We start from the raw sequence: 144,179 nt of genomic DNA, 5'->3' as shown, positions 1-144,179 counted from the left end.
CCGTTTTTACCTTGAAGTGTCTTCCCATTAGGTAGGGTCGCCATTTCTTAAGTGCATGGAGTATTGCCAACATTTCCTTCTCATAAATAGCTTTTCTTAAAAACTTTCCCTTGATTGGACGACTTTCAAAAGCAATGGGTCTTTCATCTTGCATTAGAACAGCACCAATTCCATTTCCTGAAGCATCACATTCCACAATAAAGGTTTTTGTGAAGTCCGGTGTAGCTAAGACCGGTGCTTGGCACATTGCCTCTTTAAGATGTTCAAAGGCCTTTGTTGCTTCCGGAGTCCATGAAAATGAATCTTTCTTCAATAATGTTGTTAGAGGTGCTGCTATTCTCCCATAATTCTTAACAAACTTGCGATAATACCCTGTCAACCCAAGAAATCCTCGCAGATGCTTTATGGATGTGGGGATTTTCCATTCCTTAATGGCTTTAATTTTGCTAGGGTCTACCTTAACTCCTTCATGAGATACAATATGACCCAAATATTCCACCTCCTGGACTCCAAAGAAACATTTGGATCTTTTTGCATATAATTGTTTCTCCTCCAATAGTTGTAGCACCCTGTCAACATGTTCAACATGATCCTTCCAAGACTTGCTGTAGATTAGTATATCATCAAAAAAAACTAACACAAAATTTCTAAGGAATGGTTTGAAAATTGAATTCATCAAACCTTGAAATGTTGAAGGTGCATTGGTAAGGCCAAAAGGCATGACCAAAAATTCATAATGACCCTCATGAGTTCTAAATGCCGTTTTCGGAATGTCTTCAATCTTCATTCTGATTTGATGATATCCCGAACGAAGATCCAACTTGGTGAAGTAAATTGATCCATGCAATTCATCCAGTAATTCATCAATAACAGGAATGGGGAACTTATCTTTAATAGTGAGCTTGTTGAGCTCCCTATAATCCGGACACATGCGCCATGATCCATCCTTCTTGTGCACCAATACTACTGGAGCTGAGAAAGAACTTTGACTCGGTTGAATTATACCAGCCTCTAGCATTTCTGCAACCATACGTTCAATTTCACTTTTTTGGACATAGGGATATCTGTACGGCCTGATGTTTGGAGGAACACTTCCTGGAATCAGATGAATAGCATGATCATGATCACGCATAGGTGGGAGACCCTTGGGAGTCTCAAATACCTTGGAATGATTGTCCAGGACTTTTTGGAGATCTGGAGAAATAGATGATTCCAATGTGGAAACATCTAGCGAGGATAATTGTGCAATTACACCTCTTTGCTCCTTTTTTAGAAGCTTTGTCATACCATGAGAGCTGATTATCTTTCCTGGTTTCCCTGCAATACCCCTTAATTCAACTTCCTTTCCTTCCGTAGAAAATTTGATGAAAAGTTCTTGAAAATTAAAAGCTATTGTACCCAAGGATTGTAGCCATTGGACTCCTAGTACAACATCGCACCTCCAATTGGAATGGAAAGCATTGGGCTAGTCAATACATATTCTCCCATGGATAGCTTGATATTATGGCACTTTCCAGAGCAATTTATTGTTCCTCCATTTGCAATCATCACTTGACACTCTGGTGCTGGATATAGGAAGCAATTCAATTCTTTTGCTACCCTACAATGAATAAAATTGTGGGTGCTTCCTGAATCAATCAACACTATTACCCTTTTCTTCTTGATTTGTCCTTCTATCTTGATGGTTTGAGGAGTGGTAATTCCCGCCCATGCATTACAAGATATGGTCGGATTTATTTGTTCTTCATCTAGGCTTTGTTCCTGAAGTATATCTTCTTCTTTTGACCTTTCTTGCTCCTTTTCTTCTTCCTCTTCACAATCTATGTAGAATAATTTCTTCTCAGCACACTTATGACCTTTAGTGTATTTGCTATCACAACTATAACAAAGCCCTTTTGCTCTTTTTTCTTCCAATTGTTGTGGTGTCAACCTTATAGGTTGTGGAAGACTAGGGGAAACAACACTTCCGTCTTTATAGTTGTGAGTGGTATGCTTCCTGGTTGCCATAATTTTGATTTCCATTTTTCTTGCTAACCTGAATGCCTTCTCTAATGAATCAAGTTCCCAAAGGCAAACATCATGTTGGATATTATCCTTTAAATACCCTATGAACACATCAATCCTATGCTCCTCTGGAATATCTTTTACCCTTATGTTCAATTTTTGGAATTCCTCAATGTGCTCCATTAGTGAACCCTTTTGTTTGAGACTTATCAATTGGCTAAAAAAGGTGTTGCTTTTTGTATCTTCATAATGTGCTATCAATTCTTCCGTAAAAATTGCCCAAGTGATAAATTGTTTACGAGAGCAAAGCCATTGATACCATACAAACTGATTTGGTTCCAAATATACAGTTGCCATACGTACCTTTTGTGCGTTTTGCACATTATTGAGATCGAAGAATTGCTCCATCTGTAATATCCATGTGGCGGGATCCTTGCCATCAAACTTCCTCATATCGATTTTTGGAATATGGTGATTCTTCGATCCAACATTAGCGTCTATGGAATCATGATTAACATTTCTTTTGTTCTCATCATGAGTTTCCTTTACTACCTTTTCACCATTAGTGACCCTTTCTTGTAGCAACTTCTTCAATTCTTCCATGTCTGTCTTCATATCTATCTTCAAATCTGCCATGTCTCTCTTCAAATCTGTCTTCGAATCATCCATCTTAGCTTCGATGCCCTTTATCTTAGATTCCACGCCATTTATCTTAGATTCCACGCCATTTATCTTAGATTCCACGCCACTTATCTTAGCTTCTGTTAGCTTTTGTGAGTGTGACATTTGTTGCACTTGTTCTTGTAATTTTGATATATCATGTAGCATTTCTTCCTCTTCTTCATGGGTCATGCTAGAGCTTTCAGGTTCCTTACTAGTTGTTTGCATTTTCTTTCCTCGGGCATCAGTTACTAATAATAATGCTTTACTATGCCCTTTGAATTCCGTTAGACCAAGCTTACACAAAAATTAAAAAAAAAACTACACACATTTTTTCACTTTATAGAAGCCTGATATTGAATCTGATGTATCTCTGTAATTTCGGATCATCCAATTCTGAAATTACTACCTTTATTAGTCTTCTGCGTCCTCTTTCCAATGCCACAAGTCTGAGCCAAATTAGATTCTCCAAGGAAGAGTTATGTGAAATCTCCCACAGTGACTTGTTTTTAGACTAGTTCAGTAGAGCGAACTTGTACGACGTGCCACGAGTCACTGTTTCAACCTTTGAATCTGAAACACACACACAAGAAACTACAGTCCGTCCTCTTTCTGTACCTTCTCACGAAATTTCAATCCGATCCCCAGAGAGAAAGTTATGACTCTTTTCCGTAGGTCACCTGTTTTGAATGTAATTCAGGAGTCTGCAAAAAGACCAACTTCCTCAGATCATATCTCCGCAAATATCGCGCGAAAAGATCTGTTTGGAGCAGCGAAACCCTAGAATCCAAAGCTCTGATATCAAATGTTATGAAACCAGCTCAAGAAAAGATAGAAAAGATAGATCAACGCCTTAGAATTCAGCCTCTTCGAGGGGGCAACCTCCTTTACATTACATAAATGAACAATTCTTGGATGATACAAATGACAAAACCTCCTTTCTATATATAGGAGTCTAGGGAGTCACAATATAATCCAGCCGACCTAACAATAATAATATAAAGCCACAAAAATAACAATTGAGGGATTCTATGGGGCACAGAAATAACAATATGGGGGTAATAGGGGCACAACAATATAAATAAGGGGTATAACTACAATAGTAATGGGGTAATCACTAGTATTATAGGGACCCAACAGTCTACCACAGGTCCAAGCGAAACCCCTCAGCAACAAAGGCATCCCCGTGAAGCCAAAATAGCTCTGATACCAAATGTAGGTTTTAACTCCATACAGAAATTACTTGCATATGAATTCTAAAACACATAAAATAAACAATGCGAGAGCATAACACATAAAATACATATACACAGAGATTTTCCCCTGGATCCAAAAACTGGGACTACCAGCTTGATTTTTCATTATGTTCCTTTCAATGTTACAATACATATTTATACATGCTGAAGAATCCAATACCATGGACCGAAAACCATTGTGTCAAAAACCATGTACGAAAACCATGCACAAAACCATAGGTAGGTCCGCCCAACCTAATATAGGGTCCAAAAAAAATTTCCCCAAGGCGCTACCCCGGACCCCGTAGAGGGGGGCTACCCGCCCCCCTCTAAACCCCCATAAACTACGTGGACTAGTCGTGGAAAGAATATAACACAACCCAACATTTCTTTAAGCATAAAGGAGGAGGAGACACAAAGCCATGATTTCAGTGAACTTTGGCATAGAAGACTTGGCCATTTGCATCATGGTGCTCAGAAGATCATGCAACAAATAACCACAGGACTCTCCAAAGGAGCACTTGAGCAATAGGATGTATGCAAAGAATGTACCTTGGGTAAGTACAAAAATCCACATTCCATGATCGGGACAAAAAAGCACATAAAGTCTTTGAAAGGATCCACTCTAATGTTTGTGGGCCTTTCTCAACAGCCTCCACTGTCAAGCATAAATATTTTGTCATTTTTATTGATGACTTCTCATGGAACTATTGGATGTTCTTCATCCGGAAGAAGGTTGAGACATTCCCCAAGTTCGTATAATTCAAGGCATTGGTTGAGAAAGAAACAAGAAAGAAGGTGAAGGCTCTCGGGAGTGATAATGGAGGTGAGTACGTGTAGAATGAATTCAAAAAAAAAATTGCAAAAGAAGGCATTCGACAAGATTTGACAACACCCCACAACCCACAGCAAAATGGGGTGGCTGAGAGAAAGAATCATAACATTGTGGGAGCAGTGAGGGAAATGTTGCATGATCAAGGCCTACCTCTCAATTTATGGGATAAGGCATGCAACACAACAGTCTATTTGTAGAACCAGAGTCTTTATCAAATTTTGGGCATGATTACACTAGACGAGGCTTTCTTAGGGAGAAATTTCGATGTGTCGCACTTTAGGATTTTTGGAGCATCTATTTACTGCCATGTCTCTAAAGAATCAAGGAAGAAGCTATAGCTAATAACAAAATTGGGGGTATTTGTAGGTTACACAGAAACTCCACAAAAATACTGTGTGTAGGCTTGTCATCCTTCAGAATGACAGTTGTCCAAAGGGATGTAAAATTTGACGAAGATAAAGCCATTTGGTGCTCTCTTGAGAGGGAGATTCAGATCCCACCAGAAGAGGAGATTTTAGCTCTTAAGGAGAAACTTGAAGAAGTTGTGGAGCAACCAAAAGTTGTGGAGCATACAGTGGAAACAGCCACTCAAGCAAAACCATCCAAAGAAGGCATAAAAATGACCAGGGAAGCTGAGAGACTTGTGTAGGATGTGAGGGAGAATGTGGGTGCTCCTTCAAATCAACGCAGGCAGGGAAGGTCACCAGATCGGTACACTAGCTACATGGCTCTAATGACTGAGCTTGTAGAGACTGATTCATCCTCTTTCGAGGAACCAGTAGAAAAACTTATATGGGTTGATGCAATGGTGGAGGAATATGAATCCATTGTAAAGAATAGTGTTTGGGAAGTAGTCCCAAGACTAGTAGACAAATCAGTTATGGGTTCAAGATGGATCTTCAAGGTAAACCATGTAGCGATGAAAGCATAGAAAAATACAAGGCCAGATTTGTGGCCAACGGGTACTCTCAAGTTGAGGGGATTGACCATGAGGAGACCTTTTGTCCTGTAGCAATGTACTCATCCATTAGATCAATTCTTGATCTGGCTACACAGATGGGGTGGAAGATCATCTAGATGGATGTAAAAACAACATTCCTAAATGGAGTTATTGAGGAGGAGGTGTATATCAAGCAACCAGAAATCTTTGAGACTTTTGATCGGGAGTCTCATGTGTTTAGACTCAAGTGAGCATTGTATGGTCTCAAGCAAGCACCCTGTGCTTAGTATGCCAAGATCGATAACTATCTCACTAGTTTGGACTTCACCAAAAGTGAAGCGGATGCAAACCTCTATCATATCTTGGTAGAAGGTAAATTGTTGCTTATTGTCTTATATGTTGATGATTTGATTTTAACTGGTGATGAATAGCATATCAGATATTGCAAGGAGGACCTTGCAAGAGAGTTTTAAATGAAGGACATGGGTCTCATGCACTACTTCATCGGATTGGAAGTATGGCAAGACGATGGGAACTGTTTGTCTCTAAGGGAAAGTATGCCAACAAGATACTTCAAAGGTTCCGCATGGACAGTTGCAAACCCATGGATACACCTCTAGCAACCAACTTGAGGAAAGAGGATGCCACTTCAAGTGAAGAAGTGGAAGCTACTATTTAGTGGCAGTTGGTGGCTTCATGTTGTATCAGCTGCAACACCCTCCATAATTTTGGCATGTACTCAAATTTCGGAGCCTAATGATCCGAATAGAAAATGGCATCAACCCATGGTGTTCATCCACCCATGTTATTCATCCACCCATGGTATTGTAAGTGGCATCCACCCATGGTATTGTAATTGGAATCCACCCATGGTATTCATTCACCCATGGTATTGTGACATCCACCCACGATATTCATTCACCCATGGAATTTACCCATAGTATTGTAACCGAAAAAGGCTACAAGTAACAAGTCGCATTTTGTAAAAGGAGAGATTGTCCACCACAATGTAGCTTTTACAGTTATTCTCCGAAAGTTTCTTTGTGGTTTTATTTACTGTGTTCTCTCATTTTCTTTCTAGCATTGCAATTTTTCAAATATGGCATCAATAATTGTATAAACATGAAAACCAAGAATTCTTGGCAGCCTATATTTTCTTTTAATTTCCTTATTCTTGTCTCATCTCTTTTATTCCTCTTTTGCAGAAATAAGATAGCTACAGAATTGTCAATAATCTATAGCTCTCATGAAATTCCACAGCTGACTTGATAGATTACAGCCAAAGAAAATGAAGATCATGGCCTAAGCAACATGAATGGAGATCATGGCCTAAGAGACCTGAATGGAGATCACAACCAAAGCAACCTGAGCAACCTACAAAAAGAGAAAATTAGTAAGGCAGAATAAAAGGTATGTAAATATTAGTTAAATAATAAAGGAAAAACATTGAGTTATGATATAAATAGATGATTATTTGTAAATGACCATTGTTGTTGCCATTTCACATAATCATTATCCTTGTCATGACATGACATTGGTTCTTATGATCCAATTTACAATTTCTAATAATCATATCTTGTTATAATATTTGTATGAGTCATTACACCTTTCCATCATTTGAATTTACTCCATTTCCTCCATATATCATCCCATTTCTCACGTACACTATCCCATTTCTTTTTCATTATATCCCACTTCATTTGGCTCTATTTCATTTTTCTTTGGTGAAAACATCTCAACTGCTACCAAAAGTTTGTTCCCGTCCTTGCTACACTCCATAATCCTATCAAAAAAAGAAATTAAGGGCTAAAGCTTCTTCAGTATGGGAGTTATTGTGTTTTTTGAGCCGAATGAGACCAAGTTTCTTCAAGCCAATCCATAGGTGAAGCAACAATTGCAGCAGGCACGATGTTTACAGTTCTTTGAGAAGTTTGACAAGCATGAGAAGGAGGTCACAAAGTCATTTGCTCATGCCTATGATGGGATAGAAGTAGAAATTGGATATATTAGGTTGGTATTGACAAAGTCGTTCGTGGAAGAAGCTACAAGATTGCCAAGAAACGGGGAAAGTTGGTTTAAAAACCGGAAAATCAAAGAGAAAGATTGGGAAATCTTCCTTAAAAACCCAGGTATGGACATCTCCATTTTTAAGAAAGGAATTCCAGTAACAACTTTAAAAAGTAAATGGAGAAATTTATTGTTAATCATTCAGAAGTTTATAACCTGTGAGGGTAGGTTTGGGAATATGTTCTTCTATCATGCTCAGTTGATGATGCATTTTATTGATGGCAACAAAATCAATTTGCCATATTTCCTGCTCTATAGTTTAAGAAAAATGGTCGCTAATATCCAAAGGAAAATATAGTCTATTAACAGTGCTTTGTATCATCACAGGTTAGTAAAAAAATTAATTGAAGCTCATTTTAGGAGTAAAGGGGATAATTGGGAGGATTTTCTAGTTCGAAACCGTTTTAAAGAAGTTGGACAAGATGGATCTAGTTCCAAAATAAGAAGAAGTCATTGGAAAATTCCCTCAAACCCTAAGCTTCAAAACGAAGTACATGCACAAGAAATACCACAAGATGAGCACACACAGAAAGATTTTGATGATGAAACCCCTCTTGCAAATGTTTTAGAGAGTCTTAGAAAGAAGAAATCTGTTAGTACACATGAAGGTCCATCAAAAGAAAGAATAGAGCAAGACAAAATTAGCAAGAGAAAGTGTGCTCTCACTGCTGAAAAACCATCAAGAAGAAGTGCACGACTTATGAAATCGGCCATTAAACAGTCTCCAAGTTTTGTTGATTTAGAAGAAGAAGAAGCAGAGAGAATACCATCACCAATTGCAAGTCCAACAAGACCCTAGAAATCGACCATGTTCAACAGGAAATCTATGATTATATAGAATCTCTTGAACAGAAAGCCCAAGGAAAAGCTATTAATTTATCCTCAATTCAAGAAGAAATTTTGAGTGAAGAAGTTCATTTCAGCCCTCCAGAAGAATCCAAAAATTAAAATTCTCTTAAACAGGAAATTTATGAACTAGAAGTGTTAAGCAAATTTCTGAAGCAAGAACATGAATCAATGAAGGTACAAAATGACATTCAAAGGACTCAAAATGATAATATTCTCTTACATTTTGCCACTAGTACAAGAAAAACGATAATTTAAAGGCTAAAAATAAACTTCTCAAAAGTAAATCAAGGGTTTGCAATGTAGTATTTTAATGAAGAAACCAAAGATGGCAACCAGAACCAGAACAATAAAAACAAAGAATACTAATTTACATGTTCTTGCTCACACCTTGGAGGTAGCTCAGTGACAGAGTGGGTCTTGAAATTTTGTGCATGAGGACATGCAATATCTTCTGTGTGGGGTAATGTTGAAGACCAAAATTGTTCCTTTTTTACACCTTCCTTAAACTCCATTCACTCCATTTCCTTCCTTTTTGACAATAATAATCTCAATAAAGTGTTAGCTTGCAAGGTTATTGGAAAAAACATATACTTAATTATCTTGTATTCATAGTTTCATTGTTTCCTTATTATTTGATTTAATATTTGCATAAGCTACCGAATTGCATCAATTCTGCAACTAATGATCGATTCAACAGCTTACTTGAAGAATTTGTAGGTTCCAAAACACCAGTTGAGGAACGAAATGTATGGACAAGTAGTTGAGAATGGAAACAACAATATCCACCTATCTCCATGATCCAGCAAGATGATAAGGATGATGTATGAGCAGGTCAACGTGGAAGTCAACCGAGCGGAAGAGGAGCCAAAGACAAATCAGGGGAGCGAGGAGATGTATGATAAGGATGAAGCTGATATTTTGCCTCATGATTTGTTTCTCCGATAGAAAATCATGAAGAATCGATATTTCATGTTATCTTATGTTATTTTTAGAGTTATGTCAAGTAGGATAGGCTTAGCAATCTCCAAACAATTTAATGAAGGAGATTATAAAACCTTCCCCTCGACACAATGATGATATACACATAATGGTTATTATTTTGAATACTCTTTGTAATTATTAAAGCAAGCTTGTTGTTCCTTTGTGTTGTGTGCGTGATTAATCTATGTTGATCGTTGCATACCTAGAACTCATAGGAAGGCCCCTTGGGAGCTGTAAGGTTTCATTTCATTTCTAGTTAATATTTCAGTTTTGAAGCATTAGATTATCATAGTTAATCTTTCAGTTTTGATTTTCAGTAAATGCTTGTGACGGTGAGGATAGAATTTATAACAGAGTTTATTGAAGATTTCTTTCATAGATCTAATCATTTCATTGTGTGAAGGATGAAGAAAATAAATCAAAAGGGATATATTATGCACAGATAAATTTTGATCAATTAGAAGTATAATTTTCAAGACTTTATCAGTGTGATTTAGATTTACTAGTGTGATATTTTATTTCGGCACTTAAGATTTAGTTTCATTTCTGTCAATGAGAAGTAGATCTATATTTTTTGGTGTGATATTTATTTCTGCAATTTTAGATTAGCTTTCTTTTCTGCAAGTGTAAAGAGAATTTAGATTTGATTTTGTTATTTACTTCTGCACTTCAAGTTAAGCTTTATTTATGTCAGTGTGATATTTTCCTTTCTTGCAAGAGTGACAATTTCTTAGATAAAACATGTGCATGAAAACATCTTAATCCAATTTGAAAATTTACTCACCTAATAAAAAATTCTAGCACAACTAGTGCACATACACATGATCAGTTACAAGCCCTCGTTGATCATTTATGCAATAATTTAAATTCAATTAAATTACCAAACATGGGTCATGCTAATCTTCTTTGTATCATTCCAATCTTATCATATATCTCTGAAGAGACATACCAATACATTAGCAAAAATAAAATATTCTTATCTTTTTATTGCTAGTAAGATATTGTTTTAATGATAACTATTGATCGGAATGGTTGTTTAATGTGTTATAATCAAAATTTCTTAATTTATAGAAATTTGAAAAATGGATTAAGTTGTACATAGAAATATTAGATAATTTGTTTGCTTGATTTGGACCATTCCAATAATCTTTTCAGTTGTGGTTTACCTTGTCATTAGACCTCTTAAAAATTAGTTATTTGAACGATGGTTCATTATGTTCTTAAAACTTCTCCTTTTTCATAAAAGTTAAAAAACTATATTAGGTTGTATGTAGCACCAACAATAGAAGTAAATCTTAAATCTTGCACTAAAATAAGCACCAAAACCAACTAAGAGATATACTCTAGAAATAATATATAATTAATTAGTTTGTTTGAAATTTAAAAAGTGTATTCGGTTTTAAGTGGAAATTAATATATAATTAGTTTGTTTACTTGAATTGGACCATTGCAATTATATTTGTCAATTGTGACTAAACAAATAGTTCTAACTCTTAAAATCAACCATTTAAATTGTGGGTAAATCTATTCATGTAATGCTTATTCCATTGAAATTAAATAAATGCACTAGGTTAGATGTATAAACTAGGCATATCATTAATTCATTCACTTGAATGGGACCATTGTAACAATGTTTTTTATTGCTATTTAACTCCTTGTAAAATTTACTTTGTTACAAATGAAAAAAAATCATAATATATACTAACATTGTTTTTTTAATGTTTTGAAGTGTTATGCTTTGATGTTCTTGAGTAATGAAGTGTTTAAGGGAAGATATGTTAATGTCGTGTATGTGGTTGCAATGAAAAATAAAATGAGCATTAATGTAAGTTGAAAGATGTTGTTGATCTTTGAAATAGAGAGAGTGTTCTTCCAAACATACACTGGAGATGGACCAAGTTGTCATATTCAAAGAGAACCAAATTGGCAGTTTGGTAATAGGTCCTATTTTTTGGGGCATTCTCAATCGGAAGTATTAAAATATTGTTTAAAAAGTTATGACGTTGCAATATGGACACTAGATGTCACTAACAAGTACTTGAAAAATCAAATATTGATATAAGGGGATTTTAAATTCATATGGGACAGGTCTCATTGTCATTTGCAAACAAAAGTGAAAGCAAGGAGAACAATACAATTTAGTGAGATAAGATTGACTGATATATGATCCCAATATACCCTGGATGCGGGTGTTAGATAGGATGGGACAGGCGTGGACGGAAGGCCACATGCCTGCCACAGGTCATCACGTGGCAGATGTCAGAGGCGCCAGTAATGCAAGCGGCTGGTATAAGGTAACGCTGCAGAGCACAGTAAATGCCCTGCACGGAAATTCAGCTCAAGCGGAGGTTGTAGTTATGACGGGTGAGCTCCAAGGTAAGGCAGTTGAGGTTATAAACAATGTTGCAGCGTATGGTCAGGGAATGTTGGTGGCTCCTCCTTCAAGCAGGTCTTTGCAATTCTGGTTGCCCTGCCTCTCCGTTTCCGCCAGGATATCCTCTCTGTTTGTCTGGCTCATTCCGCAGTCTGTTCTGGCAGCTGGTTGTTTGGATTATTTCGTGGTCTGTTGGAATTCCCCCCCTTGACCCCTGTGAGAATGGTGAGACCTCGACAGCGTCTGCTTAGCCGTCGAGGCACTTCCAGAGGAGGAACCTCTCGCAGTCACGAGGCGGATAATGTTGTCCATTGCTGTCATTGCAATAACTTACGCTCCACTGGAGCTAATCCCCTTCACTCCAGTCAATTCATGGACGCGGGTGCATCGAGCTCGGCTGCCTTGCCTGCCTTCGGCTCTGCTATCTTCAATTTTAGCAGTTCCATGAATAACCCACAGATTAGTGCGCATGTTTCGGTCCTGTTCATTGAAAATTCCCAGGAAGACAATGACTCCCTGGATGAACATGGGCAGAGGAAGACTGACAGCAAGATGCAAGAAGCAAAGGTTCCTGAAACTAATCCGGAGAAGGAGGTTAAAGATCCTGCCTCAGACCTGGAAAATGTATCGAAAAGCAGGCTCGATCAGAGGGAGGGGACCAGCGAAGCAGAAGACACTTTTCCCACTGCTGCTGAAAGGGAAGCTTACGGTTGGTGCCGGGTAGAGGAGGTTCAAATGGACGAAGAATGACGCCAGAGCTCAAGGTTCTCATGGCCCTTCTGTCTGGTCTTCTGGTCTCTTTTGCTGTCTGTTTTGGCTTAGTTCTGGTATCAATGCTCTGTGTTTATGTTTCTGAAACTTCGTTAATGGGTTGGTTACTGTTAGTCTCCCCTGCATGGGATAATCCGGATTTCTGGTTGGTGCCCCTGCGTGGGCTAGCTCCTTTGGATGGTTTCGCTTCTATGTTTGGCACCCCTGCATGGGCTAGTTTTTTTATTAGCCTCAACTGCTCCTGGATGATATTCGCAGAGCCTGGTTCTCTCTGTTTTATCAGGATGTAATTTTTGTCTACTGTACATAATATATTAGCATAGTTTTTACCGAGAAAAAAATATATATATATGATCCCAATATGGAGGTAAATATGAAGAATCAAATGTATTTCTAGTAAATACATCAAAGCATCATTCTCAATTTGTTTGATATCATACCACATCTTAATAAAAACCTATACAGGACGAGGGTAAGATACTTGGCTTATGCACATTTTATTTCCATTTCTTAAGACACTTCATCGTATCAAAGAGAAACATGAGTACATTTGAATGTTCAATAAAACATGTACTTCATTGTAATGTATGAAGACAATTTTTTAATAAATTTGCTCACAAGAGCATTCCAATTTTTCAATGAAACTTGGGCATACTTTTTTGTGAATCAATTTGTATATTTTTATTTCTTTCAAAATCATATGGGAATTGAAAATTATATTAATATATATTTCTATTATTATTTATAATCATTTTTCCATTGAAACTCTTTTACCAAATTTTTATTTTTCTAGTGTGTGTGTGTGTTTTGATTTTCATTTTTGAATGAATTATTGATAATTAAAATCATCTTATATGATCATTGAGGCAAAAAAGATATGTATTTCTATTTACATATATTCATTAATACTCATATATAAATGTGTAAATTTTGAATAACATTTATGTAAATAAAGATACAATTATATGTAATTAGTTGATAAATGTTGCATGCACTATTCAGGATAATAGGAAATGGGGCATAGGTTAATGATTTGAACTTTTTGAAGTAGAAGGTATCTGATTTCCCAACCCATAATTTGTGGTAAATTTTTATATACTTAATTAATATTTTTAATTGCAATCATATCATATTGGAAATCAAAAAAGCACAAAGCCACTTGTTGACTTCTAATTGCTTGTAAAATGCATTAATATGAGTGTATAAATGTGATATATAATTTTTAAAATAAAACTCCATTGTAAATAAATTTTCATTTCCTAAAAGAGACATGTAATTAATTGACAATGATTGTTAAGTGGAATATTAAAGTTTCATTGTACATGTATCATAGATGATTGATGTCATTAAAAATTTTGAATTGTAAGAAAATTCATTTCATTATCCAATGATTATTTTTTATAAATTTTTGTTTTTAAATAAAATGAAATTATATCATATGCGCCAATAAGGCACAAAGTTATGTTATTAACTTTCACTTATTTATATGGATTAATATGAGTGCATCAATGTGATATATAATAGCCATAACCTATGAATCATTTTTCCAAAAACAAATATTAGAATTTCTTAATAATAAGTGTTAAGTAGACTATTTAAACTAGTGGCCAATGGGACAAATCAATGACTTCAAACTCTTTAAATCTTAAGGCATTGGATTTTCAAATCCGTAATTCTTTTAACTTAGATGTGCTTTTAAATCATCAGGAAACCATTTATTGACTTTCATTTTCCTATCACATAATTTAATAAGAGTGTATAAATGTGACATTTTTTTTTAAATCAAATGCCACATAAAACAAAATGTTTTTCATAATAAAACATGGAATGGTTAATTGATAGTGAATGTTAAGTGGATTATTCATGGTTATTCAAGAGATGGGTCATTAATGGATGTTTTTAAACAATTTGTATCACATGACATTTGATTTTCCCATCAACATTAACAATTTTTAAAGTTCAATCCTTAAAAAATTATTTCTAATAGAAATAATGTAATAGAAGCAAACAACACATTAACCTATTTATTGAATTCTATTTAGTTATATGCATTGATGCAAGCTTATAAATGTATTGCACTTTTAAAATTATTTAAGATCTTAATGCAAGTAACGATATAATTTTTACAAAAGTCCATAATATTTTATAATTATGTATTACTAAATCAATTACTTTAATATACAATCATCTCATAGAAGTCAAGAAGTCAAGAAGTCGAGAAGTGATTTATTCACTTTTATATGCCTATCATGTGGTTTGATATCAGTGCATAAATGTGACATTGTTGTTTTTGAAAAAAAATCCATGTAAAAGAAAATTATTTTCTTAATAAAATGTGGAATAATTAATTGATAATGTGTTAAGTGGACTATTAAGGGTCATTCAAGAGATGAGTCATAAATGAATGTCATTAAACTTTTTGCACCATAATATGACATTTGATTTTCCCATTCATATTAACATTTTGTATATTTCAAACTTTAAATATATTATTTGTAGTTTATATAATCTCGTAGAAGCCAATAAAACATGAAGTTGAAATTTTTTTTTTGGACGTTAAGGGTGTGATGGCATCTAGTGTTATCTTGCAATTTGGTTTTCCTTCTGCTATCGTTGTTGATTTCAATGGCTTTGCTTCCTACTTTGAGTATACACCATGGAGTGGCTTATTTCGTCCTAGCTTTCACTTGACTATGGATTGGCTTACTTTGTCACTTATAACTTTCGTAAATAGAATAAGTGTATGTCAGATTGTTCATTTATCCTCAAAGGGGGAAAACAAAAAAGGTTGTGTTTCGAACAATGGGTATGTCCTGCTGCGATGAAAATGGAATGCACAATTGATGTAGGGGTTTACACATTCCGATGTTGGTATTTAACCAACGCCTCTCAATTTGGCCTGGTTTTTTCCTCCTTATATGGTTTGAGCAGAGGGGTATCAATTTGTTTTGGCAAAAGGGAGAAACGTATCAAGCAGGAGAAGGTTTCAATCATTGTTTGTTGTGTTAGTACTAATTTGGGGTTCAAGAACTCTACGAGATAAGACTATCCTATTCCACAACCCTTGCTTTTGGCACGCACAAAAAGGTATTGTCATGAACCCTTTACCACATCCATCATGAATACAAAAATTATACTCTGAATATTGAGCGGAGGGTATTCATACCTTCCCATAGCATCTCTAGCAATGCCCCTAGAGTTTTTGTTGCCTAAACAAAGGGTTATTCTAGAGCAGAAAATTTTCCAAATTTTCATAAATAATTTGAAAGGAATGACATACACAATATGGACCAAAAGTTGGGATTCTGTTTTATCTTTAAAAAATACATAGAGAAGAAATTGGGCATTCTTGTTCATCGCCAAGCTCTACAATATGAGGGGAAGGTTCTCAATGAACATTTTCAACTCCAAGATTACAATATCAATAAAAACACAATAGTAATCCTAAACACCAGATTAAGAGGAGGGTCCTTTGGAACTGGAATTTCAAGGTCCAAAAAAAAAAGGAACATCTCCCTCTTTCAAAGAGGATGTGAACTAGAAGTCTCCTTTCCCAACATATCAGTGACAAAATATACCAGGTCCCTATATTTTGGACCAAATTGAGAAATCCCCCACCCCAGAAGTAAATATTCCAAAAGTGAAATATTTATTCTCAATACTTCATTCAAAGGTGGTTATTTTCATATTTAATGGCTTTTGGCCCAAGTCAGAAGACCTGCATCACTGGGTTTACTCCTGGACACCTAATTGTGACTTATTTTTATGCTCCAAGGAATTTTTCATTATTCAATTTATCACGCAAGAGGATTTGGATTTTGCATTAAATGAAGGGCCATGGTTTGGAAGTAGAGAGGGGTTCTTTATTACTCCATGGTTTCCATAATTTGATGCAACAAATATGGTTGTAATAACTCTATTGGTTTGGGTGAGACCCTCAAACCTCCCTCTTCCTTTTTAGCACCCTAAGATTCTAGAGGGCATTGGGAATACTTTGGGCAAGTTCAAAAAGAGTGACATGGAAAGAATAGAGAAAGGTATTTTTACTTGTTAGAATATGTGTAGAGATCACCCTAAGCAAAGGCTTGCCAGATCACATAACCTTGAAACATCAAAAATTTCAATGGTCTCAATATTTAGACTATGAGAGTATGATATTTAGATGTTAGTTTTGTTTTCAAACAAGACATCTTCATAACCCTTTTCTGCGAGCTAAAAATAACATGAAAAAGAAAAAGGTGCACAAGCCAAACGGATGGCAATTCTCAGATCCTATCTTCTGATGAAGAAGACGTGGACAATGTGAAGAATTCTGTAAAAGAAAGGGGTACACAGGAGAAGAATGATAATATTATTCTTCAACAGAGTGGGACAGTTTTAGAAGAAAATCAAAAGGAACATCTCCCTCTTTCAAAGAGGCTATAAACGGGAAGTCTCCTTCCCCAAAAAATTAGTCACAAAGTATACCAGGTCCTTATATTGTGGACCAAATGGAGAAATCCCCTGCCTTGGAAGTAAATATTTCAAAAGTAACTTCTTTATTCTGTGCATCATTCAAAGGTGGTTATTTGTAAATTTAATGGCTTTTGGCCTGATCTGAATTTGAAACTATTTGAAATTTGTTTTCAAGGTATTCAATTCAGAATTAAACATGTTTAAAAGATTTCCATGTATTGCAGAAAGAAAACACATGAAATTTTCAGTTGTTCATGACCCATTTAAGCATAGCGGAGTTATTTCCTTTTACTGTTTAACACATTAAAACGAATTTGATCTGCAAAATAAATCAACCACAAATACAAAAGAAGTTGATAATGCAGTTCACCCCCTCCAGGGCTACGTCTGTTGGGTCCAAAGCTCCCAACCGGGCTTGTCCTTGTTTTTATTAAATGCTCAAATTGAAAATACAGCTGAATAGAAGCATCTACAGGAGAAATAGATGGTAAAAATAGATTCAGAACACTTGAATCCTTCAGGATTGACTATTGGGTCACCTCCAATGGATACCTGCAACCCTATACAGTCTTCACAAAACTGGGCCCTTGTGGCTCCTAGAACTTTCACGACTCCAAAACCTCTGCAAATGACCTCAGATGGCTGTAAGACCTGCACCAATGGCTTCAGAAGGTCTAAAATACCCAAAAATAAAAATAAAAATTCGTCCAAAACCGACTTTCCTAGCCAAAGTTATGGCCATTTAAAGTTTCTCCAGTTTGCCCCTAGAAAAACTCCAGCTAACTTTAGTTAACTCCAGATAGCTCCGCCAATTATGGCGGGTCCGCCAAATTTGGCGCTCCTGCCAAAATTCCGCCAACTTAACTGCAGTTACATTTAATGTTTGGTGGTTGCCTCGGATTTTGTGCCTGGCGGAATATTCCTTAAATTTCTAATGTTATGGACAAATTCTTCTTTTTGCCATAACTTCCTCATACGGCGACCGTTTTTCGAACCGTTTGTAGCGCCGGAATCGGGAAGACGAGCACTTTCCAGTCATTCAAATTTGAACCAGTTATAAGCACTTTAAATTTTGAGCATTTTACGACACTTAGGACATGAGCACCTGATCACGCCTCCCCATTGGGAAGCTTTTGGACCCCAAAAGCCTTCAACTACCTGTTAAAGAGGTGAGGGTACAGCTCCCTCACTCTGTCCACCTCCATCCACTTTGCCTTGTTCGGTTTGCTGCCTTTGAAACCAACCCGAACATAATCTACACTGCCCCTTTTTGAAGTGTGTGTCCTTCTGTCAAGGATTGTATCTTCTTTCAGCTCATCTAAGAATTCTGGCGAGAAATCTTCTATAGATGGCAGCTGAATAGCACTTTCATGATCAGCAATCAAAGGAGGTTCATACAAAAGTTCTCCACATTGACAACATAATACATTTGCATGTAGGAAGGCAAATCTAATTGAAAAGCATTATTTCCAACCTTCTTGAGGATTTTGAATGGACCATAACGAATAGGCTTCAGCTTTTTACCTTCTCCTTGCATCCTTTCCTTACTAATGTACAGCCATACCCCATCTCCTTCTTGAAACTTGTGATCGACTCTATGCTTGTCGTGTCTTTCCTTGTACTTGCCTTGACTCTTCTCAAGCTGTTCTTGAATTTGCTGATGTATTTGCTGAATTCTTTCAATGAATGAACGAGCTTTGTCAATGTCACTATATCCCTCAATGGCAACATCTTTCTCAAGAATGAAATCAAGAGGTGATTTTGGCAAGTAACCAAAACAAGCTTCAAACGGTGAGGTGTTTGTGGAAGAGTGCTTGGCACGATTGTAAGCATGCTGTATGTAGTGCAAATGTTCATCCCAAAGCTTGGGATGCTTGCTGCAATAACCTCTCAAGAGGTGCACAATGGTTCTGTTCACAACTTCGGTTTGTCCATCTGTTTGCGGATGGAAAGCAGTGCTTTTCTTCAACTTTGTGTCCATCATCTCCCATAGGTTGGACCAAAAATTCCCCACAAATCTGGAATCCCTGTCACTAATAATGGAAGTAGGCAAACCAAAGTGAATCCATACATGATGAAAAAATAATTCAGCAGTTTGTTCAGCAGTTATAGTTTTCTTACAAGGCATAAGTATACACATTTTGCTGAAACGATCAACTACTACATATAAATAATCATGCTGCTTCCTGTTGCTAGGCTTGCTTGTAGCACATAATGAACAACCTCTTATGAACCTTGAAACAGAATCTACCATGCGAGGCCAATAGCAATACCTCTGTAGATGTGCAACTGTTTTGCTCACACCAAAATGACCAGCAATAAGAGAAGAATGAGCTTCTCTTATGACATTTATCCTCTCCCCCTGTGGTATACACAACTTGCCCAAATGAAACAGCAAATTTTTATGCATGTGATAGTCATTTTCCTCTACATGATTTCCTTTACTCAAGTTAGCATACACATCTTTAAAGTCGTCATCAGATGCATATTGTTCTATGTAACTATCATGTACAATGGAATCATTCTTAAGTAAAGTAACAGCACCAATAATAGGCCTTGAAAGCATATCAGCAACCTTATTCAAAGTACCTTTCTTATACCTTATTACCAAATGGAACTGTTGCAAGAAGCCCATCCATTTGAAGTGTCGTGACTGTTGTAACTTGCTTTGTGATTGCAAGTACTGTAAGGGCTGATGGTCGGTATGTATAACAATTTCTTTGCCCATCAAGTAGTGTTTCCACTTTTTGACGCTTTGTACCAACGCATACAACTCCTTATCATATGTAGGATAATTTACAACAGCACCATTAAAAGTTTCAGAATGAAAAGAAATAGGCTTACCATGTTGTAGAAGAACTGCACCCATAGCATAATCACTAGCATCAGTTTGTATCTCAAATGGCTGTCTCAAATCCGGTAATGCAAGGACTGGAGCTGAACTAATCTTCTCTTTCAAAGATTCGAAAGCTTTTTGCTGCTTGCCTCCCCATTGGAAAGCATGCTTCACACTTGTCACTGCATGCATAGGAGCTGCTATAGAAGAGAAGTTAGAGATAAACTTCCTCCAATATTGAGCTGCACCCAAAAAACTTCTTACCTCTGTTATGGATTTGGGAGTAGGCCACTTCACAATAGCCTCAATCTTAGCAGGATCAATTCTCAAAGCACCTCCTCCTACTATGTGTCCCAAATAAACCAAAGAAGTCTTTCCAAATTCACACTTTGACATTTTAAGAAATAACTGATTCTTCTTCAAAACATCAAGTACTTTTCTAACATGCATGACATGATCTTCTCTAGACTTGCTGAAAATTAAGATGTCGTCTAAGTAGACAATAACGAAATCATCAAGAAAAGGACGCAAGACATCATCCATTACCCGCATGAAAGTTGCAGGTGCATTGCACAAACCAAACGGCATCACAAGCCACTCAAAGAGTCGTTGTTTGGTTTTAAAGGTTGTCTTCCAAATGTCACTTTCTTCAATTCTTACTTGATGATATCCACTGCGCAAGTCTAGCTTAGTGAAATATCGAGCATCTTTCAGCTGGTCTAGCAAATCATCTATCCTTGGGAGTGGGTAACGATTCTTTACAGTTATCTTGTTCAAGGCCCTGAAATCAACACACATACGCCAACCGCCATCTTTCTTTGGAATCAATACAATCGGTGACCCACATGGCGAAGTACTTGGCCTTATGAAACCCTTGTCCAACAAGTCCTTGATTTGCTTCTTTATTTCAGCATTCTCCATAATAGACATGCAGTACATGCCTATGTTTGGAAGAGGACAATCTGGATACAAATGGATTTCATGTTGAATCTCCCTCTTAGGAGGCAAACCTGTTGGCTCCTGAAACATCTCATGATATGCATCAACTACATCATACAGATCTGATTTAAGTTTTTTGGATCACAATTGTCAAATGACTCATGATTCACATCAACCTTGGGCTTAATCATAAGAAGAACAAAATTCTTACTTGAATTGACCAGCCTTTTTACCTATCCTGCATTCACCATCGCTATATTTGTCTTCTTGCGATGAGCTCTAACAATGAACTCCTTGCCATCTTTGAACAGATGATATTTGTTTTCATGGCGATGAAAGATAGCTTTCCTGTCAAACAAGTAAGGACTTCCCAAAACGATTCCTGATATATCAAAAGGTACCACATCAAGTTCAACTGTGTCAATAAAATGTGCAGTAATTGCAAAGCGCAATGTGCACTTTCTTGAAACTTGTAAATTTGCATCCTTGCAAATCCATCCAAGTGGATATGGCTTCGGATGTGGAACGGTCTCAAGTTTAAGATGCTTAACCAAGTCCTCTGATATAAGGTTTGCTTGTGACCCACTATCAAAAAGCGTGTCAATTTTAGTATGTTTTGAAATCACCCTCACATGAAACAGTTCAATTCTTTCTTCCTTGTTAGGAGCTTGTACATGGCAATTTGAGGTACTAGTGCTGGCTTGAGTTTCAATTTCTTTTTCCTTCAAGTTTTTCAAACCCATGGCTGTAATTTTGGTTTCATCACCTGAATCTTCCCCTAAATCTTGTGGTGTAGATGTAGTAGCAGCAGTTTTCTGTTTCCCTTTAGATTTGTTAAATTGAGGTATTTGTTTAGGATATAATTTCCAACAGTTTTTCTCCTCATGGCCTGGTTTAGAACAGTGTTTACAGATCACTTTCTCACTCTCCTGTTTGACAGATGCATTCTTTTTTCTCTTTCCCTTGGAGGTTTTCTCTTTGTTTTTCCCCTTGGGGGGCTTGTTTCTACCCTCTTCAAATGTGTTTTTTCCCCTTGCCTCTAAATGGGTAGCTTGGACACAAACCTCGTCCAGGCTAGTAGGGTTAAACATCAAAATGGTGTGTCTAAGGTAGCTATGCAAGCCACCAATGTATTTCAGCAAGGTTTCCTGGGTCTGCAAATCTACCCCTAACAAGAGAGCTCTTCTCCTGAATTCTTGGGTGTAGTCTTGGACACTCTGACCCTTAAGTTGTCTGAAATTTTGCCAATTCATAATGGCTTTCTGCATGTGAGCAAGAGGATAAAACTGTTTTTTAATGGCTAACAGAAATTCAGGCCATGTTAAGGTAACCTTACCAAATTTCTTGATCTCCTCTTTAGTCTTGGCCTCCCACCAGACCAATGCTGCTCCATCCATTCTCAAAGAAGCCAACTGAATCTTTGTGGCATCATCATGCATATTTTGGATCCTCAAGTAAACTTCCAACTACCTAATCTAGTTGTCAAGCTTTTCTGCATTCACTTCACCATTAAACATAGGTAATTCGAATTTTACATCAAGCTTCAAAAAAGGACTTTTTCCAGAGGATCTATGCTTATGAACAAAAGAAGACTAGGATGAAGAGGAAGAAGGTGAAGATGGGGGTGGTGGATCACCATTTCCTCCATGTCCTTTCTTGGAATGATCATCATCCTTCTTACCTCCTGAAGAGCCCTCTCCTTCATGTGGATGTTTGGACCCTTCTCCAGCCAATTTCTCATTTCTTTCTTGGTACAATATCCTCACCATTTCAGTGAGGTCTAAGAAAGCCTTTCTGAAGACTCTTTCTTCTTCTCTTGGATCTGTCTTTGTAGGAATTTCTCCTTCATGTTTAGACATCCTTGAAGCTTCTGCTGAGACTCTTGAGGGTGAAATTGAAGGTGGAGGTGATGGCTCTCTGGCCTTCCTTGACTGAGGATTCTCTCGTTCTCTAGTCAACTGTCCTTCCCCTCTTTTAAGTTTCAACCTGGTAAGCATCAATACTTTGCAAGACAGTTAGAAGATCTTTGCACAAAACCCTGGGCTCTGATACCAACTTGATCTGAATTTGAAACTACTTGAAATTTGTTTTCAAGGTATTCAATTCAAAATTAAACATGTTTAAAAGATTTCCATGTCTTGCAGAAAGAAAACACATGAAATTTTCAGTTGTTCATGACCCATTTAAGCATAGAAAAGTTATTTCCTTTTACTGTTTAACACATTAAAATGAATTTGATCTGCAAAATAAATCAACCACAAATGCAAAAGAAGTTGATAAAGCAGTTCACCCCCTCCAGGGCTACGTCTGTTGGGTCCAAAGCTCCCAACCGGGCTTGTCCTTGTTTTTATTAAATGCTCAAATTGAAAATACAGCTGAATAGAAGCATCTACAGGAGAAATAGATGGTAAAAATGGATTCATAACACTTGAATCCTTCAGGATTGACTATTGGATCACCTCCAATGGATACCTGCAACCCTATACAGTCTTCACAAAACTGGGCCCTGGTGGCTCCTAGAACTTTCACGGCTCCAAAACCTCTGCAAATGACCTCAAATGGTTGTAAGACCTGCACCAATGGCTTCAGAAGGTTGAAAATACACAAAAATCAAAAAAAAAATCGTCCAAAACCGACTTTCCTAGCCAAAGTTATGGCCATTTAAAGTTTCTCCAGTTTGCCCCTAGAAAAACTCCAGCTAACTTTAGTTAACTCCAGATAGCTCCGCCAATTATGGTGGGTCCGCCAAATTTGGCGCTCCTGCCAAAATTCCGCCAACTTAACTGCAGTTACATTTAATGTTTGGTGGTTGCCTCGGATTTTGTGCCCAGCAGAATATTCCTTTTTTAATTTTTTTTTGAAAAATTAAAATTTCTAATGTTATGGACAAATTCTTCTTTTTGCCATAACTTCCTCATACGGCGACCGTTTTTCGAACCGTTTGCGGCACCGGAATCGGGAAGACGAGCACTTTCCAGTCATTCAACTTTGAACCAGTTCTAATCACTTTAAATTTTGAGCATTTTACGACACTTAGGACATGAGCACCTGATCATGGCCCAAGTCATAAGACCTGCACTAGTGGGTTTACTCCTCCTGGACACCCAATTGTGACTTCTTGTAATTCTCCAAGGGATTTTTCTATGTTCAATTTATCAGAAAGGAGGATCTATATTTTGCATTAAATCAAGGTCCATGGTTTTGGGGTAGAGTGAGGCTCCTTATTACTCCATAGTTTCCAGAATTTGATGCAACAAATATGTTTGTAACAACTCTACCAGTTTGGGTGAGACTCCCAAACCTTCATTTTCCTTTTTGGCACCATAAGTTTTTAGAGTGCATTGGGAATACTTTAGGCAAGTTCAAAAAGAGCGACCTGGAAAGAGCAGAGAAAGGTATTTTTACCTATGCTATAATATGTGTAGAGATCGACCTCACCAAAGGCTTACCAGATCACATAATCTTGAAACATCAAAATTTCAATGGTATCAATCTTTAGACTATAAGAATACGACATTTAGATGTTGGTTTTCTTTTCAAACAGGACATCTTCATAACTCTTGTCCGCAGGCTAATAAGAACATGAAAAATAAAAAAGTGCACAAACCAAAGGGATGGTAGTTCTCATATCCACTTTTATCTAACGAAGAAGACGAGGACAATGTGAAGAATTCTATAAAAGAAAGGGTACACGGGAGAATAATTATAATATTATTCTTCAATAGAGTGGGACAACTTTTGCAAAAAAATCAAGAGACATATCAATAGATAAATTTGGTACACAAAGACTATGGCACAGTGGGAACAAAGTGTGTTCACACCTCATATAACTCTAATTCGAACAAAGAGCTTCCCCCAAAGACATATGTTAATGATATGCCTCTAGTTCCAGTGGAACCCAGAGTTGGAAATTGGCAATCGCTTCATAAAAAGAAAGGAAAGGGGAAGATAACTGACTACATGGCTTGATCTTGCCCCATGTATTATAGTTACATTTTCTTTTTTAGTGTTATTTCTATTTTTTGAGTCCCTATTGGACAAACTTTTTGTGATATTTTTTTAGCATATGTATATGCTTTATTACTTAGCCAATCATGGATCTGGGCAAATCTAGGTGAATGCACACCTTCATGTGTATATGCAAAATGTATTATCTTTCAATATGAATAGAAGTACAAGTCTCTTTTGTCAAGAAAAAATAAATAGAACATGAAGTTGTTTATTAAATTCTATTTAGTTATATGTTTCCATGATACATGTTTATAAATGTATGTATTGTTGAAATAAAACCCTTAATGTAAGTAAATATACAAATTTTAGAAATATATAATTTAGAATTAATTGATAATACATTTTAAATGGTCCATTTTGGTTTTAATCCATAACTTTTTCTAACTATGTGTTCTTAAATCTATAAGCTATATTCTCAATCATCTCATATAAGTCAATAAGTCATAAGCCATTTATTGAATTATATTTTCCTATCATGTGGTTTAATATTTTTTCCTACAAAAAGAAAATCATCCTTCCATTTATATTTGAAAGAAAATACATTTTTACATATACACACTAATTGTGTGCATTCACCAGGATCTACACAGATCCATGCATGGTGAACATAGAAAAAACAAAATTATATTTACATAGGCTTATAAGCATTCAAAAGGAGCAGTCGAAATGGCCTTGAACATGAGCTAAAAAAAAAGAATAGAAATACAATACAAAGAAGAAGATCAAGTGATGTAGAAGTTGCTTATCTTCCCCTTCTTTCATTTTCTTTTCTAAACATGTTGACATTCCCTAGCTTTTGGATCCACTGGAGCCAGAGCCATATCACTCACAAATGTCTCTAGAGGATGCTCTTTTTTTGAATCAGATATTTCTAATACATGAACACACTTTGTGCCCACCGTGCCATCCTCTCTATGTGCTAAATTTCTGTTGATCTAACTCCTGGATGGTTTCTTAATTTGACCCTCCAATAGTGAGTAGCATTTTCATTATTTTCCTAGGTGCCCCAATCTTCTTTTGATGTATTCTTCAATGTGTCTTCTTCTTCTTCGTTAGAGAGATGTGGGTATCTAAACTACCATCCATTTGACTTATGTGCTTTCTTCATTTTTGTGTTCTTTTTAACATGTGGTCATGCATTCTACAGATGTCCTACATGAAAGCAATATTGACATCGGAATGTTTTATTCTCATAGCCTATAACTTGAGTCCACTAAAAAAATTTTATGTTTCAATATGATGTGATCCAGTAAATCTTTGTTGAGGTCTCTCTCCAAACAAATTCTTGTAAAAGTAAAAATGTCTTTCTTTGATCTCTCCATGTCCCTCTTTTTGAATTTTCCCAATATATTTCCAATACCTTCTAAGACCTGATGATGCCAAAAGGGAAGAGGGAGATTTGGGAGTCTCACCCAAACCAGTAGTGTTGTGACTATCATATTTGTTGCATCAAAATCTGGAAACCATGAAGTGATGAAGAGCCCCGCTTCACCCCAAAAACATGGCCCTTCCTTTAGTGCAAAATCAAAATCCTTCTATGTATCAAATTGTACAATAAAAAAGCTTTTGGAACATAAATAGATATCATAGTTGGGTGTCCAAGAGGAAAAAATCCATTCGTGTAAGGCTTTTGATTTGAGCCAGAAGCCATTGAATCAGGGAATAACTACCTTGGAATGAAGAGTTGTAAAAAGAGTATTTACCTTTGCAAGGTTAACTTCCATGGTCCGAGATTGCTCCATTTGATCAATAATGTAGGTACCTAGAACACTTTGTATATGCTTTGCTAGGGAAGGAGACTTTCCTTTCACAACATCGTTGAAAGAGGTAGATTTTCCGACTAGAATCCTAGATCCTAAAGCTCCAACTCCTTAAGCACCTCCTCTTAGCCTAGTGCTGAGGATTAAACTTGAGTTCATTTTGATATTATATTCTTGGAGCTGGGAAGAATCATTGAGCACCTTCCCTTCAAATTCCAAACTATGACAATATGTAGGAAACCCTCATTTTTTCTCAATGGTTTGCTTTAAATAGGAAACAGAAGTAGAGTTGTTGGGCTCTATAGAGCAAGACTTACCACTTATGTCTTTATAAATATCTGAAATTTATTCTACTCCATTTCATCCATAGACACACGTTGATCAAACCCCAAAGGGCAGAACGAATCTCTTTGTGAGTCAAAACATCCATTTGGGCACAATGTATGGACCCACTGCCGACTCCATCGCCCATTGGACAAAGCTTATTTGGCATACTGTGTTTATACTCTTGGACAACTTAACCATTGCAAGTTTTCGAAAATGCCCAATATAGTATTCAACAAACAATAAAGAAAGAGAGAAATAGGAGTGAAAACCTATGAACTATCGGCCCCTTCTACCACAACCGCATCAAATATGGAAAGTCAGCTTCCAAAACCCAATAGGTACACATATTTTCACTTTGGTACCAGGCCACAGACAAAGACAAGGTCCAAAAAGTGACAAAATCCATTGGTTCCATGTCACAATTGTCTTTTATGGCCTTTGGCACGAAGCAAAGAAGAACCAGTCGATAATCCACCGAAGAGACAATGAAAAAGGTCATGACAGGGGCCATACGTGCAAAGGAGCACAAGATCCTCACTCCAAGACGCATCATGTGCAACAGATGTTCAAAGCCAAGCTGCGTCACAATTTTCTTCACAGATGATCGTTTGAGCCCTAACACTCTCCATCATTTAAATCTCAAAAATCATGTGGCTTAATATGAGTGTATAAACATGACATCGTTGTTTTGAAATAAAACTCCAAGTAAAACAAAATGATTTTCCCAATAAAACATGGAATAATTAAGTGATAATGACTGTTAAGTGGACTTTCCATGGACTTTCCATGCTCATTCAAGAGAAGGGTCACAAATGGATGTCTTTAGACTTTTTGCACCATTATTATGACATTTTTTTACAAATTACAATTAATTGATAATGAATCCTAAATGGTATTTAAACAAATTATAATTATTTGATAATTATTTCTAAGTGGTCTAAGTGGTCTAAACCTACTCTTGGTGCTTTCCAAAGGCGCCAAGGGTACCTGGAAAATTTAGCATAAAAACATATTTTACTTAGTAACTTTTTAGTAGACTAGTTTCAATGCAAAATTTGCAAGGGAGGCACTCCTGCCAAATCTTACATTATTGATCAACAACTCCGCTTCTGGGTTGTGGGAAACTTGGGGGTGAGAGTCGTTAGGCAAAAAAATTAAACATCAAGGAATATGGTCTATTATCCATAACTATAATATCTTGCTTTGATGTTAGACATACTAATATGATTTAGTTGATTCCTACTAAGAGTTTCTTTCATGCCCGTATTGTTTATTGATATTGTTCTAACAGTTCCATGTTTGACTTATTCATGGTCACTAATTGGTTTGAAATTACTAAAAATATGTTTATATTATCTTATCTTAAGTTAATATGGTGATTGTGTCCATAGGCGTTATACAACCCAATCTAGCAAGACCCCACATAAACATTTACACCTATAAATGTCATTTTTTACTAGGATAGGGAGAGTTCCCTATTAAAGTTTCAGGTCATAGACTAGTTAAGATAAGTCTGAGTTAGTCATTTGATGCGTTTACAGATGGTGGTTTACAATCCCATGGTATTGCATACCCCATGGTATTTGTTATGATGAATCTTATTTAAAGGCTTGAAAAAATTCATTAATATGGAATGTAAGAGTACTAGCTTAGATGCATCTTAACTACAAAATTGATCCCTCTTGGTGCTTGGTAGATTTGGATATAAGATGGATCTATGCAAGTTTACAAAATAGTTAATGTTGATGTAATCTTTGTGTTGGTGTTGGTTGTTACAAGAATAAATTTAAACATAATATGAGGTTATGTAATATTTTCTCTTGTCGATTATCAAAATGTTATCAACCTCCTAAATTATATAATAAAATATGATACTTAATGCAAAGAAAATTACTAATAGTACCTAAAATTAAAATTGTTATGATAATTCCCCAATGGGGGTGCCCTCAATGTTAAGTGAAGGACAGGGAGGGGCATTTAACCCCAACCCACGCAACATTTGATCCAATGAAGTGTGTTCAATACGCCTCAATGGCGAGAAAAAACAATGGTTCTCGAAGGGAGTTGTGGTATAATTGGTATGTAGGTTCTCTTAGACAGTCGTCGAATCTGCATGGTTATGGGTGAAAGGAAACCGGTTGGCAATGTATAAGTAGGAGTGCAGGGTGACTTATAGTCCTTGCCATCCCTGGCTCCCTAGATTGTGATAGTAAGAAAGTGCATCGCTTCAGGCATTGGAGGCTAATCAACTATCACAACAACAACTCAAGATAGAATAATTTGGGACCCGGGCTCATGGAGGTTTGCACAAACACTGGGTGAGCACTTAGAGTTTGTGTGAATTAAACAACAGTTGAGGCTAGTGTTTATGGTGACTTTGTGTGTTTTAATCCAACCAGTTAAATTCTCTTCCCCAACTACCAAGGTTGCACACATTTTTTCATCTGTCTGAACTGTTAATTTTCATGGTGAAACTATTGTTTGGCATGAGGTAGTCGTGGCTGAGTTGATAGTTGTTGGGGATCGATTTTTCTAGTCTCTAACTTTTTCATTTGTCGTAGTTCATTATTCACGATCAATTGGGGAGCTAGTGGTGTTGTTCATGGGGTTTCCACTTTCTTTTTTGGGGTTGTGAGTCAATCATCGTTATGGGTGTGTTTAGCGTCTGGAGCGACCATGAGTTGACTCATCTCTAGTGTGCAATTTTTTAAATCTTCTTGGGGTCTTCGCCGTAGGGATGTTTGTGACAATTTACCCTGGGACTTTCAAGGAAGTTGCTTCTCTAAGCATAGGGCATGGGATTAGTGGCCTTCATTTGTCATTCTACGACCCATGCAATGCCAGCAAGGTCATGCTCGCAAAGGCATGGGGCTTTGCGACCAAGGAGCAGACCAAAGAGTGGAAATTCGAGACTTTAGGGAAGAAGTAGACCAACAACCACCCCCTTCTCTTGGTAGAGTTGATCTGCCACCTCCATTCAATTCAGTGGAAAATCAAATTCAATAGGTCACCACGATTCTGGAATAACTTGCACATGACTGTCATGAGGACTGGAATGAAATTATTGCTTTCATGAACGATCTTCAACACAACCAATCGCACATGATGGGTCGATTGGTATTCCTGTGTCAAGGTCAAAAAAAGATCCAGGAGAGGCTGGACCGACTTGATGGCAAGTTGGAACATATGAAAGCATGCATCCATGAAGGTATTTTCCCTCCCTCGTCTCCAAGAAATGGATCATACATTCTAGACGTCTGGTAATCTTGTTGATTAGGAATGATGTTGGCATTATGGCTGAAGTGTTGTCCTTGATGGCAACCCATACAGATGATAGATCACAGTACCTCAAGTCAGCAGCAGAGATTGATGATCAGCTATCAAATATTGAAGAAAACAAGGGGTACGCAGGTACACCTTATAGAAGGTGCATACACACAGTCCCATGTTACATAAAGTGCGTACATACCCGCAGTTATCCCGTTCAGGAGGTGCGTACCCCCAGTGCACTCACTTCAAGGCAGAGAAAAGCACACGTGGGGTTTCTTATGTTTAACCGTTGGTATTTAGCCGACGGTATTGTGTTATTATGGTTTTGGCCCGTGGTATTGATCCATGATTTGAGGAAGAGCCTGCCTATATAAAGCAAAGGAGATCATTTGGCTTGAGTAGGCTTTTGGGGTTGAATATCTTATGAGAGCTAGATCTGAAATACTATGATCTCTTGGTAGTAATGTCTAGATCTAAATAAGGCGAATCTACTGATGGGTTGAGATCACTTCGGCGCATGATCAGATCTATAGATCTGACAGTCTGGGTTATTCTTGAAGTCTTGAAACTATCTATACCTGAAGGTACGCAGGTACAGTGAAAGAAAAGTGTGGAGATACGCAGGCATAGAAGCGTTGCAGGTGCGGAGGTGCGCAGGCAGTTCATTAGACACAGAGCGCAGGTACGCAGGAAGTCTTTGAGGCACAGTGCGTGGGTACGCAGGTGCGCAGTTGGGAACAGTGCGTACTGTACGCAAGCATTGCATGGGTGAAGCTGCGTACTTCTCTTGAAATCTATTTAGCTGTCCATGTTTATCATTGTTGTGTTCTGGGTTTTGAAGTGATGTCTAGTTTCTGATATTATGGTCTGATAACAGTATTCTGAGAAGTGATAGAGTATGTTTCAGTTTTGATAGATGAATGGATCGGGTTCATAATGACTTATCTTCATGTGATCTGATGGACTAGATCTGGTTGATGACTCACTTGTATATGTATGGATCTACTGCTTGGGTGATTCAGAAGCTTGTTTATGTTGTTGTTGAAAATTGAATGAAATGTGGCCCTTCAGATTATGTGTTGTGCTTCAGTGTATCCAGTATGAAAATTGATGAAAAGTGGTACCTGGAGGAAAGAATATTGTAGGCCGGCACCTACATACTAGTATCTAAGCTAGTACAAAAGCTAAGGGAGATCTTTGGAGCATTGTAGCAGGTAGGAGCCTGTGTACTAGTAAATGGATCGGCTAGTACAAGAACAAAGGGGGTTGTAGCTCCCGTACTGGTATAAGACTGCACCAGTACAAATATTGTAAAAGGATTTTCTTATTAAGAAGAAGATTGAGATGACTTGCAGCAGGTGGTTTTCTCCCACATTGGGTTTCCACCTTATATCATGATGTTCATGTGTGTGCCTTATGTGTGATGATCTATTCTATGTTACTGCATCTGTTAACTGATAATATGGTTGATAATGTTCTAATGCACTCATTGAAGATCAATTAACTTAATCATAAGAAGTTGTGGAAGAAGAATATATGAATCTGAATATGGAAATGAAAAAGTTTTATTGATGTGATAATACTGATTCACCCCCCCTCTCAGTATTATTTCCAACAATTGGTATCAGAGCAGGTCCTTCGATAGAGGCTTGATCGCTTGAAGGGGATCCGTGGAACAATGGGAAAGAAGCTTAAGAAGAAAGCATCTAAGAAAAGGAAGTCATCTCAGAAGAACTATGACAGTGGGAGAATCGATTGAGGATTAGGCATAAGAAGCTCTTCAGATTCAGAATCAGATTCAGAATCATTATCAGGTATGAATGTGTTATCCTCTGATGTTCCAGCTATATTTCCTTGTGAAAGAGATGGAAGTGATAGTGAAACTACTGAACTTGCTCTTATGGGTGAACAAGAAAGATGTCAAATAGAAGCAGAATTTAAAAGGCTGACAGACAAAATTAGAGATCAACAAGATCTATTGAACAAAAGGGAATGTGACTTCAAAGAAGAAGCTACCAAACTAAAGGCCCAACTTGAAGAAGTAAACAAGGTAAGAAAACTACTCAAGGACAAGGAAGACCAATGTCAAAAATTGCAGCATGAAGTGACATCATTAAGAAAAGAAGTCAACGAAAGAAGCACAACCATCAAGAAACTGAAAGATAGATCCAGCTACTATGAAAATCTTGAAGCTACAATCCTCTCACTAAAAGGAGATCTTGAAGAATCAAAGAACCAAAATGAAGATCTACATCAAGAAATTGAAAAACAAGACAACGAAGTCATCAGCTTAAAATCCCAGCTGGAATGTGCCTTCCAAGTTCGTCAAATACAGCAGGATCTGAATGAAGAACAAGAAAAGGAGATTCTCAAACTAAGGGAACAAATGGAAGAAGGAAGAAAAGCTGAAGAAGATTTGAGAAAGCAATCTCTTGAAAAGGAAGAACAGCTTCAGATTGAGGTAAATATCTTGAAAGGTAAAATAGAAGAAAAGGATAAGATTTTACGATTTCAAGATAGCTCTAAAGTCTTGGATGATATTCTTAGTAGTCAAAGGTCTCCTGCTATAAAGACTGGTCTTGGTTTCCATGAATCTGTTGAAGGTGAATCTAGTTCACAAGGTGAGGCAAGGAATTCTAAAGAGAAATCTAAAGTGATCAATGAAGAAATGAAAGATCAATCTCATCATCAACCAAGGAAAGAGATTCCTCAAAGAAAATCCTTTACTCATCCTATGAATAATGTTGAATGTTATGTATGTCATAATCTTGGACATGTTGCAGCTAGATGTAGAAGAAGAAGAGTTCAAGACCATTATGTAGACAAGTCATCTCAATCAAGGTACTTTTATGGATATTGCTTTGCTTGCAATATGTTTGGACACAAAGCTGTTGATTGTTACAGGAGGAATATGAAAAATGTAAGATGTTATGCATGTAACAAGCTTGGACATATAGCTAAGGAATGCAGGAACAAAGTGTGGGCACCATATCAAAAGGAGAAAATGTCATCATCACGCTTGAAGATATGGAGGAAAAAGGAAGTACAGTCAGAAAAAGGTGGTACAGCACAATGTACAGACATACCAGAATCAGAGGGAGCTGAAAGTACAAAACTTCAGTGTCCTGAATCTCATATGCAAACTCCATAAAGGGAAGTCGCATATATACGCGAGTTGGATACTGCACAATCGCGTATATGATTGAAGAAAGGCAGTAAGAAAAGTGAAATTGATCTATGAAGTATGATCTCTCGAGCACAAGATCAGATCTGGAAATCTGAATTGGGTCCTAATCTAAGGTACGCAGATCACTCACTGTGAAAGTGCGGGCGTACGCAGCAGAGCATAAGACCGGGTGCGGATGTACGCAAGTTAAGGCACAGTCCCTGTGCGGAGGTACGCGGCTTATCAGAAGAGCACATGCGGAAGGACGCGGCGAGACAGAAGAAGAGGTGCGTACTAAGATCGGAGGTACGCGGCGCGATAGAAGAAGAGGTGCGTGGAGCACGCGGCGCAACTGATGGAACAGATGCGTGGGTACGCGGTGTAGTTGAAGACTGTCTGCGTATGTACGCAGTACAGCAGAAGGATCTCTGCGGGTGTACGCAGGGGAGCAGAAGGTGAAGTGCGTGGCTACGCAGGGCAGATAAAGAAAAACTGCGTACCTGTCTTAAGGCATTTATTGGCTGACTCTTCTTATTGATATGCATGATCAGATCTGACAGATGGCACCAGTTTAGGGGGAGCATATGTTCTTAATGCATTGTTGGCATTATGGTCCTTGGTGACGATGCTTATGATTCATCTTGCTATGATTATGAGTTGTTCACATGGTTCTTGGATCAGATTTGTGGTTGATTCTCTAATGATGCTTGCATGGAGTCCTTATTGTTCTTGGCACATATATGGATGAGGATTGTTGGCTGGATACATGGTTGATTTTTGCATTGTTGGAGACATGATGATGATGAGCTCTTAACTATATGATGATAGGTTGTTTCGTACACATGGTTGATTGATGCAGATATTCCCAATTGATGATACTTGGTTCATGATGGCTATGGTGTTTCTCTCATATGCTAAAATGTGAATGTTTCATACCTTGGAGATTCGTGCACTAATTCAAGCTGCTGGTCCAGTTGCTTTTGACAGATACTATGGAGCAGATCATACAGTGTTGTTGCTGATGTTTATCTTAGATGATTGGTCTCTACTCATGATGTAATAGTGTGTCTCTATTGTAGTCATCTCTTCAGGTCATGTAACGACCTATGTTGGTTTCCCCACTATGCCTGGGATGAATGATGTTATCATATGTAAACTTTTGATGTATCACCATTGTGATGGGTGATGGATGTATGTATTGAGTCTTTTGGTGATAGGAAGGTCATTAATATAGAGTCATGTTCTTCTTGTAGAACATCCTTTTGCAGACCGTGCTTACAGTCAGGGGGAGCTTGAGCATGAACAACACTATATAGCAGAGCAGATATTTCAGCTTGTTCTCAGAAAGAGCATTATCAGATTGGAGCATCATGGCATATTCAAAGGGGGAGCTCATTCAGAGACTTCATCAGATCTGGTTTATAGTCAAGGGGAGCATGTTCTTAGGGGGAGCATAACCCTTTGCCCTTGATGTCAAAGGGGGAGAGTGATTTGGTGTTGTTTCCATCAAGTCCAAAGGGGGAGATTGTTGGCATTATGATGCATGTGTTGTACTTGATGGCAACCCACTCATAGAAGAACATCTCACTTATATACATTCAGATGAATCTATATAAGAGATATCAGAAGTGACATAATACATAGATGCAGGACAGTTCAAAGGAATCAAATGGCACGTTCTTAGTAAGCTTTGCCATCAAGTCCAAAGGGGGAGATTGTTGGCATTATGGCTGAAGTGTTGTCCTTGATGGCAACCCATACAGATGATAGATCACAGTACCTCAAGTCAGCAGCAGAGATTGATGATCAGCTATCAAATATTGAAGAAAATAAGGGGTACGCAGGTACACCTTACAGAAGGTGCGTACACGCAGGCCGATGTTACATAAAGTGCGTACATACCCGCAGTTATCCCGTTCAGGAGGTGCGTACCCCCAGTGCACTCACTTCAAGGCAGAGAAAAGCACACGTGGGGTTTCTTATGTTTAACCCTTGGTATTTAGCCGACGGTATTGTGTTATTATGGTTTTGGCCCGTGGTATTGATCCATGATTTGAGGAAGAGCCTACCTATATAAAGCAAAGGAGATCATTTGGCTTGAGTAGGCTTTTGGGGTTGAATATCTTATGAGAGCTAGATCTGAAATACTATGATCTCTTGGGAGTAATGTCTAGATCTAAATAAGGCGAATCTACTGATGGGTTGAGATCACTTCGGCGCATGATCAGATCTATAGATCTGACAGTCTGGGTTATTCTTGAAGTCTTGAAATTATCTATACCCGAAGGTACGCAGGTACAGTGAAAGAAAAGTGCGGAGATACGCAGGCACAGAAGCGTTGCAGGTGCGGAGGTGCGCAGGCAGTTCATTAGACACAGAGCGCAGGTACGCAGGAAGTCTTTGAGGCACAGTGCGTGGGTACGCAGGTGCGCAGTTGGGAACAGTGCGTACTGTACGCAGGCATTACATGGGTGAAGCTGCGTACTTCTCTTGAAATCTATTTAGCTGTCCATGTTTATCATTGCTGTGTTCTGGGTTTTGAAGTGATGTCTGGTTTCTGATATTATGGTCTGATAACAGTATTCTGAGAAGTGATAGAGTATGTTTCAGTTTTGATAGATGAATGGATCGGGTTCATAATGACTTATCTTCATGTGATCTGATGGACTAGATCTGGTTGATGACTCACTTGTATATGTATGGATCTAGTGCTTGGGTGATTCAGAAGCTTGTTTATGTTGTTGTTGAAAATTGGATGAAATGTGGCCTTTCAGATTATGTGTTGTGCTTCAGTGTATCCAGTATGAAAATTGATGAAACGTGGTACCTGGAGGAAAGAAGATTGTAGGTCGGCGCCTACGTACTAGTATCTAAGCTAGTACAAAAGCTAAGGGAGATCTTTGGAGCATTGTAGCAGGTAGGAGCCTGTGTACTAGTAAATGGATCGGCTAGTACAAGAACAAAGGGGGTTGTAGCTCCCGTACTGGTATAAGACTGCACCAGTACAAATATTGTAAAAAGATTTTCTTATTAAGAAGAAGATTGAGATGACTTGCAGCAGGTGGTTTTCTCCCACATTGGGTTTCCACCTTATATCATGGTGTTCATGTGTGTGCCTTATGTGTGATGATCTATTCTATGTTACTGCATCTGTTAACTGATAATATGGTTGATAATGTTCTAATGCACTCATTGAAGATCAATTAACTTAATCATAAGAAGTTGTGGAAGAAGAATATGTGAATCTAAATATGGAAATGAAAAAGTTTTATTGATGTGATAATATTGATTCACCCCCCCTCTCAGTATTATTTCCAACAAATGAATGTCAGATGCATTTTGGTTCTTGGGATCTTTTGGATTTTTTGGGCGATCTACATATGGTCTTTGTGTTTACTGTTGTTGTTGTCAATGTGTTTTTGTCATTACCTTCAAGCCAACATGTCTAGTAGGAATGAGATCGGAAGTATGTTATCACCAAGCTTATCACGATGTACCTATTACCCACCAAAAGTGGGCGACCCCATAGGATAATTTTTCTCCTAGATTTGTCTTCAGCCGGCAACTAGCAACCCCTAACAGCCACCAATGTAGCCGATATATTGTCTCGTTTGGTCTCCACTCCTTGAGCCAATTGCATGTTCCCTCGCTCATCTTCGAGAGGATATGTTTGAAGGTGGTTCGTTTAATCCTAAAGGTATGTTTTTCATTGTGCAATCGGGTGCTTGTGCTTATTTTTCATTGGGCACTTTGGGCATGGATTATTGGGTTCCTTGGAAGAAGGAAGGGTTTTGACTATAATTTTGTTCCCTCACCTTAAATGGGGGGTTAATCTTCAATCCTAGTCTCGTGGGATCTCCCCTATTGGCCTATAGCTTTAGGAAGGGCACTACTTGAGAAACCTCGATTTTGGTAACGTGGTCTCATTTTTCCCATTTCACATTTTTCAACCCTCCGCACATTGCAAACCCTATTTCTCATCTTCCCTCTCTAGGTCCACATGACCACTGGGTCCACAAGGCTCTGGTACACACGCTCCCCTTGTCCACATGTTTGGGTCGAGCCTGGAAATGTTGTCCAAAAGGATGATGTAGCTAAAAAAAATTTAAAAGCATATCATGGCCACAATCAAGAAACAAAAGAAAAGAATATTATAGAATGCAAAAGATGGTCGGGGCATTATATTAGCATGTGGGCAAAAGCCAAAACATGAACTCTACCCCTTCATTATGGCCATCACCCTAGTTCCTAGGGCCCCATGAGTGGCCCCACACCATTAAGGAACCCATGCATTTCCCAACCTCTGTTGGGTGACAGACTACCCCATCCTAATGGGGTAATAACTACTTATATCATACACGACATGCTCTCATCTCCTAGCACCCCAAGTAGTAATACAAAGAAAAAAACAAGAAAAGGCAAAAGGCAAATGAAGAAGGGTGGAAAACAAAATACGTGGCAACTCATGTACCATGATTGCTCCCTCCTACATCTATACACCTAAATATGTGGACATCCCTCATCATTACCACCCTTGAACCCATGGCATTTGGCCTTGAGACCCATGTGTCCTTGTCCACCTCATCATTATCCACATGATCGTTATCACTTAAAGGATGTAACTAAGACCTGTCTTTCCATTTAGGGGTTGGTAACACCTAATAGGGTTATTTATTAGCCACTCCTACCAAGGGAGGTAACACTAATACATGCTCAAAGCCCCAAATTTGGAAGGGAAGCCCGTTATGAAGTCTCATTTGTGTTTATGATTAACAAGATTGGTTCACTTAAATGCACTAATGAATTATTGTATCTGAAGATGAGGAAGTGCATTGGATCTTATATGTAGTTGGCAAGTGGTTTCATCATGGGTTGGGCAACTTAACTAGGGCCCAAGTCCACCAAAGGATCATATTGACATTTGTAAGGGATGCTTTCAGAGCCACGAGACTCCATCATGCATATTAGCATCATTTCATGCCATGGGCACTGTCGGCACCTTTAGAAGTTTGTTCATTACCCCACATTATTCACGAGATGATGCACTTGGACCAACGTGACCTAGCTAGCTTAGCATGATCAGGGCAATTGATTCAAGGCCCAGAGGAGGTTCGTCTCACCCTTGAGACATGGGAGGGCATGAACCATCATCAGAGTCCTCATTTGGAGCGGTCTACAGGCTTATATTTCATCAAGAGACCCATGAGACAATAGATGTGCCCCAAACCCATTTGGGGACCGACACGATGACTTACTTGAAAAATTAGGGTCCATCCCCTAATTCATCTTTATTGGAGCCCTCTCTCTCATCATGGCACTTAGAAGACTCAACGCGGCCCTCCAACGGCGCTTATTCATCATGAAGTCATCCTTTTGGCTCACTTATGGATGGCTCTCTTATGACTTGTGATAGCTATTTGGTGGGCTTGTAACCAAGACTCGTTATTAGCACATTATTTTATGATTTTGGGGGCTCATTAGGCTAAATCGAATTAGGAGAGACTCATATAAATAGAGATGAGTCTCATTTGTGAGAATTGATCATCATCACTTCAATCTTTCTCTTGTAAACTAATTCGCACTTTTGTTTCGATACGTTATCGAATATTCTTTGATGCATTTCGATATTTGGGGCTAGAATTTAGATCTTCTTTGGAGCTACTTCATGGTTTATGGTTGGATATATCTTATTGTCATCTTGTAAGTGCATTTTGATGAGAATTTCTTTTGAATTGATGTCTAATGTATGGAATTGTTGCAACTAGTTAATGCTCCCATGCCCTATTTTATTGAAAATCATTGTAAAAGGCTATTTGGTTGGTAATTGCATATGTTACTCATTGCATGATGATAGATGAATGTTCCTAGTGGATGAGATTTTGTTTTTCTTCCATGAAAATCCTTAAATCTTGAGTGGGTAAATATTGAAGGTTGGTAGTTAGGGCATCAATCTTTAGCCTCCTTAAGGATGGTTTTGGCCAATTTTGAATCATCGTAGACTCCATAGCCCAATGGACTAGGCACTAGTTTGAGAAATTGGGTGATCAACCTCTCTTTCTCTTTCTTTTCTCTCCTACCAATTTCGGCCCCCCTTCCCTAGGATGGTTAGCTAGGGCATCAAGTGAATTCTCTTGGAAGAGGGATTTTGGGATTTCAGTCGGATAGAACTCTTCCTTAGTGTTTTCCCTTGATAGTGTCAAATTTTGGTGGAATTCTCACAGTTAATTCCCCATAAATTATTTGTGCCCTAGGTGTGCCCTAGAAGGGAACCTAGCCTGTTTTCATTGGATAGGTGGTTTTCTTGAGGGTTGTATGAGCCTTGTATTCCATAGACTAAACCATAAGAGACCCTTTCCTCTCTCTTACGTTGACCTAGAAAACGTTGGAGGAATTTCTTCCCATGGTTATCCCTAAAAACCCTAGGTCTAGCATAAGTCCTTAATAAGTCTCCTAAGAAGAGCGAAGAGGCTATTTGAAGTGTCAAATCATTTTATAAAGCTTCTTGAGAGGTCCTACCTCACCATTGGAGTCTTGAACTTAGGCATACATGTTATCATTACAAACCTCAAGCCCTAAGTCTTGATCTCCGTCCTATGCCTTTCTTGGAGAACCTTTAGCTTCTTTCAAGCATTGAACTATTATTGTGTCTCTCCTTGAATGGGTTTAGTTGAATCACTTCACACATAAATCATTGATCTTCCCTTTTCAAGTGATTCCTTTCCTACCAAGACTCCTCCCATTGGTTAAAGTTCGTAAAGAGCAGGTAACAATGACTAAGGTGACAGTGGATCTTTGTCCCATTGTTATCACTTGGTCTAGTAGTTGTCCCATAGGTTCCCCTTTTTGATCTAGATTGAACCATTATATTATTTTTCATCCATCTCAATGCATTCAGAGTGGAAAAAGTGGAGGAATCATCTCACATTACCGTTTTTACCGACAAGACCTAGTTTGGCAAAACAAAGTTTGAAATCTTCTGAGAGTGTTTTGAGGCATCAAATGATGTTTTTTGGGGGTAAAACTTTTTCGTTTAGGAACCACAATTTTTCATGTTGTTCTACATGCAACGATATTTAACAATGTAAACTTTGAAACATGAACTATAAACTCAAAAAGGGAACTCTAGCCAAAAAAACCCAAAAAAAACATGAAAACAGTGCTAAAAACGAAAAGTGTTATCCTAGAATAACACTTTTTTTTTCTAGGGTAAATTTTCAACATGTTTCAAAAATGACAGAAATTTCAAAAGAATAATGAAAACATAAAATTAAAAATTAAAACAATAAAAGAAAACAAAAAACAAAAAAGTTAAAAACTATATATATATATATATTAAAAACAAAACATAAAATTTAAAAAACAAAAAAAAACTAATAATAATAATAATAATAATTAACAACAAAAAATCAATCATAAAAAATATTAAAAACAAAATTAACCTATAAGAAAATAATTAAAAAAAAAAAATTAAAATATAACGAAATAAATAATAAGAAAAACATGTTTTCAAAAAAAACTTAAAAAACAAAACAAAACAAAAAAAACAAAATTTAAAAAAATATATAAAATTAAGTAAAAATAGAAAAATTTAAAAAAACATAATAAAAAATAATAATAATAATAATAATAGAAAATTAACAGAAACACGAAAAAAATAAATAAATAAATAATAATAAAAATAAATTAAAAACTACTAAAACTAAGATTAAAAACATTTAAAAATAACCCTATTAAACAAAAATATACTCAAAAAAATATATTTAAATTTAAAAAAATATATATATATATATATATATATATATATATATATATAACATTTAAAATTTTTATAAAACCATATATTTTTTATTTTAAAATAAAAACATTTAAATTTTTTTTAAATATATATTTTTATTTTTTTAAATAAATATTTAAAAAAAATTATATATTTTTAATGAAAAAAATGTGAGATTTTTTATTTTAAAAAAATAAATAAATAAAGTTTTATTTTATATATATATATATATATAAATAATGTTTAATTTTTTTTTAAATAGAAAATGAGCACAATTTTTTTAAATAAAAAATATATTTAAAAATAAATAAATAAACTTTTATTTTTTTAAATCAAAAATAAATTTATTTTTTATTTTTAAATGTTTTTTAAATCAAAAACATATAGCTTTATAAAAAAATTAAATATTTTCTTTAAATCATATATATATATATATATATATATGATGATGATAGTGATGATGGTTAACATCCGTTGAGACCAAACATTGGTCTATCGGACCTAAAAAAACAAATTATTTATTTTGATTTAAGATTTTATTCCTATGCTCAAAAAGCTTGGAGAGAATCCTCCCGAGGTCACTATAATTTTGACATTGTAAAAGGCTAGGAAGGTCAGCATTGTAACAAAGATTTTGAAACTGAGATCTAATGTGGTCGTACGCGGGGCACTCTAAGAGGAAGTGGTTTTCATCCTCGGTGTTCCTATTCTCACATATATGGCAGATCCTTTCCATCCATGGCGTTTTAGGAACTACCCAACGACCTGTTTCACTATGGAGCTCATGAGAATTTGTTTTAATATTTGCTATATTAATTTTTTTCTTTGAGCCAGTTAAAATAGAGAGATACTTTTGATCTTCTAGGGTGGGGTTGATGACCTTCTTATAATAACTTAATTTTCTTCTAGCCGCTAAATCTTTTTCACGCCACATTTTTTCTTTGAACTTAGAAGTAACAATATCTTTAATGTTATTTATGTTTTGCAATGCATCATTCTCGTTGATCTCCCAATAGTTTAACCAGGCCCTTGTGTCTTTATGCCACCCCCGATTGAGCCTTAGGTGGTTTTGGCTGGAATTTAAAGCTAGCTTAGAAAGTCTATGATCGTCTATGTTATTGAGTTTGCGCTTGTACAACAGAAACATAATCATAGCTAGGCTCTCAATAGGGGAAAGACCTGCTTCTATAAGGAGAATAGGATAGGGTGTATTACTTTTAATTTTCAAGTTATAAGTTATAAAACGCTTCCGGATTTGCTCATTATTTCTCCATGATTCTCTGGAGATGTTGCAACCCCAAACCTCACAACCATATAAGATAACAAGAGTGACTAAAGTTTCAAAGAAGAACTTCTTTTTATCCCACATTACGAGGTTTGTTGTTTTACAATTATTTTCAAGACCAAAATAAGCTTTCCACCCCCATTAATCCTTTTCTCAATGCTATGGTTCCAGTTGAGCTTGTGATGAATATCAATTCCTAGGTACTTGTAAAGAATACACTTCCTCCAAGTTATTATTGTCATACATAAAATTAGCGTAAGTGTCCTTCTTGGATTTGATAATCGTAACTTTTGTTTTGTCAGTGTTAACAGTCATACCCATGGTAGAGCAGAAATCCTTAAGAAGCTTGAGTTTCTTATCAAGATCAGATGGGCACCTTGCCAAAGGAACAATATCGTCAGTATAGAGAAGAAGGATGATGACTATCCCAGCTAAGATCGTGCCACACATCTTGCTTCCTTTAAATAGACTTCAAGCTTATCGATGTAAATTCCAAATAGGGTAGAGGAGAGGGGGAAACCTTGTTTAACTCCAATGTTACACGTAATATCTTTCTACCACCCCTCATTGCTCTTTAGCTTGGCAATTACATTCTCGTATAAACTTATAGCGGCAACTCTCAACTCGAGAGGAACCTTTAGCTCTTCTAATCTATTCCAAAGGTTGTATCTAGGAACCGTATCGAAAGCCTTTCTAAAGTCCACAAAGCAACAAAATAAATTGGATTTGTCATTACGACATTCCTCCGCAATGATCCTAAGCGTAACGAGGTGGTCTGTTGTTAAGTGATGCCTTCTGAAACCTGCTTGGCCTTTAGCCCGCTTACCTTCACTTTCAAGCCATATGCTTAACTTCTTTTCCAAAATACTACCATATAACTTGGCTAAGAGAGGGCTGATCATAATTGTCCGATAATTAGAGGGGTTATTTGTATCCCCACTTTTAAAAATAGGGATAATGAGGCTCTCAGTCCAAGGTTTAGGGAACCCTGGCTTCACTGCTTGATTGAAAAGCTTGTGAATGTGGGGGATGAGGACAGGACCTCCAATTTCTAAGATTTCCGCCTGGTAACCTTCAATGTCCTTAGCTTTCCCATTAGCAAGGCAATTAACCCCAAACTTAATGTCTTCTAAAGAGAAAACTTCTTTCGTTGTGAGCAGGGTTTCCAAATTATCCATGACATTTGGAGATTCATAAAGCTTTTTAAGATAGGAATTTCAATCGTGAAGAGCAATTTTATTATTATCTTTAGTCTTCCTAGTCAGAATCTGCCTCCAAATTTTCTTAGGAGCTACCTTAGAGAGGTGTAAGAGATTCTCTTGTCTTTGACGAATGTACAACGTCTTTTTCCTTTTAGTTAGGACTTTGTATATTTTTATCTTGTCCATTTAAGAGATTCATCAACAGCTTCCTTAATTGCTCTCCTCGCACTTTTACAATCTTTGTCATACCATGGATTGGTTTTGCTATTTCTTTTATTATTTGAAACTTCAATTGAGAACTTGTTAATAGAATATGAGAGGGTTGTAGTAAAATTGTGATAGAGGTCTTCTATGTTGTCTATACTAGATAAAGGAAGCAAAATAGTTTTTAATTCATTTAGAAAGAAATCATTTTTATTTCTATCAAATATTAAGTTCTTTTGGGTGTAAGTATTATTTTCTGTGGGAACTCTATGCATGAAAAAATTGAGAGTTATAAGTAAAGGCCTATGATCAGAGTCAGGTTCGTGGTCGTTTAAGATGTCAAAATTTATTATTTCGTTGTATAATGGGAGATCAGAAATAACGTAGTCTACCACGCTGCTACCAAGTCCATGGATGTAGGTCATCTTGCTGGAATTGGGCCACTTCTTTAGACCGTTACAAATTATGAGATCCTGAGCACTACAGAGCTTGACTAGCTCCAACCCAAACAAATTTTCCCCGAGGTCTTCAGAGCTCCTTTTGTACCTACTAGCCAGAGTAGGGTCTTCATCTAACCAAATAGGATTAGGGTTGGAATGATTGCTTAGAATAATAGCTTGGTTGTTTGAAGTTCGAGCATTAAAGTCACCTATTAAAAGGATATTACCGTCATTCCTTAGGCTAGAAATATCATTCTCTAAACCATTGTAAGGGTTAGTTTTATCTAAATTCTTCTTCTTATAGAAATTAGAATTGATGGGGGGGAATAACATATTGCTATGTAGGACTTTTTATTATTAATGTCTTTGATCTCTATCCAACTATATTGGTTGTGAGAGTCGTTTTTATAAATCCTAGTATGGGGGGAGATGTTCTTCTTAATGTAACAAGCTATTCCCCCAATGCCTCTACGGGAGGATCGCTTGTTCCAAGTAGACCATAGCGTAAAGCCATCTATGTTAGGGACCTAAGATTCCTCATGCTCCCAAGTTTCAACAAACAAAATAATATCAACATCATTTGAAATCCAACTTAGCTTGGGGCCTTTGTTCTATGGGAAGCCCCGAAAGTTCCAAGAAAGGATCCGGAGCATGTTTAATTGCTATTAATTACTATCTTTTTGGTTTCTATCTCGAATAAAGGCTTTTCTATTTCTTATTATTGCCCATTTTCCTTTCTTTCTAGCTTATTTCACCTTTTGAACCTCTTTTCTTAATTTTGCTTGATCTTCTGGAATGAGATTTTCATTTATGAATATTCTCGTTCCTTTTAGACTTGAGGTTTTACTAAGTATGTCGTACTTATGATCAGTGGAGCTCACCTTTATGCGGATTAGTCTTCCTTTATTCTCGATTAATTTCCCCAACCTTGTTGCTTCTGTGAGACACACTGTTTCAATTTGTAATCTATTATGTAATTCTGTTTGGACTAAGGCTAAAGTATCCTCATCTACTTCCTCTTTTAAACCAAAGATTATAAGGTTCAAGGCCCTTTTGTTACGTTCGTGGTCTAATTCTATTAATTTTTTTATTTCATCTTTAATTGGTTTGATATCTAACTTATCTACCACATTATTTAGGGTGAGGCGGCTATTAGCTTTTTCTTCTAGTTCTTTAATCATGCCTTTCATTTTAAGACTCTCTAAAGTATCATCATCTCCTTGCTGGGATGGTTGGTTAGTATCTTGGTTTTGTTTTTCTATAACCTGCAATCTAGTCTCCATTGCCTCCAGTAGTTCTATTTTATTTTCTATTTGTTTTTGGATCGTGTCTTCAAGAGATGAAAATTTATTTTCCAGCATGGCTTCTAACTCTTTTTGTAGCTTGACTTCTCTTTCTTCTCTACGTTTCTCTAAAGACTCTATATACTCATAAAGGCCTTATAGAGTAAATGTGCTAGGTCTGCCCTTGGTAATCTTTGGTAACTGTGGTGAAATATTCATACTTGAAATTATATGAGCAAATATGTATTAGAAAAAGAAAAAGATAAGGAATGTGTGCACCTGATATCAACAAACCCAACTGCAGATGGTCTGTGCCCACCGCAACCCACAGACCGAATAATATATGCAAAGAATATATAGAGTACGTTTTTAACTCTTTCACCGAGCCTCAGAACTCTTTCACCGAAGAATATATGTGAAGAATATATAAAGTACGTGTTTAACTCTTTCACCGAGCCTCAGAACTCTTTCACTGAAGTATATATAGAGTACATGTTTAACTCTTTCATCGAGCCTCAGAACTCTTTCACCGAAGAAAATATGCGAAGAATATATAGAGTATGTTTTTAACTCTTTCACCAAGCCTCAGAACTCTTTCACTGAAGAATATATGCAAAGAATATATAAAGTACGTGTTTAACTCTTTCACCGAGCCTCAGAGCTATTTCACCGAAGAATATATGCAAAAAATATATAAAGTACGTGTTTAACTCTTTCACTGAGCCTCAGAACTCTTTCACCGAAGAATATATGCGAAGAATATATAGAGTATGTTTTTAACTCTTTCACCGAGCCTCAGAACTCTTTCACCGAAGAATATATGTGAAGAATATATAGAGTATGTTTTTAACTCTTTCACCGAGCCTCAAAACTCTTTCACCGAAGAATATATGCGAAGAATATATAAAGTACGTGTTTAACTCTTTCACCGAGCCTAGAACTCTTTCACCGAAGAATATATGCGAAAAATATATAGAGTATGTTTTTAACTCTTCCACCAAGCCTCAAAACTCTTTCACCGAAAAATATATGCGAAAAATATATCAAGTACATGTTTAATTTTTTTAATTTTAAATGTTTATTGGTTTTTTATTTAATTTGAAAAAATATGTGTTTTTAAATTTTAATTGTTTTTTAGTTTTTTTTATTTGAGTATATTTTTGTTTTTTAGATTTGTTTTTAATGTTTTTAATCTTAATTTCAGTGGTTTAAAAAAAAAAAATTCTTAATTTTCTATTTTTTAATCTAGTTTGTTTTTAATTTTATTTTTGTTTTTTTCTTTTTTCTTAATACTTTTTTTAATTTTTCTATTTTTATTCACTTAATTTTATTGTTAGTTGTTTTTTTTCAAATTCTTTATTCTTTTATGGTTTACAAGATTTAAAAAAAAAATAAAAATTTTACATTTTTTATGTTTTTTTTGCCTTTTTTATATATATTTTTATATTTGTTTTTCAAGTAATCAGCATTTAAAAAAAAAAATAAGACAACTAGAAAATTTGTTAAGTAATTATGATTTCAAAAAAAATGGACATAAAAAATTTTAAAGTGTCAAAAAATATAACATTTAAAAAAAATATTCACACTTAATACATTAAAAAATTTAAAGTGTCAAAAATAAGCCCTCTAAAAAAAAGGTTAGGTTGAAGTTGCATTAACACGATCCAAAATCAGCATGAAAATCACTAACATTTAAAAACAAATATTTATATTTGATACATAAGAAAATTTAAAGTGTCAAAAATATGTTCCGATCAATATATATATATATATATATATATATATATTAAAAAAAAAATGTATTTTGCATCACCATTTTTCAAAATCGATTGATTTTTTTGCTACCTCAACAAAACAAGTAATCGTATCAGTTCTTGTTTCAAAATTTACATTGTTATTTCCAACGGTGCAAGAAGTGTGTCAATCGGAATACGTATGCAAAAGTTACACCACTCAGAAGTTGACCTTCTTATTTTCACACCCATAATTCAGGAGGATGTCGCGTCAAGCCCCGTTATTTAGGGAAAACGGACTAGCCATGTTAGTATGATGTAAATGACTCTAGAAGAGTCTATATTGTAACTTTAATTAAGAATTGAGGTAGTCAAACCTAACCACTAGTAGGGTATCAGGTTGTGTTATAACCAGACCACTAGGAAGAAAATGCATTCCATTATTTCGAGTGCATTTGTTCTATAGCTGAGCAAAAATAGCCAAGAGGGGTAGGAGGTAGAGCACACAAAAAAGTTATGTGCACTGTAGCAGCCCATGGGCCACAGGCCATATTTCTTTGTACTCGCAGTCATATTTCCAGACATAGAAAGAGAGTGGAGCAACCTCACCTTCCAGTTGGGTTTTCTGTTGAAAGGGTTTCCAAAAGCATATCTTGTGTCTTATGTGTGTGTGAGCTTTTATTTTTTCGTTCTCTATTTTGTGCATAATTTTCATTCGCGTGCATGCACTATTAATAGTAAATCTAGAGATCCAAAAATTTAATAAAATTGTACCAGTATAGAATTTCAGATTTTAAATATAATATTATTAGATCTATTGTGACGAACTATCCAGTGGAATATCCATAGCAGTTTATGGATCACTCCTAGGGCCCTGCTAGATTGTGTGCTAACAATACCTTTGATATGAATTAATTGAAATGCTCGATTCACAAAACAAAAACAAAAAAATTGCCGTGGTAACAGACATACTAGTATAATTCTATCATTAAATAAATGTTATGGACATCTTCAAATTGTGTCAACCTTTTACTAGAATAGTAACTCAACACAGCGAGCGTGGTACTACATCAAATTTTAATTAAATTGGTTAATAATACTAAAATACAAAATATTCTTGTGATCAAATAATATTAATAAACTTTTTCATATGAACCATAAATAATACAAAAAACAAATAATGTAAGGAGTCCAAGATTAAGACGTTCAAGATTTGCTTATGCAAGTTCATATAAATTTGTTTTATATAGTTAATCATGATAATTTTATCGTAAAAATTTGTGAATAGATACATTCAAAGTAATGAACTAACCGATTTTTAAATTTAAAAAAAGTTAAAAGTTTTAAATTCCAAATCCACTGAGTAATTCCAAATTTAACGAAATGTGTTTGTTGTTGAAGTCCTTGTAATAAGTTTTTTTCCAATTTTAATAAAATATGTGTTTGTAGTTTACTTTTACTCACTTTGGTATGCAGATATCACTAATTACTTTGTTGCAAGGAAAATTCCACACCACCTTTCTCCTAGGGAGGAACAAAAAAATGTTCAACAAAGTGCCCAATATTTTTGGTTGGATGGTTATCTCTTTCATACCAGCCCTAATCATCAAATCAAGAGGTGTGTAAGAGAAGATGAAATAAGTGGCATTTTAAAGGCTTGTCATGGCAAGCCTTGTGGAAGACATTTTGTTGATAGGAGAATATGAAATAAGGTGTTTCAAATAGGTTATTTTTGGCCCATCATATTCCAAAATGCAAGAAAGTATTCCAACCAAATGAAATTTTGTTACAACCTCAATTGGTTATAAAACCTTTTGAGAAATGGGCTTTAGATTTTGTAGGACCAATCAACCCCCCATCTCAGTAGTTGTCTTATATTTTAGTATGAACAGATTATATCACCAAGTGGGTTGAAGTTAAGGACCTTATTAAAACAATTGAACAAGTTGTTTCAAATTTCCTTTTTGAATATATTTATGTTCACTATGGAGTGTCAAGAAAAAAGTTATAGATGGAGGGACACAATTCACTTTCCAGCTAATAGAGAACCTTGTCAAGAAATATAAGATCCATCACTAATTCACTTCATCTTACCATCCATAAGATAATGGACAAGTGGAGAGTACTAATAAAGTGCTCAAAGTGATTCTCACAAAGATTGTGGCAAGTCATCATCAAGATTGGGCTAAAAGAATTTAATAAGTGCTCTAGGCTTACAGGACTACTTGGCAAAACACCATAGGTTTTTCTCCTTGTGATCTCATGTATGGTAAGAATATTTCTTTCCCATTGAATTTGAAATAAAAACACTCAAAACTGCTTTGGAGTGAACTTGGACTTAACTACAACACAAAAACATTGTCTAGATCAATTCAATGAATTGGGAGAGGTGTCTAGCTAATGTGCAATGTGTTGATATTATTCAATAGCATTGTGCCAAGTGGCATGATAGGTTCATCAAAAAAAAAATCAGAAAGGTGACTAGGCTCTATTATATTATTCCAAAATAAAAAAATAAAAAATTAAGGGAATGCTTTTTACCAAGTGGCTAGGTCCTTATGAAGTGGATAGAGTCTTTGACAATAAGATTGTGAAGTTAACAGCCATTGACGGGTCGCCAGCATCTTTTCTTGCTAATGGACATCATCTTCGGTTGTCTCACAATCCAACTTCTAAGAATTCATTTGTTAACATTGTCTCAAATTCAGATCTCATTAGGGAAAAGGAAAATTTTCCAACGCCACTAGCCATTTAATTTCTTTCTTTTATTGTATAAATAAAAAAACTAAATAAGTAAAATAAAAATAAATAAATAACAGTAAAAATAAAAGGTCTAATGGTGAAAACCCCTTTTTGGGTGCCATTAGACAACGTGGTGACTAAAAACTAGTTTGTCAGCAGTCAACACATTCCTTTTCTATAGTAACAGTCTTATAATCTTTTTGTTGTTTTATCTATCACTAGTTTGTTGCTATTGAAGGTTCAACATTGTTGTTGCGCTAAAACCCCATATATATGTTACTGCTAAGAAACTTAATAATGGAGGCTTAAGTGTTGTTGATGACACACAACCTAATGTACTCGTTGACCATTAGATGTTACTATTGATACACAACCATATGTCCCTGTTGACCACTAAATGATGCTGTTGATACAGATTGACTGTACCTGCTAATTATCAAATGTTGCCATTAGTAAAGTCTTTGTTCTTATTAATACTCTTGTTACAACAAACTTTATTGATGATTGTACCACCGTTGATGTTGCTGTGACCACATGAAAGGGACCCACAACAACATTTGCCACGAATTTTCCATCAAGTGTTTCCAGCTGAGTCAGGACTATCCTATTAGCCACTACATCAACATGATTGGTACGCTCGTATAGGTAAACTTCTGTCATTTACTTGCATTATTTCAAATTATGTGTGGCATTGACCATCCTATTACCGTGGCCAAGGACGACCTTCATTTCAAAGTTGGGGGGAATGGATTCATATCGTACTCTCGTATGATACACCATGAATAATCCTATTTAGCAAGATGGTTGATCAAACTTTGCATGCATAAAGTCATTTTCCAAATATACCAGCTTGACTGTTATTTCTTTGGTGTGACCATCTCAAAATCCACCTGTATCATCCACCACCTTCTAATTATGGCATAAAAAAAGAACTAATTAATACCTTGTAACTAGAACTTACCAATTTTTGTGAGCCTAAAATCTTCCTTCCAACAACAATTGCATGCACGATTGTTGCACCTGTAACAACGTCTTTGCAGCAGGAATTAGAGTCATGGGAGGAGCAATGCAACATGAACCAGATTCTATCGATGCATTAAGTGATTATCCAGGAGCTTATGGGATATTCTAGATCGAAGGTTGGTTGACATATTTCAACAGGTCGCAAGGGTTCAATGAGCATATTGCTTTAGAATTCACACAAAAATTGAATGCAGAAGGTTTCATAGATAGAGGAGTACAAATAGTTGTTACAAAGGGGGTCATTGCCATGGTAACAACTTTACCTCAAATAAGGATGCAGTGGTTTAGCAAAAAGATTGCAATTCCTACAGCCAAGGTTGCATTTTTACAAGGAGAGGAGATAAGGAACAAGGGGAGAGGTGTAGGCAGAACCTCACTTCCACACCCCTAGGAAGATCTAGCTTATTTTATTCAGAAATTCATCACCTGTGAAGGACAATTTGGCATAATTTTTCATTATCACCTCCATGTGTTGGCACACCTGGGTAGTAGGCAGTCAGTCAACATGCCCTACTTTATAATGAAATCGTTGCAGCATATGGCAGATGCTATTTGACAGTCCAAGTACTCTGAAACATGTGTAACAAATCATGTGTTGATTAAGCTCATCATTATTGATTCACCGGAACAGTAGGGGAGTACATGGGTGCGGTTTTTGGTCACTGCAAGAGTACCATCTTGAGAAGAAATTGAAGTGAAACAAAGGAGCAAGGTGGAAATGCTAAAACAGAAGAAGCAAGCTCGAGCAGGAGAAGTAACTCCCCTTCCAATGCACCTTGTTGGGAAAAACACTGAGGGGGGGGTTGAATCTGTATTTTTAAACTCACTTTAAACTTTTCATTTCATATTCTGATTTCCATACACTACTGTCATTCATTCAACCAATGTATGTACGTGACTTTAGTAAAGGCAAACATCGTATATCTAGTCAACTAACTTTTCATATATTTCATTATCAATTCATCTTTAACCAGTGCACCACTACTTCATTATTCATTAATTAAGCAGTAACCATGAGCAGGGAGAAGCAGATAGATCATCAACACACATGAACACCAAAATTTTAGGTGGAAACCCAATGAGGGAGAAAACCATCGTTGTCGTCATCTTTGTCGTCTTTCTTATTATATATATATAACAAAAAAAAAAAAATCTTACAATCTTGTACTGGCGCAGACTCATACCAGTACGCAGACACCCGCCTGTAGAAGGCTTCAACCTTCTCTCATTCTCCAACACCTTCCGGAAGGGATCTCCAACCCCCTAATCTTGTTTATCGGCTCCTACTAGAAGGGAGCTCCTACCCCCTACACAAATTCTCCAGCTACTATTGGAAGGAAGCTTCGACTCCCTCACCAAAGGCTCCAACCCACAATACCTGTGTGGACCACGTTTCGTAATATTTCATACTGAATCCACCTGACTCAAAACATCAAACTTGTAGGCCACCTTTCATCGTATTTTCAAAATGGACCCACTTCCATCATTAAGCTTAAATCAAGTTACAGCTCTGAAACCAATCACTGAATAATTCATCCAATCATTGAACCAACTGAAACACTATAACATCAACAAACCAAGCACTGAATTTTAATCAACCAAAGCAACTAGATCAAACCAATCCATAACAAATCATATTAATGCATAACCACTCATTAGTATATCAATCCATACTTTGTTCATTATAGAAACCAATTGTTGTCCCTAATCAAACACATGTCAGAATGTATACGCTACTTCTATGAAGAACACTCGCATATGTATGTGTTTCCTCTGTACTAAACCTACGTACAAATCACAAAACATTGAACATTGAATCATCAATCACTGAACCATATTTAGATCACTCCATTAGTCACAGATCAACACAGATTACTAAACCAAGCATAGATCATCATACTATGGCATCATTATCAATCAATATACAATTTAACCCATTCAATATTGTCAGATACAGATCATCACATCAAAGACATCATTGACAGACAACAGCAATCAAAACAGAATTGGTCAAATTTCATGAACTAGTCATACTGCAAAACCCTAGTATGTATACACGACTTTCACAAAGCATATCAGCGTACGTACGCGCTTTCCATTCACAATACCGACATATAGATCTACAAATACTGAAAACACTTCGCAATATATATGTGACTAACCAGAGGATTATTCACGTATGTACACAGCCTTTTAGAGGCAAACCAACATACAATCTGAAATCACTGAACCATATCTTCACTGTCACCACAACACATACTTCGCAAACTTTATTATCACGCATTCATATCAGAGTATCATTATTACCACAGATCTATCATTGTTAGTTGTAATCACAAACAGATCAAGCATGCATCTTCATTATTATTCTTTCAGATCTATCATATCTGAGCCTCTTCCATGCTCTTGGTGCACACATGTTTCAGATCAGATTACACATTAATAACCCATAACTTGCACAAATAACACGTTGATCTCCATCTCCTTATATAGCTTTTTCCTTAGCCATTACCTTAGGTCAATCCCTTAGTAATGTCGTTGGTATTCTTTGACGAGATCAAATAATCGTTGACGCACTTATTACTGTGGGCCAATACCATGGTAAATACTCCTAGTATTCAAATTACCATGGTGCGGATTATGTATGGAACTTCGCTTTTTAATACTTGCATATGTACGCGGTCTTGCTTTACAAGAGTCGCATATACTTTCTCAAACGCGGTCTTGCTTTACAAGATTCGCATATACTTTCTCAAACTTTGTCTTTGCCATCCATTTGTCACTGAACTGATATTCCTTTGTTCATATTACATGTAGCATTTGGATAACCATCATGTTGACATCTTTATCAAGTAGGTTTCCATCAAGGACAACACATTAGCCATAATGCCAACAATCTCCCCCTTTGGACTTGATGGCAACCACTTTGGTGTTTGTTCACCACCTGTAAATACCTACAAACACATCTGTAAACACACCAAGCTTCTCTCCCAAGACTTTTCACCAAGCATTATGTTCCAAACACCAAGCTTCTCTCCCCCTTTGACATCAAGGGCAAAGGGTTGACCAATGTTGAATGAAGACTTCTCTCCCCCCTGTGTAGAGAGGATCACTATAGATCGAATCTGAATATGAAAACTATATACTGACCATGCTCCCCTTGAGCATATGTTGATGATCTTAAATGAAGTACTTGACTCTATGACTCAACCAAATATAACCTTTCCTATCACCAAGGACTCGTGCTTACATCAATCACCCAACACAGTGGGTGTTGGTACCATCCCATGACCTCCTTTTTCCTCCTAAAACATATCATTTGCCTATTCCTTTTTATCATATATCCCTTAGAATCCTTGAAAATTGATTATTTAATAGTTCTATAGTTATTAAAATGCATTGAAATTGATTTAGGAATTTTATGTTAAAGAATTAGAAGTTTTTGGTAAAATGGTTACAGGAAGTTCCAACATCCTGTAATTGGCTCATTGTTTGACATGTGGCACAACAGCTGGGCTAGAGCGAAAGGTATGGATGAAAAGTAGAATGTCCAAGCATGGACGAATACCTATCCTACATCAGAATCGACCCTCCTACATGCGTGGTCAACACAGGTCAAAGCATGGCACACTAGCGACAAAGGCAGCAACAGCAGAGCATTCTAATTTGATTTAGTTTTTGTTCTTTTTGAAATCAGTTTAGGATGGAAACATTTTAAAAATCTCGATGTAGTAAAAGTGGCAACAGCCATATCATGTATGTACATTCGTTTTTGAAATGTGTTGTAAAAAGACATATGTAAATACAGTTCGATGTAATGAACGATGGTTAATCGTTGTATCATTTGGAAACAGAGTTTTTGAACTTAATATTAAGAATCCAGTTACAGTCACGACCCTTGTCTTGTGCATTGATTTGATAACCGGTTGAATACAGTCCAGTATACCTCTGGAACGCGGACAGGCCCTGCGTTAAACTGGTATACTGTCCTTTTCGTTTTATTCGCACTTAGGGTATTACATGGTTTGCACAGTAGTTAAGATTGGTTTCCGATTTCAATAGTTAGGATTGGTTATTGACTTTCATCGAATACATATGGTTGTGTTTGTGATAATGCTTGAATAGCCCATCGCTGAGATCGTGAATCGTGTCCTGTAAGGGATTCGATCCCTGTGTTGTCTTTTAAAGCAATGTCATGAACTTTGTTTTTATTTCAAAACCTGTTTATGATCTCTGTATATTTTTATCTTGCATAAATATTAGTGAATGTTGGGTGTTTGCTGAACAAGGGTTTTATGTATAATGTCTCTGTAAGGAGATTGAAATCTTGGTTTGCAGTGATACACAGTGTTTAATTTCAGTGTTTAATTTGGCGAATGAATTTAATGACCGTATTGTAATCAGGTATATTAGCAGAGTGACCTGAGTGTTTGGATGATAGGTAACATACCCCAATCTTCCGTAAAGAAGTTCTGTGACCTACATCATAACCACTTAGCTAATAATCCTTTATGTCTATATACTTTAGACGCATGCCTCTAAGCTTACGCATCCTGGTCGATAATAAATATGGTCTAGTCTAGTTCCCTAGATAGAACACTACAGTGGGTTTACATATTTGACCCAACATTACATCAATGTCCCAATATAATGGGATTAAATACATGAATGACTTGACCCCAATAGTTCATACATGACTGAATTTTAAATGATTTGACAACATGGGGCTTTACATGACCTTTACATCAAGAAACAGATATGACATTTATAACCAAAACTAAAGACCTGATTAGTGAGATAGCGATACCATGATAGTCATCAACAACCATCATACACCATATAGGAACCTGCAACATCAACATCTGATTGCAGCAACATGGACCTCCTCATCATCATTATGTAGGACAGTGTAGTCATCAATATGTGACCAAATGTGTAGTGTTTCCAAGCATCACCAAGCAGTTGTAGCAACAACATATCAATAAACATCCTCTTGACTTCATGTAACATGCATTTTCCACATATAGGAAGAGTTATAATCAGTAATATCAATGCCATCATATTATCTTCATGCATCCATCAAAGACAAGGAGAACCTTCAACATCAATAATGACCATAATGTATACTTCTTAAGTGTATCAAGTAGAATTATCACACCATAAAAAACTTCATCAAAATGCAACTTAAGTAATCATTTGTAAGATCCCTATCTACAATCCATCCATTATTGATAACCCATGACAGTGATGTCTATTTGTATATATCTTCTCATCAATGAGAGATGCCAACAATAGTGATTAAACCATGAACTCTTCATCAACCAATCATAGCATAATATTGTGCAATCAAGCTATGATTGTAATCTCATCTCATCAAGATCAACATGCTCTCTTCATACATAAGAAGAGTCACAATCCTCAAGCAACATATACATCATTATATGTATCAACAACATGTGTGCAAACAAAGAACAACATCATAACAAATTTTCACATGTAGCTCAAGCAACATATAGGCATCATCCATAACTTTTGTTGGAGCACTATTTCCAAGAATCACCTTACCGTCTTTGTTTTTCTTGATGAACTCGGATTTTTCTTTATCTCCAGTCATGTGATGAAAGCATCCACTATTTATGTACCATTCTTCTTCATTTCCAAATGAGCAAAGAGCAAGGCCACGCTTTGTTTGTTCTTCTTCTTTCTGCTTATTAAGAAAAGTGTTGGTGGATCCATCTTTCTGAGATCTTTTAATATTCTTATCTGATTGTTTTCCATGTTGTCTGTGGAGGTTCATTGACTTGTTCCTGCATTCTTTTTATACATGCCCAAACTTGTTACAAGCATAACATCTTATATGACCAGAAAATGGAGTTGATCAATCATTGTACATCCATTTCATATCCCTTCTATTGCAATCAATAGCTTTATGGCCAAATATGTTGCAAGCAAAACAATATCCCTTAAAAAAAATTGAGTATCTGGGAGCTAATGATCTTCCTATGAACTGGTTGCTTTGAGATCAAAATAATATGCTTTTGCAATTCGCTGCAACATGTCCATAATTATGACATATAAAGCACTCAACATCATTGATCAGAGGAAAGAATCAATTAATGTTTCTATTATTGGGAAAAAATTATTTCTTTTGAAAATTCATCTTCCTTGGATGTTGATCTGGTTCACTTCTTATCTCTTTAACAGAAATTTCAGATTTCGTACGGTTATCTTTCAAGATTCTTGTACAATTCTGTGAACTAGATTCTCATTTTACAGCGTCTTGAAAATCAAGGCTAGATTTAATAGAAGGAGACCTTTGATTACTAAGAATGTTATCCAAGATCTTAATACTATCTTGAAATCTCAAGTGTTTATCTTTTTCTTCTACTTTACCTTTTATAATGTTTACCTCAACCTCCGTTCTTTGGTATTGTTCTTTTACCTGATACTGCTTCCTCATTCCTTCTTCAACCTTTCTACCTTCTTCCAATTGCTCCTTCAATTCGATAATCTCTTTCTTCAGCCCATTTTCTTGGTCTTCAAATACTTGAAGTAGCTCTTCTTTTTGCTTGTTTGACTTTTCCAAATCTGCTCTTAGAGAGACGATCTCAACTTCAAGTCCTTCACAATATTGTTTAGATCTACTGCAACATTTACTAATTTAACATGATTGTTGTTATCATGTGTCTACAGCTTATCCTTATGATTAATAATCTTTTTCAAAGCAAGATTGAGGTTTCTTCTAAGATCAAGAATTTCCTCTAACCTGTCTTCTTTTGAATCAGCAACTCCATCCTTACATAAGATACTTATCTTTTGATAAATCATTATTTACTTTAGAAATAAGATTACCAGTTGATTCTCCTGATGAACAAGCTTCCCCTGTTTTTCATTCATGGACTTCCTAAAGATTATCCCATACTTCCTTTCCGGTTTCATAGTGCATAATCTTTCCAAATGTTGAAGTATGTTACCAAAGATTTCATTTAATGTTACAATATTCTTTTGTAATTGTTCACCTGATGGAGGGGTCTTAATGCAACCATTACATACTAATGTCCAAACATTAGATCCTAGGTTCATTAACTTAGACTTCATCTCTTCTTTCTATTCCTGATAGTTATCATTACTTAGCATAAGCATACCTTTATTGTCCATTGTTTCTAACTTGCCTTGTTCTTCTACTACAAATTGTTATTGACCCATAAATGCAGTGATTGTCACGGCATCAGATGCTTCACTGTCATATTCACTATCATCAATATTACATGAACATGAAAATGGATCACAAGTAGAACAAAAACCAGTACCTGATAATTCTTTGTTACTTTCTTCTTCATTCTTGATTAGTAGAAAGCGGTGTGTTCCTGTAGCTAAATATTTGTTGACATCAATAACTATCACTTCATCTAATGTATTGCTTTCACAATTTTCTTGGAATGACTTGTTCCTTTGGGCTTCCTTTTCCTTCTTTCCCATCGTCCCTGATCCACTTCAAGTGGTTAAGCTTCAACTAAAGTGACCTGCTCTGATACCTATTGTTGGGAGAAATACTGGGGGGGTAAATCAGTAATTTTAAACTCATTTTAAACTTTTCATTTCACATTTTGATTTCCATACACTACTGTCATTAATTCAACCAGCGTATGTACGTGACTTCAGTAAAGGCAAACATCATATATCTAGTCAACTAAATTTTCATATATTTCATCATCATTTCATCTTTAACCAGTGCATCATTACTTCATTATTTATTAATTAAGTAGTAACCATGAGCAATAAGAAGCAGATAGATCATCAACACACATAAACACCAGGATTTTAGGTGGAAACCCAATGTGGGAGAAAACCACTGTTGTCGTCGTCGTCTTTGTCTTCTTTCCTATTAAATAAAGAAAATCTTACAATCTTGTACTGGCGCAGACTCATACCAGTACGCAGACACCCACCTACAGAAGGCTACAACCTTCTCTCGTTCTCCAACACCTACTGGAAGGGAGATCCAACCCCCTGATCTCATTTACCGGCTCCTACTGGAAGGGAGCTCCAAACCCCTGTAGAAATTCTCGAGCTGCTACTAGAAGGAAGCTTTGACTCCCTCACTGAAGGCTCCAACCTGCAGTACCTATGTGGACCACGTTTCATAATATTTCACACTAGGTCCACCTGACTCAAAAAAGCAAACTTGTAGGTCACCTTTCATTGTATTTTCAAACTGGACCCACTTCCATCATTAAGCTTAAATCAAGTAACAGCTTTGAAACCAATCACTGAATAACTCATCCAATCATTGAACAAACTGAAACACTATACTATCAGCAAACCAATCACTGAACCTTAATCAACCAAAGCAATTAGATCAAACCAATCCATAACAGATCATTTCAATGCATATCCACTCATTAGTATATCAATCCATACTTTGTTCATTACAAAAACCAATTGGTGTTACTGATCAAATACATGTTAGAATGTATACGCTACTTCTATGAAGAACACACGCGTATGTCCTCTGTACTAAACCTGCGTACAGACCACAGAACATTGAACATTGAACCATCAATCACTTAACCATACTTAAATCACTCCATCAATCACAAATCAACACAAATTAATGAACCAAACATAGATCATCATATTGTAGCATCATTATCAATCAATATACCATTTAACCCATTTAATATTGTCATATACATATCATCACATTAGAGACATCATTCACAGACAACAACAATCAGAACAGAACTGATCAAATGTCATCAACAAGGCATACTGCAAAACCCTAGTATGTATACGTGACTTTCACAAAGCGTATCAATGTACGTATGTGCTTTCCATTCACAATACCCGCATACAGATCTGCAAATACTGAAAACACTTTGCAAAATATATACGTGACTATCTAGAGGATTATCCGTGTATGTATGCGACCTTTCAGAGGCAACCCAGCGTACAAACCTGAAATCATTCTTCGCAAACTTTATTGTCACAAATTCATATCAGAGTATCATTATCACCACAGATCTATCATTGTTAGATGTAATCACAAACAAATCAAGCATGCATCTTCATTACTATTCTTTCAGATCTATCGGATCTGAGCCTCTTCCATGCTCCTTGGTGCACACTTGTTTCAGATCAGATTACACATTAATATCCCATAACTTGCACGCATAACACTTTGATCTCCATCTCCTTATATAGCTTTTGCCTTAGCCAATACCTTAGACCAATCCCTTAGTAATGTCGTTGGTATTCTTTGATGAGATCAAATAACCGTTGACGCACCTATTACTATGGGCCAATACCATGGTAAAGACCTCTGGTATTCAAATTACCATGGTGCGGATTATGTACACGACTTTGTTTCTTAATAACTGTGTATGTACGCGATCTTGCTTTACAAGACCCACGTATATTTTCTCAGACTTTGTCTTTGCCATCCATCTGTCGCTGAACTGATATTCCTTTGTTCATATCACCTATAGCATTAGCATAACCATCATGTTGACATCTTTATCAAGTATGTTGCCATCAAGGACAACACTAGCCATAATGCCAACACACCTACTCAAAACCCTTAGGTGGACATCCCTGAAGAGACCTTTTCCTACTGATACACCAGCAAAGGACTCTCGTATTGAGAAAGGAATGCATGTTGAAACACCAGTGGATGTTACCAGCAAACAATCTGAGAGTTCTGAATATGGGGAATATCCTATTATGCAGGAACAACCCCCTAACAGAAAAAAGTGAAGAAGAGACCATTGAAGAAGTTTGAGGGAGGCAAATTCCCAAAGAAAAGGATTAAAACTGATGTTGCACCGTCACCTGATCCGTCATCCAAAACCCCCCATTGTTGCTACAGAAGAACTGAAAGAATCAGAGGAGCAGACTAGCAAGGATATGAAGGAGGAATCTGAACAAAAAAAGGTGATAATCCACCCTAGTGTTATAGTGTTATCCCTTATACAAGGCCCCAATTATAAGAATAACCACAAGGAGACTGGCAATAGTTTCAAAACGGTAAGAGATTTATTGACAGAATTGAATCTCCCACAACGAAGTTTGAGAGATTTGTAGACAGAATTGTATCTTCCCACTTCAGGAAAAAATATATACATGCAGATGAGGTAACACAACTATAAATGCCATATATATAAGAGAATGAGAAAGAGCCATACCCAGTTCAAATATATAGATGGAAGAACTGAGCAAATTTCTAATAATCTAAACATTAAATTGACCCTGACATTATTGGAATTCTTTCGGTCGAGGAAGATTTTGGAATGAAATTTGACTGGCTATGTCTTGATCTTTAGGCCAACAATACTACTTTCAACTCAAGAACGTTGAAGTTGAATGACAACAGGATTTACCAGCCTTTACCAATTAGCCATAGCCAATCACCAGCAGCTCCTACAAATAGTCCTGATATCAAAAATATTACTAATAGATTTCCCAGTGCGTTCTGTTCAGGTCCCTGCAAAATGTCCATACTTTCATTAGTGGACAAGCTGAAGTAATATATTAATTTTATCATCCTATTATTTGCCTGAGCCTAAAGACAGTTAAACAGCAAAATTAAATGAAATTATAAAAATGTCCAGGAGCAACCAAAACAGGTCAAAATAATCAGACTTGGTAATCTCTGTATCTTTCACTATTTAATGGCACATACACACCGACACAACACATTCCACAGATGAGGGGCAGGCCAAGCAAGCACACATATTCATCCATGTAACCAATTAACTATTATGGTAGTAAAAGGGCTGCTATCTCTGTGGACACCACCATTGGCATACGACCACGGAATGTTGGGATTTATATGCTGCTGCAAACCAGATCTACCACCAATTTGAGACAGAACATAAGAGGAGAGGAGTTTTCAAAGCCATAGTAAGTGATTTCCAAGATACCAAACACACTGTATCCAACAGTTTATTAGCTTATTTTACCATTCAATGTTTGTTATATGCACCTGTGCAACGTGTCCCATAGAGGAGGAGAACCCAAGCAAGCACACATATTCATCCCACAACCAAGAACAACTTTTAACAACCATAATAAGGTTCTTTAGGATCTTAGATATAACACTAACGTTAATAATAAATTAAACTTTCCAGAAGATATCAGAGGGAAGAAGCAGCGAGAAACCAACCTTATATCCTTTCGGGGCAACAGTGAATATACAAACTGTAAGGTATCCATTGGACACACCGAGCACAATACACAGGAGCAACATCCAACCTTCGGTACCATATTTTGCAGTAAAATAGAAACAAGGAATCAATCCTAATCGAGAAAGAGTTGCAGCTGTTAACCAGGGTCTGCTTTCCAACTTTATAGTTTCCATTAAGGGAAGGTATCTCCCAATAAGATCTCCAACATTATACATTGCTATCAAAACAAGGGCATACCTGCGATAATACAGAGTCATTACAAAAATCTTAAAACCAGACACACAAACCTGCATTTCAAAATTCTTTCATCCATTACAATTTTTTGTATCTGACCCACATAGAATATTCAATATTGTCATTAACATGTGATTGTTCAGTTTATATGGGTAATGCAAAATCCAGGCACCAAATGATAGGCAGAACCTTCTGTTAGTTTTATTTGCCCTGTTAGCATACAATAGAAGGGAATGAAACCCAAATAGAGAAAGTGCTACTGTAGCATTTGAGAACCACTCTGAGGCCTAGAAGTAAGGCTAATGAACTATTATGCATAAATACATTTCAAAGAATTAAAATGAAAATTTTAAGGAAACGCTCGCTTATTAATAATTTAAAAGCAAAATAGTAATTACCTGGCATATGCCAAGTTCTTCGCTAGTGTTGGAATTTCTAAGTCTAACTGTTAGAAATCCTTCATGTACTTTCTGATTTATTTCTGCCTACTTGTTCCATTTAATTAACAAGTTATTTACCATGTAAATACTGAAAATAAATACAAGTACATGCTCAACACATTACAAATCATCAACTGAAAAAAAAAACACACACACAAGTGACACCGTTGTTTTTGGACTAATGTCTCCGAAAAAACCCAATGCGGGAAAACCGGTGCAACTATCTTAAGGTTTTATTATTAAGCAGTTTCAGAAGACAATCTGGGTGCCAAACTGGTTCACCCATTAGAGAATGATCTCGGCAGTAGTACCTCTCAGTGGAGACAGATATTCCGGCTAAAAACCCCAGATGAACTATCCCACAGTTCTCAGCTCCAATCTACCCCACAAAATCTCCGACGTCTGCTTCTAGGGACTACGTCACCCTCTCTGGCCCAGCGCCACCCCAACTCGCCCTGCGTCAACCTCTAGAGCCTCTGCGTCACCCACGCTAGCTCTTTCTGGCACTGCGCAGCTTCTAGCTGCTTCTGCGTGGACCCTGACTGGCTCTGCGTGGCCTCTAGCTGGCTCTGCGTCCCTCTCTCCTGGCTTTTGCGCTGATGCTCCTGGTACCCTCTCTGCTTCTGTATTCACTGCCCCTCAACTGTAACTCTGATCACTCCTTCGATTTCCTCAGCAAGCCCTGCCCCAGAAAATCGAATTTTTGATCAACTCGGTGTGTTCTCCAAGTGACCCTCAAGCCTTCTCTTATAATTTTCTCGTTGACAATTCAACGGCCGAGATTAAGTCCCTAATCAACGGCTAAGATTAACTCTAGCTTGATCCATGACCTTTGGACCCTTCTAACACAGTTTTATATTAATTCACATTAATATTTTATTTTCCTTAAGTTTAGATTTAGGGACTCCATTAAAAATATTAATTATTTTTATATCTCCCAAACTGTTTAGAATCTGCCCAGACCATTTCTGGGTATTGGAGATCTCATGTGCTTTAGCCTCTCCACCAATTTTCGTGGCTAAAGCACATCCGATGCTATCCCAAATCAACAGCTAGTAGATTTTTAAGGGGCTGAAAAAGAAACACAGAATTGCCAAGACTGGCCTATGAAACATCCAGTGTGAAACCAATGAGCAAATTAAGCATATTTTTTGTGTGGATTTTCCAGCACATTTGGAAACAGATTTGGTTAGATCTTCCATGCTTTTTCTTAGAAGCCCGTCCATTAGAAAGATTATATCTTTGGCAACCCAAGTTTCTGTAAGAAAAGGGCTTAGCGATTTTGGTTGGATTCGTCTTACCATTTTCTCCTTTGTTTGGTCTTTAAGATGTAAGATAACTTCCAAAGGCTTTAAAAATAATTCTATAAAATGGATTGGCATGATTTTGTAAATGATATATCAAGTTAAATCAATGCCAATTCCTTTCTTCTTGGAAAGTATATCATAGCAACACATATCAGAGCATAATCAAAAATGAATGGGAAAGTGAAGTCATGTAAAGCTCCTGTTATATTCTTTCCTTTGTCATATAAGACTGTTCTGTAAACCCCATAAAAAGGTACAGTAGTACATTTTTACAATATTGCCCCACATAAGAAAGGGGTTGACTTGTCACTTCATTAACGATAATTACTCTATCTATTCAAATTTCATAGTACAGCTTCATTCTTGTTTTTTTTTATTTTTTTTAATATGGACCTAAAAAGATTTCAGAAATTAAAAACAAAGACTAACTGTGCATACCTTTTCCCAAAGTACAAAACAATTCTTACTCTGATAGCACTCACCCGTAATTTCTTCGTTGATGAACAAATCTCCAAAATTAAACATTGCCTAACCGAGATCTGCTGTTTCCCAAAGAAAACACAGTTCTTGCTAATGACAGTTTCTCAAGATCTACCCTATCTATTGGACCAAGATCCTCTCAGTTTTTCAACAGAAGACATGGGAAATTTCTATGGATGCTTGGTGGGTTTATTGCTACTGCTAACATTCATTTGCCAATAATATTTCTGCTACAGCTCACAACATGCAGCGTACAGAGGAGAGCCAAAGAGATGTACGAAACTCCACTACAGGTTATAAATACTGAGCTTAATTCGATAAATGAAAAAGAAAACAAACAGAAGATCCAACAGAGGTATCCGCATCAAGCTACACAGTGATTTTAAACTGTATAAAACCATAAAACCCCTTCCAGCAAAAAGATAAAATCAATGGACAAAAAGTAAACTGTATAGAGTTACCCTTAGAGACAATCATCTTACTGAGTCTGGTCATTTCTGTCTTTCCAACTGTATGCTCATTGGTTTTGATTGCCAGCTTAACGCCCATGCTTCCTTCAAACTAAATATTTCCCTTCTCGAGTCTGCTGAATGTTGCAACACTGTTGCAAGGGTATGTATTTGGTGCCCTCTATAGGGGATAATGGGTGGCGTAGTCTAAACAGGCCACATTTTCGCTCGGAAAACAATAGAAATTGTGGTAAGATTTTGAGAAAATTTGGTGGAAATTTTTGAAAATCCGAGTTACAGCTGTCAAGATTCAGGATTTTAAGTGCCCCTTGGGTTTTTGATGGTTCTGAATCATTTCCACCCTAATAAAATGATTTAAGCACTCCCACAATCGGATCTCTTGAAGAATTTCTCAAAAAAATCCAGGAAATTGTGGCCTTAGACAACGCCAATAATGGGTAGGCTCTTTGGTGGGAGGCAGTCATTCTGGTCACTAAAAGTTCCTTCGGGGATGGGGTTAAGATGGTTGCTAGTAGTGTGAGAGGTAAGATGGGACCAACTTTCCAACAGGCTTCTGGATGCTTGACAAACGGTGGAGATCCTTTTAATAACCAAGTTGAATAGAATATCAGTGGATTGGAATCACAGCTCTATCTCTTTGAGGATTACAAGGCAAGAGAGGCTAAGATTAGAGGCCGTGTGCAAATGATGGGATTTAGGAATGCACCTTCTAAGTTTTTCTTTGGCACTTAAAGCACAAGCATAAATAAAATGGATTCTTGCCATCCAACATCGTAGTGTTTAGAGAAGATGAGTTAGTGTTTTCACATATATCCCATGAGTAATTTCACTGGGGAATTTGACCCTTTGCAGAATACTTCTATAAAGCTTGTTAAATAAGTGGTTCTCATTTTATGAAATGATTTAGCTTGTTAAAGAAGTGGTTCTCACTTGACCTTTTGCAGAATAAAGCTTGTTAAACAAGTGGTTCCACTTTTATGAAATGGTGTGTTTTCTATGGTGCTTGAGTTGGATGGCCATGTGGGTGCTCACTAATGACAAGTTTCTAGGTCTTAATGGTCTTTTGCTGGAATTCTACAAATAAATGTCTTAGATGGTAGCCTTGACATGTTTGAAAATTTTGTTAAAAAGCAATTCGAAATGGTGGTATGGGAGACGGTTAATGTTAATCTTGTCAAAACTTATCCCTAAAAGGATTAAAAGGGATTTGATAGGTAGGTGGCATTCAATTATTCTTCCTAAATTTCTTACAAAATTCAAGCCAAAACTTTGGTTGGGAGAATAAAGGTTTTTCGTCGCTTAGATCACATACAAGCAACAAATTAAATCTATTAAGGGAAAAATTGTTCTTGATAATCTCATTAACTTCTTGGGAGAGTCTAGAGTGGATGCAGATGTGGAAAAAAGTGGGCAAAAGTTTTTTTTTTAATTGATGTCAATAATGAATTGAATGGAACTTCAACCCTAACATGTTGGGCTAATTGAGTTTTCGCTCTTTTTATCAATGCTCAATGGCAACCCTCGGTTCCCAGGCATCTGCTACAGTTATTGTGAATGGCATGACATATGACTCTATTTAGTTGCAATGCTCTATAATTGATGGCTCTTTTTATCAATGCTCAATGGCAACCCTCGTTTCCCAGGCATCTGCTACAGTTAAAGTGAATGGCATGACATATGACTCTATTTAGTTGCGATGCTCTGTTCTACAAGGACGCCAAAGGAAAACACTTCAAAGCAACACAAAGCTATAACACCATAGGCCAACAACTAAAATTTTGATGTATATATATATATATATATATATATATATAATCATGATCAAAAAGCAGCTTAACTACTGAAGGAAGGAAATTCACATTTGGAGAGGAAAATCATAAATGCTTATACATTGTAGAAATCCACCCCAACTGGGAGGCAGTTATAGTACATACTAAATTCTAATACAATCCTTCAAATCCTCCTTGTTATAAGTTAGCTTGGTGGTGCAAATTTGGAGTTGTTACTTACTCAAATGTTGATTGGCCTGTCTCAAACTTCTAACCGCAAGTCAGCCCCTTTTAGCATTATCTATGCGAATGTGTCAATTTTCTGAAGGTTAGGCTGTCCTTTGTTACCTGGCAAAAACAAAATGCCATTTGATTGTTTAATTGGGGCTTTTCACTAGCACGGTAACAGAATGAGTAGTAGAATCAGAAGAGTGTTTTTTGGTTTTGTTTTTTCCAAAGAGTCGTGTCTTTTTGATATGTACAGATCTCCAAAAAGTTTAGAACCACTTGGGTAAAGTTTTGAATGTATGCCACTTCTAAATCAGGTTAAAGATTTCTTTACTTATGGATAATATTTCATGAGTATGCTCGGAGACAAATGTCCTCGGTTGTATTGAATATATCTTATTCAATTGGAAGGTTTTTCTATGAATCACTTGTAAAACCCAAATCTGTATAATCTTCGATGGGAAAGATGACTGCAATGTCGTATTTGCCAACTTTCATTTGAAATATATGGTTACCATCTACAAAATTCAAAAAAAAGAAAACCATTAATCTCATCCTATAAGAAGGCATCTCAAACAATCTAAAAACTAGAAAACCTTTAAACTCATCTTATAAGAGACTATCCCAAACAATCTAAAAGCTTTTATGGCCATTGGCAAACTTTTAGCATAGAAATAGAAAGATAGATAATTTTGCTGCCAAATCATAGTGTTTGGTTGTTACTAATATCCTCTAGTCATGATATGATGTTGCATACTTTTGTGGGACAGCCCAATCCTCTCTGTCAAGAAACCTTTTAGATAACAAAATTCTTCTAACTGAGTTTCCCATATCAGTGAAATGCCAACTTTCCTTTCAACATAATTAAAAATATAAACTATTGCATAGGAATGAGAGCATATGACAGATAAGTCTGGTCATGAACAAAAATTCACAGTGCATTCTAAAAACATTCATGTATTCAGCATTCAGCATACATGTAATGTAACAGATCAAACCAAGATAGGAAACCCACCATGAACCCAACTGATGTTTTCCTGTATCTTCTGATAGGAAACCTGGGAAGATAGATAATGTAAGCACATAAATAATGAACATATCGAACCCATAGTCCAAGTTCTGCCTCAGCAACTCCCTATTGTTTAGACGTTTTGGATCTCCTCTGTCATTCTCCTTCAAGACATAAAAAATCATGTTATTCTCCTTCAACACATAAAAATCCATGTTAGTAACTGCATTTGTTTTTGTTAGTTCACAGTCAACAAAGAAAGTGAATAAGCATGATGAAGTTATTTCTTTGTATTCTAACTCTAATGTCTATCTGTTATGAATTCAGTGTTATAATTTGGTGTTCATTAGAGATAATGTAAATTGCACTAAAAGAGAAAAATAGTCTTTACATTTAGTGATAGTGTGATGCCTCCTGCTGCCAAGTCTGCGGTAACAGTCTTTGATCCCTCAGCTGCTGCCTTAGAACGGTAAAATTTGACAATTTGTAGGCGTGGGAAGACAAGTGCGTAGAGAAGAACACATAGGAGCACATAGACGGTACATATTGCAAAGAATAACACTACGAAGCAGTGCAATGTGAGTCCAAGCTTTAACCATAAAACACGTGATAAATAACAAAAATATTTTTGGAAAAACAAAATATAATTTTGAACAGAGAAACACTCTATTTTTTTTAAGTAGAAGAAAGTGACTGAAAAAGTAATAAATCTTGTCTATGAACCAGCGTCTATCAAACTACTAAGAACAACACTTCAAGAATTCTCAGATAAATAAATAATAATAAAATTGCTCGTATGTTATTGAATAAATACTTATATTAATTTAACAAAAAACAAAATTCTTTATACACAACTTAGATTTCTTTCACTATTTGTTGATGATAACAGCAATATTATTTCTTTGAGGGGTTGTAGGTGCATAGGACTTGTTTACAACTGCGATGGACAAAATGACATGGAGTTTGCTGGGGTTTAGGAAATGCTACAAATAATGAAACTAAAATGCTTGTCAGAATAGATAACATCTGATAAAACTGACTAAAATTAAAGAAAATTGAAGGCTTTTTGCCAGATGAAAATACTAAGAGGAATCCTAAAATGATTTCATCCACCTGCTGATCATTTTGGTATCCTAAAAGATAACAAACCATGGAAACAACTTGTCTGGACATTTCTGGAAAGATAGCAGAAAAGTATGGTGGATTTGTTTGAGGTAATTCAGAATTTTCAGGAAGAAAGGACTTGAAAATATGGCTCATTGTTGAAAGGTAAGTTTTTGATAAATTTCCATCAAAGAGTCAACTGAAAAAGGATGAAGAGAACTCTGAGGGTTTATCTACAAAGCTTGACAAATTGACTTTGGGGTTACAGAAATAAAATTTCATTGTTTCGGGCAACTATGGCCCTTTGACTTGGTAAATATTGGCTTTCGCACCAGGTGATGAATTCAGGGAAGTGATGGGTTTGAGGGAAACAAAATTGGGGCAACATGGACTCCCAGAAGTAGAATTCATCATTGGCATCTTCAAATTTCTGAAATGCCCAATTATGGAGTTCATAAAGGTCAAATTCACATTGGGTTTTTGCAATCTTAAACTGGGTATCAACAAGGGGAAATTCATCTAAATTGGGTATAGGGGGTAAAGTTGGAATTTCGACAATTACTTTGGATTTGCCTTTCCGACCCACCATTTTAGAAAATGAAAGAATAGAGAATAAATAAAGAAAATACCCAGTGAATTTACCGTTGGTAGCATTTGTTAATTGCTGCAATTGTTCGATTTGGTGTCATAGAATGTTCTAGCTAAGAATGGCAGACCGAAGATCAATAGCTTGGTAGCAGCGATTTAAATTTATCATTGGGTTTTCAACAATGTTATTCCAATAACCATTATTGGCACGACTATAATTAATAGCTAGAATGTTGGCAAGAGATTTAATAATTCAACTGTCGGAATATTAAATTATCAGGGAAATGTAGCGATGGTTAGTTTGGCGAAATATTTGGCAGTGGGCTAAAGTAGCGGGAGCGTTGGCAGATGGAGGAGGCGGTTTGCAAGGGAGGGGTGGCAATAATGGTAAGTGGTAAATGCAAAGGCAAAGTCCCACAATCACTGGAAAGCAGACACGTAACCACGGGTGCTAAAGTGAATATCGTTTTAAGGACCCACCCCCAACCGTCGGGAGTGGGGGTGTCACGCCCCTACACCTGCAGTAGTCTTTCAACCGCTTATAGCAAGGTGCGGCACTACCAACCGTTTTCTTTTCACCAATACTTACGATTGTAGACTACGCCTAACATTCCATACTTAGTCTTATTTTCGTTACCAAGTATTATTAATGTGTTCCTTTATACAAGTGAAAGCCCATAACATTCACATAACAGCATTATACAAGCGAAATGCACAATAGTATAAAGGAAGGGGCAACTCCCTGCAATATGAGTCTGCCCGAATCAATATATTTAATCTTTTTTTACAAGTACAAGTTAAATCTTGGGAAACCCCAAATTTACACTTAGCCAATTTTCAAACTTCGGCAAACTCAGTTGCCCAGCTCGTCGGCACCTCCAGACGGTCGCCGCACGACTCACCAACCCTTCGTTCACCTCGTCGAACGATCGTGTTGTTTGCCCAACTCGGGTGCGCCTCCAAGTCACCACACACGGGAGCCTCTACCCGAGACACACCTCCGTTCACAATCTCAACACTTCAAAAGTTACACCGTGCACACTTGCACGACGGGCGGGCACTCACCTGAGCCACCCAAGAACCCACGCCAAGTCGTCGCACAAACCGAGCGCCCACCAACGTTTCACCGGCGGGCGCTCCTTCGCACAATCCGGGCGCCACACACTCGTGTACGCCCTTCTCCAACTGACAGGCGGCCCTGCCCGCGCCCTTCACCCAAGACCAAGACGTGCGTTCACTTCCGTGCGGCTTCGCCCAAGAACGAGCGCATCACCAAATCATGCGCCCTCCTATCTTGCTGCGCCACCTTCTAGTTTTGTGCATTTTTCTTTGTTGAGCGAAGTTCCAATGTGTTCAAATGAGCTCTCATGCGTGCTAACTTATATGAGTGGCAGGGCGAAGTCTTGGCTGCCCAGCCGACTTGCCCACGCCCTCAATTCCATCGCAACAACCTTTGAAAATGTGTCGGCCTTGCTACCATTGTAGGTCGGCCCCGCATGTCACGCCCCCAATTCTTTTTTCGTTAAATTGGCGGGGTGCGACACCGCTTAAGTAACCAACATCTTTCATTGTTAGCTTACTTTACGAACTACGCCTTAACATTCATCATAAAACATGAATAACATATTAATGTGCGGAAACCATTAATATAAAGACATCATGAATAGCAGCATAAACACAATCATATGCAAGAGAGAATTCTTTTATTATATATGAAGAGTTTTTTTACAATGACCGGGAGCTTGGCTTGACCGGAGTTTCAACCGAGTTGGGCGCCCACCCGTGCAAGAGCGCAAGGTGGTCTTGCCTCAACCCCAAACCAAAATACAACACAATATAACACAACCGAGTTCCTTTGTCGAATGGGCAGGCGCGCCCATGCACGACCCACACCCAACACAATCCAACCCCGTTTACACACTTTGGCAGGCGGGCGCCCTTGCACGCCCACCACCCGCACCTCCAACCGCCGTGCCAAGTCTAGAACCCGTGCCCGGCAACCGGGCGCATCTCTTGCGCCTTGTTGCGGCTATCTCCCACTCGCACTTTTCCTTGTTGAAGACCGAAGCGATGATCGATGGTCAAAATGACAAGTCCTTCGCTATGTTTATACACTTCTTTGCATGGAGTTCGCGCCCTTGGCCGACCCCTCCACATTTCTCCAACCAACGCGCCCTCAAACGATACGCTATGCTAACATATGGTCGACTACCCTTTGTTTGCCACGCTCCATGGTCGGCTTCATGACGAGCTCCCCTCGACTCGCCCATATAAACGTGAACGCCAACTCGCCTATACATCATGTATTTCGCCCTTAGTTGTTCACACGAAGTTTTCATGCCTTAGTCGCATTTGTGGAGCGGGTGGAGCGCACGCCCAGTTTGTTGGAAATAATACTGAGAGGGGGGGGTGAATCAGTATTATCAAATTCTTTTCAATATATCTTCCAGATTTATACTTTAATTTATTCTTCAGATATTGATCATTAATTTGTATGTCAGTACCATATAATAATGAGCAAGAACAAGAAAAACAAATAGTCACACCAAAGAACACCAGATATAAGGTGGAAACCCAATGTGGGTGAAAACCACCTGCTGCAATATGTCTCTATCTTCTTTCAATTAGAAACTTCTTTTACAATGATTTTGTATTGGTGCAGTCCTTTACCAGTACGCAGGCTACAACCTGCTAAGAGCTACAACCCTCTCTCATTTTCCAGTCTCTCCTGGAAGGGAGCTACAACCCCCTTAGCTCTTGTACTAGCTGAACTACTAGTACGTAGGTGCTGACCTACTTCTTTTCTTCCAAGGACCACTTTTCATAAATTTTCAAACTAGATCCATGAACATCAAATAATCATCAAGTACATGTGAATCAACCAATCTCCTTTTACAATCACCCAATGAATCAACCAATAACTTCTCAGAATGCAGTAACCAGAAAAGCAATACCAGTAATCTAAACCCAGAACTCTGCAGCAATAGATAAAAGGCAGCCAACAAATATTTTAAGAAAAGTCTGCAACTTCACCAATAGAAACCTGCGAATATCCGCAGTTCTTCTGTGTCTGGACTGCATAGCTCCGCACCTGCACTGTCTACCCGACAGCGTACCTCCGCACCTGCACCTTCTGCTACTCTGCGTACCTCCGCACCTGCGCCTTCTGCTGCGCTGCGGACCCCCGCACCTGCGCCTTCTGCTGCGCTGCGGACCCCCGCACCTGCGCCTTCTGCTGCGCTGCGGACCCCCGCACCTGCGCCTTCTGCTGCTCTGCGGACCCCCGCACCTGCGCTGTGGACCCCCGCACCTGCGCCTTCTGCTGCTCTGCGGACCCCCGCACCTGCGCTGTGGATCGCCTGCGGACCTCCGAATAGAGCCAAATTAACAGTCCTCCAATGTGCCACAGACAGTCAGATCCACAGATCTGATCATGCACCAAAGAGATCACGACCTATCAATAGATTCGCCTTACAATTTATAGATTTCACCTTGATTTAGATCTAGCTTTTCAAACCGATCACCCAAAATTTCAGATCTTAAGATATTCAAATTTCACAAGTGACTAGCCAAGTGATCTCCTTTCCTTTTTATAGACAAGTCCTTACTCAAACCATGGAACAAAACCATTGAAAACCAATACAAGAGATCCAAAACCGGGGTTCAATAATTTAGATGCTATACCACAGACCAAAACCATAGGATCATGAACGTCGGACTAAATACCATGGGCCACCAGAGGATTTCCCACGTGCGTGCGCTTTTCTCTGCATGAAAGTGTGTACTGGGGTCCGCACCTTCTGTTCGGATAACCTGCGGACATGACCGCACTTTGTGAATGGCGTGCCTATGGGTCCGCACCTTTTGAACAGAGTACCTGCGAACCCCTTATTTTCTATCATTTTGTATCATTTTGAGAGCCTGAACAGAGATTTGCCACTTGAGTGAGTTGCCATCAAGTACAACACCTGTGCCATAGCACCAAACATGAATCATAATGCCAACAATCTCTCCCTTTGGACTTGATGGCAACCCCAAGATCCTCAAATTCATTCTCCCCCTTTGTCATCAAGGGCAAAGGGTGATGCTCCCCCTGAGAACATGTTGAAAACTCTACTCTGCTGTGCTGATCATGCTCCCCCTGACTGTAGGCCAGATCTGTAAAAGAAAATTTCTTCAAGAAGAACCATAATCCACCATACACCATAAATAACCTTGACAAAAGAGATATAAGACATAGAGATAAAACATTAGCAGCAATATTCAAATCAGCATCTTCTGAACTTTCTCCTCCAAGATCTTCTATAATAATGCCAACAATGTATTATTAGAAGAATAAATGCTCCCCGTGAACTTGTGCCAGATGGTCTTTGACCAATCCATAAACCAGCGAATGTACGCGTATACCCCATATGAAACTCGTGTACAACCAACAATTTCTGAAACAGATAAGATTCAACAACAAGATGATACATCAACTACCCCTAGCTTTTGCCTGAGGTATTCAAAGGTCTCCCTGGGCAGTGGTTTGGTGAGTATATCAGCAACTTGTTCCTTAGAAGGAACATACTCCAACTTGACTTTTTGTTCAAGCACTTATTCCTGAAGAAAATGATATTTGATAGGTATATGCTTGGTCTTTGAATGCATGACTGGGTTCTTTGAAATGCTGATAGCACTTGTATTATCACATAGGATGGAGATAGGTGGAGTACAAGTGATTTGAAAGTCCTGCAAGGTTTGCATCATCCAAAGAAGTTGTGTGCAACAAGATGCAGTAGCCACATACTCTGCTTCAGCTGTAGATAAAGCAATTGAACTCTGTTTCTTGCTGAACCAAGATACTAATCTGGAACCCATGAAGAATGCACCCCCACTAGTGCTTTTCTTGTAATCCACGCTTCTGACCCAATCTGCATCTGTATAAGCATGAAGTGTGAGATCTGTATCTCTAGGATACCATAAGCCATAGTTTTGAGTTCCTTGAAGGTACTTGAAGATTCTCTTAACTGCTTGAAGATGAGTTTCTTTTAGATTTGCCTGAAATCTTCCAACTATTCCCACTGCGTGCATGATATCTGGTCGGGTACCTGTCAAATAAAGCAGACTTCCAATCATGGATCTATAGGTTGGTTGATGCACTGTTGCAGATTCATCATTTGCACTGAGGCTGCATCCTGTAACCATAGGTGTACATACTGGTTTTGAATCTTCCATGCCATACTTCTTCAAAATCTGCTTGAGGTACTTGGTTTGAGACAAAAAGATACCGCCTTCATTTTGTTGGATTTGCAATCCAAGAAAATATGTCAGTTCTCCATGCAAAGACATTTCGAATTCTATCTGCATCACCAAGGCAAAGCTTTGACTCATAGCTTCTTCATTGCTGCCAAAGATAATATCATCTACATACACAACAAGTATTAGCAATTTGTCATTTTCAATTTTTATATAAAGATTGCTATCTGCTGATCCTTTTGAAAAACCTTGTTGATGAAGATATTTGTCCAAACGATAGTACCAAGCCCTTGGAGTCTGTTTAAGACCATAGAGAGCTTTTTTTAGTCTGCATACAAGATTTGGATCATTCCCAAGAATGAAACCATCTGGTTGCTCAATGTACACTTCTTCTTCTAAGTCTCCATTCAGAAAAGCTGATTTCACATCCATTTGAAATACTTTGAACTTCTGAAAGCTTGAGAGAGCAAGGAACATTCGGATGGCCTCAAGTCTAGCAATGGGAGCAAAAGTTTCTTCAAAGTCTATTCCTTCTTGTTGAGCATACCCTTTACAAACAAGTCTGGCCTTGTTTCTAATCACTTCCCCATTTTCATTCAACTTGTTTTTAAAGATCCATTTTGTCCCTATAACATTCTTATCTTTTGGTCTAGGAACCAACTCCCAAGTGTTATTCTTTTCGATCTGCTCAAGTTCTTCATCCATTGCCTTGACCCAGCATTCATCTTTGCATGCCTCTTTTACATTTTGTGGTTCAGTGGAGGAGAGCAATGCCAAATAGCTTGAGGCTTCTGCAATTGTTCTTCTTGTTTGTATACCTGCCTCTTTCTGCCCCAAAATTTGAGATTCTGGATGATTCTTCTGAACGTACCTGGATGGAGTCTTCTCTTCTATCCTTATCTGTTCCTCTGGTGCCTCTTGAGGTTCTTTTTCATCATCAGTCTGATTTGAAGGATGGACTTCATCCTCTTCGATATTTTCATAATTTACTTGCCTAGGAATGTTTCCTTCTTCATCAACCACTACATCAATGTTGTCAACAATTCTTCCAAGTCTTTTATTGTAACACTTGTATGCTTTGTTGTGGGGAGAATAACCAAGGAGAATGCCTTCATCTGCTCTAGGTTCAAATTTGCCAAGATGTTCATCATTATTCTTAATATAGCATTTGCTTCCAAAAAATTTGAAATGTTTTACCGAAGGAGTCTCACCATACCAGAGCTCATGAGGAGTTTGAGTGTTGTTCACCCGGACATTTGTTTTGTTGAGATTAACAACCGCAGCAAATGCAGCTTCACCCCAGAAAGTTGCGGGAGTTCCAGACTCATCAAGCATAGCACGAGCCATTTGTTGAACCGTTATGTTCATCCTTTCCACTACTCCATTTTGCTGAGGAGTCCTAGCTGTAGAGAATTCCCTTCTTATTCTATGTTCTTCACATAAGTCGAAAAATTCATTCGAGGTAAACTCCCCACCCTGAGGCATTTGATTTTGTGATCTGATTCGTTCTCCACCAAGGCTTTGAATGATTTGAACTTTTCAAAGGCTTCATCTTTGTGCTTCATAAGTCCTATCCAACAATCCTGGAAAAGTCATCAATGAATAATACGAAATATTCTTCTCCTCGAGGTGACCTTTTCCTAGATGGGCCACATACATCAGTATGAACAAGTTCAAGTGGCATGCTAGCTGATCCTTCCTTCTCAGGGAAGTTAGTTCTGGTTTGCTTACCAAACTGACATGATTTGCATATTGTGTTGTCTGGAATTCTGATGTCTGGAAGACCACGAACTGCCTGGTACTTGCATGCTTTCCTTATCTGTGAAAAGCTTAGATGCCCCAACCTCCGATGCCATAACCAGTGTTCATCATTTTTTCTCAAATAGCATTGTTGTTGTCCTTCTTCAAATATGTATAAATTATTTGGAGTTCTTATGCCTTTGATCACTGTTTTTCCTGTATCAAGATCACGAACACTACATCCATTTGATCGAAATATTACCTCAGTTCCTTGATCGCACATCTGACTGACACTCAGTAGATTATGCTTCAAGCCATCAACATACAAAACATTTCCAGCTTTGACTTTTTCTTTCAACTGAACAGTGCCTTTTCCTTTTATGATTGCAGGGGTATCATTTCCAAAAGAAACTTTCTTTCCCTTTTCTAAAGCACTATATTATTGAAGTTTTTCTTTATCACCTGTCATATGCTTCGAACATCCACTGTCAATGTACCATTGATTTTCTTGTCCTTCTACATATAAAGCTATCCCACATTTTTCTGGTTATGGTTCCTTCATTCTCCATGTTCTGGCATTTGAGGTTTGTTCCTTTTGAGTTGTCTTCCGAAACCTGCTCCTGCATTCAGAATCTTCATGACCGAAGTTATTACAAATAGAACATTCAATTTCACTTTCAAGGGCGGAAAAGTTGTTATAGGTCCTTTTCGTGATTCCAGTCATACTTCTTTGTTTTTGAGCTTCTCTAGTCATGATTGTCTTATAGGCAACACATTGAGCTGCTTTGTGACCAAAGTTATGGCAAGAGAAACATTGGCCATTGAAGAAACTCCTGCGATTTTCAAATCTATCAACCAACCGATTGTAGTTTCTACTGACATCCATTCTTGAGGCAAATTGGGAAGCTTTTACCTGTGGCTGGTTGTGGCTTCTGTTTGTCCTTAAGGTAGATTGCCCCCGATTTTCTTGATAGTCTTTGTTCATTCTTGAGGTAAACTGTCCCTGATGATTTCTATTAGGCCTTTGCTCGCTCCTTCTTGCTGCATCAAGATAGCTTTTGGAGGTGGATGCTTGAGATGCTTCTCCATTATATCCCAGACCTGTCTTGATTAGTGGAGAACGTTGCACATTGATAATCTCATCCAGAGTTTCAGATCCTTTAACAAATTTAAGATTAAGATCTTTTGTTTTCTCAATCTCTTTTCTAAGACCAACAATTTCACATTCCAATTTTTCATGATGTTTTTCCCTTTCAGCCAGTTGACATTGCAGAGAATCAATAATCACATTTTTCTCTTCTAAACAAATTTTGAGTTTAGAAATCTCTTCATAAAGACCTTCTTCATCTATAGCATCCATGTAATCATCATCTTCAAAAGCCATTAAAAGTTTATAATTACCTCGTTCATCTTCGTCACTATTTGAAAGTCCATCACTATCTTCATGAGTGTAATAGCTTTTCTTATTTGCATTATGTTTCTTGTTCCATCTAACAGGTTCCTTCCCCTTGTCAATCTTATCCTTATGAGGACATTTGTCAGCATAGTGACCGACTCTTCCACAAGCAAATCATTTGAAAGATAACTTACCTCGGAATCGTCCAGCACCCCGTTGAAGGTTTTTGACAAAATTTGATTCTTCTTCTTCTTCTGACACGTATCCTGACTCATAGTAATATCCTTTTCCTGAAGCCTTGAAGGCAGCTTCTCTCCTGTCTGATGGTCCTCCTTTCCTCATTTCATAAGCAGTTAGAATTCCGTGCAGCTGTGACATGGTAAGGTTTCGTAGATTCTCTTTCTCTTCTAATGTAGAAACTTTAGATTCAAACCTAGGGGACAAAGATCTTAGAACCTTTTCAACCACAACAGCCTCTTTTATTTCTTCACCCAAATTTTTCATACAATTAACAATCTCATCTACACGAAGGAAATAGTTAGCCACACTTTCATCATTGTGATTTCTAAGATTTTCATACTGAATTATGAGGGTTTGAAGTTTTGCTTGTTTTACCTGTTCATCTCCTTCATAGCTTAGAACAATCTTGTCCGATATTTCTTTTGCGGATTTATACTGCATAACCTTCACGAATTCTGATTGAGATAGACATCCTAATAAAGTATTGACAGCCTTTGCATTTGTCTCATATTTCTTCTTCTCGGCCGGATTTGTAGGAGTTGCTGATGGAAAAGTGTACCCTGTATCTATGATGTCCCAGACTTCTGTACCAAGAGATTGAAGATAGGCAGTAACTCTTACCTTCCAATATACGAAGTTTGTCCCGTCAAAAATTGGTGGCCTGATAGATGCTTCTCTCTCGTAGTTGCTCATGATGATGGATCTTCCTTCAAGCGATCAAGCTTCTTCAGAAGGACCTGCTCTGATACCAATTGTTGGAAATAATACTGAGAGGGGGGGGTGAATCAGTATTATCAAATTCTTTTCAATATATCTTCCAGATTTATACTTTAATTTATTCTTCAGATATTGATCATTAATTTGTATGTCAGTACCATATAATAATGAGCAAGAACAAGAAAAACAGATAGTCACACCAAAGAACACCAAATATAAGGTGGAAACCCAATGTGGGTGAAAACCACCTGCTGCAATATGTCTCTATCTTCTTTCAATTAGAAACTTCTTTTACAATGATTTTGTACTGGTGCAGTCCTTTACCAGTACGCAGGCTACAACCTGCTGAGAGCTACAACCCTCTCTCATTTTCCAGTCTCTCCTGGAAGGGAGCTACAACCCCCTTAGCTCTTGTACTAGTTGAACTACTAGTATGTAGGTGCTAACCTACTTCTTTTCTTCCAAGGACCACTTTTCATAAATTTTCAAACTAGATCCATGAACATCAAATAATCATCAAGTACATGCGAATCAACCAATCTCCTTTTACAATCAACCAATAACTTCTCAGAATGCAGTAACCAGAAAAGCAATACCAGTAATCTAAACCCAGAACTCTGCAGCAATAGATAAAAGGCAGCCAAATATTTTAAGAAAAGTCTGCAACTTCACTAATAGAAACCTGCAAATATCCGCGGTTCTTCTGTGTCTAGACTGCGTAGCTCCGCACCTGCACTGTCTACCCGACAGCGTACCTCTGCACCTGCGCCTTCTGCTGCGCTGCGGACCCCCGCACCTGCGCCTTCTGCTGCGCTGCGGACCCCCGCACCTGCGCCTTCTGCTGCTCTGCGGACCCCCGCACCTGCGCTGTGGATCGCCTGCGGACCTCCGAATAGAGCCAAATTAACAGTCCTCCAATGTGCCACAGACAGTCAGATCCACAGATCTGATCATGCGCCAGAGAGATCACGACCTATCAATAGATTCACCTTACAATTTATAGATTTCACCTTGATTTAGATCTAGCTTTTCAAACCGATCACCCAAAATTTCAGATCTTAAGATATTCAAATTTCACAAGTGACTAGCCAAGTGATCTCCTTTCCTTTTTATAGGCAAGTCCTTACTCAAACCATGGAACAAAACCATCAAAAACCAATACAAGGGATCCAAAACCGGGGTTCAATAATTTAGATGCTATACCACGGACCAAAACCATAGGATCATGAACGTCGGACTAAATACCATGGACCACCATAGGATTTCCCACGTGCGTGCGCTTTTCTCTGCATGAAAGTGCGTGTACTTGGGTCCGCACCTTCTGTTCGGATAACCTGCGGACATGACCGCACTTTGTGAATGGTGTGCTTGTGGGTCCGCACCTTTTGAACGGAGTACCTGCGAACCCCTTATTTTCTATCATTTTGTATCATTTTGAGAGCCTGAACAGAGATTTGCCTCTTTAGTGAGTTGCCATTAAGTACAACACCTGTGCCATAGCACCAAACCTGAATCATAATGCCAACACGGTTGGTATCAACCGCAGGGCGTTACATCCTCCCCCACTCGAAATCATTGTCGCCCTCGACAATCCCGACTGCCTCAGAAGCTTCCTATCATACTTCTCAATCTTCTTCTTCCATCTCCAAAGTGAGTCCTCTGATTCCCAATTTTCCTCCTCCGGTGCATTCTTCCATCTGACAAGAAATTCCCGCTTCATGTGGCAACCAATCCCTGTAGTTTTGAAGCTCAAAATCTTATCCAACTCCAGTCCTGGCTTGTCCACAATCCCTGCTGGTCCTCTCGACGCTTCAGCTCTCTCCGGATGATCAGAATCAAGTCTGCATTTCTTCAACTGACTCATGTGAAAAACTGGATGCTTCATGTGCATATGGTGCGGAAGCTCCAGCTCGTAAGCAACTCCCCCCACTCTCTTCTTCACTCGGAATGGTCCCTCATACTTCCGTGTCAGTTTGCTCGGAGTCCCCTTGGCTGGCTGAAACTGCTCCCCGGTAATCCTGAGAAACACCATATCTCCCACACTGAAGTGCGCATACTGTCTTCCTCGATCAGCATATTTCTTCATTCTCCTTGCACCTTCGTGCAAGCGCAACCGTGCCAACTCCAAGGTCTCATCCCAAGCCTTCATGAACTTCTTCGCATGAGGACTCCTTAAGAAACCTCCCGTCACTACGGTATGTGGTGCAACCGGCATCTGTCCATTCACCAACTCAAATGGACTATACCCCGTCGCAGAACTCTTTTGAATATTGTAGCTAAACTGAGCAATATCCAAGAGTTCAGGCCAATTCTTCTGATCAGCCGTCACATAATGTCTCAAGTAGTCCTCCAGCAATGCGTTGATCCTCTCGGTCTGCCCATCTGTCTGCGGATGGTAACTCAAACTCATCAACAACTCTGTCCCGACTAACTTGAACAATGTGGTCCAAAATCTACCTGTAAAACACGGATCTCTATACAACACGATGCTTAATGGCATCCCCCAATACTTCACTATGTTCTTAAAGAACAACTCCACAGTCCGCTCGGCTCCACACGGTATCTTTGTGGGAACAAAGACAGCATACTTGGAAAAACGATCAACCATGACCATGATCCCATTATACCCCTGAACCTGTGGCAACTGAGTGATGAAGTCCATCGAGACACTCATCCATGGTCTCTCAGGAATCGGTAAAGGCTGCAACAATCCTTCTTGTCTCTGAGTATCCAATTTGTCTTGCTGACAAATGATGCACGTATGTACATACTCCTCTACATCCTCTCGCATCTTCTCCCAAAAGAATCCTCTCTCCAACAATGCCAAAGAATGACGCATCCCTGGGTGGCCAGCCCATGTCAAGTCGTGGCACTCCTTCAAAAGGTGCCTCCTGAGCCCAGATGACTTTGGAACATAGAGCCGCTTTCCAAAGAACAAGAAGCCGTCCCATAGAAAGAACTTTCGTGTCTTCCCCTCCTTTATCTGCTTCACTATATTCTGCGCCAAAGTATCGGTTTCAACACTTTCCTTGATCTTATTCTGCATCTCTTCTGACATTTGAACTCGACTCCTACTCCTAGCTGCTCGGTCTTCTCCTTCCAATGCTGCAAGTTGTCCCTTCCTGCTAAGGGCATCTGCTACTGCATTGTGTCTTCCCTGCCTATACTCGATAGTCATGTCGAATTCTGCCAAGAAGTCCTGCCAACGAGCTTGCTTTGCAGAAAGCTTCGGTTGTGATGCAAAATAACTTGCTGCAACGTTGTCAGTCTTAACAACAAACGGCTTCCCAATCAGGTAATGCCTCCACACATGAAGACAGTGAATGATTGCAGTCATCTCCTTCTCAAGGACCAGATACCTTCGTTCTCTATCCTGCAACTTCCGACTCTCGTATGCCACCGGATGCCCATCCTGCATAAGAACCCCTCCTATGGCAAAATCCGAAGCATCAGTGTGTACCTCAAACGGTCTCTCGAAGTCAGGAAACTTCAGTATCGGTGTTGTAACCATCCTCCTCTTCAAGTCATCAAATGCCTTCTGACATTTATCCATCCAACTCCACCTCTTGTCTTTCTTCAATAGGTCTATCAGTGATGATGTTACCTTGGAGTACCCCTCTACGAACTTCCGTTGGTAGTTGGTCATGCCCAAAAACACCCTCATCTCATGGACATTCTTCAGTTCAACCCAGTCCTCGATCGCCTTTACTCTGCTCGGCTCCATCCGTATGTACCCTTGACCAACAATATGCCCAAGGAACGAAATCTCGGTCTGAGCGAACACACACTTAGACTTCTTCAAGAACAACTGATTTGCCCTCAGTGCCTCGAACACCATCGCCAAGTGCTTCTTATGATCCTCCATGTTGTCACTGAACACCACTATATCATCCAAGTACACTACTACGAACGAATCCAAGTATGGTCGTAGGACATCATTCATCAAAGTGCAAAATGTAGCAGGAGCATTGCACAACCCGAATGGCATAACAAGGAACTCAAAGCCACCATACCTTGTTACTATCGCGGTCTTCTTCTCGTCTCCTTCAGCTATCCGCACTTGATAATACCCATGTCTCAAGTCCAGCTTGGAAAACACTCGGGCTTTCGTAAGCTTGTCAAAGCAATCAACAGCCAATGGCAAAGGATACCTGTTCCTTATTGTCTGCTTATTCAATGCACGGTAATCACAGCACATCCACAGCTCATTCGAATCCTTCTTCCGCTAGAACAATACCGGAGCTCCATAAGGGGACCTTGAAGGTCTGATGAAACCTACATCAGCTAACTCCTTTAGTTGTTGTTTCAATTCCTCCAGCTCAGGCCCTGACAATCGATAAGGTGCTTTAGCCAGGGGTTGCTTCCCTGGCTCAAGCTCAATGCTATGGTCCACTGCACGTCCTGGTGGAAGCTTCTTTGGTAGCTCATTAGGCATCAAATCCGCATATTTGGTCAGCACCTCGGAAATCTCGGCTGGAACAGGCGTCCCCACTCCATCACCTTTGACTCCCTTGAACATCACCGCATATGTCTCCATATCTGATTCCTTCATAGCCTTCTCCAAACTCAGTGCAGAAACATGCTTCACCCTGACTTCCCACCTTTGCCTATGAGTGGGCAAAGTCCAAGTTTGTGTCTGTCCAACCAGCACCACCTCATCACAGAAGGGGACAACAATAGCCTTGTTGCCCTTCAAGAAATCCTGTCCGAGTATCATATCGAAGTCGTTCATCTCCATCACCGTGAAGTCCAACTGACCCGTCCAGTCTTTTATCTGCACAGGCACTTCGTGTGCCAAACCCGCCACTTTAGCTCTAGAGTTCACTGCCTTGACTTTCACATTCGATGGGAAGATCATTAGTCCAACTTCTTTTGCTAACCATGTCATCATGAAGTTATGAGTGGCCCCTGTGTCCACCAGAGCTTGAATGGTTTTGCCATGAACCATCAAGTCCACGAAACCCAGACTGTTCATCCACGATTTCTCCATAACTTTTCCCTGCATACATGTCTGTTCTCTGCGTTCATCATCAAGCAACGGCTTCACCACCTGTGAACCTGCTCTGATACCACCTGTCACACCCCCAATTCTTTTTTCGTTAAATTGGTCGGGTGCGGCACCGCTTAAGTAACCAACATCTTTCATTGTTAGCTTACTTTACGAACTACGCCTTAACATTCATCATAAAACATGAATAACATATTAATGTGCGGAAACCATTAATATAAAGACATCATGAACAGCAACATAAACACAATCATATGCAAGAGAGAATTCTTTTATTATATATGAAGAGTTTTTGTACAATGACCGGGAGCTTGGCTCGACCGGTGTCTCACCCGAGTTGGGCGCCCACCCGTGCAAGAGCGCACGGTGGTCTTGCCTCAACCCCAAACCAAAATACAACACAATATAACACAACCGAGTTCCTTTGTCGAATGGATGGGCGCGCCCGTGCACGACCCACGCCCAACACAATCCAACCCCGTTTACACACTTCGGCGGGCGGGCGCCCTTGCACGCCCACCACCCGCACCTCCAACCGCCGTGCCAAGTCTAGAACCTGTGCCCGGCAACCCGGCACATCTCTTGCACCTTGCTGCGGCTATCTCCCTTTTCCTTGTTGAAGACTGAAGCGATGATCGATGGTCAAAATGACAAGTCCTTCGCTATGTTTATACACTTCTTTGCGTGGAGGTCGCGCCCTTGGCCGACCCATCCACATTTCTCCAACCAACGCGTCCTCAAACGATACGCTATGCTAACATATGGTCGGCTGCCCTTCGTTTGCCACGCTCCATGGTCGGCTTCATGACGAGATCCCCTCGACTCGCCCATATAAACGTGAACGCCAACTCGCCTATACATCATGTATTTCACCCTTGGTTGTTCATGCGGAGTTTTCATGCCTTAGTCACATTTGTGGAGCGAGTGGAGCGCGCGTCCGATTGGTATCAACCGCAAGGCGTTACACCGCGGGTGTTTAACAAAGCTCCCACGTATATATAAACATCGCTCTCCCCTCCTATGCGTTGCATTATAACATAACACCGCTGCGTTGATGGTCTGAGCTCGCACTTCATTGTTTCGTCATCGCACTTCAAGTCGGGAGCGCGCATAAGGATTGCGGGTCCTTACATCCTCCTCCACCTAAAGTCGTTATCGTCCTCGACAACATACCATCCTGGTAGCCATCCACCAAGATCATCAGCAACTGTATCATCCATGATGTCAACTCCTCCACATACTGCAAACGTCCCTGCAGCATATGTAGAACCACTGTCTCCATCATGTCTCGTCCCGACAACCATCTATCACCAAGCTCACCATACCAAGGTATACACCCCATCGGTATGTCATACATTGGAAATCATCTCAATCCATGACCATCGACTACCCTGTCACAATCTCCACATGCTGCTCCCCATCGTGGAAGGCTGGCCCCTCCATCTCAAGCTACATGCTTCCTGCAACATCTCGTGTCAACCTCATCATGTGTTGTCCTTTTGAACTGCTGCCATGATACTCCAACACAATGCTAACACATCTTTGTACATGCCAACCCCCATGTCTGAACTAGTCGGGTGATTAGTCCAACTATCACGCTGAAACCATGAGAATGCACATCCTCGTGCCACCATCAATTGTTTCTCTGAACATCTCGTCACATCCTCAACTCGATCAAGAATCCATCTCCATACAAGTGTAAGCCATGCTCAGGTCCATGAAGTAGCCCTCATCTCATCTGCAACATGTTGTCCATGATGTCTGGTACTAATGTGTTGCATGAAATCAGTCACATCTACCCCCACATCATCATCCATATGTGTGCCTCCTCAATATGAAGAGACCATCTCATCAAACTCCGACTCTTGATGTGCCACATCCAGGTCCATGAAGCAACCTTCATCATATCTGCAATGTGCCATCCCTCAAGTCTGTCATAGAAACAAGTATACACCTGTCTCATCTATCCGTGTGCTGCCCATGATCATAGATCAATCAGCTCCCATGTGTCAAAGGTGGTTGAGTCTCGGTTCAACCCATGCCCAAGTGTTGCCACCAAGGCATCATCATCGTTGTAACTCCATCACTCCAAAGTGTCTCATATCGATCTTCCACATCAAGTCACTCTTTCAAGCCATTCCCATACATGTATTTGAAAGTATGCACCCCATCCTGCATCAAAGTCTCTGACCTCAGCTCCTCAATGCATCAGATCCTCCAAGTCCACCGTATATGAAGTCCCTAAAAGTCACAACCTCATGTCATCATGAGCTCCATGAGTCATCTCCAACCAACATCTCAGCAAGCATACAAGTCTCGGCCCAAAGGTCTCTGCAAGATGCCTCAGCTCTCCATGTAGTAGGAATGCTCCATACTCTGCTCACAACTCCATCCAAGTCCATGGCCTTGTTGTACTCAAGTGCACAACCTCTCCATCGGCTCATAAGCAAAACATCTCCATGTCACATCAGCAAATCCACCTGCACAACATCCTTGCCTTGGCACTCCTCATTGGATGTCCATAAGTGACACCTCTACAAGTGCTCCTGCATAATGTCCCTGCATAAGACTGCCATGCTCCATGTCTCCAACCTGATGTCCATGACTAAGTTGCCCATGTAGTCCAACCAAGTAGACCCATCACAACAATCGGTCATCCTCATCCAAGTCTGCAATCTTCGGTCTAGTGAACTCGGTCACCCAACCATATCAACATCATCACGAGTCCCTTCCATCATAGCTCCCCCACTAAAGGTTCCACCAAGACTTGCTCTTGGTCTCGGCCATGAGAAGTCCACCCAAGTATCATCAAACTCAAGTGTGTGCCATTCAATCTATCCATGAGTCATGCCAGGCACTTAGCCAATTTTTCATATGGCTAAAGCATGACCCAATCCTCCGCAACGATCATCGTGTTCCTCCCTTGTCACGGGCCTTTGCACCTTCTACCATAAGGTCACAAACAACCCCAACAAGTCTTGCAACAATCAACAATCCTCTCCATACAAGGTCTCATCGTAGACATCCATGGTAAGATCCTCCCTAGCATCGGCAAACTGACTTTGCCTTTCCCTGCATACGGTCCATCTACCAAATGCTCAAGTAAAACACAAGTATCAATACTTACTTCATCATCACCATGATCATGAGGCTCCTCCATATGAGTATCCTCATCCAACCATGTCTGCAAACTACACGATCCTGGTCCAACTTGATCAATCTCAAGTTCATCCTCCATCGTTGTCACATCTGCAACATCTTCAACTATCACGGCTTCCTCGTCCTTGTTAGCACAATCTGCAACTTCATCTTGCTCCATTGTCCAACCAAGTTGAAGAAGTTCGTCTTCAACATTCTTTTCCAAGACTTCAAGTTCCTTTCGAATCCAGGGGTTCTCTTCTTTCATCCGCTTCAACCTGTATAAGGTAAGCAAGAGCTTCCCTTCGCATTCTTCCAAACCTGCCATGTCTTGTCGTTCAGGTTGGCCCAAACATTAAGCTTCACCTCTGCAAAACCTGTTTCACCATTCCCCTGAATCACCCTAATATTCCACCTGTTACCTGCAAAGCTTGAACTTCCTATCAAGTCTTCGGTCTTCGTAGGATCAGCTCCTTGATTCAGTTCACCAGCTCTGATACCACCTGTCACGCCCCTACACCTGCGGTAGTCTTTCAACCGCTTATAGCGAGGTGCGGCACTACCAACCGTTTTCTTTTCACCAATACTTATGATTGTAGACTATGCCTAACATTCCATACTTAGTCTTATTTTCATTACCAAGTATTATTAATGTGTTCCTTTATACAAGTGAAAGCCCATAACATTCACATAACAGCATTATACAAGAGAAATGCACAACAGTATAAAGGGAGGGGCAACTCCCTGCAATATGAGTCTGCCCGAATCAATATATTTAATCTTCTTTTACAAGTACAAGTTAAATCTTGGGAAACCCCAAATTTACACTTAGCCAATTTTCAAACTTTGGCAAACTCGGTTGCCCAGCTCGTCAGCGCCTCAGCACAGTCGCCGCATGACTCACCAACCCTTCATTCACCTCGTCGCACGATCGTGTTGTTTGCTCAACTCGGGCGCGCCTCCAAGTCCCCACACACGGGAGCCTCTACCCGAGACACACCTCCGCTCACAATCTCAACACTTAAAAAGTTACACCGTGCACACTTGCACGACGGGCGGGCGCTCACCCGAGCCACCCAAGAACCCGCGCCAAGTCGTCGCACAAACCAGGCGCCCACTAACGTTTCACCGTTGGGCGCTCCTTCGCACAATTCGGGCACCACACACTCGTGTACGCCCTTCTCCAACTGACGGGCGGCCATGCCCGTGCCCTTCACCCAAGACCAAGACGTGCGTTCACTTCCATGCGGCTTCGCCCAAGAACGGGCGCATCACCAAATCTGCGCCCTCCTATCTTGCTGCGCCACCTTCTAGTTCTGCGCACTCTTCTTTGTTGAGCGAAGTTCGAATGTGTTCAAATGAGCTCTCATGCGTGCTAACTTATATGAGTGGCAAGGTGAAGTCTTGGTTGCCCAGCCGACTTGCCCACGCCCTCAATTCCATCGCAACAGCCTTTGAACATGTGTCGGCCTTGCTACCATTGTAGGTTGGCCCCGCGAGTGTTTAACCAAGCTCCCACGCATATATAAACATCGCTCTCCCCTCCTACGCGTTGCATTATAACATAACGTCGCTGCGTTGATGGTCTGAGCTCGCACTTCATTGTTTCATCATCGCACTTCAAGCCGGGAGCGCGCATAGGACTGCGGGTCCTTACAGGGGGGGTCCCGCAATCATTTAATAGTCGTTGATCAAAGCGGGATTAATCCGGAGCGTCCAATCATCCCAAACTTTAATTTCTTTCGGCAAGAAACTTTATTTAAATAAAAAATTATTATTTAAATACTATTTGTTCGCGCTATAATAAAATCTAAAGTGGCATTTAATCTAGCATGCTTTAATACAAAGTGCATAAAGAAAATTAACTTAACTCTTCTTTCTTTCTTTTTAAATCTATGCAATTTACAAGATAAATGCATAGAGAAAAAGAAGTTACAACAGATTCCATCTACCTTGAGCCTGAACTTAGTTGGCTTTTGCCACCATGATTTCAAGATATCATTTGTGGGTTCACTAAAAGCAGATAGCCATCTAGTATTGAAGGCTTCTTCATGTTCGGGCAACTTATAATAACTTGCAATATTGGCAATGGTGAAGGATGCTATAAGCTCTCCATCATGTCCCCTGATTGCCTAGTGATATTCATCTGTGTTGCAAGATCCATTCTATCATTTTGGCGCATGGGAAGACTGGTGGGTGTACTGCCACTTTGTGTAACTAGGATTTTTTGACATTGATATACACTTGAAAATCCTCTTGATCTTGTGGAATATCTTTCTTTGCAAACTATGAGTAAATCTCTCCCTGGGTGAGTTTTGTGGTCTTGTCAATACGACAAGTAGTATCACCATAGATAGGCAACTTTGGAGGACTATCCACGACCACTTCTATGTTGCTTTCAATTTTTTTGTAACTCTTGCCAAATCCTCTAACTACAGGCGGCCCCATCTCTCTGGAGGAAGATGAGATGCTGAGGCAGTCAATGTCAATGGTACCTGACATTTCAAAGATGTTGTTCAATGACATAAATGTTAGTTCAAACAATGATAATCACCAATTGTGCAAGGGAAGAATAAGGTCTAGGCCACAGTTTTAGGAAGCCAGGGCTTAAGAGGCAAGATGGAAACCATAAAGCAGGTCGCAAGCTTAAATTAGAGTGCAGGTCACAATTCAACCAGGTCACAAGTTTAATTAGTAGGGGAGGTCACACTCTCCAAATGTAGTGTAGGTTGCATTTCAATATGATAGAGCACTGCAGACTCTCGCTGCAACTTGCAACCTTTGGACAACCAAAGTAAAATAACATGGTCACAATTTTTATCAACAAGGCAAGTCGCAGGCTTAATCTTAGAGTAGGTCATAGTTTTAATTCACAACACAGGTTGCATTTTAATTTTCAAGGGAAGTCGCACTTTGCATCAGTAGTACAAGTCGCATTTCACATTAATAGTGCCACTAAGGGCTGAAATCACGATCTACAACCTCAAGCAAGACTTGTATGGTCCAGTGGCAACCTAAGATGACAAGATACGTCGCATCCCTAATTCTTATTGCAGATCACAGGACTAGGTGGCGAAGTGGGTGAGACAAAACACGACGTGTGACTTAGACTAAGCCGCCATATCAATTGCGACCTCATATTAGTCGCCATTAAAGCCTATATCACAAATCATGGTTAACGACTACAATTTGATGCATAATAGAAGTGTGATAGCAACGGATTCGTTCATCATGAAGTTGCAAGGGGCGCAAGGGTTTGGGTATACGACCAACAGAACTACGTCCCTTACACGCATAAAATACTTTCAAGTGACTTTGAATGGCTTGAACACAAAACCTTGTGGTAAGATCAAACAATGTATCATGGAAACTAACCCCTAAATAAAGTGTGATGGCTTTACACAAATGAACGTTGCTTTCGAACCATAAACTCATATAATCCCACCCACGAACATACGCAGTTAAGCAGGGCTTTAGTTGATGGGCTCGATGTTTGTGGCTCAACATGGTAGTCATGAGAAAACCCACGAGATTGAGTGTAGGCTTATGACAGGACTGTTTGGTGTAGAAGTAACAAACAAGGGTTCAATGCCATCGAATATTGAGAAGCAAATTGAGAATCAAAAATTGGTGACTGAATGCAAGAGTAATAGTTTAGGGAGGCTCGAATTTAGAGTTCTTAGCATGTAGGGGAGGTGAAGAGCCAATTGCATTCTTGTCAAAATAAACCAGAAGTAATGATTACAAAGACTATCTGTTACTTACCACAAGTCACGTTTGCACAAGCTAGTTGGAGGAGGGATCGCTTACTCGGTAGTTGGAAGGAGAATGAGGAAGAAATAAGAGGCGAGGGAAGGTCGTGTAAATGAGTTGTGCAATGGTTTATCACATGCGACAGGTAAAGTGAGGTTGCAAATCGCATAGGCAAATAACAGTGAGATGTTGTTGTAGTCTCACAACGCGGTTTGCGACCTATGGTATTGATCCAAAATGGATCTAACATAGACTTTTAAGTCTAAAAATCTTCCTCACAGAGGAAAATGAAAGTCAAAAGATGCTCTTGGAAATAGTCTCATTGCATAGATCTCTTCATTCGGAATCTAACGCAATTTGATGAAGCTAAAACGAACTTCGGATGAAAAAGTTATTGTAAAAAGAAATTTGCCCATTATCCTTAGAAAAGGAGCCAAATTCTTATAAAAGTGGACTTAAGGGCTCCTTAAAGAAAATCGCATCGGAAAGGTTCAAAGGGAGGACTTAACCAAAGGTGGAAGGATTCCCCGATAGCGATCTCCAATATACGGCATCAGAGGAAGGCCTTCATGCGATATCGGAACCCTGGGTAAGCGATTGCGATTTGCGATTGCGATATAGCGACTTGAAATAGCGTCGATAAAGCAATTGCGATATGCCGATAAAGCGATCGGCGATAGTTGATCGCATTGCAAAAAGGCATGGGAGATGGACCATGACTCTTGGGCAGCACGATATGCGATATGCGATAAAGAGCGCGAACCCAAAAGGTTTTATGGACACGATTGAATATAATTTGAGGTCCGGCTTAAAGACTCATGATGTGTTTTCGTGAGTTTCACCTATGTATTTCCGTTATATGCCTAATTCGGGATTTCTGCACAGGAAGGCCAAACGATCGGGTTTCCTGTGCCCGCCGGTTCATTCCAATTGCAAACTGATTCTTTTGTGAAACAGTCAGGTTTCCAGGCATTAGAGGACGGTAACCAAATGGTTACAAATACACAGAGAACAGAATTGACAGAGGATTCGCACAGAGGCCGAGAGTACTGCCATGAAGACACATAGAGAGAAGGCTGAGGCAGAGTAATGCGCAGAGGCAGCTCAGAGAAGCCCAGAGCTATTTGAACGCTGAGGAATCCAAAAGGAAAGCTCAGTATATGCCAGGAGGGCAGTCTACAAAGTGAGGAAGTCTCGCGCAGAGAAAAAGGCTCAGTGAATGCTCCAAGGGAAGCTCAGAGAGCCGTAGAGCCAGAGCGCTTGACAAAGGCATAGCCACCAGAGATTGGAGGCAAAGCTGCAGAGCCAAAGAGCTCAAATGGACTTCTAAAGAGCCATGAAGCTGCAATGAAGTTCAGAACAGCAAAGAGATCGAAATGATCAAGTTGTTGTTGGTGACTGTCGTACTGAAGACAAAAGAAGGATTCTAAAGACAATACAGAATTCTGAAGGAGTAAGAGAGGCCAGAAGCTCAAGAAGCTCAAAGCACTGACTGAAGGAGTCAAGTCCAGAGAAGCCTAGATATGTCTGCAGCTAAAGGGCAGCCAGGGGTAAAATGGCATTCTAAGCCCATTGGTTCAGTTGTAACCCTGTGGAGTTGAATCAAAAACTTTTAAAAGAATTCAAGCCATAATCCCAAAGAGTCTAATCGAGTTGATTAGAACTCAAGGAGACATAGCCCAAGATATCAAAGTGAACTCCATACTATATTGTTGTCTTATGTGTTTGTTTATTTGCTGCATTTCACTGTTATGTGTGTTTATATATCAGTCATAAGCAAATAAACTTAAGGCAATTAAGTAGTTAAAGGCAAACACAAGCATACACCTATTTCAAATGCTTATTTCCGTAAATTATCAATCATAAGCATAGATCTTGGAAATTGTTTAAGCTTTGGAGTGGGAGAGGTTCTTGTAAGGTGACAAGAAGCCTTTAGGTCCCCATTTTCAGATCAGGTGGTATCAGAGCATCAGGTTGATTAACCCCACCTTCAAAGAAGGTGATATCGGAGTTAAGTTATACCAGAGCAAGTTGTATCATGAAGCAGGTTGTATCATGATGCAAATTGTCTCAGATCAGAATGCTTGATTGACAGAGCAATCTATATGCTTGTTTAACTTGAAAGGTGTTTAAACAGTCGAGGATTGATTGTTTGATTATTTGTAAACTAATTGTTGTTTGAGTTTGCAAAGGTTTAGGGAAAGCTATTGATAGCTAAGTCCAGGAAAGGACAAGAAGGAAGAAGGGTTGAAGGCATTCTTCTTATCCCAAAGGACCTCAAAGCAATCTTTGAAGCACAAGAGGTTTGTTGCAAAAAGTTGCTTGAATAAGCTCTTTGTTAATCTTGTTAGAAGTTCTTTTGTTCATTTTGATAATGACTACTTCTACAAGTGAGTCCTCAAATCCTTCCTTCATCACAAGATTCTTTGATCGAGACATGAAGCAAGACTTATTCATCATGATGGATATGGTGAGAGAAATGTATGAGGATGGAAGGAAGAGCATCATACTTAGAGAGCAGTTGAATTCCATGAAGGAAGAGAAGCAGTTGCTTTCTGACAAATTGCAGGAAATGGAGAGGCAACTTCATATTGCAAATATGAACCTGGAAAGGGTGCATGAGTTGGAGACACAACTCCTTGTTGCCAAAGAAGCCTTGGTCAAGTATCAGCTTGAAGAAGAGGTAAACAATTCCTGTTTGTCTTCAAATTCTTCTAAGAATGTTTATGTTGGTTCTTTTGAAAAACATACCAGAGGCATAGGTTCCAAGTTAATGTCCAAGATGGGCTATGAAGGAAAAGGCTTGGGCAAACATGCACAGGGTATTGTTGAGCCAATAATGGTTGAGGAAAGGCCTAAGTATTTGGGTCTTGGCTATGGACAATCTTATGGAGAAAGTTCCAAAGCTGCCATGAAGACAATTGAAACAGTTCCAAGAAGGAGTTTCATTTCAGGTCTTCTACCTCAAGAGTGTAAAGATTGTATTCTTGGGGAATGCAATAGTGTGAAGCATACTTTGCAGAAAGAAGGTGTATATCAGCATGCACTTGAACCAGAGAGTTGTGGAAACTCTGAAAGCAATGAAGAGCTTGATGGTGTTCCAAAGGGAGCTACTTCTTCATTCAATTCACCTCCTCATGAAGGCAATAAAGGTTAAAGAGAAAAGTATAAATCTGGTTTTAACCATATTCCTTTTGATTATGTTAAGCATGATAAATTTCCATATAAATATGGGAAAAGAATTGCATGTTCCTTTTGTGGTTTGGTTAACCATAATGTTTCTAGATGTTGGAAGAGAATGGCCACATACAGGAAATTTTTGAAGGTAAGGAAGCAAGAAGCCAAAGGTCCATTGGACAAGGCAAATCATGCTGTCAAGAAGATGCACATGTGTTGCACTTATTGCCATAAGCAAAGACATATTGTTGAAAGGTGTTGGACTTTGAATCCAACAATGCTTCCACGAAACTTGAAGAAGGTGGAAAGAGAAAATGGCAAGTATGGAAAGAAAGATTCCATAAATGATGTGTTTCAAAATGATTCACATGTTGTTGTTGATGTGCAGACAAAGGAAGGACCATTGAAATGGATTGGTAAGAAATGGTTAGAGTTCTTATCCAATTAAAGTTGCATATCTTTTGATGTGAAAAGAAATGTATCACATCTATTTGCATTTCTTTGTTAATGGAATGCAAGCTGCAGGATTTTACCAAGAAGGTGAATGGAAAAGTTGAGTAGGAGACTCACTTTATTGCTGCAACATTATGTTCATTTCAGCTTCGAAAGTACAGTGTACTTAAGCGAAAGTTGAAAGATGAAATACATGCATGAGAATGATGTGCATGAACACAGGGATGTTGATGATTTCCTTGTATTTGAACATGTATGTGTGATTAACTTAAAGGGTTGATTACTTTGTTGTAAACATGCATGTAACGTAATATTGACTTGGAAAAAGTTGATTTGGTCTCCAAGATGGAAATAATGATGAAGCGTTTCATCTTTGAAAAAGAATCCTAAAGTTCTTTTTCTACATGCTTGACTTGAAGGGTCAATTATTTTAAAGGCATGTTTGTTGGCTTGTTATCTAGTCAGTCATTTGTATGCAGATGTAAAGACATGGAGGTGTTCACAAGATGTGAAATCTGTTTCTTTTGTTGAAGCAGGGGTTTAGGCCATCTAGTTGTTGTCTGTAATCCTGTTGTTGTTAACAGTTGTTGTTGACAATATGTCAAACAAGTACAAATGAAAATTTTGTGAAGTAGATGAAACTTCACATTGGTTTCAGCCACCTTGGATCAATGATCAAGGCAGAGAAGTTCAAACTACCTTTTGTGACTTTCTCAGCAGAAGTTCTGCAAGAAGTCAAGGAGGAAGACATTTCTTCCCAAGAGGACAAGCACATCCAGGAAGGGAGTGTTCAAAGGCTTTGGTTCAGAGGCACTATGCAAGGCAAGTGTATGGAGGCTGAAAGAAGAGGGTGAGGTACTCTCATTTAATGTTCAGATCAGTATATCAATCTTTTGGAGTCCAAAAGCTTTTTAGTGGGAAGGCGTGATCCAAAATGGATCTAACATAGACTTCTAAGTCTAAAAATCTTCATCACAAAGGAAAATGAAAGTCAAAGGATGCTCTTGGAAATAGTCTCATTGCATAGATCTCTTCATTCGGAATCTAACGCAATTTGAATGGGTTAAAACGGACTTCGAATGAAAAATTTAGTGTAAAAAAAAACTTGCCCATTATCTTTAGAAAAGGAGGCAAATTCTTATAAAAGTGGACTTAAGGGCTCCTTAAAGAAAATCGCATCGGAAAGGTTCGAAGGGAGGACTTAACCAAAGGCGAAAGGACTCCTTGATAGCGATCTCCGATATATCGCATCGGAGGAAGGCCTTCATGCGATATTGGAACCCTGGGCAAGCAATTTGCGATTGCGATTGGCAGATCTGCGGATCGGCGATCGGCACAGTCAAAGGGAAGTTGTACAAGCCTCGGGCCGTTGAACACAGCGATTGCGATATGCCGATAAAGCGATAGCGATACGCTGATGCGATCGACGATCGGCGGATCGGATCGCAAAAATACCAAGGGTCGTCACATATGCGATAGAGCGACTTGCGATAGCGCCAATAAAGCGATTGCGATATGCCGAGAAAGCGATCTGCGATAGTTGATCACATCGCAAAAAGGCATGGGAGATGGACCATGACTCTTGGGCAGCACGATATGCGATATGCGATAAAGAGCGCGGACCCAAAAGGTTTTATGGACACGATTGAATATAATTTGTTTTCGTGAGTTTCGCCTATGTATTTCCGTTATATGCCTAATTCGGGATTTCTGCACAGGAGAGCCAAACGACCGGGTTTCCTGTGCCCGCCGGTTCATTCCAATTGCAAACTGATTCTTTTGTGAAACGGTCGGGTTTCCAGGCATTAGAGGACAGTAACTAAATGGTTACAAATACACAGAGAACAGAATTGACAGAGTATTCACACAAAGGCCGAGAGTACTGCCATGAAGACACAGAGAGAGAAGGATAAGGCAAAGTAATGCGCAGAGGCAGCTCAGAGAAGCCCAGAGTTATTTGAACGCTGAGGAATCCAAAGGGAAAGCTCAGTATATGCCAGGAGGGCAGTCTGCAAAGTGAGGAAGGCTCGCGCAGAGAAAAAGGCTCAGTGAATGCTCAAAGGGAAGCTCAGAGAGCCACAGAGCCAGAGCGCTTGACAGAGGCATAGCCACCAGAGATTGGAGGCAAAGCTGCAGAGCCATAGAGCTCAAATGGACTTCTAAAGAGCCATGAAGCTGCAATGAAGTTCAGAACAACGAAGAGATCGAAATGATCAAGCTATTGCTAGTGACTGTTGTACTGAAGACAGAAGAAGGATTTTAGAGAATACAGAATTCTGAGGGAGTCAGAGAAGCCAGAAGATCAAGAAGCTCAGAGCACTGACTGAAGGAGTCAAGTCTAGAGAAGACTAGATCTGTGTACAGCTAAGGGACAGCCAGGGGTAAGATGGCATTCTAAGCCCATTGGTTCAGTTGTAAACTTATGGAGTTGAGTCAAAGACTTGTAAAAGAATTCAAGCCATAATCCCAAAGAGTCTAATCGAGTTGATTAGAGCTCAAGGAGACGTAGCCCAAGATATCAAGGTGAACTCCATATTATATTGTTGTCTTATGTGTTTGTTTATTTGCTGCATTTTACTGTTATGTGTGTTTATATATCAATCATAAGCAAATAAACTTAAGGCAATTAAGCAGTTAAAGGCAAACACAAGCATACACCTATTTCAAGTGCTTATTTCCGCAAATTATCAATCATAAGCATAGATCTTGGAAATTGTTTAAGCTTTGGAGTGGGAGAGGTTCTTGTAAACTGACAAGAAACCTTTAGGTCCCCATTTCAGATCAGGTATACAGTGCCCAAAGATATTCAGTGTTCACAGATCGCAATGTTAGTGCCTACTAAGGTTACCTTTACAATTTAAAGCTGTGACTAGTGAAGGTCGCAGATCGCAGCTTTAGTGGCTAGTAGGACTGCCACTATGACATTATGATTTGACTTAGTTAGAGAACTTAGGTTTAAGGCCTTTAGGGTTAGGATTGCTAGGTCCTAGGGAAACCCTAGATAGGTCAAAGGAGAGATGAAACCCTAGTATACCATAGGCAAAGGATTATAGGCATTTAAGTATGGGGGTCTCCAAAATTTTGAGAAGGCCGGAATTTTGAGGTTGTTGTAGTGGCTACAACAATTGGCGATTCAGTGGTAGGACCTCAGAATCCTTGCTTGACCTCTACTCAAGATGAAGTCTAACCCTTAAAAGTATTGACCTAGATCCATGAGTCCCACTAATTTTATAGTGCAACCCCCTTTAAAAAAATGTCTCTTTAACACTTTGGTCGGCTTGCTTTAAATTCACATTGCAAGTTAAAAGACGACAATGGTGGCTTTGATCGGGGATCAAGATAATGGGAGCGTGAGTTGTAATGATTGGAATTAAAGTGAGTCTCTGGTGTTGCTCCACTACCAGCAAGCATGTTCAGTACCCCGACGGAGTCAGTCAAGAAATCACAAATGTTGCTTCGTTGCCAGCAAGCTTGTTCAATACCCCAACGAAGTTGCATGCATCACCTCTCTACGCAGGAAGCCTTTCTCAATCCTTTACCCTTTATTAAATTGATTTTACTTTTGCGTGCACATTGGCATCATTTGTTAGGCGTCTATTTTTCCAAGGCGCATGAGGGATCCCAACTTATTTTACAGGCAAGAGAGGTTGTTCCTTGTCAGAAACTTTAATGATTTTTCCAAAAAGAGTTTTCTCACTGTAAGTTTTCTCCTTTTCCCTCCTCTCAGCACTAAGTCAAGTCATTGAGAACACAACCTAAATTTCAAAGCCAACTCAAGCAATAGAGATCTAATTAAAGATAGAGGGCATTCCAACTAATTAAGGTTCCCCACAAACTCTAGTCCCTTTTTTCTTGTAGATATCTTTGACTTGTAGAGGTGTTCAATATCAAACAAGAGAGAGATATCAACAACTAACCAATGATTGAACAACTACCACAGTCCTTACAACACTTTTGGCTTATTAATAATGTTCCACAGCTCTTTACTCACATGCAAGGCCTTTATTTATGTACAAAGGCCTTTAGAAAGACTGAAAAGCAAAAGGATAAAGAAAATATAGGAAACTGAAAACAAGACAAGAAATCAATGACATGAAATGGAAACAACGGGAAAGAAATATGTACAAGAATAAGTGAGCAGATGCAAGAGCTGCTAAGTGAAATAGAATTTAAGATCCTGGCCATTTACAGGAAGAGATTTAGTCTTCCTGTCTAGGGTTTGGAAACAATAAGTATGCTTGCCCAGTTTTTCTTTGATTTGAAAAGGACCAATCCACAGGGCTTGACACTTGGTGTGCTTGTCCTTGTCCTCATGAGATTTATCCCATTTTAGGGCAAGATCACCCACATTAAATTCCTTGTTTCTGCGGATTTCTTGTCGAACCATCTCTTGATCGGACTTTGGTGTGAGGCAAACTTTTCATGAGCCTATTGTCTTTCTTCCCCAAGTTTGAGCAGGGTGTCAATCCTACTCTGCATGATAGGGAACGACCTTCCATGAGACTCTTGAGACAATTGTAAAGCAGGTAGGTACAAGTTGGGTGGTAGGATGGCCTCTTTTCAATACACAAGGAAGTAAGGGGAAGTGTTAAGATACAGTTTAGGGGTGACCCGATCAGCCCCGAGAGCATTAGTTAAAGCATTATGTCAGTTACTCTGTTGTGGCAACAAAGTTTCTTGATAATATGGATTATGTTCTTCTTGATGGACTTAGCTAAGCCATTGCCTTGGGTATAGTAGTTAGTAGCATGCTTCAATACAATTCCATTCTCCAAAGCAAAATCATAGAACTTTAATGATGATAAATAAGTTGCATTATCAAAGATGAGGGAGGTAGGAACACTAAACTTGGTTATGATGTTTTAATTGAGAAAATGAATTACCTCCTAGTCATTAACTTGTCTAAGTGGCACAGCTTCAACCCACCTTGTGAAATAATCTGTAGTTGTGAGGATATACTTATGTTGCTTTGAGAAGTGTGGAGTGATCTCCCCAATAACATCCAAACCCCATTGTTGAAAAGGTTCCTCCACTGCAATAGGCTGGGGAGGCGCGGTTGATCATGATCTCTTCTAGCACACTTTTAAGTTTTAACAGATGGAGCAATTACAAATATATGCATGGGCGTCTCTAAATAATGTAGGCCAGTAATATCCCGCCCTCATAATCTTGTGTGTTGTAGTATCGCCAACATAGTGTCCACCTGTCAATCCATCATGTAGTTCCTTCAAAACCTTTTTAGCATCAGTAGATTCAAACAATTTAGCAACACACCGTTATGATGTTTATGAAACAGATTTCGGTGGACCAACTAATCAGAAGAGGCTTCAAATGTGATGCCCCTTTTATATTTTGCGGACAAGGTAGAAGGCAAAGTACCTTGTTCCAGATATTGCCTCAAATTGGCATACCAAGATGATGATGAGTCGGGTGTGGGCACTAAATTGTTTTGATACATCTCAATCTCTTGCTCCCATCCCAGCATTTCTTCTTCAAGTTGATCAGAAGCTTCAACAGCAAGCTTGCATAAGCCATGTCCCTTAACTGTGTGAGCCTATCTCAATTCAAGATCATATTCTTGCAAGCATGTCATCTAATTGGCCCTGCGTTCACCTAGCTCCTGTTGCACAAACAGTGATCTTACTGTCGAGTGAGGTACAATTACGACATGATTCTTCAAAATATAAGGCTTGAAGTGTTTGACAACCTTGCACACAGCATATACTTGCTTGTACATATCAGGATAATTAAGCTCTGATCCCTGCAAGCCAATACTCATAAACGATATAGGCCATTCATTACCTTGGTCATCTTTCTGTGTCAATATGGCCATCAATGATGAATCTAAAGCAAATGAAATCTCTATTAAAATCAGGGCTAAAAAGAGCGGGAGCTTCTGCTATAGCTTGCTTGATACACGGGAAAGCCTCCTCTTCTTGGTTGCATTTAAATATTGCATCCTTATTGATCATATTTTGCAGTGGCTTCACAATTTGGGCTTAATCAGAAATAAAATTGCGAAGGAAATCAATCTTACCCAAAAACGACTACATCGCCTTCTTGCCATTCAGATGTGGGATTTGCATGATAGCCTTCACGCGTTTAGGGTCCACGGTGAAACCACTCTTCACTATTATGTGCCCTAAGAGATTCCCCTTAGACACGGAAAAGATGTTTTTCTTGGGGTTGAGTGATATACCATATTATCTACAACGCTCAAAGATCTGCTTTAGATGACGTAGATGATTCGATCTTTTCTTTGAGAATACTGTTACGTCATCAAGTTAAACCACCACGCTCTAACCAATCAACCCTCTAAACACAATATCCATTGCCCTTTGGAAAGTAGCTCCAGCGTTTATAAGACCATAGGGTATGCAGCGTCTAAATGCAAAAGTCCCCCATTTCATTCTAAAAGTAGTCTTCAATCTATCTGGTTCAACAACCAATACCTAGTTGTAACCAGAAAATCCATCGAGCAGAGAGAACATCTCAAATCCAGAAACCGTTTGAAGGATCTACTCCATGGAGGGGACTAGGTAGTTGTCTTCATCGGAAACCCAGTTAAGGTTTCGAAAATCAACGCACAAATGGATCTCACCGAACTTCTTCCTTATAAGGACGAGGCTAGAAACCCATGTGGAATGCCTGACTCTGAAAATGATTCATGCATCTAGCGGATTTTTCAACTCTTTCCATATGAGAGGCTCCAGCGTTGGATGCACTTTCCTCAACTTCTGCTAAAAAGGCTCGACCCTGTCCTTTATCAAAATTAAATGTTGGATAATATGGGTGTCATATGTCTTCAAGTCTTTGTATATCCAGGAAAATGTTGAAAAATGTGTAACTAGGTTCAGTCTTCATAAATAGGAAATGTACTTTTGATTCTTGTATATTGTAAAATGAAAAAATTATTATTATTACTATTTTTGGAGCATGGGTTTCATGCTCAAGGTCTTTTATTTTAGAGGTCAAGCACCCATTGAATGCTTCTAGGATTTGTCTTAGGTCAAGAAGTCAAAATAGTCATTGTCATAAGTTGAAGACTCCATCGGGCAAATTGTAACTTGTAAAGAAAAATATTTTTATCATTAAAAAGTGTCAAAATACCCTTCAAGACCAATTCAGCCTAGTAGCTAGGACGTCGGCCTAATTTGAGGAACCACGTCCACCTTAAGAAGCCTATATAAAGGAGGGAACTCGACCTCCTTGGAAGACATTCATCACTCACTCATTCAAGCAAAGGAGGAAGAGGAAGAAGGCAATGAAGAAGGAAGAGGACAAAGAAGACTTGTTTCTAGGCTATTTATCTCTCACACGTGTGAAGGAAGGCTAGGGTTTTTGTTGTTGTTCTAGGGTTTTTCTTTTGCAAGTTCGATATTGAAGAAGGAAGAGAAAGAAGGTTAGCGAAGGTCACATTAGGCCATCCTCAAGCACCAGAAGAAGGAGAAGAAGGTCTGAAGAATTTTTGGGAGGCTAGAATAAGCTCACACGTGTGGTAGCAGTTGCTGCTAGGAGTGCCTAAAATTTCAGACCCGCAATAGAGGCTGAAATTTTGAAGTTGGGGGTCGAAGTTGTGTTGTTGGAAGAGATATGACTGGGTTTGACTTGGACAAAGGAAGCACATCATCCATAAGGGTTGGACTTGGTCTTAGAGGGTATTGGTCTTGGTCTAGAGGTTTTGGAATTCGTCAATTGAAGAATCTATAAGAAGAGGAGATTTGCGGATTTTCCTCTCAAGTGGAGTGGTTTTGGCCCTGGCTTGCAGCCTACATTCTATGTTCTTGTTCTTCTTGTTTTGGTAGTTGTTTGATGATATATAAACATAATAATAAGTAAAGAAGCTAATAAGTAAGAATAAGTAAAAAAAAATAGATCATAAGCAATTATTAAGAAAAGAGAAATCACTCTAACCATTGCCCTATGGATTTCTCAACACAGTATGAGAGCTAAGGTTAGTTAAGGGCATTATGAAGATCTCTACTACACTGAAGAAGTTTCTAAAGAAGTGTTCAAAGGTAGCAAGTCATCTCAAGAAGGGCTTCAAAGAAGTATGGAATCTTCTATTTACTCCAAAGAAGGAAGTGATCAAGACAAAGGACGAAGGACTCTTCTTAACACTCACTAGCACATTTCAAGATGAGAGCATTTGGGTGATCGATAGTGGAGCATCAAGACATATGACTGGCCATCACAAGCAACTAAAAACTCTGTCAAAAGGAAAGTCCTCTTACTCTGTAGAGCTTGGTGATAATAAGAGCTATCCTGTGAGAGGAATTGGATCAACCTCACTAGAGTTGGAGAATGGAGGAAATATTCATCTCAACAACATCCTATTTGTTCTAGGTTTGCATAAGAATTTACTTTCCATTTCAAGTCTAGAAGATAAAGGTGATAGAGTGGCTTTCATTGATGGAAGAGTTGTAGTATGGGGTAAAAATTCAAGCATAGAAAATGCAAGAATGATTGGAATTCGTGAAGGAAGACTTTACAGGCTGCTAACTCCCCTTGCTCAAGCTTTAGTTCACATTGAAATCAGCCCATGTGAACTTTGGCATAGAAGATTCAGTCATCTCCACTTCAAAATCCTTCCAACCCTAAATTCAATAGTAGATGGAATCCCCGAACTGAAAGAAGATCACGAAGGAATATGCAAGGGATGTGCATTGGGTAAGAACACCAAGAGACCATTAAGAAGCAGTGCGTCAAGGTCAAAAGAAATCTTGGATCTTATTCATTCCAATGTTTGTGGTCCTATGACTCCTAAATCACTTGGAGGTCGTCTATATTATGTCACGTTTATACATGACCATCAAAGAAAACTTGGGTTTACTTAATGAAGTCCAAAGATGAAGTATTTACCAAATTTCAAGAATTCAAAGTTGAAGTAGAGAACCTTACAGAAAGAAGAATCAAGATATTAAGGTCTAATAATGGAAGAGAATACACATCCAAGGAAATTATAGCCTTCTGTAAGGAGTCTGTGATTAAGAGGGAGATATAATCCCGAACGCAATGGAGTTGCAAAGCGAAAGAATCGGTCCATTGAAGAAAGTATAAAAGCTATGCTACATGATCAGGATTTACCGAAATTTATGTGGGGTGAAACTACGAAGACAACTGTATACATACAAAATCGAAGTCCCCACAAGTCACTAGATAACATGACTCTTGAAGAAGTATTCACTGGAATGAAACCAAGCGTGGATCATCTTCAAATTTTTGGTTGTCCTATCCATATTCATATACCTAAGGACAAGAGAAAGAAGTTGGATCCATCAAGCATGAAGGGAACATTTGTTGGCTACAATAACTCTTCTAAGGCCTATAGGATCTACATAAAGGAAGGACACCGAATAGAAATCAGTCGAGATGTGACATTTGATGAAAGCATTGCATTCAAGAAATCAAAGGATCTCCCTATGGACTTCGATGACAAAGAATTTTTGGTAATTAGAGAGAAAGTTACTAGGGAGGAAGAAGAATCAAATCATGAAGATGAAGGTCCTAGTGAACCAAAACTTGTGGTAATCCCCGAAACTAGAAAGAGACCTAACCGGTTGAAGTCTAAATTATTGGATGCAGAAGGTCATGGAGTAGTTCAAGGCACATTCAGGGAAAGCAAGAAGCCCAAACGATATTCTGGGTATGCAGTTTATATGATGAAGGTGATAAAGTAGAGCCATCCACCCTTGAAGAAGTTGTCACGCACCGAGAATGGAAGGATGCCATGAATGAAGAGTATCAATCGATAATAAAAAATGGAGTTTGGGAGATCGTACCTAGGCTTGAAGACAAATCTGCAGTAACTTCCAAGTGGCTCCACAAGATTAAACATGGAAGTATTGATAAATATAAGGCAAGATTTGTGGCTAGGGGCTTCTCTCAACAGGAAGGCATTGATTATGAAGAGACATTTTCTCCGACAACAAGGCATACAACTATACATTCGTTGCTCTCTTTGGCAGCATCGAGGGGATGGAACATCCACCAAATGAATGTCAAGGTTGCATTCCTGAATGGCACAATTGATGAGGAAGTCAATATAGAGCAACCCTTGGGATTTGAAGTTAAAGATAGAGAGGCATATGTTTGCAGATTAAAGAATGCATTATATGGCCTCAAGCAAGCACCAAGGGCATGGTATGCTGGGATGGATGCATACCTACAGAGGTTAGGCTTCACAAAGAGTTATGTTGATCCAAACCTTTATATTAAGGTTGTGAAGGGAGAGTTGGTAATCATTCTTCTGTATGTGGATGATCTTCTCTTGACAAGTGTGGAAGGTCGAATTGAAGAATATAAGAAGCAACTAGCAGCAAAATTTGACATGAAGGATCTAGGGTTGATGCACTACTATTTGGGACTGGAAGTCTGACAAGGACCTAATGAGATCTATCTAGGTCAAGGGAAGTATGTGATCAAGATGTTAAAGAGGTTTGACATGATGGATTGCAAACCAATGACAACCCTGATGATCACAAACCTAAAAAGACTAAGGAGTTTTGAATCGAAACCTGTGGATCCTATAGACAATTGATTTGCTCACTGATGTACTTAGTGAATACACGACCAAACATATGTTTTGCAGTAAATGTTCTCAGTCAATTCCAAGTGGATCCAAAGCATGATCATTGGATAGCAGCAAAACATATACTGAGATATCTGCAAGGAACAATCCACTACTGCCTGAAATATGATAGGAGGAATGATGTCCATTTGATTGGATATACAGATTTTGACTGGGGAGGCAGTGAGTAGGATGGAAGGAGCACTACAGGAGGATGTTTTAGTTTGGGATCCTCCATGATCTCATGGATGAGCAGAAAGCAAGATACAATTGCTTTGAGTAGTGTTGAGGCTGAGTATATTGCAGCCTGTGAAGTAAGCAGAGAAGTTGTCTGGTTGAGGAAGTTGTTGTCTGACTTGTTTGAAGGACCAATGGACCCTACAGTGATACATTGTGATAACACCAATTGTATAAGATTGTCTAAAGACCCAATGTTTCATGGAAAGACAAAGCATATAAACAACAAGTATCACTACATTTAGAAGCTAGTACAAGATGGTGTATTGCAGCTATAGTATATCTCCACTGATGAACAGGTAGTTGATATTTTGACAAAATCTCTTCCTAACAAGAAGCTTGTGTATTTGAGAGACAAGCTTGGTTTGGTTGATATATCCTCCCTGGTTGAGAGGGAGAGATAGGCACATCATTCTTGTCTTCACTTGGGAAGAAAGAATGGAGGATTGGGTAAGCATCTGGCATCTGATACTCTTTGAGGATGTGGTAGGGCATCCAAGATAAGAGTAGTTGTCGAGGACCGATATTCTTTGAGGACTGGCTATCCAAGATAAGAATAGTCCTAGTGGAACATGCTCTGTGAGAACCTGGGTGGGGTATGTTCCGAGAGAGACAATGATGATGACATTTATAAATCATTGGTCTTGCCAGCATTATGCTCTGATCTTGTGGAGAGATAGAGTTGTTATTCAAGGCCTTACTATATGACAATGTTGGTTGATATGATACTAAACAGATGGGTTACCAATCCAGCTCTTCTTATGAGATCTCTTCAGATTTAGAATGTCAATGTACCATTTATGAATACCTCATGTTGACCACTACGTGTCAACGACCCATAGCAGTACACCCCATTTTTTTGCAAAAGGGATAATGCCTGATCGATGTGTTTGTGCCGTCCAGTTTTCATCATCAACCTGATCATCATGTTATAATGTAAACCCATTCTACATGTATATGATGTAAATAATCTCAGCAAATTTGTGTCATGTATGTAATTGCCTAGGTAAACCTACTTTTCTGGTGACAATCTACATTCCAAAAGGTTTTTTGTCTCACCGATCCATTCTCGGATGATGAGCAAAGTTTTCCTTCAGTCTTACCCCAAAGCCAGAATGAATTTTGTCACTGAGATCTTAGGCGAGTCCTAGTGTTCTAAATCGAGTCTATGTAAAAGTGATTTGGGAATAATCCTAACTATTTGGTTAAGTTATTTTATTACAAATTGTTTGGTTTGTTAGATTATATTTGTGTTGCAGAAATGGATAGTCTGTGAGGCTCTATTACAAATGGGTTTTCCCCCTTATGATGTAAAAAATATGAAAATCATGATGTAAAGTGTCTTGAGAGTTGAAAAAACAATTTATCCCCTCATAGGTTAATTAATTAAATTTTCTGGCCAAAAATAAATTAAAATCCTAAACCATAAATTTAATTAATTCTAGGTCCTAGGTAAATTTAAATTCTCCGAAGACAAAATTCGTCGGTCCTTAAAAATTAAATTTTAAGAGGCCTAGGGAGTAAGGTAAATTAATTATTTTGATAAATTTTAAATCTTTGATCCCTGGGACTAGGTCAAAGTCGAAATTTTGGGGAAATTAATTCAAAAATTTAATTTTTGAGTTAATTAAAATGCATTTAATTGAAAATTTCGAATTTCCCCAAATATTTAAATATTTTAACAAATGAGATTAAAGGAAATTTTAATTCTCATCAACATTCGAGAAGGATCACTGGAACTAATTGTTGGAGGATTTATCTTTAAATAAGAAGTCATTTGTCAATCAATCGATCCGACCTTTGAGTCGTGTGCTTAGCGAAAAGCTTTTGTGTAATCTTTTTCCTGGATAATAAAGAAAAGCTTTGGGGTTAAGTTTGTTGGTGTTACTCTTCGTGGAAATACTGTAAGATGTGTTGTTTTCATGCATAATTTTTTCTAAAGCCATTGATAATAGCTTCTAAAGAGTGATTTGAGTACATTTATCTTGCTCAGTTGCTAGGGTTTAAATAATAATCCAAAAATTGAACGTAATAGCAGGTATCTCTATTTGTTTGAGTTTTATTATTATTTTCTCGCTCTATTTTAATGGTTGGATTGAGTTTTGTTGGAAAATCTTGATTTTAGATCCTCGGGCGTTAGGGGAAGTTTTCAGTTGGACCAGCCAACTCCCGATCTGTGTTTTCTGAGGAGCCTAGTAAAATTAATCTCGGGCTTATCATAAGATTTTTTGTTGGTGATGCACGAAGGGTTTCGAGCTAGCAACTCCTTAAAATTTAAAAATTTAATTTTGTATGTGGGAAATTGATAGATCTGGCTGTTGAGAGCCTTAGATTATCAGATCTGAGAGCGGAGTTGGACTCATACTCCTCAGATCTGATAGATCTACCATTCTTGTGCATAGATCTGTAAAAAAATTGGTTTTCTGACTTGGGTTTTTTCTGGGTTTTAGTTTTTATCATTGTATATATCGTTTGAGTGTTTTCTTATTGTCGTGCAACTACAGATCTAAGGAAAAAATTTGTGCAGAATCCAGACCTAGGCCCTAAAGGGTAAGATCTGGATCTTTGGGGTTTATCAACATAATTTTCTAGGGATATTATTCAGAGTAGGGATATTATTCAGAGTTTTTGCAGTCCAAAGGTTAAATTTTTTATTTTTATTTTTAGATCTGGAAATTTCGTGAGAGTTTCAGGGTTAGATCTGAAGCAAGTGGATTCAACATTTTAATTAAGATTTCTGGAAAAAAAATTAAAGAGTTTCTGGGCCACCATTTTTGCTGATTAGTCTCACTCCGAAATTCAAATTGTTTTTTAAGGAAAGGCCCACAATCTTTTGTTGTTGCTTGCTCCATTAAACCTGCAAAGATTCCTCATATCATTGATCCGCAGCTCCTTATACACCTGCGTTTTTATCTCTGTGTGCTGCCCTTAAAACCCTTGTTGCCATCTCTCTCTGCCTTTCACTCCGAAATTCAAATTGTTTTTTAAGGAAAGGCCCACAATCTTTTGTTGTTGCTTGCTCCATTAAACCTGCAAAGATTCCTCATATCATTGATCCGCAGCTCCTTATACACCTGCGTTTTTATCTCTGTGTGCTGCCCTTAAAACCCTTGTTGCCATCTCTCTCTGCCTGTGTTTTCCTCACTCATCCCTTCGTTGCCTTGCAAGCTTTCTCTCCATACATCGTAGCCTTACCCAAGCCGTCTCTCTTCCCTCTGCGTGCTACCAAGCCAGGCCTTTTGCTGCCATACCTACATGCTTCCCTCCTTTCCTACCCATGGATCTCCTCATCCTCCGTCCAGCTCCTTACCTTCATCAAATCCGCGACATTCTTCCCTCCTCACTCTGCGGTTTTTGTCCCAACAGATCCGCATTCACCTTCCGTCCAGCCCGCAGCCCTCTTCTCCATCCCTGCCATCTGCGTGCAGCTCTCCCTCCTCCGTCATGGCTCCTTCACCTGCGAACCAGTGCAGATCTACCTCACGTCTTCCATCCTTGCCGTCGTCGAGCCCCTTCGACTTGCACACAGCAAACAAACAAAGCACTCTCATTCAACCTTTTTTAATTTTTCATTTCACCTTTTTTATTTGTATATGCGTTAAAGGTTAGAGGTTAGGGTTAGCGCATATATTTTTAAGTTTCATATGAAATTCAATTTGGTTTTAGATTTATTTTTTTTCTCATTTCGCCTTTTTTGACCTTCGATTTTGTTTTATTCGATTTTGTATTGATTTTGATTTTTATTTCATTTTAATTCTTTGATTTTATTGTTTTTTATTTCCCTTTTCTTTTTTTTATTTTCGATTTGATTTTTTGTTTTACATTTTTTAAATTTTTTTTTTATGATTTTGATTTTGATTTACATTTTAAAAACATTAAAAAGCCTAAAAAATTAGAATATCAAAAAATCTAAAGTTTAAAAAATCTTCATTTTTGTGACTTGAGATTACTAAAGAATTAAATTAAAAGAGGATTTGTGCTAATACATTAAAAAATTTAATGTGGCCCATGGCCCATTAAAATTTCGATTTATTAACCCTTTTAATTTACTTTTGTCACATTAAAAATTTAATCTCTTCATTTTACCACATTAAATTAATTTCCTAAGGAATAATTAAATTGTTCATCTAAAGTTCCTTGGTGTCTTTTCGTGGTAAGTGATTTCTCCATTGGTAAGTGCAATTAATGTTTTAAAAAAATATATTGCCTATTGGAAAATTGTCCTGGATCTGAATTCTTAATGAAAAATATTTTAAATCTGGAATCTCTTGCATGATAAATTTTTGGGGCATTGATCATTCATGAACGTCACTATTTGTCACATTTATAAATTACTCAGGATATCTTGTTTCTATTCTGTCTATGGTTAATCAAATACTAAGGCACTAGTCTATAATCATTTCTATCATGTGGTTGTGTCTTGTGTTTAACCTATTCATCTCAGTTGACCAAGATTACTTCTAATTTCATCAAGGTTGTCCATCTTCAGGTCTCCTAGAGCCTGTGTTCCACAGGTTATTCTCATTCATTCACCTTAGGGACTAACCCCCTTGACTTGTCTAAGAGAGAGTCTAAACGGAGTGAGTAAGGATTAGAGTGACAACCCTTACTCTGAGCGTTGTCGCGGTGCCTAGACACTTTGTGCGACAACACCTCCCTAGTTAAGAGGGAGTGTTGAAAAATGTGTAACTAGGTTCGGCCTTCATAATTATGAAATGTACCTTTGGTTCTTGTATATTGTAAAATGAAAGAAAAATTATTATTATTATTATTATTGGAGTATGGGTTTCATGCTCAAAGTCTTTTATTTTAGAGTTCAAGCACCCATTGGGTGCTTCTAAGATTTGTCGTAGGTCAATAAGTCAAAAGGGACATTGTCATAAGTTGGAGACCCCATCAGGCACATTGTAACTTGTAAAGAAAATTATTTTTGTCATTAAAAAGTGTCAAAATACCCTTCAAAACCAAATCGGCCTAGTCGCTGGGAAGTCGGCCTAATTTGAGGAACCACGCCCATCTTAAGAAGCCTATATAAAGGAGGGAACTTGAACTCCTTGGAAGACATTCATCACTCACTCATTCAAGTGAAGGGGGAAGAGGAAGAATGCAACAAAGAAGGAAGACTAAGAAGACTTGTTTCTGGGCTATTTCTCTCTCACCCATGCGCAGGAAGGCTAGGGTTTTTGCTGCTGGTTTAGGGGTTTTCTTCTGCAGGTTCGATCTTGAAGAAGGAAGAGAATGAAGGTCAACGAAGGTAACATTAGGCCATCCTCAAGCACCAGAAGAAGGAGAAATCCAAGCGAAAGTCTGAAGAAGTTTCGGGAGGCCAAAATAAGCTCACACGTGTGGCAATCGCTACTGCTGGGAGGGCCGAAAATTTCAAACCTGCAGTAGAAGCCAAAATTCTAAAGTTGGGGGCAAAGTTGTGTCGCTGGAAGAGATTTGATTGGGTTTGACTTGGACAAAAGAAGCACATCATCCGAAATGGTTGGACTTGGTATTGGAGGGTATTGGTCTTGGTCTAGAGGTCTTCGAATTCGTCAATTGAAGAATCTATAAGAAGAGATGGGATTTGCGGGTTTTCTTTTCAAGTGGAGAGGTTTGGCCCTAGCTTGCAACCTACATTTTGTGTTCTTGTTCTTCTTTTTGGTAGTTGTTTGACGATATACAAACATAATAATAAGTAAAGAAGTTGATAACTAAGAAAAAGTAAAAAAATAGATCACAAGCAATTATCAAGAAAAGAGAAATCACTCTAATCATTGCCCTATAGCTTTCTCAACAGAAAAAACATCTTGATACTTCTTGAATAACTCAATGAACTTCCCTCTCTCCAGGGGAGCAACAAGTACCAAGATTGATAAACTTGGGGTCTGCCTCCGTTCCAAGATTGATATGCTCATGCAACAACGTGGAACTCTGAGTCTTTGCGTTTGGGTGTCCCCAAAACTAGTTTTATAAGTCAAACATCTTTTCAAGAGAAACAACACCTTTGGGCATGGGGTTGCCCTTTCATGTGTCAGCGTCTTCCAACAAGGCCTTATCATGTTCACCTTCGTTTATTGTCGCATCTTTAAAAACAACCACATTGGCCAGGAAATCCAATATTTGTTGATCATCATTGAAAACACGGAAATTAGTTACGTTATCCAAGACAACAAGATTATAAACAATTTCAATAGAAAAGTCGTCCCTAAGTGGCATTGTTAATTCTTGGAATTGATTTAATACTGAAAGCTTTAAATGCATAAATTAACCACCATACCTCTTGTTGGTAATTCTTCAGATGTGGTGAAAGAGAATGGATAGTATTGCGTACATGTCTTGTAATGATCTCACAATCACCAATTACCTTTAAATAATCCAACTTGAGGTCAGCGGCTTTCTTCAGCCCAAGAATCAAGGCCACATACTCTACAGTGTTGTTAGTACATTGAAATTCTAATTGATAGGAAATTAAAAAAAAAAAATTTAAAGGGTCCATCAAGATGCAGCCTGCACCAACTCCATCCTGAGTTTTGGATCCATCATAGCATAATGTCCAGATGTAAGAACAACTAGAGTCTAAATTGAAACTATTTACATCTATAGTACAAAGTTCATTACCATCATTTGGAGGGCAGGGAAGGAGCTCCAACTGCATATCTGACGAAATTGGCGATAGCATGGCTTCGTAACAACCAATGTCAGATTCTAAGAAACACATCCCTAATTCTTCCTAAGCGATGTTGATTGGCTCATTATGTGCTTATAACTCAATAACCGTGTATTTCATGCATGGCTCACTATTGACTCTAATCTGATTGTTCTTTCCTTTATAAGGGAGTCATAAATGGGACTAGTGTATAGCAAAATACCCTTATAGCTTACTGGACTAGTATTTGCTTAGTAACAACCCATATGCTTCAGGGATATCAACAACCACAATATCTATGAACTAGTGAACACTTGAGTCAGAAGACAGTGTTATCAAGACATTATTCAACTCTCCAATAGCGTTAACTTGAGAATTGTCTAGTTGGATGATTTTTGCATCTGTCTTTCCCAGTTCAACATTAAGTTTCTTGTAAACGATAAAGGCATGACGTTGGTGGATGCACCGGAGTCAACAAGATAGTTATGCACATGATAATTAAAGATCTCAAAAGTCAACAAGAAAGGAGGAGTTGAAGATCTTGAATTAGCATTCACAACATTAACAATGGATTTAAGATTTATCGATGCTTTAGACTGACTAGAGGAAGCAGCTTTGGAAGAGAGAGTGGCTTTACTGGCAGAAGACATGGAAGCGAAGATCTTGACGATCAATTCCCTCTGCCCAAATAGCTTGGCTAGCTCATAGAGAGATATATTTTCTCGAGTTCTCTTCATATCTTCAATAATGTTATAACCAATATCAGAAGATACACTCTCCTCCTCGGAGGGTTGAGCAGTAGGCGTTGGCTGAGAAGACTTGGCAGCAACATCAAGTGTGTTAGAGTTATTTCTTGTATGTGTCGGCGTGTTATTTGAAAATTGCTTGGTTGAAGATTTGAAAGTTGAAGTCTGGGTAGGGTCATTCGCAGGCAAAATCCTTCTCAACAACACTTTCTTCTTGTCCTCCAAGGTGGGTCCGACCACTAGTCGTTTATTCCTCCAACTGTTGAGAATGCAACAAGATGATGGAGCTTAGTGGAAAGAAGTCGCCTTCACTAAGTGGGCCCGCAGGCTATTTTTGGCGCAAAGTCTATTTTTAGACTATGTATATTTTTAGACGTATGGATCATGGTCTATGAGTTGCAGGATGTTATTTGTGGATGATTGGTCATGTTGGTAAAACTAGATGGACTTCTATTTTTAGACATATGGGCGGTTTCTATTTTTAGACTACCAGGCTAAAAATAGAACAATCGAATATTATTGTCTCATAATAATATTTGGACTATAAACATTATCTTATCCTCTTGGAGCACTTCAGTTTGAGCTACAGATGTGGCACAAGCAGCTGTCAGAAGGAAATACGCTTTCTTTGTGGGTCAGTTGAGCTATTGCATACAAGACTTCAGTTAGAACTCATGTGGTTGAGGTTCGGTGGAGTTGATGGAGTTGTGTTCAGTTTGACTTGGTTGAACTAGTTGTATTTTAGTCTAACTAAAGAATACACTAGTGATGAGTTGTGTGAATTAATTATTAATTAATTCACTAATTATTAACTCATAATGTAACTAAAGAATACATAAGTTAACTCAATGCATGTACAGTTCAGTGGAGACAGGTGTTAGAGGTTGAGATTGCTATCAGTTGTGACTACAGTGTGACTATAGTTGTGCATGAGATTTGCACATGCATGGATGGAGATTGCCCATGAGGCTTGCGTAGTATAACCAAAGGAATTCGATTTCACAGAGTGATTGATTTTCTTGCAGGATTGCGCAGTGGAGGCAGGCAAACAGTGGAGAAGATTTGAGGCTTCAGATCTGAGCTAGTTTGTGTGTAACAGGTGGAGGTAGTACTAAGTACTTGTGAGGAGTATTGTACTATGTATTGTTACATGTTCTCTATCATTATAATATACAGATAGTGTGGGGTTTTCAGCTGTATGCTTTCCCCGGGTTACATATTGTGTTAATGTGTGCATGCGATTGATGTTTCATTGTTTTTAATGCTACTAAATTGATGATCAACGTAGAGGAGGTTATGTATTATGCATGTATTCCACAATAGTGTATAATCGGGATAATCTCTGTGAATAAGTGTTTATTATTCAAAATTTATACATGGTATCAGAGATGTTGATCATCAGATCTATTATTCAGAAAGTGTTTACATTTTATTTCTTCAGGCAGAGTCTGTAATCGGGCCAGGTAGCCTCTGGATTCATCCTTCCTTTGGAAGGTGAGATATCCGGTAAAAGCCCATACAGTCAATCTCTGTACGAGAAATACTTTGTTCTCACGAATTCTAGATCAGAAGCGGTTGAGTTTTGAGCTAGTGGAATTCGAATTTGCAGCAATGTTTTCTTGGTATCAACGTGGCAATGCCTTTCAACGGATTGAGATTGGAGTATGCTCTTGAGGGCAGCTCGAACTATATTGCATGGAAGGACAGGATGGAGGCGGTGTTAGATGATAATGGGCTAAAGGAGTTCATAGAGGCTGAGGTCCCAAAGCCTACTGATACTGCGCAGGTTGATGCTTGGCAAAAGAAGACAGCAAAGTGTCGAAGGATTCTGTTGGAGTGCGTGAAGGATCACATTGTGTCCAGCCTGCATGGAAAGGCTTCTCCATACTTGATGTGGAAAGAGTTGACAGATCTATTCCAAAGCAAGAGCGATCAAAGGAAGCTAGCGCTCAAGGATAAACTCAGATGACAGAAACATTAAATGCGAGAAGGGAGACAGTATGCCCAAGTATCTCATGAAGTTCACTTAGTGCAGGGATGACCTGGGAAATGTGGGGTGACTGTCGATGATGAGGACTTGGTGAGCTTGGCTCTCCTTGGTCTTCCGAAGAGTTGGCATTCCTATCAGGACTCTGTCAATGGTCGGGAGAAATTGCCAGGATGGGAGAGACTTTGGTCAGATCTTGTGCAGGAGGAGATCAGGCGGAATACCAGGGACGGATCTTCATCAAAGGGAACTGATGAAGAAAATTGCGCTTTGGCTGCCAAAGCAAAGAAGGGGAAGAACAAGAAAGCTTCTCAGTCCAGTGCGAAAGGCAAGAAGCAGGACATGTCCAAGGTGAAGTGCTTTCACTGTCACCAGCACGGACACTATGCCACTAATTGTCCGCAGAAGAAGAAGAACAAGCAAGTTGTTGGATCTGCAGCAGGAGAGGCCTTAGCCTCGCAGTTTGAGCTTGATTTTTCATTGATCGCATGCTTGGTTTCAAGTGTGATGGGATCGGTGTGGTTCTTGGACAGTGGTGCGTCTTTTCACATGACAGGAGATCGAGATTTGTTTTCTGATCTGGAGGAGAAAGATCTTGGAGTGCACATCGAGATGGGCGATGATGGTAGATACAGTGCGACCGGTATCGGTACCATTTCCTTTGAGAGGGAGTCTGGTAAACCCTTCATATTGAAGGAAGTGATGCATGTTCCAAGATTGAAGAAGAATCTTATCTCTGTGGCGACGTTAGAAGACAAGGGATATGATGTTGTTTTCAGCGAGGGAAAGGTTTTCTTGCGCAGTAAGACAATTGGAGAAACCCGGAAGATAGGGGTTCGAGTTAGGAACCTTTATCAGTTGCATGTAGATGGTTGCGCAACAATGGCATGCAAGGCAGAAGGATTGGTGAGCCGGGATGATGGCGAGCTGTGGCACAGGAGATTGGGTCACCTTCACCATGGAGCCTTGAAGATACTGCAGCAAATCACTATTGGGCTTCCTAAAGGCACTCTTGCGCAATCAGATCAGTGCAAGGGGTGTACTTTGGGAAAGTTTGTGAAAGCCACCTTTCACGAGAAGGATAGTCGCGCCATGACGATCCTTGAGAGAATTCACACAGACGTGTGTGGACCTTTCTCAGTAGCTTCGACAGCAAAACACAGGTATTATGTGATCTTTGTTGATGATTTCTCTCGTAAGTGCTGGATCTTCTTCATGCAAAAGAAGAGCGAGACATACTCAAAGTTCTGTGAGTTCAAAGCACTGGTCGAGAAGGAGTCGGGGAAGAAGGTGAAGGCTCTTAGGAGCGACAATGGTGGTGAATACATCTCTGGCGAGTTCAAGGATTTCTGCAGTGCAGAAGGGATTCGAAGAGAGCTCATAGCTCCCCATAACCCACAGCAGAACGGGGTTGCTGAGCAGAAGAACAGAACGATCGTGGGTGCTGCATGGGCGATGTTGCATGATCAGGGCCTACCCCTTCACTTGTGGGCGGAAGCATGCAATACTGCAGTATATGTGCAGAACCGTTGTCCTCACAGGATACTTGGCATGAGTACACCCGAGGAGGCTTATTCTGGTAAGAAGCCTGATCTTTCTCATTTGAGGATTTTTGGTGCTAACGTTTACATGCATGTGACGAAGGATGCCAGGAAGAAGTTGGAGCCAACCGCAGAGATTGGGATATTTGTGGGGTACATTGATATGCCCCACAACTATCGTGTGTATTTGCCAGACAGTGGTAAGACTGTTGTTCGACGAGATATAAAATTTCAAGAGGAGAAAGCCATGAAGTGTTCGCTTGAGAGGGAGCCACACTTGCATGCAGATGAGGAGCTATTAGTTCCTAAGGATGAGCTTCAGGACGTGGATCAGCCACAGGACGAGGTTCATGGAGTGGAAGAGACCACTCATGCAGCGCCAACCATTAGAAGGCGAAAGCACTTGACAGAAGCTGAGCGACTAGCTCAAGATGCAGAGAAGGTTGTAGGACCACCTACAGCTCAACGCAGGTAGAGACAGTCACCTGATCGGTACACTGGATACATGGCTCTTGTGAGCAAATGTGTTGTGACTGAGCCATCCTCTTTCGAGGAAGCTGTGGAGGATCCCGCATGGGTAGATGCCATGGTGGAAGAGTATGATTCGATTCTCAGAAACGGTGCATGGGAGATTGTCCCAAGACCAGAAGGGAAATTAGTGGTGGGTTCGAGATGGATCTACAAAGTTAAGCAGGCAGCTGAAGGGAGTGTGGAGAAGTACAAGGCAAGATTTGTTGCCCGAGGCTTTTCACAGATAGAGGGGATCGATTATGAGGAGACCTTTGCACCTGTCGCAAGGTATTCTTCCATACGGACGATTCTTGCTCTCTCAGCGCAGATGGGGTGGCACATTCATCAGATGGATGTGAAAACTGCGTTCCTCAACAGAGTCATTGAGGAGGAGGTGTACATAGAACAGCCCGAAGGTTTCGAGATCTTCAACAGCGAGTCACATGTGTGCAGGCTCAAGAGAGCGTCGTATGGGTTGAAACAAGCACCACGTGCTTGGTACACACGGATAAACAGTTATTTCACCGGACTTGGATTCTCCAAGAGTGAGGCGGATCCTAACCTATACCAAATTGTGGTGGAGGGTAAGTTGCTTATCATTGTACTTTATGTAGATGATTTGATTCTAACAGGTGATGAGTTGTTGATACTTTCATGCAAGGATGATCTTGCTAAGGAGTTTGAGATGAAGGACTTGGGCCTCCTTCATTATTTCCTGGGATTGGAAATTTGGCAGCGCAATGATGGACTATTTGTTTCTCAGGGTAAGTATGCTCGGGAGATACTGGAGAAATTCAACATGCATGGCTACAAGCCTGTTGATACTCCTCTTCCTGTAGGTTGGAGGAAGGAGGATGCTACTTCAGCAGAAGTAGTGGATGCCACTGTTTATCGACAGTTGGTGGGGTCGCTTATGTATCTGGTCAATACACGACCCGATATATGCTAACATGCATGGCTGCAAGCCTGTTGATACTCCTCTTCCTGTAGGTTGGAGGAAGGAGGATGCTACTTCAGCGGAAGTAGTGGATGCCACCGTTTATCGACAGTTGGTGGGGTCGCTTATGTATCTGGTCAATACACGACCCGATATATGCTATGCTGTTAACCAGCTTTCACAAGCTATGGTTAAGCCAACCAAGCTCTTCTGGAAGGCAAGCAAGCATGTATTGCGTTATCTGAGAGGCACATCGGGATATGGATTGTGGTACAGACAGGAGGATGAGGTGAAGCTATGTGGCTTCACGGATGCAGATTGGGCAGGGAGCCCAACGAACAGAAAGAGCACATCTGGAGGGGTCTTCAATATCGAGTCGACAGCAGTTTCTTGGTACAACAGGAAGCAGAGATCTGTGGCACTCAGTTCAGCAGAGGCCGAGTATATGGCAGCAAGTTTGGTTGCATGCGAGGCTATATGGATGAGGAAGATCCTGGTCGGGTTGTTCGGTTCATACTTGGAGCCTACTATGATTTACTGTGATAACCAAAGTTGCATTAAACTCTCGGCTAATCCAGTATTTCATGATAGATCTAAGCACATTGACATCATGTACCATCATATCAGAGATTGTGTGCAACGGAGAGTCATGTTACTTTCATACATTCCAACAGAGGATCAGGATGATGATATCTTGACGAAGGCGCTCACCGGGAGCAAATTCGAATACCACCGAGGCAGGATAGGGGTTGCTGATAGTCCATATCTTGTTGAGAGGGAGTGTTGAGAATGCAACAAGATGATGGAGCTTAGTGGAAAGAAGTCGCCTTCACTAAGTGGGCCCGCAGGCTATTTTTGGCGCAAAGTCTATTTTTAGACATATGGATCATGGTCTATGAGTTGCAGGATGCTATTTGTGGATGATTGGTCATGTTGGTAAAAATAGATGGACTTCTATTTTTAGACATATGGGCGATTTCTATTTTTAGACTGCTAGGCTAAAAATAGAACAGTCGAATATTATTGTCTCATAATAATATTTGGACTATAAACATTATCTTATCCTCTTGGAGCACTTCAGTTTGAGCTACAGATGTGGCACATGCAGCTGTCAGAAGGAAATACGCTTTCTTTGTGGGTCAGTTGAGCTATTGCATGCAGGACTTCAGTTAGAACTCATGTGGTTGAATTTCAGTGGAGTTGATTGTGGAGTTGATGGAGTTGTGTTCAGTTTGACTTGGTTGAACTAGTTGTATTTTAGTCTAACTAAAGAATACACTAGTGATGAGTTGTGTGAATTAATTATTAATTAATTCACTAATTATTAACTCATAATGCAACTAAAGAATACATCAGTTAACTCAATGCATGTACAGTTCAGTGGAGACAGGTGTTAGAGGTTGAGATTTCTATCAGTTGTCACTACAATGTGACTATAGTTGTGCATGAGATTTGCACATGCATGGATGGAGATTGCCCATGAGGCTTGCGTAGTATAACCAAAGGAATTCGATTTCACAAAGTGATTGATTCTCTTGCAGGATTGCGCAGTGGAGGCAGGCAAACAGTGGAGAAGATTTGCGGCTTCAGATCTGAGCTAGTTTGTATGTAACAGGTGGAGATAGTACTGAGTACTTGTGAGGAGTATTGTACTATGTATTGTTACATGTTCTCTATCATTATAATATACAGATAGTGTGGGGTTTTCAGCTATATGCTTTCCCCGGGTTACATACTGTGTTAATGTGTGCATGCGATTGATGTTTCATTGTTTTTAATGCTACTAAATTGATGATCAACATAGAGGAGGTTATGTATTATGCATGTATTCCGCAATAGTGTATAATCGGGATAATCTCTGTGAATAAGTGTTTATTATTCAAAATTTCTACACCAACTATAAGTCTTTGGAGGTTTATCAGGAGGAGTCTCACCAACTGTAGTTTCTTGAACAGACTAAACCTCACCATCTCTAACAACTCCAAACGTCATCACATATGAGCTGGCATTGTCTTCGGGAGAAGGGAGGTCTCTTCTTCTTCATCCTTTGCTTGCTCATCTTCACCTCCAATTGTCTGACCATCAATCACTTTATTCATCATAGCGGTCATATTGTGTACGCATTACAGGCATGTCTTCTCTGAGTGAGCAGCTTGGTGGAAGGTGCAACAATTGTCCATACCTAGTTCCTCGACATTAAGATTCACGTTGGAGTTTTAGGCTGATTTCACCAGTGGATTACTATTTTTCTTGAAGGAAGTCTTGAAGGGTTTGTTGCTAGAAGAGCTCTCACTTGTCTTCCTCTTCAACTCAAACACTTCATTAGTTAACTGCTTTAGAGATTTCGCCAAAGCTTCAAATCAAAGTCATCTTTATCATTGGATTTACTGGATGAGATTTGAGATTTCTTACTGGCAGTCTTTGAATCATCTCATGCTTCGTGTTCTCGTGCTCTTATGGAGATCAAATCCTTCTCAACTGCAAGGGCTTTTGTAAAGTTTTCCATCAATGTAGCTTTCATTTCTTTCTTCACAAACATAGCAATATTGCATGACGACGCTTTAGTATAATAATCAATCATGATAGGATCATGAGGAGGAACGTTAGTGGGGAACTTGTTCAAGATCGTAGTAAAACGCTAATTGAAATCTTCGACCTTTTTCTTTTCCCCATCTTCAACGAACTTAGCTCTAAAAGCAACATGGTAAGTGTCTTCTCTTCAGCAAATTTTTCAAGCAAGGCCTTATTCTCTAAGGTGTGTGGAAATAGTCTACATGTAACGTCGCCATGTTGCACCCTCACCATCCATAATGAGTGATAGAAATGCTAATGCGATCTTCAACAGTAGTCCCTTTCTTTGGGTCATACTTGGGAAGATGCTTTTTTGGATGACGGCCAGGTCACACATCACGAAGCATACTTTGGAAATCCAGAGTAGATTGTGCGATCCAAGCCAGAGGTTGTGGTTGATGGTTGGCCATATTAATGTTATCTTCTTCATAACTTTCCAAATCAAAGCCTGGGCTCTTGTTATCATTCCACAAATTCCTTTGGTTCCTTAGATTCTCTTCACCCCTAGGTCTTTCAACGTTTTCTCAAAATTGTTAATTTCTGCCTTCCAAATTTTCCTCCCTAAGATTCTCATCTTCACCGTTCTCAGAACTAGCTGGAATTTCTAGGCCTTATATTGAGCGTCTTTCCACAACATCTACAAAATCATCCAAAGTCACATTGACCAGTTCTTCGACTAAACTCACTAAGACTAGTTGACGAGAGTGGTGAAGTTGGGTCGCACGTGTATGGGTAGGATAGCTACAACAAGGATGAGTTCAAGACTCTTGGCAAATTGACGAGTAATAGGGCGTAGAGCTCTTGACTGTTCATTGGTGACTTCATACACTAGTTCAAGATTATCAAGAGGGGCTTCAACTACAGGTGTTTCCCGAGTGGGAGAATGAGGTTGGTTACTATCTTATTGGGAAGGCTCAGGGTGAGAACGAGGATTTTTACTAGCCATACAACAGGGGCCCTCCTTCTAGTGCTAAAAATTTATTGACAGGCTGGATTGTACCGCTAACAGCAAGGGGATGTCCTCGGTGTAGAATCCCAACTAGACTCCACACCATTTGGTTTGGGAGTCCCATCCCAATGTAGGCCCGGCAACCATCATATTGTTTAAGGTTCGCTTTAGACGAAACAAACAAAAAGCATTACAGAGCAAATAAAACTTTCAACAAATGAAAGTTAAGCAACTTATGGAAATTAAACACGTGGAATGATATGAATATAACAACGACAAAGTATCATAACATGAATCTCAAGAGAAGCAGTGTTAGCAAAACTCCAAATAAAACTCATGTGTACGGCAAAGATTAGTTCATTGACCATAAACACGTTCATAATGAACAACATCATGAAAGCATAAGAAAGCATACAATTCTACACGTGATATATGTTCAAATCAATAAAGCGGTTCATTGACATAAACATAAAATAAGCACAGCATATACCATCCGATCACCGCAGAAGAAATATCATAATGATTGATGACACATGAAAGAATTGCACACTCAAGATCAAAGAGTTTCAAACATTAAGCTGAAATATCCATAGCATCATCACATGAAATCCATCAGTGGAAGTGTAGAGTCACCACTTGAATTCACAAAAGATCTATTAGCTCTCAAACAATATGCACCAAATCAGTCCAAAAATAAATGTCCGTTACATCTAGCCGTGAAGGTTCATTTATAGAATATAAGGTGACTGTTCACCTTCCAAGACCTTTCATCTTCCCTCATGTCTCTTCAATTTCCCTATGACCTTTCACATTCCATATGACTCTCTCTACTCTACATTCTACTCTATTATTAACAAAATACAAATTACATCAAATACTGAAGAAATAAAACATTTTCTATCAACTAATCTAGTAGTGGAGAGATTTGAAACATTGATTTGTAACTCTTGAACAAAGTATGCTTGCCATAGGTTGTATTCTCTTGCAGGAGTCAAGATCTTGTGCTGCAACTCTTCTCCATGCCTCTGGAGGCATTCTAGCGCATTTGGTATCAAGGTGGACATTTTGGCTTGTATTTGGTTTGATAGTGTCATGAGCTTTATGTACAACCTTACAAGTTCCACCACATACTGTGCAATCACTTCCCTCGAAGCTTCCTAATCTTCCTTTGCAGCAACTTGTTTCATGAGATCCAAGAATGATTGAATCTCTCATTTGACTACTTCTTTAGACCTTGCCTCACCTAATGCACCAATGGAAGGAATCTTTTGCATCTCAGCAAAGAGATTCTAATCTACCATGCAAGGCTTTATATGATGTCATTACTATCTCCAAGTCCTTATTCAATTTGTCATGCGACTACATATTGACACAGATAGCCACCTTTTTATTTTCTATTGTTATCCAGTTCTTCCTTGGAAGTTCCTCAGGTGCATTAGGATATTGGTCAAATTATTCAATATGTGATCAACTACTGCAGTAGCTACTTTGATCATCATTCCCCTGTCTTTTGATTCTCTGTGCATTCTTGGGAAGTCCATTGCCTCTTCTAGTATCGTTACTTCATCCATAATAGATGTCTGTATGTTTTTGCTTTGGGAGCAGGAGGCAAGCAAAGCATGGTTCTCACTCTGTGATTGTAGAACCTTTTGCTTAGAGGCAGCTAGCTTTTCCTTCAAATCTACATTTTCCTTGTTCAACCGATTTATATTCAGCTCCATAGTTGTTACAAAAGCAATTCCAACATAAACTATCATTTCAAGGTTCATCGTGGTGTTGATGACAATTTTCTTTTTGGTGACAACTAATATAGGCTTTGTTGGGTTTTTGGCGTAGCACCTGCGCCTTTCTTGCATGATTTTACATTGGACTTGATTGAAGGTGAGCCTGGAGGTGTCCAATACTTCTTCCTCTTCCTCCTCTAGAATGCCTAATTCTTGCATTGGGAAGTGTCCACTGATGATGGGAGTAGATGGTGGAATGTTCAAGGTGGGCAGTTCCAACTGCATCTCTGAGATCTTTGACTAATGATCTTTTGTTGATTTGTCTTCTTGTTCTTTGGCGAGCAATTCTTGTTCAAGTTGCTTGGTTGAGGCCTCTTGTTCCTGCTTGGCTTCCTGCTCTTCCTTTCCTCCTCTTCTCGCCTTCTTTGTTCTTCTTCTTTTTTCCTTATTCATTCCTCTTTTCTGCTCTGGTCCTCTTCAACTTTCTTTCTTTGCTCCTCCTCTCACCTTTTCCTTTCTTCTTCTTCATTCTATTTTTTTTCTTCTTCTCTTTTCTTTCTGAGTTCTTCCTTCTCCATTTTCTTCTTCATTGCTTCCTCTTTCTTCTTTTTTGTTGCTTCTACATTTTTCTTCTTTAGAGTTTCTTTTCTTTTCTTCTCCTCTTCTTGTTTTCTTAGGACTTCTTCCCCCTCTGCTTGGTTCTTTCTAGCTTTTTTTTCTTGTTGTTTTCTCTGGGTTCCTTCTTGTTTACCAACCTTTTGTTTCTTTTGCCTTTCTTTATTGGTTTCCTACTCCTTTCTCTTGAGAATGGTTGCTTTTGCTTCCAAAATCATGCTTTCTTGCGTGTCATTATTTGTTTGTTCTGCCTCCTTTTCTTGTGTCATAACTAATTCTATTGTTTTGTATGCATTATAAAAGTTTTTGATCTTTTCTTCTTCTTCATCAACAAAATGAGCATAGGCCCAGCGGAACCCGATTACTTTGCAATATGCCAATGTAATACCCCTTGGGTCATATTTACGAAACCTCATCTCAATGAAATGATAATGATTCAGATCTTCAACTTTTGATTATGCCTCCTTGAAGTTCTAGATAGTGTATGCTCTAATGGCCAAAGGGAAGACAGGCCATGGTCCCTTCTTAACTTTTACTAAGGTCTTGGATAATTTGGTAGTCAATCGGTAAGCAACCTCTTGTATAACCACCTTGTCTGTTACCAATGTAATGAGAGCATGAGGAGGCTTGTAGGCACCAAAAACCCTAATATAAGTTGACTCTCCAATTGGGAACTTAATCTGCGATATCATAAGGAGAGTTCCTGGCTCTTTTTCACATGCATGGAGGCTCTTTGCTAAAAAATATGCTATATAAAGGGAAAATGAAACATTTTGCAATCTTCTCGTACATGCCCCTGTAGCCTGTGTTCCAAAAGCCCTTGTAATAGATGTGTACAGGTTCCTATTCTTCTGGGGTCCACTTCAAACCCAAACCTTCAAAATCAAACTTCACACAGACTGCATCCAAAAGATAGGAAGCCATATAGAATTCTGATTGCTCCCCCTTTGTCAGTTTCTTGGCTGCATGGGCATTTGTTTTGATGGAAGATGCAAGTATGCTTGCACAATTGAAAATCATTCCCTTTGTGGCAACCGTGTGCATCAGGGGGACCCATGTTCCTATAAAGGTGTTGACGTTTGCCTTCCCATAGAGTCTATTCATCATGGCAAGCATCAGTTGGTACACCTTCCTGAGAGATTTTGTTTTACAGACTCCATCTACCTTAAGCTTGAACTTAGTTGGCCCTTACCACCATGATTTCAAGATATCCTTGGTGGGTTCACTAAAAGAGGATAATCATCTAGTATTAAAGGCTTCTTCACATTCGGGAAGCTTATAATAACTTGCAATATCGACAGTGATGAAGGATGCTATAAGCTCTCCATTATGTCCCCTAATTGCCCAGTGATCCTCATCCATGCGTTGAAGATCCATTCTATCATTTCGACACATGGGAAGATTGGTGGGTGCACTGCCACTATGTGCAACCAGGAGTTTTTGACATTGATATACACTTGAAAGTCCTCCTGATGTTGTGGAATATCTTTGTTTGTGAACTCTAAGTAAATTTCTCCCCATGTGAGTTTTGTGGTCTTGTCAATACAACAAGCAGTATCACCATATATAGGTAGCTTTGGAGGATTATCCACAACCCCTTCTATGCTACTTCAATTCTTCCAGAACTCCTACTAGATCCTCTAACTACGGGTGGCCCCATCTCTCCGGAAGAAGTTGAGATGCTTAGGCAGTCAATGTCGATGGTACTTGACATTTCAAAGATGTTGATCAACGATAGAAATGTTAGTTCAAACAATGATAATCACTAATTGTGCAAGGGAAGAGTAAGGTCTAGGCCAGGGTTTCAGGAAGCCAGGGATTAGGAGGCAATATGGAAACCCTAGAGCAAGTCACGGGCTCAAATTAGAGGGCACTTCACAATTTCAACCAGGTCGCAAGTTTAATTAGTAGGACAAGCCGCACTCTCCAAATGTAGTGTAGGTTGCATTTCAATATGACAGAGCACTACAAACTGTCACTACAACTTGCGACCTATGGACAACCAAAGTAAAATAACATGGTTGCAATTTTTATCAACAAGGCAAGTCGCAGGCTCAATCTATAGAGCACGTCACAGTTTTAATTCGCATCACAGGTTGCATTTTAATTTGCAAGGTAAGTGGCACTTTGCATCAGTAGTACAGGTCGCATTTCACATTCATAGTGCCACTAAGGGCTGAAATCACAATCTGCGACCTCAAGCAAGACTTGTATGGACCAATGGAAACCTAAGATGACAAAATAGTGTTGATTTGGGGTAGCATCGGATGTGCTCTAGCCACGAAATTCGGTGGAGAGGTTGGGGCACATGAGATCTCCAATACCCAGAAAGGGTTTGGGCAGATTCTAAACAGATCAGGAGATATTAAAATAATTAATATTTTTAATGGAGTCCCTAAGTCTAAACTTAGGGAAAATGAAATATTAATGTGTATTAATATGAATCTATATGAGAATGGTCCAAAAGACATGGATCAAGCCAGATCTAATCTTAGTCATTGATTAGGGACTTAATTTTGGTTGTTGATATGTCAACAAGAAAAGTATAAGAGGAGGCTTGAGGGTCACTTGGAGAATACACCAGAGTGATCAGTCATTCTATTCTCTAGAGCGGGGTTTGCCAAGAGAGATAGAATTAGTGATCGAGAGATGCAGCGGAGGGGCATTTGAGTACAAAGAAACAGAGAGGCAGAGATAGTGTCGGTAGAGCAGCGCAAAAGCCAAGGAGAGTGACGTAGAGCCAGCCAGGGCTCATGCAGAGGCAGTTGGAAGCTGTGCAGAGCCTCAGAGAGGCCAGCGTTGCTGACGTAGAGGACCAGAAGGCTAACAGAGGGCCTCCCAGGGCTGACGCAGACCCAGCCGGGGTGACGCAGGGCCAGCGTGAGGCAGAGAGGGGCTGACGCAGTCTAGAGAGAGGCTAATGCTGGGGTTTTTGTGGCAGATTGGTGCTGAGTAGCTACCGGAATGATTATCCGGGGTTTCAGCCAGGAGATTTGTCAGAAACAGAGAGGTATCACTACCAAGGAAATCCTCTGTTGGGTAGGCCAGTTTCAACACCCAAATTGTACTATGATATTGCTTAATAAGAAAACCCTCAGATAGCTGCATCAGTTTTCCCACTTTGGATTTTTCGGGGACATTAGTCCAAAAATAATGGTGTCATATGGTGTGTTTGTTTATGTTTCTTTTAGTTGTTGATCTGTAATATGTTGAGCATGCACTAGTGTTTATTTTCAGTGTTTACATTGTAAACAACTTATTAAAGAAAATAACAAGTAGGTAGGAATAAATCAGATAAAATGCATGGAAGGTTTCTAACTAAGTAAACTTAGAAACTTCAACAGATAGGTCGCATCCCTAATTCCTATCGCAGATCATGGGACTATGTGGGGGAGTTGGTGAGACAAAACACGACTTGCAACTTAGCTAATTCGCTACATGAATTGCAACCTCATCTTAGTCGCCATTCAAGCTTATATCAAAGATCATGGTTAACTACTACAATTCAATGCATAATAGAAGTGTGATGGCAGTGGATTCGTTCATCGTGAGGTTGCAAGGGAGGCACAAGCGTTTGGATAAACAACCAACGGAACTACGTCCCTTACACACATAAAATCCTTTCAACTGACTTTGAATGGCTTGAACACAAAATCCTACGGTAAGATCAAACGATGTGTCATGGAAACTGACCCCTAAATCAAGCGTGACGCCTTTACACGAGATGAACGTTGCTTTCGAACCATAAACTCACATAATCCCACCCACAAACATACGCAATTAAGTTGGGTTTTAGTTGACGGCTCGATGTTTGTGGCTCAACATGGTAGTCATGAACAAACCCACGAGATTGAGCGCAAGCTTACGACAAGACCGTTTGGAATTGAAGTGACAGATTAAGGTTCGATACCACTAAATATTGAGAAGCAAATCAAGAAGCAAGACCTGGTGGCTGAGTGCAGGAGTAATAGTTTAGGAAGGCTCGAATCTAGAGTTATTATCATGCAAGGGAAGGTGAAGAGCCAATGTCATACTTGTCAAAATAAACCAGAAGTAATGGTTACAAAGAGTATCTGTTACTTACCATAGGTCGTGTTTGCACGGGCTAGCTGGAGGAGGGGTTGCTTGTAAGGTGAAGAGCCAATGTCATACTTGTCAAAATAAACCAGAAGTAATGATTACGAAGGGTATCTGTTACTTACCATAGGTCGTGTTTGCACAGGCTAGCTGGAGGAGGGGTTGCTTGCTCGACCGTTGGAAGCAGAATGTGGAAGAAATGAGAGGTGATTCTATTATAAAGTGAAGGCACATGCGGGGAAGGTCGCATAATGGAGCTATGTGATGGTTTTATCGTATGCAACAAGTAAAGGGTGGTTGCAAATTGCATAGGTAGATCACAATGAGATGTTGTTGTAGTCTCACAACGCAGTTTGCGACCTATGGTATACAGTTCCCAGAGATAGTCATAGATTGCAATCTTAGTGTCTAGTAAGGTTGCCTTTACAATTTGAAGGTGCCACTGGCGACTTAGAGTGCAAAGATACATAGAGGAGGTCGCAAATCGCAACTTTAGTGACTAGTAGGACCACCACTACAAGTTGACATTGTGATTTGCAACTTAATTAGAGAACATAGGTTTTAGGCCTTTAGGGTTAGGTTTGCTAGGTCCCAAGAAAACCCTAGATAGGTCAAAGGAGTGATGAAACCCTAGGATACCATAAACGAAGGATGATAGGCAGTTAAGTATGGGGGTCTCAAAAATTTTGAGAAAGCCGAAATTTTGGGGCTATTGTAGCAGCTACAACAACCTCATATACTGTCAACCCATGCGTACCCCCATGGTGGCCCCCGCAATCCACTAACTCGCCTCCTTTTCCCTTGAGGATCAAATTGCCTTCTTTGGTGGCCCCCGCAATCCACTAACTCGCCTCCTTTTCCCTTGAGGATCAAATTGCCTTCTTTGGTGGCCACCACGTTCCACTAAGGATGCAATTTTCCCCTTCTTTCTCCTAAGTCCAAATGCCAAAAATGGTCTCCATGCCATAACAGTCAAAAATGTACTACACTTAAGCAAATTAGGAAATTGGGGATATCACTTTTGAAAATTTTGTATTTTATGTCATATGATTTAACTATTATTTTTTGATATAAAATCTAATCAATAAAAATAACTAGTGTTGAAAATATCGGTATTGGCAAAATATCGGCGAGGCTCCAGAAAATATCTTCTTAGCAATATCGGCGAAAATATCAGCAAATATCGACAAGCATAAAAAAATATTTTTTTCAAATTTTTAAACAAAGCCAATATTTTGCGGATATTTTCAACATATCGCGATATTTTGCCGATATTTTGAAAATATCGTGATATTTTCAAAACAGAAAATATCGCGATATTTTCTCGGCGATATATCATTTTGCCGAAAATATCACGATATTTTCAAATATCGTCGATATATCGCCAATATTATCAACAGTGAAAATAACAGTAATATTCTTTCATTCACTTTTACATCTCCTTCCACTTCAAGTATATATTGTGTCTATTTTTTTGTTAGGGTATACTTTCTAGGTCTAGCCCATCCTACTCACAACTTTCTTTTTCCTTTTTATCTTCTTTTTTATTTAGGTTTTTGGTGTTGTTAACTATTGTACATTTTGGATACTTTGGTTGAAATTTGGCAAAACAATTTTTTGTCAAAATGTGTATTTTGTTCTTTAAAATCTAGTTTTGAATGTATAAATGGATTCAACACCATCAAAAACCCTTGGGACACTAGGGTTGTGCAGCGTTCACAGATAGAACTTGTGATTCCAACAATTTCTTGCCAAATTTCAGGTAAATTTGACCGGAAAAAATACCTAGAAAACCTCTAAAACGTATAACAGTTAGACTGCAATTTTTTCTAATAAGATATTTCGATCCACACTTATTATTTCGATCCACATATAGCTGATTAGAAAATAGGAAGGAAAGATCAATAAGAATTCTATGGGCATAAGGCATAATAAACATACAAGCTCCTTTGCGAAGGCCCTTTTTTGAGCTTTCGAAGACTGCTTTTGTGACAAGTCTCAATACAGATGTAGCAGTTCCTGATGCTGCCAATCCCGCTGAGAAAGACTACACATTTATAAATAGAAACATCGTTGTCACTTGAAAGTTAAACCCATATCTAACGAGTATGATCTTCAACATGAAGAATGAAAATAACAGAGACTATGGCTTTGCCTGAATAAAGTCAGGATGCATGTACGATAAATCTCCCATCATTCCTCCCTGAACATGAGCATCGGCAACACCAAATGCCGCACTTATTATACAAACGCCAAAGAAAGGTCCCAGTCCTCCCTTTCCGGATGTTGCAAGGTCCAACTATTCACAAAATGCAAAATCGTTAAACGAGGAAAATGCAACTTTACAAAGTGGGTTCGTGGAAAACATCATAACTACCAAGTTCATCTCTGAATGCTTACAATGAGAACAAGGAGTGTGCTTATGTTAAAAAGTATAAATCCCAATAGTATCCGGCGTCTTGTATTGATAGTAGCTTCATAGTATGAAAGTATACCCATGCTTATCAGTGCGAATGGCTGGTATACAAGAGTCAACACTCTTGAAGAGTGGTATCGCTGCAGAACAACACAAAAAAATATCATAAAATCGCCATAAGGAAATGTATGTCTCTGTTGCCCATTAATGTCTCAGACAAGTAATCACAAAGAAACCAAACAGATTGATAATGTATCACATTGATTATCAAACGTATACAATTTTTTCCCATAATAGCAGCAGAAATTACAAACCAGCAGATTAAACCATTCTAACTAATTGATTCAATTTTGAAAAGTCTTATGGAATGATTCATATTCCCAAAATTGTTAAATTACTAAATCAAAATCAATTTTATTACCAGAATTGCACAATATTGTAATTCTGTTTTTTCATTCTCTACTAATTGTCGAGAATATCAATTATCAATAATAGCTGAACTTAACTCAATTGCAAATTCTAGAAATCTGACAGACAGACAAGAGCTAGAAATCTGACAGACAGACAGGAGTGAATACAATTATTTGACCTTATTCTTATCTATCAAATTCCTAAATATTCCTAAAATTTATAATCTAACTAAAACTATCCAAATATCATAACAATAAACTCCCATATACTTTGTCCACCCCTAATAAAAATAAAATTATTTGTGAATTTTGACATGCTCCACTTATCCTTGTGAAGCGTAGTACTACACTTTTTTGTGACTCGCAAGAATCTACTATATTACAAGCTTCAATGATAGAGGAAAGAAATATTGAATATTACTTCTCAGTGACCAAAGTATGCATGTATCAAGGCTGAACCTGCCTAATATGAATACATATACCTTGTACGTTAGAAAGCCTCTCATCTGCCATATAGTGTGATTGATTCTATTCACATATGTCAAAATTTTCCTGATTGTCATTCAACGATCAACCTGAGTAGTTGTAATAAATTTAGAAATGCGATTTGCTACAAAGCTTAAATCCCATTTAATGGCTGTCAGATAAATCAAACTCCCCATCAATGGTTTATACAGAGATGCATTTGTTAGTTCAGAGTAAAATGTGATTAATAACGTCAAGCCAACTTCTATAGGTGTAGATGTTGCTTTACAACCAACCATTTTAAATTTTTCTAACAAATTTTTAATACAATTTGTGTGTAATACAGAATAGGGGAAATTTGAGAACTAAAAGGGATGTTTTAAAGAAAATAATAAAATAATACAAAGTAAGTGCTATGAATTTTCAAAGATCAAGAAAGAAAGCTAAAACTCCAATGTCCAACTGGAAATTGGGCCATATGGTTGTCTCATTTCACTTTTCAGCGGTTCTTTCACCATTCAGATTGGAAATTAGATCAATTTACAAAATGATGAAAACTCAAAGGCTATAATCATTATAATGTCATATATTGTAAAATAGCATTTATCTTTTTCTCTTTAAACTTTCTTTTGGGATTTATTTAAAAAATAAGCTATTCATCTCAAATATGCATGTACATCCCATTTTTTCTTATAAGCTTATATATGCATATATCAGATGACAGTAGAGTATACAGATTAGATATAAATGGCAAATTCTTGTGTTTCTTGTGCGTGATCTTGTTTTTCAGTTTGTGTGTTCAGTGCTTTCTCCACGTGTCAGCTATGAGCACACGAAAATCATCTATATCAATGTCTCCTCCTAAGAGTGAAATGACAGGTTTAATCCAAAGACAACTCAGTATTAGGGTTATAGCATTGCGGATCTCCGAGCATAGAATCCAGGTCAGAGATCACCAAGTTGCTTCCAGTTGAAAGTTTTCTTGGAAGCTTGTCCTCTAGATAAATTCTATTCATGAAAAACTGTTTGAAGTTGAAGTCTACTGGACCCTAAACTTTCAATTATAGTTGAGTTCTGTCATTGTATTTTTATGACTGGCTTAATTTTGGGTCAGCAAATGCTTGTAGAGATCATTATCGGCTTGTATAGCAGATTTTCATAGGAAACCAGAGCATTTTCGGCTCTTAATTTATAATATTTAGTAGAGCATTAAGAGTTCTTAGTAGCTTTTACTCTCTCAAACTTCCTAAAATGTAAATTTTGTACCTACTCTGTTCTCAGGGTACAGCTTTTGTTGATGAATCATGAAATGTTATCTTCAACTAAAGTAACAAATGCTAAATGCAAATAGAAGCACACATTTCTATTCCAACATTTTGAATTCCAATGCTTATAACACATTGCAATTTTGATTTTTCCCAACTTAATCAGACACAGCAGAGCTAGCAATTTTCACTACAAATATCTCATGCTCCACTTTTGTAGCTGTATTATGTCTTCGAATTATCTTTAAGAAGCAGTGACACTTCAACCATAAAAGTGGTCGGTAAATATCAAATGGGTGGAGCAAAGTATTGCCAAGACAAGATTACAACAAGAAACTAAGAAAGAATAAGACAAGACTTTGTAAATTCCGATACTAACCGGAAATATAGTTTCATAGTAATCTTCAACTGTCAACATACTATTCCAGGGGAAAAGGCATCCAATTCCCAGAAGCCAACAAACTATGTATGCCCCTTGTCTTCCCTGTAATTAATTGAGAAAGATTAGTATATCCAATTTTTATTTAGAACCTCTGAAATGATTCTGTAAATAATTGAGCAAGATTAGTATATCTAATTTTTATTTAGAACCTCTGAAATGATTCTGTAATTAATTGAGCAAGATTAGTATATCTAATTTTTATTTAGAACCTCTGAAATGATTCTATAACTGCTTAAAGCAAACTTAATGTTACCTCATTCATTTTTCTCTGATTTAGACAAAACTGAATATACTGACCTGTTTTTGAGCTGAAGAGTTCTGTAACTCGTCACGTCCGAAATCATTGCTTATTGTCATCACTGCTGCCTTTTAATGATCAGGCAGCAGCCCTATATTTCATCAGAAAACATATTTTTCAGAATATATTCCATTTTTCTAATTCAAAGCTAAACTTCCTTCCAGTTTATGACATTCAAACAGTCCGAAATCATTGCTTATTGTCATCACTGCTGCCTTTTAATGATCAGGCAGCAGCCCTATATTTCATCAGAAAACATATTTTTCAGAATATATTCCATTTTTCTAATTCAAAGCTAAATTTCCTTCCAGTTTATGACATTCAAACAAACCGGAATCCTTTTGCTTTAACAAGTCACTGTTGTAATATACTACTAACCAGGCAGCTATGTAATGAAGTTATTAGTAATAAAATACTACTAAATCAGTAAATAAAAGAAAGAAATAACACCATTATGTCCCGGGCATGCCAAGTCTTTATCCTCTTGGTGGGAAATATTACTTTATGAAAACAACATATTTGACAAAGAGAATTTTTCTAAAACTAGCCAACGCCAGTGTATCCAACAACATTGACATGTCCTCAAAATGTGTGGAAGTATCAAACAAGTGCAGTCCCTATACACACTCCTCTTTCTTCATATGACTGTGTAGGAATCTCTCAAGTTCGAAACTCCTGCAAGTACTGCTACAGAGTTCTAGCTCTTCAGGCACTCAGATTTCAAATAGGTAGATGCATTGTATATTGGTTCCAAATGATAGACACAGTGATGGAAGCAACAGCTGATCGTAAGCTCGATTATATGTTTCTATGAAATAGCATTAAGGAATCTGTTTGTATAAAGCATTGGGTCCAACTCAGTATGGACAAAGGAAAAAGGTTGAACTTAAAACTGGGCAAGACTCAAGAGTTAATTCAGGAAAGTTGGGCAAAAGAAAATAACTTGGATAGAATTTTTATTTTTTAGTTGTCAAGTTTTACCCGATCCTTGCCTAAGCCAGTCAGATCCTGCAATAACTCTCGAGTTCTGCTCGAGTCTGAGTTAGACCATGAGTTTTGACCAAGTTAAGCTTCGATTCCGTCTGATCTACTCAGATTTAAATTCCAGCTAAGTCAGACCAGCCAAGTTAACTCAGCTGAGTCTAGTAACTATAGATATACGTATCTTTCCCAATTAAGGTAGCAATGGCTCAAACGTGATACGAAAAACAAATGCAAAGTAATGAATCATCACATTGTAGGTTGGTTACAAACACATTAACAGTGAATTCCATGCATGCAGCCCATCAGCTGTAAGAGTGAATATGGATTGTTAGTTTATTGTCAATTGCTAGAGAATATGGATGGTTAGTTTATTGTCAATTGCTAGCGGGCAAAGACCAATGGAGAGAACAAAGACTTACAGTGAACAAACTTAATTCAGGTAATGAGGAGCAAGTCAAAGATTATAAAATAAATGGAATAGAAACACTAAAATCCTGTAGAATCATGTTTTTTATTTGCTGACGATAAAAGAGGCCGAGGCTTTTATACTGAAAGACCAAATTTGACAGTGGAATACTTAGAAAGGGTCCAATTTTAAGAAGGCAAATTGAACCATAACATTAATAAAACTGAAGGTAATTGTGTTAGTTAATTAATAATAATTTATTTTTAATGTCACAGCCAAGTTAAACATTAAATAAATATATGAAAACTTTTGTTTATGAAATAAAAAACCCTCAACTTAACAATTTAATTGCTAAAATCACAAAAATGCACCTAATCTACTTCTCTGGATTTAAACTTTCTAAAATCACAAAAATATACCGAATCTAATTCTCTGGATTTAAACCTATAACACCTCCTCTCTCCTCTCCTTTTGGCAGTGAACAACATGCACATATTTATATCTGTGTATGCATATCAATCATAAAGTACAAACCTACCAGATACATAGATCTGGGAGAGTTCATACCAAGTCTTAGGATTTGCATACTATTGTTGAATTTTCATATTTTAAGCGTGTAAGACAATGCTCTCGGCTAAGGATAACACCCTAAGGGCCTAACCATTATTCTCTCTCCAGGCAATAAGACTGGTTTTAGGGCGAGGCACCTTGCAGATGATGCATCCATCATCTATTAGGAATCCTAAGTTGTACAAATGGTTGATGAATAGATAAGTGCAAAGAGGTTATCCATATATACATTTTTAAAATTAATTGCTCCACTTTATGTTATTCTATCGTCTCTATTCTCAGTTATCTTTGTGATTGCCACGTCCACAATGACGGCAATTCTTACGGCTACAGTGGCATGTTTTATTAATAGCTTTCTTACTCTTAATACATATTTTTAGAGTGTTCATGGGGTGGGGTGTAGCTTGGGTACTAAGAAGGATTTGTTATTATTTTTCTCATTTAGGTTATAATCTCACTGAGATTGACATGTTTGTTTTTGGGACTCATTTCTACATGAAAGGTATCCAATTTATATAGATAACAATAGTCTCGCTATGTCTGTCAGTCATCATCCTGGAAATTTCCACAAGCCTGTCCCTAGTCTCATGTGTAGCAAAGAATCTACCTTGCATGGATTTTCCATGGATGTAACTAGTATCTATCTCTTGTACACTAAACCACACATAAAAAACAAAAACAAAAAACGCATACTTTTAGAATAGCAACTAGAATTACTTCGAATAAATCTGCAACTTCAAATTTATTAGACATTCACATTACTAAGATGAGAAAGCAACTCCAATTACTAATGTGAAAAAAGCAACTCCTATCACTAATATACAAAAGAGAAAGAAAACTGAACAGATAGACATTGGTAACCAAAATATCACAAATATAAAAGCCATGTGGAACATAAAATGCTGTCCTCCAGATGTAGAACATAAAATGCAAAATGAGGAGAACAAGAAGAGGGATCCCCAAGAGATTCATGAATCACCAAAAAATAGGCTAACACACTGCCTGAGAAGTAATGAAAACTTGCTTGCAGCATTGGGGATAAGCACAGGACTATGACAAATCCATTCAATCTACAAAATATCCAAGGGAGGCAGGGAATCCAAGCCTTAACGCATATTAATGTGTGAATTATCTAGCATTCTCTCCACAGGCTACCCAACCAACGATGGTATCATCTAGAACATGATCTTAAATCTGAACCCAATTTCACTATACTCCTCAGTAAAACATTTTCATCATAGAAATTTATATTTCTATCACTCTTCTTCTTCAATATCCCCTTCAAGTGTACAACCTGCGTCTTACAAACTGATAAAACTTCAACCCGTCCAAGCTCCAACTCAATAAACTGAAGACCCAACAAAACAAACCCATGGAATTTTTTCAATACAGAAGCTCACCTGGAACGATGTGCGTTGCAGTCTGCTCTGAATCCGCCGCTGAATTAACTAGAACCACGCACGCCTACTCTCAATAATTGAGTCTAGATTCTTTGGCAGTTGCATCAGCAGTCAAATCATACCCATTCTTTTCATCTTGGAAAATAGCATAACGTATTTGGTCGGGCTCCGGATTGGTTGACAATCCTGCGATAAATAACTTGTAGGCATGACTATAACATAATCTCTTCGTCTCAGGAACACATGGCAATTTGACTACAAGAACCGAACCTAGCGTTCACATTGGCTCGACTTCTCTGCGAATCGTTTGACTCTGAAGCAGTTTATATCGTCAATCATGGTTTTTAACTTGGATCAACTTCTCTGCGAATCCCATGACTGGAAGCAATCATCGGTTCTTTAGTTAAAAAGTTAGAGAAGGTTGGTGTTTTTAGTTAAAAAAATGAAAGAAGGCGGTAGTGTCATAGATATTTTAAAATTTAAATTTAATTTGATTACGGAAGTGTTTTTTATTTTCAATTTTGTTAATATCATAAAGGTACCTTTTCTTTTTATTTTAATAGTGTTTTCATTATGGTATTTATTTTCGCTATGGTACTCACTAGAGTTTGTTTTTATTTTAATAATGTTTGAATTGATAAAAATTTTAGTTTTCCTTTTCCGAATACTTGATGAGTTAACTATTTTTTCTCAAATTTTTACATAAAATATTTTTAATATCATAAATATTTTGCAAAATTATTTCTTTTTTTATCCATGAATGGTGTCATTAAATTGGGCACATTTATGTCATCTCTTGTTGAGCCTAGGGTGGTCTTGATGAAAGTTGGAAGAGAAGTCACTCCATTTCACTAACAAAATAGATTAAATTCGAAGCTTATCTAATTTGTTTTTTAGGCAAATTTGTTGGATGAAGCTAGCAAATATCAAGCTAAACATGGATAACCCAACACAAATAATTTCAATTTGTCTAAAATTATATTGAAATTTGTTTCAAGTTTATTAGGAAATCACAAGAAATTCAAACGGGTTTGTAAGAAAATAAAATAAAATAAAACCCTAAAGGCTAAAACCTACTCACTTTGAAAAAAAAAAAAAAAAAAAAAAAATCCAAGTTGCTTAAACTAATTGAATGTCAAACTTTACAACGAGGGAAGACTAATAGGGATTAAGTACTTTGGGAGTATGTTGGGAGTTGTGTTGTTATTTTACATAGGACATGATTTTTTCATATTTTTTTTTCGTTTCTATTTCTCTATCTTTATCTTCCCAATTTTGATATATTAATTTTTCATTTATATCATACACACTTAAATTATATAAATTTATATATTTATAAACAATTCTAAAAGAAGAGTAATATTTTAATAAAATATATGTCAATGGATAGTGTCACACGCACACAAAAATCACAAACAAACAAGCAAAAAATATATATATATTTTACTTTGGTTAACCATACAATCACTTTCTAAACATCTAAAACATGTCAATTACATAGCATAGGTCATGTTGAAGGTTTTCAGATAAATACATATAATGCCCAATCTTAATTATGTTGTTTGATAAATATCGCCACATTTATCAAGGTCTAGGGTTTATCAAATATCTTGTTGTGGGTCAAATATAGCAGATACATGTTGAAAAGTGTGCAACAAGAAATGCTAAATTTAGGAAGTGCTAAAAATAGTAGTTTGGCCAATGAGCATTTTGGCCACTTTGGGTGAGAGGTGAAATTGCTAAAAATAGCATTTTTGGGTCCCTTCCTATTTATAGCAGTCCCTGGTCTATCTATAGGAAGTAAATTCGAATTTGATCTTACCAGGAGTTTGGAATATTAATTAATTAATTCTCCATGAGTTAATTAGTTAATGAAAAGCAAATTTGAAGTCTTTGTGAGAACATGCAATTATTTCTCCACTAATTGGGGAATGTGTCATTGATTTACTCCACTGATTGAGGAATTAAGGATGAGTTCTATATTGAGAGGATCAGTTGACTTAGTTTAACTTAGTCAAGTTTAGTTAAATTAATTTAAGAAGTTGTTAAATTAATGAGATATAGTTTGTTGATGCTTGCATGCATGTGACAACTATTATTTTCAGATAACTGTGTATTCACTCATGGATAACTGATGCATGTCAGTTCAGACAGAGATCCAGTTGAGATCAGATGTGGGACAGTGTACTATCAGATGCTAGGATATTTCTATTAAGTATTCTTTGCATGGGGAAGGAAGCTTCTTCCTTCTATGACTGCGTAGTTGGACCTGAGGTGACAGCAAGTATGATCAAACCAATTTACATGTGTTTTGTAATTGGACCCCAATCAAAACTACGCAAGGAAATAGGATCTTGGACCTGAGTTGCAGCCTTTATATACAGGGTCAGGTAGTCCATGAGCTTTATCATCAGAGTACAGAGAGAACAGGATAGCTTTTGAGCTGATTCTTTTTGTATGTTGTTGAGGATTTCCACTTGATTGATAATACAGAGATGGGGTTTTAGGCTGGTTGTTTTCCCAAATAAATTCTTCTATGTTATGTGTGATTTATTCATTCTTATCAGTTATATGTGTTCATGCTTGATGTTGCTCATGGTTGATTAGCTTCTACAAAGTTTAAGGTAGATGTAGATCTAGTATTATGCTTTAGTACATTGCATATATCAGTTTGATCTGCAGGTGAAATTTCTACATGATATCAGTGAGCTAGCTGATTTGTAGAGAAAATTCTACATGGTATCAGAGCGTAGGCGATCAAGGAAGAACAGTATACAAGAAGGAATTCGAAGTTTATTATTCGGGATATAGATCTCAAGTTCTTATCACATCTATTTCACCAATGGCGTTCTATGGTTTGAGGCTTGAGTATGCCCTTGATGGCAGCTCAAACTATATAGCTTGGAAGGATTGCATGGAGGCAGTATTGTAATATAACAACCTTAAGGACTTCATTGATCAAGAAGTCCCTAAGCCTATTGATGCTACTCAACTGGCGGAATGGAAGAAGTGTGTGGCTAGAACTAGGAGAATTCTCTTGGAGGGAGTGTGAGACCACATTGTCTCGAGCCTCCATGGGAAGGAGACTCCATTTGCAATGTGGAAAACATTGAAAGATTTATATCAGAATAGCAGTGATCAGAGGAAGCTGGCACTGAAGGACAAACTTTGAAAGATCAAGTGTGGAAAGGATGAGACGATCTCTATGTATCTGACCAAGCTCATCACATGTAGGGATGAGCTTGCAAGTGTAGGGGTCGTGACAGCTGATGATGATATGGTGAGTCTAGCACTCCTTGGCCTTCCTAAGAGCTGGCATAGCTACCAGGACTCGGTTAATGGAAGGGAGAAACTGCCATATTGGGAACGACTATGGTCGGATTTGATGCAGGAGGAGATCAGACGGAGCACTAGAGACGGTTCTTCATCCATGGAGGATGAGGAGAATTGTGCCTTAGCGAGTAAGGCAAAGAAGGGGAAGGAGAAGGTTTCTCTTTCCGAATCCAATTCTTCCAATGGTGGGAAGAAGGTTGACAAATCGAAAGTGCGATGCTTTCGTTGTCATGAGGTGGGCCATTATGCTGCAAATTGTCCACAGAGGAAATCCAAGAAGGGATCCAAGGAAGGATCTGAAGGTGAGGCACTTGCTTCATAGTTTGAGTTGGATTTCACACTCTTCGCATGCATGGTTTCATCCATGGTGGGAAGTGGTTGGTTTCTTGACAGTGGAGCTTCTTTCCACATGACCGACGACAAGAGTTTGTTCAGTACTTTGGAGGAGAAATATCTCTAGATACTCATAGCGATGGGTAATGATGAGAAGTGTAGTGTCTAAGGTGTAGGCACGGTTATTTTTCAGAGGGAGCATGGAGCTCGCCTTACCTTGACTGATGTCAAGTATGTACCAGGACTGAAGAGAAACTTGGTGTCGATCGCGATGCTGGAAGACAGAGGCTATGATGTAGTCTTCAGTAAGGGAAAGGTTTTCCTTAGACACATCATCACTAGACAGGTGAAGCAGATTGGTTCACGGGTCAAGAACCTGTATGCTCTTGAGGTTCAAGATGCATGAAAAACCTTGAGCAGCAAGGCAACTGATGGAGACTTGGTGGTTGAGAGGGAAGGTATGTTACCTCTCAACATGCAGTGCCAGAAGAAGTCTCAGACGATTGTGGAGGAGCCACGATTGGTGCAGCAGCTTCAGGAGGTTGTGGAGTAGCCACAACAGGGGAAGTTGAGTGGAGATCGAGTAGAGACATCTACTCATGCAGAGACCTCCAGCAGGGGGAAACTTCGAGCCAGGTGGGCAGAGGGATCACACGCAGCCATACCTCCAAGTAGGAGGTGGGGCAATATAGAGTGATCATCCCAAGGAGGAGGGGCAGGATCCTTGAGGTACCCAACCTCTTGGATGAAACCTTGCTACGGGAGCCCCGATGTGGAGTAGCAGGAACTGACTGATTGCGTAGAGACAGATGCAGATAGAGCGGCAGAGAGAGCTATAGTGCAGGGAATCCCAGGACAGCGCAGAGCATGCAGGCTACAGCAATGCGAGAGGCACAAGTGTGTTGCACAGTGCAGGGTAGCACAGAGAAGGGTGCAACGGTGTGAGATGTATGGAGTTGTTGCAGTAGCGCAGAGGTCAGAGAGGGAGCACTTGTTAGTAACAGGTAGAGCTTTAGCATCAGAGTATGTTTCTAGCCCAACAGTGGTCAGTTGGGAGTTTTTTTGTTCTGAATGTTGCTGGAGCAACCGCACTTGGTAGATGTGTTACATGCATAACATTCCAAAGTTACAAGATCGGGTTCGAGAGGAAGTCTTTCTTGTTGAGAGGGAGTGTTGAAAAGCGTGCAACAAGAAATGCTAAATTTAGGAAGTGCTAAAAATAAAATTGCTAAAAATAGCACTTCTAAAAATAGCAATTTGGCCAATGAACATTTTGGCCACCTTGGGTGAGAGGTGAAACTGCTAAAAATAAAATCTTCTAAAAATAGCATTTCTGGGTCCCTTCCTATTTATAGCAGTCCCTGGTCTATCTATAGGAAGTAAATTCAAATTTGGTCTTACCAGCAGTTTGGAATATTAATTAATTAATTCTCCATGAGTTAATTAGTTAAGGAAAAGCAAACTTGAAGTCTTTGTGAGAACATGCAATTATTTCTCCACTAATTGGGGAATGTGTCCTTGATTTACTCCACTGATTGAGGAATTAAGGATGAGTTCTATATTGAGAGGATCAGTTGACTTAGTTTAACTTAGTCAAGTTCAGTTAGATTAATTTAACAAGTTGTTAAATTAATGAGATATAGTTTGTTGATGCTTGCATGCATGTGACAACTATTATTTTCAAATAACTGTGTATTCACTCATGGATAACTGATGCATGTCAGTTCAGACAGAGACCCAACAGAGATCAGATGTGGGACAGTGTACTATCAGATGCTAGGATATTTCTAGTAAGTATTCCTTGCATGGGGAAGGAAGCTTCTTCCTTCTATGACTGCGTAGTTGGACCTAAGGTGACAGCAGGTATGATCAGGCCAATTTACATGTGTTTTGTAATTGGACCCAATCAAAACTACGCAAGGAAATAGGATCTTGGACCTGAGGTGAAACCTTTATATACAAGGCTAGGTAGTCCATGAGCTTTATCATCAGAGTACAGAGAGAGCAGGATAGCTTTTGAGCTGATTCTTTTTGTATGTTGTTGAGGATTCCACTTGATTGATAATACAGAGATGGGGTTTTAGGCTAGTGCTTTTCCCAGATAAATTCTTCTATGTTATGTGTCATTGATTCCTTCTTATCAGTTATATGTGTTCAAGCTTGATGTTGCTCATGGTTGATTAGCTTCCACAAATTTTATGGTAGATGTAGATCTAGTATTATGCTTTAATACATTGCATATATCAATTTGATCTGCAGGTGAAATTTCTACATGATATCAGTGAGCTAGCTGATTTGTAAAGAAAATTCTACAATACAGTATGAACTAAGATCCATGACATATTTTCTTACCAATTGTGAATTATGAACTAAGCATTAAACTATAGACGGAGGGTTTTTATTAATTCGACAGGGGTGGCCAACTGGCGTTACACCTCCCCAGGTTCTCGAGTCTTATGATAAGCCATCTGGAGGTTCTAGAATCTTCTTGAAAGTTTACAAGCGGTTAGCCCCATATACATGAGTAATGGGGGTTTATGCAACATCCTTTCATACCATGGTGGTTAACACAATAAGTCAACTTGCAAGAAGCATAACTTTTGCATACATACTCTAATATGATTCTTGCGTTGTTGGAAAGGGATTTGAATATAGAACAACATGAGAGACTATGGTGTAAGCAAGAGATTTTTGTGTAGAAATTCCTTGTAGGTTCAAACTGCTTATGTAATTTTCTAAAACAAAAGAATTGAATATACTCTTCTCATCAACAAAAACAATTAATCGATTGAGAAATCACGAAGCATACAAGAGAAAGAATTCAATCAACACATTACACAATGATTTCCTGGGGAAAGCCACATCGAAAAACCCCTGCTATCTGTATATTGCATTAGTCAGAAAATATGAGAAGATTGCAATGTTTTTCTCAAACCCAAGCAACCTCTGCACTATCTCTATCTATCTCACAACTTCCTAGACATGCCTAGGTCAATACTTAACCAAATTTTGTCTTGTCCAAGTCCCTATTTCCATGTGTTGTTTCATTGGGAATTAGCTCCCTATTAATTAGGGAAATTCCTCAATATGAATTGCACAATCCTCATAGGCCTTCCTCTGATTGCATGCACCACTTGAACAATTCATATGATTATACAATTGATAATACACTGCCCTTGAACTCCAATCTCCATTAGGTAACTCTCAGATCTGACATGCATGAGTTATTTATGATTGAATCATCAGTTAACTAGTTGAATACATGAAGCGACACCCCACTGTATAACCTCCTACTAGTTCCTCCATCAGTTGGAACTAGTTTAACTGACTTTAACTCAGTTAAACTGAATTAATTAACTAAACTCAAAATAAACTCAACTAGGGCTCCTATAAAGTAGGAGACACTCTACATGACTAAGTTAGACTCTCAACTCAAATTAACCGATCTAACTAAGTCAAATTAACTTAGTTAACTCGTACAAGTAGTCTTGTGATGTAGAATTACAATTTTATTCCTAATTTAATTTAAGGGGAAATTAAACCATGATTTTTCTTGTTGCATTTTCAACTTTTTAACCCCAAAAAGCATCATTTAATGTCTCAAAATGGTTCCAAGAGGTTTCAGAGCCTAATTCTCTAAATTGATTCCCACCTCTAAAATTACCCTACAAGTTGATTCCTCATTTTTTCCCTCTAAAAACATTGAAATAAATGTCAACTAATATAATAATCTAATCTAAATCAATCTTATTTTTTAATTTATATGCAAAATAATGCTATAAAATATTGCAAAAAATAATAGCTAACTTTAAATTTAATAAAACTTATAATATAAAAGGCATACATCAAGATTTGGTTACTAAACTTTCTCACCATGTTTTATATTTATTACATAGCTTAACCCCCAAAAAAAACTTT

At 38.5% G+C, this 144,179-nt stretch overlaps 1 protein-coding gene and 1 pseudogene across 3 annotated transcripts; both read right to left on the bottom strand.

Moving 5' to 3' along the window:
• Positions 1-10,423: 10,423 nt before the first annotated feature.
• Positions 10,424-10,516, bottom strand: LOC149232778 (U6 spliceosomal RNA; annotated as a pseudogene).
• A 50,779-nt stretch (positions 10,517-61,295) lies between these two features.
• On the bottom strand, positions 61,296-137,004 carry LOC149232777 (equilibrative nucleotide transporter 3-like). 3 transcript variants are annotated; one of them, XM_089379513.1, is made up of 10 exons: positions 136,596-137,004; positions 133,235-133,326; positions 132,875-132,979; positions 130,340-130,495; positions 130,095-130,238; positions 129,881-129,986; positions 68,681-68,850; positions 68,296-68,453; positions 62,331-62,589; positions 61,296-61,649 (listed from the first exon to the last, which is right to left on the bottom strand). In XM_089379513.1, exons 2-10 carry the CDS (start codon positions 133,292-133,294, stop codon positions 61,542-61,544), a joined length of 1,266 nt encoding a protein of 421 aa, XP_089235639.1. In that variant the 5' UTR covers positions 133,295-133,326; positions 136,596-137,004; the 3' UTR covers positions 61,296-61,541. The 3 variants fall into 3 exon arrangements, with proteins under 3 accessions (XP_089235639.1, XP_089235640.1, XP_089235641.1); XM_089379514.1 differs by lacking the exon at positions 136,596-137,004 and adding an exon at positions 136,490-136,511; XM_089379515.1 differs by lacking the exon at positions 136,596-137,004 and adding an exon at positions 136,175-136,198.
• Positions 137,005-144,179: the final 7,175 nt, after the last annotated feature.

The sequence above is a fragment of the Pinus tabuliformis genome, chromosome J (assembly GCF_031772625.1).
Source record: "Pinus tabuliformis cultivar Carrire ecotype Pingquan chromosome J, CPIR1, whole genome shotgun sequence".
Taxonomy (NCBI): Eukaryota; Viridiplantae; Streptophyta; class Pinopsida; order Pinales; family Pinaceae; genus Pinus; species Pinus tabuliformis.
This window is presented reverse-complemented; position numbering and strand designations above follow the sequence as displayed.

Bases quoted from the DNA above. Each gene is read 5' to 3' on its own strand.
- LOC149232777 (XM_089379513.1), bottom strand. From the start codon at position 133,294: ATGACAATAAGCAATGATTTCGGACGTGACGAGTTACAGAACTCTTCA. The intron at 132,980-133,234 runs GTCAGTATATTC...AATTAATTACAG, and splicing joins ACTCTTCAGCTCAAAAACAG to GGAAGACAAGGGGCATACAT. The intron at 130,496-132,874 runs GTTAGTATCGGA...GTTGTTCTGCAG, and splicing joins ACTATGAAACTATATTTCCG to CGATACCACTCTTCAAGAGT.